This window comes from Littorina saxatilis, linkage group LG17 (assembly GCF_037325665.1).
Source record: "Littorina saxatilis isolate snail1 linkage group LG17, US_GU_Lsax_2.0, whole genome shotgun sequence".
Lineage (NCBI taxonomy): Eukaryota > Metazoa > Mollusca > Gastropoda > Littorinimorpha > Littorinidae > Littorina > Littorina saxatilis.
The window spans coordinates 786,290-930,468 of record NC_090261.1 but is presented as its reverse complement, the minus strand read 5'-3'; the positions used below and the strand labels follow the sequence as shown (position 1 = coordinate 930,468).

General features: G+C 44.6%; 5 protein-coding genes across 5 annotated transcripts in view; 2 read left to right on the top strand and 3 right to left on the bottom strand.

Annotated features, from left to right (window-relative positions):
* LOC138952497 (uncharacterized) overlaps positions 1 to 4,075 on the bottom strand; it is a 5,410-nt gene extending 1,335 nt beyond the window's left edge. The window contains exons 1-3 of the mRNA XM_070324184.1: positions 2,976 to 4,075; positions 2,553 to 2,718; positions 512 to 792 (exon numbers count right to left, since the gene is read on the bottom strand). Coding sequence (XP_070180285.1) covers positions 512 to 792; positions 2,553 to 2,718; positions 2,976 to 3,243 — 715 coding nt within the window. The 5' untranslated portion in view covers positions 3,244 to 4,075. The remainder of the gene's footprint in view (positions 1 to 511; positions 793 to 2,552; positions 2,719 to 2,975) is intronic.
* The window catches only part of LOC138953088 (tRNA (adenine(58)-N(1))-methyltransferase non-catalytic subunit TRM6-like), a 22,697-nt gene extending 11,698 nt beyond the window's left edge, over positions 1 to 10,999 (bottom strand). The window contains exons 1-5 of the mRNA XM_070324867.1: positions 10,829 to 10,999; positions 9,978 to 10,120; positions 7,236 to 7,336; positions 5,677 to 5,768; positions 5,273 to 5,353 (exon numbers count right to left, since the gene is read on the bottom strand). Of these exons, the coding sequence (XP_070180968.1) occupies positions 5,273 to 5,353; positions 5,677 to 5,768; positions 7,236 to 7,336; positions 9,978 to 10,120; positions 10,829 to 10,917 (506 nt within the window). The 5' untranslated portion in view covers positions 10,918 to 10,999. The remainder of the gene's footprint in view (positions 1 to 5,272; positions 5,354 to 5,676; positions 5,769 to 7,235; positions 7,337 to 9,977; positions 10,121 to 10,828) is intronic.
* Positions 11,000 to 11,184: 185 nt separating this feature from the next.
* Positions 11,185 to 15,917, top strand: LOC138953089 (CCA tRNA nucleotidyltransferase 1, mitochondrial-like). The gene is made up of 8 exons (XM_070324868.1): positions 11,185 to 11,317; positions 11,648 to 12,071; positions 12,410 to 12,539; positions 12,758 to 12,884; positions 13,158 to 13,243; positions 13,625 to 13,732; positions 14,403 to 14,515; positions 15,096 to 15,917. The coding sequence occupies exons 2-8, from the start codon at positions 11,670 to 11,672 to the stop codon at positions 15,495 to 15,497; spliced, it is 1,368 nt and encodes a 455-aa protein (XP_070180969.1). The 5' UTR covers positions 11,185 to 11,317; positions 11,648 to 11,669; the 3' UTR covers positions 15,498 to 15,917.
* A 20,358-nt stretch (positions 15,918 to 36,275) lies between these two features.
* Positions 36,276 to 139,666, bottom strand: LOC138953337 (uncharacterized). Its single transcript, XM_070325136.1, has 16 exons — positions 137,411 to 139,666; positions 136,820 to 136,943; positions 103,322 to 103,431; positions 100,041 to 100,098; positions 73,855 to 75,447; positions 71,510 to 71,817; positions 67,806 to 67,955; positions 59,010 to 59,085; positions 54,715 to 54,800; positions 50,701 to 50,784; positions 50,077 to 50,279; positions 48,645 to 48,781; positions 47,648 to 47,809; positions 46,346 to 46,548; positions 45,090 to 45,203; positions 36,276 to 44,702 (listed from the first exon to the last, which is right to left on the bottom strand). The coding sequence occupies exons 1-16, from the start codon at positions 138,905 to 138,907 to the stop codon at positions 44,514 to 44,516; spliced, it is 5,094 nt and encodes a 1,697-aa protein (XP_070181237.1). The 5' UTR covers positions 138,908 to 139,666; the 3' UTR covers positions 36,276 to 44,513.
* LOC138952609 (serine-rich adhesin for platelets-like) lies at positions 36,789 to 37,463 on the top strand. Its single transcript, XM_070324301.1, has one exon. The coding sequence runs from the start codon at positions 36,789 to 36,791 to the stop codon at positions 37,461 to 37,463; it is 675 nt and encodes a 224-aa protein (XP_070180402.1).
* Positions 139,667 to 144,179: the final 4,513 nt, after the last annotated feature.

Sequence of the window (144,179 nt, the reverse complement as noted above, 5' to 3'; positions counted from 1 at the left end):
CGCCCAAAACCCATGTAGTTCTCTGTCGGAATGCTTAAGTCAACAAAAAGTAATGCATATTTCTGTCCAGACACAATGCAAGGTGTGACTTGTAGTAATTCTATCTTTGAAATGTTATGACTAAAATTAATTGAATCTAGTTTTGAAGAAATACAAAAAATGTAGAAACTAACAAAAAAAAACACGTACACATTGAATGCACAGTGCCCTGCAGTGTTATTACAAATAAATCTGTAATTATTATTTATTTTTGAACACAAGCAATGATGCCATACAAACTAATAGGTGTAATTTTGAAAGGGATGAGTAGGGGGAGGAGAGTTTTTCATTCAGTGTCCTTATTGTTTTCCCTTCTTTCGAAGTTTAAATTACGGGGTCATGATTTAAATTCCTGATTAAATTGTTCATGTACCAACATACCAACATTTTATAAAAAAAATGAAACTTTGCAAGCCAACATACTGCTCCATTTGTTTATATATTGATGATGTCTATGCTGCTCTGCTCTCACCTGCCCTTGCTGCAATATCTGCATAGTGCCTGTAGACACGGCTCTTCGGGGCGGATGAGGGTAGCAGCTGTATGTCGGCTCGCTTGAAACCTGGGACACGGCCCGGCAGACTGACAGCATGGTCCTCTGCATACTGCTTTATGAAGTTGAGCACGCGCTGTGTGTCCTCCAGGCTGAGAGAGTTTGTGTTGCTTTTGCGCCCTCCAGATTTCAACTTTCGAGGTGTTAAGCCATTCTCCTTAAAATGGTCCTGAAGGGCCCGTAGTTTGTTGGCACTGACCCTGAAACAAGCACAAAGCAAATTCAATTAAACTCACTTATTTGCACTATTGTTTAAAATATATAAGAATTTTAGAGGTTTGCTAAGGCCAAAAAAAAAGGTTGTATGTTTCTGGTCACCCGACCCTACCTAGTTTTTTCCCCGCCAACCCTAGACTTTTTTTTTATTGCATATTTAGTAAAAACAAGAAGGACAAAGCCCATACGACTCACATGCTTGACCTTGACCTTTACATGACCTTGACCTTCAGGGTCAAGGTCAAAAAACTAAACCTAGCAATGACATACACTAAGAACTGCTTTACACATTTTTCCTACCAAAATACATGTGACCTTGACCCAAGGTCAAGGTCATCCAAGGTCATGCAACACAAAGCTGTTAATTCAAGACATAGGAAGTACAATGGTGCTTATTGGCTCTTTCTACCATGAGATATGGTCACTTTTAGTGGTTCACTACCTTATTTTGGTCACATTTCATAAGGGTCAAAGTGACCTTGACCTTGATCATATGTGACCAAATGTGTCTCATGATGAAACTATAACATGTGCCCCACATAATTTTTAAGTTTGAAACAGTTATCTTCCATAGTTCAGGGTCAAGGTCACTTCAAAATATGTATACAATCCAACTTTGAAGAGCTCCTGTGACCTTGACCTTGAAGCAAGGTAAACCAAACTGGTATCAAAAGATGGGGCTTACTTTGCCCTATATATCATATATAGGTGAGGTATTCAATCTCAAAAACTTCAGAGAAAATGTGAAAAATGTGAAAAATAGCTGGTTTTTAGGCAACATTTATGGCCCCTGCGACCTTGACCTTGAAGCAAGGTCAAGATGCTATGTATGTTTTTTGGGGCCTTGTCATCATACACCATCTTGCCAAATTTGATACTGATAGACTGAATAGTGTCCAAGAAATATCCAACGTTAAAGTTTTCCGGACGGACGGACGACTCGGGTGAGTACATAGACTCACTTTTGCTTCGCATGTGAGTCAAAAAGGAAAAGGAAAAAAAAGCGTCAAAACGAAAGTAAAAGACGGCAGACGACACAAGGGTGATAACCCCGCATCCCTTTTGTCTCATTTGTTTTGTAATGTGTTGTCTTTCTCTTTGTATAGTAAGTCCAGTCTCTTTGCGTCACTGTATAGTTATTTTCTACCCTGACAAAAAAAATAAAAAAATAAAAATAAAAAATAAATAAATCCCTACCTACCTTAGTACCTACCCTATTTTTTTTTTAGCCATGTTACCAGAAACACATACAACTTTTTTGTTGGGGCCTAATACTCCTTCGCCTTGCCTAATCTCCAAAAGAACGGTTGCCTCCTTTCACCATACTTCCCCTCTCTGGGCACACAGACATGCAGGAAAATGTTCTTCCCTATTCTTGGGATGATAACTAATCACTGGCAATAACGGCACTAACTCCAAATTGATGTTCTTTCTTTGTAACTTGAAAGTGCACTACAGTGGACTGGAACCCCTCTTTGGCGACTCTTCCAAATATACCAAACGAGAAAGAGAATGATAAAAGAAATGTACAACATTTTCACACTTAGCACACAAAATCTGTCGTGAGCTTTCAGAAAACTTCCATCTTCTTTCTTCATCTGGGTGGAAAGGGGATATTTGCAGAAGGGACCACGAAGGAAACATTTTCAGAAAATCAGGTGTTTTTTTTTCTTCTTCTAAGGGGCCAATGTACCCGAGTTCCACTATACAGAACAGCATAGGGGACAAACAACAATTTGCTTACCCAAGCAGAGTCTGGAATGTTTTCACACACACCAATCGTCCCATGTACATGTACGTGGATCTGCCCTTCTGTCGCTCCCTCTGTTCCTTGCACCGGCTGGTTTGGGTCATGTCCCCTGTGTGCCTGCAGGAGCTGATTAACCCCAGAATCAGCATGTCTAGTGCATCTGAAAATTACAACAAGGCTGTATAAATGTGAAGCAAATTGATAGTATGGATATTTTAGGCAACTATGCGTAGGTACAAGCCATTATTATTAAAAAATCACTTGTAAGACTAAGATAATAAAGAGAACAACTGAAAGTGTATCACTTTATTTTCACGGAAAAGTGTTGTTAATGTGAAGATGTATGCCCTGGGAGTGTGACTAGGGGTGTAGTTGGTTAATGTTCACATCAAACTTATTCAAAGACTTGTGACATACCTCTATCCATGTCCTTGATGGATAGATTGATGCCCATGATCTCCTCGGTGGTGAACTGCGTAACACAGCCCCGTCTTGGATCTTCAGCAGCTGGTGTGACCTTAAAACATGAATTAAAAAAAATGTAGGACTGACAGGAATAGTTTTGCACCCTATAACAGGAGTGGGAGATTCTTTCGAGCATGATTTGGTTACAAGGCGCTTTACTAACATGACTACAGCAAGCAACAGATACGTATTCAAGCACGCAATTGTACGGAACACACATAATCACAACATAGCCAGCAGACGCCCAATTAGTACTACATAATATCAATCAATCAATGAGTCTTATATCGCGCATATTCCGTGGGTACAGTTCTAGGCGCTCTGCAGTGATGCCGTGTGAGATGAAATTTTATACGGCCAGTAGATTGCAGCCATTTCGGCGCATATTTACCTTTCACGGCCTATTATTCCAAGTCACACGGGTATAGGTAGACAATTATTAACTGTGCCTAAGCAATTTTGCCAGGAAAGACCCTTTTGTCAATCGTGGGATCTTTAACGTGCACACCCAATGTAGTGTACACAACTCACATTATGTTAAGGTAAACACAGAACCAGCAAAAAAGAAAAAAAATAGACAACGCTGCAAAGACCAATCATGGCATACATACACAAAATATTGGTTCACCGTCCCATGTATAGTCACATGCACCACACACCACACACATACACACACACACACACATAATTATACACATGGCCAAACACGCACACACATGCACAGGCACACACACGCTGCCTTCAGTACACACGCACGTACACACACACACACACACTGTGACACACACACACACACACACACACACACACACACACACACACACACACATTCTTCGAAAATGAAAAGCACATCCATTCATACAATCATGTGCAGTCATTCAAAACATGGAGGAAAACAACACCTGAAGAAATGATAGAAAAGGGGTAAGGAGTAAGAGCTTACCTTGATCTGTTTACAGTTACATGAAAACTGCCTCAGCTTTCGTAGCAACTCTGGTGGCGGTGCACCATTGCAGTCGTCCATTTGCTCGTCGCCGCCTGGTCCACTGATGTGGACAATGGGTTCCTCGATTTCAAGTTCTCCGACATCGTCAAATTCTGATTCGGCCAGAACAAAGTCAGGCAGCTGGTTTTCAGTTCGACGTTCGTTATCGTCGCTCTCACTGTCACAATCGCTTGACTCGCTATCGCCCTCTGGACGCTCACTACACTGATTCCCGTCAGAGAGGAAGTACTCGTCAATCAAAGACTTTAATTCTTCTCCTTCCGCTTCGAAAATGTTACCTGCTTTGCAGGAATTTAGCAGAAACGCTAATCTTTTCTCCATGTTTGCAGATCTAAGATCGCCAACGAACACAAGCGGTAGAGAGGCATTACTTCCCCTTAAGACCGCTTCGACCAATCATGAGTGCTGTTTCAGCCGAGAACGGACATTGTTACCAAGGAAGTTTTTGAAAGTGGCTTCTGATTGGTATAAGCCTCTTTCTTGTGTACACCCAAAGAATTGCGTGTTAAACCAGAGATACTGTAGCAGATCTCTGGTTTAAACTTCATAGTTTGCCAACATGATTTAACCTAGAAGCTGGTTTAAAAATAGACACAGTGACATTTCGAACGCTATACGACATGATGGGGTTCTGTAAAGGATTATGCTGTCATTCTTGTTGAAAAGTCGGTCAATTATAGCGTCCTTTGTCTTTATTTAGAGCATGGTAGGTTGATTAAATATCGATTTGGAGGCATTTATAAGCCACTGACATCCAAAAACAGGCAAATATGTGTGTAGAAGTGTCAAAACTATCCACAAATGCCAACAACCCAATTCTCCCATAATTGACCTACATTGGTATATTCAATGTATCTCAAAAGAGGTTCCCGCGGCTTATCTACCATTTTGTCAGATCCGGTCACATATGATCTCTCTCACTCCACATGCACGATAATATTATTTTCTTAATTCTGAACCATCGTTCACAATGAGGTTTGTAACTTCAGACAGTCAAAGGCCTTTCATAAATCAATTACTTGCTTTTTGTACGAGTATTAAAAGTTTATACTTATATTATCTATCATGGATTTTAAAGGAAGAATATATTCATTAGAAATGACATTACTAATGATATCTTTAATTTACTGAGTCGACGAGGGCAGATACATCTAAAACAGTGAATCACCATCATACATTAATTAAGTGTGAAAATGGTCCAGACACACCAGTAGTAGTCAAATCATGCAGCCCAGAATCTCACCAGATTTTGCCAGGGCTGTGGTTGAAAGTGTCCAGTAGCAGACCTGAGTTTGGACGCAGCAGTCGGAACACCACCATGTGTCTGAGAGACAGGAAAGTGTGTTTCAACCACAGTAATCAACATGCTCACAACCAGTTCTTCAACAAAACCCTCACACTCTCTCTCCCTCTCTTTGTCTGTCTGTCTGTCTCTCTTTGTCTGTCTGTCTGTCTGTCTCTCTCTCGCTCTCTCTCAAGATCTTCCTCACATAACAAAAACATTGCACCACAACACTTCTCAACACCTCCCTTACTTTTCTTTCTACCCCTTTTTGTGTGTGTGTGTGTGCATGTGGGTGTGTGTGTGTGGGGGGGGGGGGGCTGTTGGTTGTAATTGGTTGGACAGTTTTTTTTTTAGACACCTACTTTTTCTTTTTCTTTTTGATGTATTTTTGTTGTGAGAACTCTGTCTTTGTCTTGAAGGTTTCACTCTGCTCCACAAGTTTCCCAACAATATCCTGAAAACAGCATGTTCACAGTCACAGCTACATTCCATCATTTACAACACACACAAAACACCTTTGTGACCAACAATGTCCTGAAAACAGCATGTTCACAGTCACAGCTACATTCCATCATTTACAACACACACAAAACACCTTTGTGACCAACAATGTCCTGAAAACAGTCACAGCTACATTCCATCATTTACAACACACACAAAACACCTTTGTGACCAACAGTGTCCTGAAAACAGCATGTTCACCGAGTCACAGCTACATTCCATCATTTACAACACACACAAAACACCTTTGTGACCAACAATGTCCTGAAAACAGCATGTTCACCGAGTCACAGCTACATTCCATCATTTACAACACACACAAAACACCTTTGTGACCAACAGTGTCCTGAAAACAGCATGTTCACCGAGTCACAGCTACATTTCATCATTTACAACACACACAAAACACCTTTGTGACCAACAGTGTCCTGAAAACAGCATGTTCACCGAGTCACAGCTACATTCCATCATTTACAACACACACAAAACACCTTTGTGACCAACAGTGTCCTGAAAACAGCATGTTCACCGAGTCACAGCTACATTCCATCATTTACAACACACACAAAACACCTTTGTGACCAACAGTGTCCTGAAAACAGCATGTTCACCGAGTCACAGCTACATTTCATCATTTACAACACACACAAAACACCTTTGTGACCAACAGTGTCCTGAAAACAGCATGTTCACCGAGTCACAGCTACATTTCATCATTTACAACACACACAAAACACCTTTGTGACCAACAGTGTCCTGAAAACAGCATGTTCACCGAGTCACAGCTACATTCCATCATTTACAACACACACAAAACACCTTTGTGACCAACAGTGTCCTGAAAACAGCATGTTCACCGAGTCACAGCTACACTCCATCATTTACAACACACACAAAACACCTTTGTGACCAACAGTGTCCTGAAAACAGCATGTTCACAGTCACAGCTACATTTCATCATTTACAACACACACAAAACACCTTTGTGACAATTGAAAAGAAACCATTTTAAAGCACAAGGAACTAACACATTAGTTCTTGCGCACCCTACTAATAAAAGAAGCATAGTGCAATATATAGAAATGTCCGTAGTGTTTTATGCTAGACACAGATGAAACCAAAATATGGTTCAGAAAAACACATTGCAACAAATAGTTCTTGCACAGTTCTGTCCTATGAATCCATCTATTTCAATACTAAAGAAGCAGAAACATCATCTTGGCTGTCAAGAAAGACACAACAAAGTAATTGAGACCTGTCAAGAAAGACACAACAAAGTGATTGAGACCTGTCAAGAAAGACACAACAAAGTGATTGAGACCTGTCAAGAAAGACACAACAAAGTAATTGAGACCTGTCAAGAAAGACACAACAAAGTCATTGAGACCTGTCAAGAAAGACACAACAAAGTAATTGAGACCTGTCCTGAGATGCCCTCCTCCTTCATCTTGAGGATGTCGTCCTGAGTCAGCTTCTGGTTGTCTCCCGATGCCACCAGGCTGCGGTTGTCTTTCCCTGACGCTGCACAGCACACAGCAGGGGAGACAACATTATCAGTATCACACAGGTCTCAGTATATATATGAGAGTTTTCAAATATAAATGTTAATATTCCTTTCCTTTTCTTTTTCTAAAACAAAATGTTATTGCGCTTGCAATTCTATAATCTGTTAATTTTTTAGGGTTAATATATTTGCATGAAACCCAAACTCATGTATTTGTAGGACAAGTTGTCAAACAATAAAGTTCTTCTCAGAAGCTGAGGATCTCTTTTCCAATATTATCAGGCTGAGACGAGTACAGTCGAACTCGCTTAAGACGAATCACTGGGGATCGGAAAAAAAGTTCGTCTTAACCAAAATTCGTATTAAGACAATTGATTGATTTTTTTTTTTTTTTTTGTTTTTTAAGTCTTGTACATTTTATGGTGTTTCAATTTGTTTCTTTCGCAACTTTCATGCTGCTTCACGTTTAGACAATAAAGTGACATATTCAGTTACATGTTCATGTGTGTCTCATGTTGAGTGATGATTGTTGAGTTTGAGTGAGAGTGAGCACACAGATGTTTCATCCAGTTGTTACGTTTTTGGTCACACACACGCACACACTGACACTGTCCACATTCGCGGTGTTCTCTGTATCTCTGTATCTGTCTGTTACGCTGCACTTGTAGAACAAGTCATCCAGATGTCTGGCATTGTTGCAGCGGAGTGGGGGGTGCGCAGCTAGTTCTTTATCGTCGTCTGGCTACTGCCAGCGCCGACTTGAAGCTCTCGGTCGATGCCGAGGTTACAGTTCCTATCATTTGTCCGGAATCACTTACCTTGGCGACGGGTAGCAAACCTTGGCCAATTTAGTTTTTTTTTTTTTTTTTTTGCAACATGATGTTCAAATCCAAATCGAAAGCACTGACTGACTGATAAACTATCGCGAACCGGCGAACGCAAACGTTGAGAGTGTGGTTTCCCTTGTCCAAGGGAAACCACTCTGGCATCTATATTTTTTGGCAATGGCTCCCGTTCAAAACATTGATGTTTCGTTTTTGGTATTCGCGAAGGAAATAAACGTCAGTCAGTCAGTCATTCATGTTCAGTGTCTGAGCTATCAATCACTTTGATTCTAAATTTGAAATTGTTTTGTGAGTACAGTGTAATCAGTTTAACTTTATTCAGTGATCGGTTGAGCAATGGTTCAAGCAGTCGACGCAAGGGAAGACTTTGACACATGTATTCAAACTTCTCAAATTCCCATGATATGTCGATCTCGGGACGAGTTTAAAGATTTCGTCATAAGCGTGAGTAAATTACAGACATTATGCATGCTTGGGAATCCAAAAAGTGCTCGTTATAAGCATAAATTCGTTATAAAGAATTCGTTTTAAGCATTTTTTTAAGCATGAAGAAAGAGGTATTCAGTTGGGAACTTAAAACTAATACGTTATAAGTCAAAATTCGTAACTAGCGTGTTCGTTTTAAGTGGGTTCGACTGTATACCACACAATAGGACTACAGTGGGACCCCCTTTTTAGACTCCTCCAGACTCCTCCCCTTTTTAGACTCCTCCCCTTTTTAGACTCCTCCCCTTTTTAGACTCCTCCCCTTTTCAGACTCCTCCCCTTTTTAGACTAGTTACCTTTTACATCTTTTCTATTCATAACCTCTGTATATTTACCTCCATTTTAAGACTCCCCCTTTTTGAGATCGGATTTTCACACATAAGGCCCAAAAAAAAAAATGCTTTGGTTACGGTTTCCCGACCGACCCTAACTTTTTGGGCCGACCCTAAACTTTTTTTTGGTCCTAAAGCTAAAAATAAAATGAACCAAACACATACATACACAAAAAAAAGCCCACACACACACACAAAAACCCACCGAAAACGACAACACCACGGCACAGAGAAAACATCGATCGCCGGCGAGCAGACAACAACAAGCCCGACAAGGGACACCACTCCGCCTTTTACAACTCCCATATCCAAGGGAAGTCAGTCTCGTGCGTGCGTTCGTTCGTTGCGCGAACGTAAAAAAAATGTCGTCTGCATTTGCAATCGTATTCGGAAAGTGTGTTCATATCGAACAAACACGACTGATAAGTCGGTACTCGAAGAGTGCAACCTTGGTGGACATTTTTCATGATTTTCATCCAACTTTGGACGGCAAACTGTTCGGGATAAAATGTGTTGGGTCGACGAAAATAAGTGCCGAGCCCGAAGACTCTTTCGAACTGGACTTTGGCATGACTCTCGAAAACTTGGAAAGTTTCCACATCAAATCACTTCACTTCAAGTGTGTTCGTTTGACTCCTGATGGCAGTGAAGCGGACGAATACACCAATATGAAAATACCTCGAATATCCTGCATACACAAATATTTTTATCATTTCAAGAGGGACCAACCAAAAAACAAAAAAAACAAAAAAAAAGTTTAATCGACCTACCTACCCTATTTTTTTTGGCCATGAAACCGTAACCAAAGCATTTTTTTTTTTTGGCCTAAGATGACATAAAGGTTGAAAAGCTGTAATACCTGTTCCACTCTTCTTGAGGCAAGGATAAAGATGACATAAAGGTTGAAAAGCTGTAATACCTGTTCCACTCTTCTTGAGGCATGGAAGCATTACAAAGAAGAAAAAGATGACATAAAGGTTGAAAAGCTGTAATACCTGCTAAGGTGTTTGAAGCAGTGGCAGAACTGTTGTGAGGAACTACAACAACCAGCTTTCCATGCTGCAGCTCAAACTGTGTTCCATACTTCTGTCCCATCAGGTCTGCCCCTCTCAGTTTGCTTTTCTCAATGAAAATGGTTCTGCAAATCACAAACATCAGTGCATCAACCTTACACAATGCAAAGATACAAACTTAGCCAGTCCGCACCGACACAAACAGCACCGATGTTTGAGGCATGGCAAAATACGCTTTCCTTATAAAGAAAAAAAAGGCTCACAGAAACAGGCACAATTAACGCTGATGGGGTCTATGTCGACCAAAAGAGTGGGATTCCCTGTAGGTGGAGTTCCTGGAGGGTGATTCCCTGTATACAGGGAATACCACAGGATTTAGTTCCTGTAGCGTGTCGCTGATATCGCTGAAAGTCACGTGATGCTTGGCGACATCGGTAGAATTTGATGTTTTTCAATCTTTTTTGATATTTCTTAGAAATTCGAGTATGGTTTGCAAGTTTTATTGAAAAACTCCACCCTGTGGGATTCCCTGTATACAGGGAATCCCCCTCCAGGAACTCCACCTACAGGGAATCCCACTCTTTTGGTCGACATAGACCCCATCAGCACAATTAACTGACACACGCACCAATTTCTGTCTCTCTCTCTCTCTCTCTCTCTCTCTCTCTCTCTCTCTCACTCACTCTCACACACACACACACACACACACACACACACACACACACACGGCGTTCAACTACCCCCCAAGGAATAAAACTAAAACAGTGAAAGCGAAAGTGAAGTACGTGTGCTTTCCAGCCAATATTCTAGCCAAGCAGTTTCTTGTGGTCTACCTGTTTGCAATGACCTGAAACACTTTTGTCTTGTCGTCGGTCTTAAACACAACATGGTCACCACTACTGATCGCGTTGTGATCCTCCATATTGTTGAAACTTCACACCGCAAGTCGCACAGCAAGATTTCCGCGTGTTGTGTCAAAGCACCGGAAATGAGGGCTCTGTGAATCGCTTGCCTAAAGTTAACACATATTTTCTATCATCAACAAAAACAGTCTCACGAAAAACGTATGGTAAACGCCACGAAGCTTAGAAGGCTTTTGTGCTCGTGTATTTTGAATTCCTTTTCTTTTCAACATTTAAATATCTGATTGCATGAATATATGCAATAACTTTGATCCGTCCATAAAATAGGTTATTCTGAAACTGGGTAAAACACCCCATGCTGCAAGTGTTCTGCAATGGCTGTGACTCAGTGGTGAAGCCATGGAATGTGCCTTATGTGGTGCAACTGTCCTCAACACTATATTTTCCTTGATACAAGCGGTAAGACAGCTGATCTACTCCTGCATTTGTGTTGACCCTCAGTACCATTTAGATCCACCATACTGATCAGTTGGTACAAAGGAATGCAAATACCACAGCTGAGGTCGTCTAGCAACAAGTTCTACTTTTACTTTCTCTATTCTATGTCTACCTTTCGTCGTGTGTAAAGTGTCTGACAACAATATATTTCTTTTAAAAAAACCCGTGTGTACCTTTCATCGTGTGTATTACTGTGTAGTGTCAAACAACAATCTATTTCTTTTAAAAAAGACTGTCTGGGTGTTTAGATATTTTGCTGTGATCATGATGGAATCATTTTTTATGTTTCAGTGGGATGTTCAAAACATAATCAATGAGGATCTTCAAGATAGTTCAGTCAGTGTACCAGTGGACATTCCATAGTCAACGAGCATTCTTTGTCCAGAATAACATCCAGACCAACATCTGCCGGTTTTACGCTGTGAGACGGGGTGGCAAGCTGTTCACCATGAAGCTAGACACACCAGAATTCCACCAGCTCTTTACACCAGAGCTGACACAACTCAAGTCTCTGTTTGACAAGCATGGCTTTGAGCTGCGCATCGCGGGCGGGGCGGTCAGAGACCTGCTGATGAGCAAGCTTCCCCACGACATCGACTTTGCCACCACAGCCACACCCGCACAGATGAAGAAGATGTTTGACGAGGAAGAGATCCGGATGATCAACAACAAGGGGGAGAAACACGGCACAATCACAGCACGCCTCAATGACAAGGTAATTTAGTTTTTGTTTTCATCATTCTGTGCTAATATATTTTGCTCCGTAGAAAGCAAGTATTCAACAGCAGCTCTCTTTTTTTAATCAGAGTAAGAGTTAATAGATAGGCGGAGATCGACGTGTCTGATTTTCATGGATCCATGCACCATAATATATATATAGCAGTGATCAAAGGCATTTTTCTTGACATTTCCAGAGCAAAAATGCAGGAACATGAAGACAAAGTCAAAGAAAAATGAAAGATCAGATTATCAGAGTTGATTGACTGTCATGTACCCTGACAGAACACCAGACGTAACTCTTGCCAGAGATGTTGAGACGATGTTGTGTTGCAGGAGAACTTTGAGGTGACCACGCTGCGAGTTGACGTTGTAACAGACGGCCGCCACGCTGAGGTGGAGTTCACCCGGGACTGGCAGCTGGACGCAAACCGCCGCGACTTGACCATTAACGCCATGTTTCTAGGTAATGGTCACTATTTATTTTGCAAATGCAACCAAGTGCATACCTGCCTGCCCTGTCAGTGTTTTTTCTAAACTGTTCTTATATTTTGCTGTATTTTTTAAATACAACCACAGTGTAATCAGTATAATCTATGTTCTGATGTTTTGTTTTGTGTATGCGTTGTTTTGAGACATTGAAATGTATTTTTTATTTTGACCAATCACAGGTTTTTGTTTCAGGTTTTGACGGGACGCTATATGATTATTTTAACGGCAAAGAAGACCTGGAAGCCAGACGGTTACGCTTTGTTGGCTGTGCGGCAGAGAGAATCTGTGAAGACTACCTCAGGATCCTGCGCTACTTCAGGTAAAAACATGCAGTCAAAAATTGATCTTAATGGCAAATTAATTGAAAATGTGTGTGTGTGTCCCTGCAAACGGTGTGGCAAAAACATTGATCACAGAAACATACTTTTGAGATTGCATATATATATATTATAATATACCATAAAGATTGTTCTGCATTGATTGGGAAATGTGCTTGTCTCAGCATACAATTCTTTGCTTCCCCTACACCCAGCAACAACCAAGATATTGTCAACTTTAAAACCTTACTTATCCTTTCTGTCTCAACTTTCAGGTTTTACGGCCGCATTGCTAAAGTCCCGAACAGCCATGAAGCGGACGTGGTGCAAGCCATCAAGGAGAACGTCAGTGGACTGGCAGGTCTGTGTCGACTGTTCAACTGCTTTATGACTTTCTTTGTTTGCCCCTATCTCTGTCTGCGTTCTACTTTTTCTCTTCTCTCTGTGCTGTCCTTATTTCTCTTGCTTTAGGAGTTCATTTCCCTTTACAACGGAGTGTGTTTAAACTTGCTTTGCTGGTAAGCTTGCATTTCATAAACTTGAAATTCTTTCTTCTACCACCTGAAACTAGAACAATTAACAACAACAAAATAAGGCATAAGCTGGCCGCACATGCTGTTTCAGCAGTTGTATACAAAAATGCAATTTCTGTGATATCAAAGATGCCTTGAAAGGTGGTGGACATGTGACAAGACAGAGCAATTCTAGACCTAGGCCACATTGGAGTGTTGGTGTTGTGCAGGAATCTCGGGGGAGAGGCTGTGGATGGAGGTGAGGAAGATCGTGTGCGGCCGATTCAACGGTCCCATCATGCACACCATGCTCTCACTGGGCATCGGCCCCCACCTCGGTCAGTACGCTTTCCTTTATTTGGCTGAATATCACTGGTATACATGTGTCATGGTGTAGAGAATTGGACACATGAAATGCTGTGCATACTGGATCTCTGTGTGAATATATATATGTGAATGCACAGGATCATTTTTCTTGCTGAAAATATGTTTTTCAATTTAAACTTAACCTGGTAGCAGAGTTTTCAATCCAGTATTTACCCATGTGCTCTCTCTCTCTCTCTCTCTCTCTCTCTCTCTCTCTCTCTCTCTCTCTCTCTCTCTCTCTCTCTCTCTCTCTCTCTCTCTCTCTCTCTCTCTCTCTCTCTCTCTCTCTCTCTCTCTCTCTCTCTCTCTCTCTCTCTCTCTCTCTCTCTCTCTCTCTCTCTCTCTCTCTCTCTCTCTCTCTCTCTCTCTCTCTCTCTCTCTCTCTCTCTCTCTCTCTCTCTCTCTCTCTCTCTCTCTCTCTCTCTCTCTCTCTCTCTCTCTCTCTCTCTCTCTCTCTCTCTCTCTCTCTCTCTCTCTCTCTCTCTCTCTCATTATTAACATCATCAAGAAAAATATCATGAAGGAAATTGTACAGTAATTTGGGTACACAATCTGTTTGCACAGCCTTCAAACTAACACATTTATACCTAACAGGCAGTGATTGGCATGCTGAAAGGAAACTAAACATGTATGTGTGCACAGGTCTTCCAGACAAGGTGAACGAGAAGGAGTATGAGCGTGTGTGTGAGGCAGCCAGCCCCCTGTCTCCACAAGCTGTCGCCTTCATGACAGCACTGCTCTACACAGAGGACCAGGTACACTGCTATAAAACATGTGTTTCTGCATTAACTGGAGTCTGTTCTGACCCTGGGTTTGTCTGCTCACTCCTTTTAATGAAAAAATCAAAATAGGACAGTCTGAACAGTTTTGAAAAAGATAGAATCTGTTTCTGTGAGGCATGTTACAGTGTACCTGTTAGTTACTGTTGATGCCCAACGCAAGCTGTGTAGTCGGGCACATTTGTGTTCACATGCTTGCGGTTTTGCTGGTAGTTGTGTCTACTCTCTTCGCCTGTAAGCTCACCTGCTTAATTCATGCAGTTTTAAGAAAATTCAGACCCAGCTTTCTTTTTTTCCCCAACGATGTGGGAATGTGGAGGCCAGCTGTTTTAAGCTGAATATCTTTAAATGTTTTTAAGAACAGAAAAAAGAGACATAGCAGCTGTGGGAACTATCTTTCCGCTAAATCTACAACACATTGTTATAGACCACTAGCTGTTGTCTGTAACGTTGACCCCATAAATGTTTGCATGTACAGGTGTACACACTGAACAAGCGCCTCAACCCTAACCCTAAATGTGGGTAACGTTGACCCGATGAATGTTTGCATGTACAGGTGTACGCACTGAACAAGCGTCTGAAGATGTCCAAGGAGGAAGTGAAGACCTCTCTCTTCATCCTGACGCACCGTGCAGACCCCATCCCCACCCCCCCTCTCCGCTACTGCATGGACCTTCACAACGACACCGTGGCCAGGGAACCCAAGGTCAAGGACAGGATCTCAGAGCTGTTGAAGTACCGAGGTGAGGCGGCGTTGCTGGCCGAGTTCCAGACCTGGACGCCCCCCCGGTTCCCCATCACGGGCCACGACCTGTTCAGCAAGAGCGTGCCCAAGGGCCCGGTGTTCGCCAAGACACTCAACGACCTGCGCGCCTTGTGGAAAGAGAGCAACTACACCTTGACCAAGGAGGACCTGCTGGACAGGATAGAGGAGGTGGTCAGCAAGCACAAGTCCTAGTGCTTTAGTGCCGGGAGACTTTTCATTGCTTGTCATATATGTGTGTTAGCGCGTATGAGTGCTGCTGTTGTTGTACAGAGTATTTGTTGTTGTTATTAGCGTGGAAATTTTTTTGTCCATAACTGATCTACACTTGTCAAGAACATTGCGTGTTTAGTGGCATTATTTCAAAAACAAATATGCATCACAAAAGACGAAGAAGTGATGGGTGACAAGTGCGATAACAGCCATTTGCAGCGGTTGCTGTCTTTATATTGTGTTTTGACATTGCGAAGTGCATTGTTTGAACCGAGCATGACACAGTATTTGTGTCCTGTACATCAGTCCATGGGGAGTGTTAAAGGAAGTGAACTGATGCAAAACAAACAAGGTGAATTAAAATAACTTTCTAATGGAATAAAGTTATGAACTCTATCAAATGGGTACATTATGTAGATGTGTGTGTGTTTGCATCTGTGCATGCATGTGTGTGTGTGTGTGTGTGCATCGGTGCATGTGTGTGTGCGTGTGTGTGTGAGCATAATTATGTGTGTGTGTGTTTGTGTGTGTGTGTTTGTGTGTGTGTGTGTGTGCGTGTGTGTGTGAGCATAATTATGTGCATGCGTTTGTGTGTGTGTTTGTGTGCGTGTGTGTGAGCATAATTATGTGCATGCGTGTGTGTGTGTGGGTGTGCGTGTGTGTGGGTGGGTGGGTGTGCATCCAAGACCTCCAGACTACAAAGTGATTGAAGGGGCAAGGCAGAAACGTCCTACCAGGATGAACAAGTCGCACTCATGACGCCTTTTTTCAACTGCGATGCATTTTCTGTACAGACACAGCATTCAGCACGTTTTCGGCAAACATGAACAGGTACCCCATCCACATATGATGCTGTGTTTATTTAATTGTCTCCCTGTGAGCAGGTCCCTGTGTTGGTGTTGGTTTGATTTCTGTCTCAGCTTTGTTTCACATACATGAACAGACTTTTACTGCCAACCAAAACTTATCACATAACACCAACTACAACATTTCATGGTTATCATCCTCACCATCACTGCTTGCGGTGGACAAGAGAAATGGCTCTCTAACTGTGTGATGGTCAGACTGGACGGAGAGAGTGGCTGTGATAAATCTCAGGCTGTCCCTCGAGTACTCTCTAGTTCAACCTGCAACACATCGGTGACAGTGAGCCAGGGACACCGGCACATGCACACTTCCACCTACAGAAAATCCGCATTGATGTTCTTGTAGCAGAGTGTTAAAACTCGGCTTGCTTGGGTGATTTTTACGCAGGGAATTGACAAACGGGCACTGCTGCAAAATCTGGTTATCTTCATCAAATCACAAAGGTTACTCCCTAATTTTGGTGCAGATTATAAACATCCTAGAAAGTGCACTTTTTCTTGCATTATAATTTCATAATGAATTCATCCGGCTAAATCAACGACAAGATATGAGTGAGTTTTGTCTACTTTATGAATTTTAAACCCTACTCTCTGCTGTCATCTCTGGTGTAGGGGAAGTAACACCTTTTTGTCTGAGCCATTTGGTCCTTTTTCAAGTTACCTCCCTTGCACCGTCCGCTTCAATTTTGTTTCGTGCATGACGATAGGACTGCGGCCAAAATGTTCTCTCTTCGCATTTGTTCATTTTTACATTTAGTCAAGTTTTGACTAAATGTTTTAACGTAGAGGGGGGAATCGAGACGAGGGTCGTGGTGTATGTGCGTGTGTGTGTGTGTGTGTGTGTGTGTGTGTGTGTGTGTGTGTGTGTGTGTGTGTCTGTCTGTGTGTGTGTGTAGAGCGATTCAGACTAAACTACTGGACCGATCTTTATGAAATTTGACATGAGAGTTCCTGGGTATGATATCCCCATATGTTTTTTTCATTTTTTTGATAAATGTCTTTGATGACGTCATATCCGGCTTTTCGTGAAAGTTGAGGTGGCACTGTCACGCCCTCATTTTTCAACCAAATTGGTTGAAATTTTGGTCAAGTAATGTTCGACGAAGCCCGGACTTCGGTATTGCATTTCAGCTTGGTGGCTTAAAAATTAATTAATGACTTTGGTCATTAAAAATCTGAAAATTGTAAAAAAAAAAAAAATTTTTAAAAACGCTCCAAATTTACATTCATCTTATTCTCCATCATTTGCTGATTCCAAAAACATATAAATATGTTATATTTGGATTAAAAACACGCTCTGAAAATTAAATATATAAAAATTAATATGAAAATTAAATTTTCGAAATCAATTTAAAAACATCTTATTCCTTGTCGGTTCCTGATTCCAAAAACATATAGATATGATATGTTTGGATTAAAAACACGCTCAGAAAGTTAAAACAAAGAGAGGTACAGAAAAGCGTGCTATCCTTCTGAGCGCAACTGCTACCCCGCTCTTCTTGTCAATTTCACTGTCTTTGCCGTGAGCGGGTGACTGACGATGCTACGAGTATGCGGTCTTGCTGCGTTGCATTGCGTTCAGTTTCATTCTGTGAGTTCGACAGCTACTTGACTAAATGTTGTATTTTCGCCTTACGCGACTTGTTGTTCTGTCTGTCTGTCTGAACTTTTTGTTTTTCTTCGTCTTCGCATTTTTCTTAGCTGTGTAAAAAGTACGCTGAAATTTGTATGAAGATTGGTGAGAGCCGTGTGTCCGGTGTGGAAAGGACAGTGACTGAGTTCAGTCCCCGGCCCGGTCGGCATATGTACCAGGCTCTGCATCTTTCTGACTGACTCAGTTTTTCGAGCATCGTGCTTTATATAGAACCACTGTTCACACAATGAGCATCAATGCCATTGAATTGATTGAAAGAAATACGTATTTGAAAATATATTGTGGTACCAGAATCCTCAGCACAAGTTTCCGGGACTGATATGACACTGACTGAGTCGCCACTGGTGTCAATTGGATACATCTATGTCTCTGGCTCGGACCTACTGTTTGGAAGCACAGATCACTTGCTCAACAGCCATGCATGCCTTTGCTTCGTGTGAGCTAACGATTTGGGCGTGTAGACTTTCCGCTCACATCATTGATTGTCAGAAATTCACAGACTTCCTGAACCTTTCCAAACCTTGACAATTATTTTCTGGTTTTCTCAACATTTCGCGAACCATAGACATTCTCATCTGTCAATGAAGTTCTAACCCAAGTACTTAGAATACCCACTGGCAGTCTATAATTCGTTAGCTGTATTTTCATCATTGCAAAAGCGCTAACATTCTTCTTTTATGGAAAGGGAAAGTCAAAGTCAAGACTGTGACAAATAATTAATACGATGCTAGCTACGGTAGGCCTACTCCTGTTGCACGGTCTCGGTCAATATTTTAGCAAGAAAACAATTGCAATACAGACATGTCCATCAGATGAATAATAATCTTTTGCTTTCAAAATGGGATTCCGTCAAGTAATAGATCCACACTGATTCATGATTACAATTCTCCTCAAATCCTCCGGCTCGTACAACTAAGTAAAGACAACAAATAAAACACCCGGCAGTCCCCACAAAAAACACTTTCCGTTATAGAATGTATGACATTCAAGGATACTACACTTTCCCTATCTCTTTTCATCCCTTCAATTTATTCTGGTATACTTTATCTAACATTCATTTTCGGTTAATATATTTACTGACTGGCCCCCTGCACAAAAGGGTGACTGCAAGTTTGGCTGCATAAGTGACTTGGCGCAGATGACGTCCACTGACCCCGCGTGTTTCAGCTTGTCCGTCGCGTACATCGTAAATACGATGAATGCTGGTCTTCCTCATTATGAGATTAGTATTAGTGAATTAGATCACTTTTAGCTAAAATTCAATAACAGCTAGCGTCTCAAAGAAACTTGATTCAAGGAAGCTGTTACAAAGTGCCAAACTTTACACCGGCTGAGACAAAGAGAACCGCGGCGGTAGTGTGTTCTGCTCAAACTGACTGAAAAATGGCGGTGACAATTCGATTCATTCCGTAAACTTTATTTGCATGTTCATGGGACATAATTAAATGGGGGACAGTCTGTTCTTGAACGTTACTTAATTGTATTGTTTTCATTCAGTAAACAAAAAAAACTTGCCTGAGGACGTTGTCGAGGGGAGACAAACTGGTGACTGACAGGGCCGGACTACCGGGGGGGTTATGGGGGTTGCGCAAACCCCCCCCCTAGCCTAAACATGTACCTTACTTATTTAATTTTTTTTTTATTAATGCTTATTTTATGTCGTTTCATGCAAGGAGCGACCATTTTCCTATCTCAGAATATGACCTACCCGTCAGCTTCTGGGGGCTTCGCCCCCTGACCCCCACAACAAGGGAGGGGGGGGGGTGGGTTCTAGGGTTTCCGGACCCCCCCCCCCCCCCCAGCCAAAAAATAAAAATATTGAATGAGGTATGCATTTCTTTATTTTACATTGAGTTTCAATTTTTGGGGTATTCATCAGTGACAAAATCTGCTGCCTGAAACTGGTAATGATCATCCTCAGAATGCACCAGATTGCACTATTTTGCATCCTTTTTTTCAAAATTTTCCGGGGGGGCATGCCCCCGGACCCCCCTAGCAAGCTAGGCGCTTCGCGCCGTCGGCTCGGCGCTTCGCGCCTTCACACCCATATCTTCACAATATACTTTTGAAAAAAAACAGTCATAAAATGAACTGATCTGCCCCTGCCGCCAGGGGAGACATCCCCCTGGGCCACCAATGGCAACCCCCCCCCTCCTCTTCGCCTAGTCCGGCCCTGACTGAGATAGATCCTTGATGAGATTGAAAACTAAATGACGGGGGACAACGAACTTAGGTCAGTTTCAGGGTTAAATGAAGACTGTGTGCCAGCTGTGTTTCGGTAATCTTGAACTTTAGCGTGTTAAATTCATAGCTCAGAATCCAGTGACATTCTATACTTATTTTTGATACAAGTCCATGTAAGCAAGCCAAAGAACATTTGTTGTGAGCTCCAAACTTAAGCATAGTTCATTAATTTGGTTGTTTAATCGACGAAAATGCACCGAATGGCGTACGTTGGCAACCATGGGACATCATTTACACGAAAGAGTTGTCTCCCTTGTCCCGCTCATACGGATAATTCCTTCTTTGACCCATGTAAACAAAATGCATTCGTACAGTTCATCGGAGTTCATTCCGTAACTTCAAAGGGATCTAAAACAAGGAACTTAGTCGATAAATATCGACAGGGGGCCGACAAATGGTTTAAATGGGAAATGTGTGTATATGGGTGTGGGTTTGAAACAAACAAACAAACCAACCCATGTGAACCCCGGGCCGCAGGCCTTCGATGTAGTGATTGAAAAAAAAGGATGTTCTCAAATGGTTCAATTCTCATTTGGTCTGATTCTCAAATGGTACCGGTATACTCCCCCCCCCCTGGCCGCAGGCCTAGGAGTAAAATTTTTATAGACACTGACCTTCTTCCCAGGGGTCATTGACCCAGTTTTAGCTATGAGAGGTGGTTCGCCCAGAGGCTGTAGAGTATACTGGGGCGGTCTCTTTGATGTCTTGAGAGGAAACTTGGCCAGGGTAGTACATGCACCAGAACTGGTGGACACCAAGGACAAACATGAAATCGAAGCAGTTTGCTTTCAGAGAGAACGGTCGTCAGCAACTCAAACTTCTCTGTTTTCTTTTTTTTTTAAATCTGACTTTCTTTGTGGCCCCCTGACTCCGCCCCCTCCCTCTGTAAGGACCCTCCTCCACAAGGACCGATTTTTGTCAACATTTTAAAGGTCGCTAGAGAGGGGTTCCACTGTATGACCTAACCGCTACTGGCAGACGGCCTCAATCTTCACGCGCAAAGACGAGATTAATAGGTGCTCGGTTTTGGTATTTTGAATTACATTACATTAAACCTTTGTTGGGTTTCATGGTCATGGCAACAGCCATAATAATATTACATGATGTATAATATCATATTTCAGCATATGTGAATTACATGTCATCATACTAAACTGTCATACATTTTTATTCCTACATTATTCTGATTGATCACAACCAAACCTACTATCATTGGACACATCCAAATGCAAGCGCCTGTTCTTGACAATTTCTCTCTGATCTAAATATAAAATCAGTGCAATTTCCTGGGTCGGGCTTTGCCACAGACACTCACGGTTTGGCCTGTAGGTAAAATGTACAATGTATTTTCTGATTTGTGCACAAAAGCTTTTTTTCTTTTTTCTTTTTTTTAACATAACAATGTTTAATGTCACTGTATGTTTAAAAGACCATGGTCATATTTGTAAAAAAAATGTTAAATTAGAAAATAAATAACATTTTGGTTCATGATTTTTCCTACACCTGTGCTAAAAATAAGAAATAAAAATGTCGGGTATATAAGTCACTCAAATACAGCTAGGTATGAATGGCTCGGTTTGAGTTTGTTGCAGTTGACCCTGCACAATGCGACATATCATGTTTTTGTTGAACAATTTTGACGTCACCCCTCCCATAGGGTGACGTATTTCACAACTTCCTGTGTTACACAAACTCTGTGATGACCAATTTTGACGTCACCCCTCCCATAGGGTGACGGATTTCACAACTTTCTACAGATGAACAATTTTGACGTCACCCCTCCCATAGGGTGACGGATGTCACAACTTCCTGTGTACACAAACTGATGACGTATTTCACAACAAAATGGCGCTGCCCATGGTCAACCTCGAAACTATCCGTATAGAATGGGGGCGTCCTCGCCCCCATAATGACTTGTTATGATTACAAGTGCAGGTTCTGCAAATTTGGAGACTTAAATACCTCTGAATTATGAGCTATGAATTTAACATGCTAAAAGTTCAAGATTTCCGCGGTGTTTCTTTCTGATAATACAACAAGACTCCTATAAAAATGTACTAGACTCGTTCGGGTTAAAAAAAAAAAAGTACCAAAACAAAATCGCCCAAGACACCGAGCTCTAGCTCTTAGTACGATTCAGTTTACCATTTTATGTCAGTGTCTAAGAGAAGCCAGTAGAAATAAATTCTATGTAATCTGGTAAGCGTTTCAAATGAAAGTAAGATTTTCAATATGCATAAATTATAATTATATACTTACAATACAGAAAAATCTCATTATAGCAACAATCAAGAGATAAAATAATGTCTCACCCCTTTCTTCCAGTGTTAAAGTTGGGAGGGCAGACGACTTCCACACTTTATAGCGATTGGCTGGTGTCAAAGTTCGTCGCAGCACGATTATACTAAAACGCTGATCTAAAACTACCAAAGGGACACTTCTCGCAAAACTTTAGCTGCTTCAGCTCCATGAGCAGTAACCCTCTTAGTTAGTGTCAGTATTCGCCGAGTGTGAGTGTTCTTTAGAGTTTAGTAACTGCCTGTCCACTGATCGAAACAAAATAGATCCATGAGGAGCATTCCTCTGTTCTTGTATCAAGATGGCGACCGAGTAACACGTGCATTCGGATCGCTCTGCCCAAATCGACTTCTATACGCCCACATCAACAATGACGGGGAAAAAAGACGTTCAGAAATATTACGCGGTCAACGTCGGAAGAAGGCCAGGCATCTACAAAACCTGGAACCAGGCCTCGCGTGAAGTAAACGGATTCCCCGGAGCCAGCCATCAATCGTTTGAAACAATAGCTGAAGCCAAGATGGCCATGAATCAAGCTGGCCACGCATACCCAGATATTTTCGAGGAGGAAAACCCTGAGAATGAAGCAACAAATGGAAACAATGCCAGTAACCCACAAGATGCAACGGGGAACTGTCGAGAAAAGGAGGATGTTCCCACTAATGACGACAACAACACCACAACTACTGACAACACCGATGCCGAGTGTCCGTGTGGTGAAAGGAAAACATGCAAGTCAGTGAAATGTGACAAATGCAGTAGAAAGATTCACTGGAACTGCACAGAACTTCCACTCTACCAACTGTGCGTGCTGGCCAACACTTCAAGGAAGTATACATGTGCTGTGTGTGCAAAACCATTTATCGATGAAAGGATGGAAGAGGAATACACTGCCCAATGCACCGCCTCAAAGACTGTACAAAGTTCGGAGACTACACACCACTCCCCGGACAATGTCAGTGACAACTACACAACGCTGCATCAGATGGTACAGTTTAACCATCAAGACATGATGGCAATCATGAACAATCTTGCGGAGGGTGTGCGTAATATGACAGAACAAGTACAACGCAACGAGGAGACGAGAGCTGAAACCCTGCCGCTGCTTATCGCAAAGGCTGTAAAGCCCACACGGCGGAACGCAGGCAAGGATGCCAGCGTCGATGCTGTAACCCACACCCAGCAGTCAGCATGCCAAACAGATGTTGCATTGACTGGCCTCCCCACCACCACCCCCATTCCCCCTTCATACTTAGAGGCGGCTTCTGCTCTTATCCCACCGCCATCAATGACTGACCGCAGCCCCCAGACCAATAAGGGAAGGAAAAGCACCCCCCACCACCCACCCAAGAAACCCACCCTCCCCACCAACAGCAGCACCATCACCGGACCCTCTCCGAACCACTCCAACTCCCCCTCCCCCTCCCCCTCCCACGGTGACCTTGGAGAGGCCAGAAGAGAGAAAAATAACTCTCTTAGTTCCCAGGACTCCAGCACAAGCGATGATGACGAAAGCGACGAAGAAGAGGACACTGACAGTAACCTCCCCTACCTCGTCATGTTCCACGACTCTGTCTTGAAAGGAGTGGACGAAAAGAGACTGGGCCACTCGTACGGCCTCCGGGTGACCAAGGTAGCAAAATACACATGCAGTGAGCTGAGCATCGCAAAGCAAAAAGCTACCACACCTGATGCAGTGCTGCTGCATGTCGGGGTCAACGACTTGAAAACTGGCACCGCAGAAGACACTGCTCCCCTGATCATCAACGCCACAAAACAGCTATTGAAAAGCTATCCGACCACAAAAGTCGTCATCAGTGAAACGACAACTGCAAAAAGGGACATGAGCGCCAAGGTCAAGCTGCTGAATGCGGCTGTATTTGCAGAGCTACACGATGAAGACAGGGTTTCCTTCATTGACCACTCCACCCTGAAATCAACGAATCGGGGTTACTGGGGACAAGACGGCACCCACCCTAGTCAACGGGGAACAAGTGTGCTAGCAGCGAACATCGGCCGACATGTGCACGCCCTGTTCTGGACAAAGGCAGAAAGGCGACCCTACCCGTCTCCACGCCGCTCAACAAACGGTAATGACAGGAAACATCACGACACAAGGACGAGCCAACCTGACCACCACCAACAGCCCAGGCGAAGACGGAAGGACGACAACCAACGCCGCAGCTACCACGACACACAGACCAACGACTACAACCCGACACACTCCCCGCGTCGTCAGGACGACAACCAACGCCGCAGCTACCACGACGCAAAGATTCACGACTACGGCCCCACACACACCCCGCGTCGTCATGACAACTGGCGACACAGGGATTATCCCCCACACAAGGGGAACAGTCGGAGAGACGACTATCACCCTCAACGGCGGGACGACAACTACGCCCACCGCTACCGGCACAACAACTACGCCCACCACAACTGGGACGACGACCACGCCCACCACCACCAGAGGGAACAACGAAGCCACTACCACAACAGATGGTACTAACGGCAAGTAAACACATAGAAAGTATGGCAATGTGACACTTTAGTCAGAAGGCCTATTATTAGAAGACGATTATTAGGGCAGGGCACCGACGATCTTACATGTGTATAACGTACCAGAATGTGTGCCCATCAAGCTTATAGAATCCTATCATGGAACATCAAAGGATATAGAGAGACCATAGATGGCTTAAGGACGAATAAATTGAGGGAACAGCAAATTATAGATAAACTAGTCAAGTACGATTTTATATGTATGCAAGAAACACACCTAGATAAAGATAACTGTCGGGATGTTTCAATTCCAGGATTTGTACCTGTGCATTACTGTAGAAAGAGACGTGCTAGAGCACAAAAAGCATCTGGAGGAATATCTATATATGTGAGGGATGCTATAAAACAACATGTCAAATTTATACCCGAAAATAACAGCGATACTGCATGGTTTAAAATTAGTCACAGAACAGAAGAGACTGTGTATGTGGGATGCATTTACGCACCTCCAGAGTATTCCACTTTTGGACGGGACCACTGTGCCGCAATCTGGGAAAGACTGGAAGCAGAACTCCAGGAATATTCTAATAAAGGACAAGTGATTATATGTGGGGACTTCAATGCAAGAACCGGTCTACTAATGGACTATATTACTAATGACTCTGAATCTGAAAACAGATACACACTGCCAGAGTGTTACACCATTGATAATGTGCATGCTCGCCGATCGATGGACGCTTTAGTCCAAAAAAATGGGCGAAAACTCGTGGATGCCTGCCTGGATAACAATCTGTGTATTCTCAATGGGAGAACAATCGGCGATCTACAAGGACATTTTACTTGTATTACACCGCTTGGAGCGAGTGTTGTCGATTATTTCATATGTTCTAACACACTATTGAAAGATGTTCATTCCATGACAGTGCATGCCTTATCTAAATATTCTGACCACTGTCCATTAGAATTATGTATATATCTTCCTGTCTGTACAAAAAATAAGGATGAAGGTTCATTCTCCTTACACTCCACAGGGACAACAAACTGCATAAAAACCAAACCCCCGGTCACGGCGGCTGTTTCATATATATGGACTGAAGAATCAGCAAAACGATTTCAAGCTGCACTGAACATAGCGCCAGTTCAAACATCTATTTTTAATTTGCAGCAAAAATTAAGCAATACCACCAGCACATGCTCACAGAATACTGATGACATAAACACTCGTGTTGAGGAGCTCACAAATATTCTCCGATCGGCTGCCGATATATCACTAACCTGCCGAACTAAAAAGGCCAACACTAAGAAACGAAGATGTAACAAAAGATGGTTTGACAACGAATGTGACAAACAAAGAAAAGAAGTTAGGTCACTCCTAAATGCCCTAAATAGAGACCCCTTCAACCGCGGTGTAAGAGAAAAATATTTTGCACAGAGAAAAAAGTACAACAGCCAACTACGAAAAAAGAAACTAACCTACAAAACCTCATTGGTCACAATGTTAAATGAAGCAATGGACAAAGACCCTTCCTCTGTATGGAAACTAATTAAGCAACTCAAGGACTCAGAGTCCGCACACAACCGGAACCAGACGCAAGTGAGTGGAGCCAAATGGATTGCCCACCTTGAGAAGCTGCTCGGTCAAAACACCGAGATAGACGGTACTCGTGATTCAATCATGAAAGAAAAGATAGCTCAACAAACACATCAAACAAACCTACTAGATTTTCCAATAACAGCCACAGAGATAGAAAAGGCTGCTCGAAATATAAAGCTGAAAAAATCTCCAGGAATAGACGGTATTACAAATGAAATGATCAAAACAAGTCTCCCTGTATTGAGGCCTATCATACAACAGCTCTTCAACCAGTTAATACAATATGGAACATATCCCGAACAATGGAAGAAAGGAGTGAATGTGCCCATATTCAAAAACGGAGACCCACACAACACTAGTAACTACAGAGGCGTCACTCTTAACAACACAATGGCAAACTTTTTCTGTCAGGTCATTAACAATAGAATAACAAACTTCCTCGAGAACAACAGCCTGCTAGCTAAAGAGCAAGCCGGCTTCAGAAAATCGTCTCGAACGCAAGACCAAGTGTTCATCCTAAAAAAGCTAGTCAATGATACCCTCAGAACTACAAATGGCAGACTGTACGGCTGTTTCATTGACTTCGCTAAGGCATTCGACAGTATATGGCACACAGGATTACTATATAAGATGCAGGAGATAGGGATAGGAGGCAAACTACTGCAAGTTGTGCAAGAAATGTATAATAATGCAACCGTATGCTCAAAGACAGAAGTCGGCCTATCGCGGGAAATCACAGTAAGAAAAGGTGTTCTCCAAGGTAATACTCTAAGCCCAACACTATTTAATATTTTTATTAATGACATAGTTGATAGCTTAAAAGACTGCACGACTCCCCAACTGTGGATGAGGCTGGACTCGTTCCGGTGCCATGCCTAATGTATGCTGACGACATTGTTATTCTCTCAACTACAAAGAAAGGATTACAGGACAAACTCAACAGCCTCCATGAATACTGCAATAAATGGGGATTACAAATTAATCGCGAAAAAACAAAGGTGATAGTTTTCTCCAAGCACGAACCCATACTCCCCCTCTTCTTCAAAATTGGCGATGCCATAATCAATACTACAGACAACTACAAATATCTCGGTATCATATTCAATAAACGCGGAGACATGAAAATGGCACAGAACCATCTCTCCCGACAAGGGAGCAAAGCTCTGCACTCGCTCAAACGAGCAGTACGAACAAAGAACATAAGTGTCCCAGTAATGGCGAAACTCTTTGATACATTAGTTGCACCTATTCTGACCTTTGGCTCTGAAATTTGGCTCCCTTACTGCAAAGATATAAACTTAAAGGACACGCAGAACCTTGAGAATAATCTCCTTGAAAAATGTATAACGACTGTCCTTCCGCATGAAAACGTACACATGAAATTCTGCAAGCAACTTTTAGGAGTACACAGAAAATCAATGAATTTCCCAGTACTGGCTGAATTGGGCAGATTTCCGATCAGCACAAAAATATTGGGACAGATCATATCATTTTGGTTACACATCATGGAATCTGACCAACATGGGCTTCTTAGGCAAACTTACTCAAGCCTTCTCTCACAAGAACATAAAGAGGAAAATAAATGGCTCTTATTTGTACGCGAGTTCCTGACTTCCTCAGGCTTCAAACACGTGTGGCAAAACCAAAGCACAATACACCCGGCAAGACTGAAACACGCGCTAACAAAACATGTAGAAACTCAATTTGTCAGGCTCTGGAGGACAAAAAAAGAAGGAAACTCCTCTAAACTACAGTTTTACAAGGGAGTGTCACACGACTACTCTCTACAACCCTATCTTTTGCTAACACAAGAACACAGACAGGCTATGAGCAAACTACGTATAAGTGCCCATGACTTAGAAATCGAAAAGGGCAGATACACGGGAACACCAAGGGAGGAAAGACTATGCAGAAACTGTGGAGTGGTGGAGGATGAACTTCATTTCCTTGATTCATGTACAATGTATGCTCATCTCAGGCAACAGTTATTACCGAATACTTCCACCGGCAGTGATGAAATAAGAGTCAGTTCTCTGTTTACGGACAGCGACATCCAAAGGCAATTGGCAAAATATGTGTACGATTGTTTTCAACTACGCAGATGCAATGCGTCTTCCGACTGTCCTCAATAACCTATGCTCATCTTCAGGTCCTCTTTGTTCACCCTGTTCCACTTGGTTTTGTATTACATGTATGTTATGTTATATTGCTATTTTTTTCCTGTACTTATGTATCTTGAATGTGTCAATAGGCTATGTGCTTTAATGACAATAAATTCTGATTCTGATTCTGATTCTGATTCTGATTCTGTACGTAATACTGGAGGTGTGATTATGTGTGTGTGTGTGTGTGTGTGTGTGTGTGTGTGTGAGAGAGAGAGAGAGAGAGAGAGAGAGAGAGAGAGAGAGAGAGAGAGAGAGAGAGAGAGAGAGAGACGGCTTCTCTGTGTGTGTGTGTATGTGTGTTCGCGATGCACGGCCAAAGTTCTCGATGGATCTGCTTCAAATTTGGTAGGTGTCAGGTGGACCCCGGGCACAAACTGGTCGAAGAAAATTGTCAACACGTGCCGTCTAAGCGTGGTGGCGCGGGGAACCGCGGGGAATACTCTGTTTCGCGATACGAATTACGCAACTAAACACTTTTTTTGGGCCAGCCTTTGCCCCCACCATCAATAAAAGTCAAGGACAGACATATTCAGTCTTGGGAGTAGATCTCACAGGGACTTGCTTCAACCACGGTATGTTCTACTGCGGGGAGTAGATCTCACAGGGCCTTGTTTCAACCACGGTATGTTCTACTGCGGGGAGTAGATCTCACAGGGCCTTGCTTCAACCACGGTATGTTCTACTGCGGGGAGTAGATCTCACAGGGCCTTGCTTCAACCACGGTATGTTCTACTGCGGGGAGTAGATCTCACAGGGCCTTGCTTCAACCACGGTATGTTCTACTGCGGGGAGTAGATCTCACAGGGCCTTGCTTCAACCACGGTATGTACTACTGCGGGGAGTAGATCTCACAGGGCCTTGCTTCAACCACGGTATGTTCTACTGCGGGGAGTAGATCTCACAGGGCCTTGCTTCAACCACGGTATGTACTACTGCGGGGAGTAGATCTCACAGGGCCTTGTTTCAACCACGGTATGTTCTACTGCGGGGAGTAGATCTCACAGGGCCTTGCTTCAACCACGGTATGTTCTACTGCGGGGAGTAGATCTCACAGGGCCTTGCTTCAACCACGGTATGTACTACTGCGGGGAGTAGATCTCACAGGGCCTTGCTTCAACCACGGTATGTTCTACTGCGGGGAGTAGATCTCACAGGGCCTTGCTTCAACCACGGTATGTACTACTGCGGGGAGTAGATCTCACAGGGCCTTGTTTCAATCACGGTATGTACTACTGCGGGGAGTAGATCTCACAGGGCCTTGCTTCAACCACGGTATGTTCTACTGCGGGGAGTAGATCTCACAGGGCCTTGTTTCAACCACGGTATGTTCTACTGCGGGGAGTAGATCTCACAGGGCCTTGTTTCAACCACGGTATGTTCTACTGCGGGGAGTAGATCTCACAGGGCCTTGCTTCAACCACGGTATGTTCTACTGCGGGGAGTAGATCTCACAGGGCCTTGCTTCAACCACGGTATGTTCTACTGCGGGGAGTAGATCTCACAGGGCCTTGCTTCAACCACGGTATGTTCTACTGCGGGGAGTCTGGGACAGGCTGATCTTTCTTAACCCAGTGTGGGATTTTCAGTGGGGCGACCACCCCCAACCCAGCGCGTCCCCGGGTGGCGGATAGGGGAACGGTCTTCAGATATGGAGATCAGCCGCTTGCGGCCGCGGACCAAACTGGCTCCGGGTGGGATCCCGGCAAATCCTCCCCCCTGTGCTCTCAGGGTAGGACGTACGGGCCATGAGCTAAGGGTGAGGTAACCCCGACAGAAAACCCCGAATGCTGAAGACGGAGGACCCGGGCCGCACGGCGCATTCTAACAAACCACGGGTACACGCACTTACGCAAATGATGACACAATCAACCAGCACAGATGGAAATGGCGCTCGCCCATTGAGGACCCCCCAGGGTGGAGCAGCGTCGGGTCCCATGCCTCAAAGGGACCCAGCCCCAACTACTGGAGGTCCCTCCCGTCCGTCTTGTCACGCCAGGGGACGCGGGAGGAAAGTGACTGGCACCACCACAACCGGGAAGAAACCCAGTCAGCAGCGACCTTTTCAGGTCATGCACTGGAACGCAGAAAGTATCCTGAACAAGAAGACAGAGTTGGAGCATATCCTGCATGAGAAGAACATCAACATCTGCTGTATTCAGGAGACGCACCTGACACCCCAAAAGTCCTTCAAAGTGAGAGGCTACCAATGCCTTAGGTCCGACAGAACAGACCGAAGCAAAGGAGGAATCCTGACCCTCATCAGGAACAACATCAATGCCTGTTTGATAGAAACGCACATGGAGGACTCCGAATATCAGGTGATTCGAATCCAGACGAAGACATCAGAATTCCATCTTGTCAACTTCTACTGCCCCAATGATAGACACCTCGCCCTTGACACGATCCCCGCAAAGGCCTCCAACTTCATCGTGGTGGGTGACTTCAACAGTCATTCACAGAGTTGGGGATATGACCACCTGGATCGGAGAGGAGAAGAGGTGGAGAACTGGCAGGACGACAAAGGTCTCATCCTTTTGAACAGTCCCTTTGACTGCCCTACATTCTACTCCAGAAGATGGCACACTACATCAACTCCTGACCTAGCCTTCTGCACGGAAGACATGCACCAGCTAACCAGCAGAGATGTCGGAGAACAGCTAGGTGGAAGTGACCATCGGCCAGTCTTTTTGACCCTGGGCATGGAGTCCTGCACTGAAGCTTCCTTCCCACGGTGGAACTACAAAAGAGCGAACTGGTTCCTCTTTAGACATCGCACCAGCGAACTCACCAAAGACATCAGAGTCGAGGGTCGAGACATCAACATGGTGGCGAAGGACTTCAACATGAGCATCCTCAGAGCAGCGCGTGAGTCCATTCCCAGGGGTGCCAGGAGAGACTATAAGCCCTACTGGAGCAATGAATTGCAGGAACTGGATGATGATCTGGCAGACGCCAGAAGGGAAGCAGAAGTCAACCCGTCACAAAACAACAACATCCGCCTCCAGGAAGCCAAAGCCAAATTTCTCAAAAAGAAGCTACAGGCAAGACGGAGAAGCTGGCAAGAGAAAACAAGCTCTCTGAACCTTGAGAAGGATGGCAGAAAGCTCTGGAGGCTCACCAAGCAGTTGAATGATGAGAACACCAGCAGAGGAAAGATCACATTAGAAGAGAACGAGAAGGTGCTAACTGGAAAGCATGCTGCCAACCAATTTGCTGAAAGCTATGCAGCTGAGAGCAACCTCCATGTTAGCCCCGAGAAACAGAGAGAAGCAAGAAGAGAGAAAAGAGAGAGACCTGCCAGACAGTCGACAGTGGACGCCATGAGTCAACCACTCACACTCCACGAGCTGCACTCAGCTCTGAAAAAGTCAAAGGCGAAGAAGTCCCCTGGCCCAGACGGCATCACCAACGAGATGCTAACCCACCTTGGTAGTGCAGCAGAGAACAAGCTACTCGAGGTCTTCAACAGCAGCTGGCAAGAAGGATCGCTACCACAACTCTGGCGAGAAGCGATCATGATCCCCATCTTAAAAAAAGGGAAGGATCCAAAGAAGGCCACCAGCTATCGCCCAATCAGCCTCACCAGCTGTGTTGTGAAGACCCTGGAGAGAATTGTGAACGAGCGCCTCAGGTGGTACCTGGAATCCAGGAACCTCCTCGCCCCTGAACAAGCTGGATTCCGACAGTTCCGCAGCACTGAAGATCAGGTCACTTACCTGGCGCAAGAAGTTGAAGATGCCTTTCAGGAACAGAAGCTGGTCTTCGTCACCTGGATAGATCTTCAGAAGGCCTTTGACAAGGTCTGGAAAGATGGACTCCTTGTAAAACTGCTGAGGAAAGGCGTGTCCAGCAACATGTACCAGTGGATTCGCTCTTACCTCTATAACCGCAGGGCAAGAGTTAACGTCGACCAGACCAAAAGCAAGAAGTTCCTCCTTCGTCATGGCGTCCCTCAGGGCGGAGTCCTCTCCCCCACACTCTTCCTTCTCTTCATCGACGATCTGGTGTCTGAGATGCCCAAGGGGATCAAAGCTGCTCTCTACGCAGACGACCTTGTGATCTGGTGCAAGGAGGAGCACGCAAGTACTGCCACCTACAGAATGCAGCAAGCGGCAGATAGGCTGAACGCATGGGCAGAAGATTGGTGCGTCTCCATCAACAAGGAGAAATCCTCCACCACCCTATTCACACTGTCGCCAAAGCAGAAAGCCGGAACCATTAGGCTTGGTGGAACTCCTCTGAGAGAGGATGAAGAAGCAACGTACCTTGGTGTCACCTTTGATAGACGGCAGACCTGGAAACCACACATTGCACAGGCAGAGACGAAGGCCCGGCGCAAGCTAGCCATACTCAGGAAGCTGGCAGGTACCACCTGGGGAGCGAACGAGAAGATACTGAAGACAGTATACCAGGGAACAATCAGACCCCACCTCGAGTACGGCTCCACAGCGTGGTCAACCTCAGCCAAGACAAACCTGCAGACCCTTGACCGTGTGCAAAACCAGGCCCTCCGACTCATCACTGGTGCAATGAAATCCACGCCCATCAAGGAAATGGAGAAGCTTACCACCATCCAACCCCTCTGTCAGAGAAGAGAAGCCAAGACTATGGTACAGGCCGAGAAGCTCAAGTGCCTACCCGACCACCCCATGAAGCACAGACTGAGCAACCTCACCAAGAACCGGCTCAAACGGAGCAGTTTTGTACACGAGAGCAAGAGACTTTCTCGACAGTACAGGGAAGTCCTCCCACAGAACACTCTACCTCTGACCCAAGAAGAAGAGGAAACCCCCAAGGCAACAGAGAAACCAGGCATCCAGATCTGCACCAGTGTTCCACATGTTACCTCAGGAGAAGATCAGAATGACACAGCTCGACAGGCACTCACCTTAGCCCTGATCGACGAACAGTACCCAAAAGAGGCGTGGATCCATGTATACACCGATGGATCAGCAACTAACGCCGTGCTCAATGGAGGTGCAGGCATTCTCATCCAGTTCCCTGGGGGACATACAGCTACATCCAGCGTTGCCACTGGCAAACACTGCACAAACTATAAAGCAGAAGCAGAAGCTCTCATGCAGGCCGCCTCCTTGGTTCAGGACTCCGCAGACCCTTGCTACCAAGTTGTCTTCCTCTCGGACGCCCTTTCAGTCCTTCAGGCCCTAGAGAACGACAAACTCCCACAGCTGGCCAAAGCATTACAGATGGTCAGACAAACCAGAAGAGTTGTCCTCCAGTGGATACCAGCACACTGTGGGATACCAGGAAATGAAAGGGCAGATGAGCTGGCGAAAGAAGGAGCCGTGGAAGACCAACCTGAAAACAGTGTCAGCTTTAGTGAGCAGAAGACAATCATCAAGGCATTGATGAGGCCAAGGACAAACAGAGATGACTACCACACACTGTCCAGAGAGCAGCAAGTCAAACTCATCAGGCTGCGTACTGGCCACAACAGGCTCAATGCTCACATGAACCGAAAGTTCAAGCTGGCGCCATCACCAACCTGTGCCTGCGGTCAAGAAGACCAAACAGCGGAACACATCTTACAGCGATGTCCCTTACTAGATGAGGAACGAAAAGAAGTGTGGCCGTCACCAACTCCCTTGCAGACCAAACTATACGGCAGTCGACAGGAGTTGGAGAAAACGACAACATTTATCACCAGTGCTGGACTGATTGTGTAACCTCTGCGAACGCCAAGAAGAAGAAGAAGACTGCGGGGAGTAGATCTCACAGGGCCTTGTTTCAACCACGGTATGTTCTACTGCGGGGAGTAGATCTCACAGGGCCTTGCTTCAACCACGGTATGTTCTACTGCGGGGAGTAGATCTCACAGGGCCTTGCTTCAACCACGGTATGTACTACTGCGGGGAGTAGATCTCACAGGGCCTTGCTTCAACCACGGTATGTTCTACTGCGGGGAGTAGATCTCACAGGGCCTTGCTTCAACCACGGTATGTACTACTGCGGGGAGTAGATCTCACAGGGCCTTGTTTCAATCACGGTATGTACTACTGCGGGGAGTAGATCTCACAGGGCCTTGCTTCAACCACGGTATGTTCTACTGCGGGGAGTAGATCTCACAGGGCCTTGTTTCAACCACGGTATGTTCTACTGCGGGGAGTAGATCTCACAGGGCCTTGTTTCAACCACGGTATGTTCTACTGCGGGGAGTAGATCTCACAGGGCCTTGCTTCAACCACGGTATGTTCTACTGCGGGGAGTAGATCTCACAGGGCCTTGCTTCAACCACGGTATGTTCTACTGCGGGGAGTAGATCTCACAGGGCCTTGCTTCAACCACGGTATGTTCTACTGCGGGGAGTAGATCTCACAGGGCCTTGTTTCAACCACGGTATGTTCTACTGCGGGGAGTAGATCTCACAGGGCCTTGCTTCAACCACGGTATGTACTACTGCGGGGAGTAGATCTCACAGGGCCTTGTTTCAACCACGGTATGTACTACTGCGGGGAGTAGATCTCACAGGGCCTTGCTTCAACCACGGTATGTTCTACTGCGGGGAGTAGATCTCACAGGGCCTTGCTTCAACCACGGTATGTACTACTGCGGGGAGTAGATCTCACAGGGCCTTGCTTCAACCACGGTATGTACTACTGCGGGGAGTAGATCTCACAGGGCCTTGCTTCAACCACGGTATGTTCTACTGCGGGGAGTAGATCTCACAGGGCCTTGCTTCAACCACGGTATGTACTACTGCGGGGAGTAGATCTCACAGGGCCTTGTTTCAATCACGGTATGTACTACTGCGGGGAGTAGATCTCACAGGGCCTTGCTTCAACCACGGTATGTTCTACTGCGGGGAGTAGATCTCACAGGGCCTTGTTTCAACCACGGTATGTTCTACTGCGGGGAGTAGATCTCACAGGGCCTTGTTTCAACCACGGTATGTTCTACTGCGGGGAGTAGATCTCACAGGGCCTTGCTTCAACCACGGTATGTTCTACTGCGGGGAGTAGATCTCACAGGGCCTTGTTTCAACCACGGTATGTTCTACTGCGGGGAGTAGATCTCACAGGGCCTTGCTTCAACCACGGTATGTTCTACGTCGCAGCATGACGGCCGGGAAGAGCAGATACTCTGACCATTCTGGCACCAAACAGGCAGACCAGAAATGTGGTCTACCCAGAAGCTCTACAGTAGATGGTAGGTACGACTACTGTCTGTGTGTGTATCTGTCTGTTTGCGATGCACTGCCAAAGTTCTCGACGGATCTGCATCAAATTTGGTGGGTATATTCAGGTGGACCAAACAACACGTGCTCTAAGCCGGCGAACCGCCACGCCGCATACTCTGTCTCACGATCCACCCGGCGAAGCCGGGTATTCATCCAGTATATATATACTAGATGAATATATTATGTGATCTGAAATAGAAGAAGACCATGCTCACTTCAATCCAACAAAGAGGAACACATCAAAATATTAGATAAAGTTTATTGTATAAAATGAGTACAGTCAAGATATATGCCGCATGAATTATACTTTCTGTACATCACTTACTTCATTTTCTGTACAATTAATGAAAAACCTTTCAGCGGGTGTGCGTTTCATCATACAATTCATTTCAGTTATGAAAAAATCCATATTCTTACTTTAAGCCACAACTCGTAACGAATCACACTCGGATGCATGGCAGTTTGCTATGTTTCTGTATAAAACTTTTGCTACAAAAATGGCTTTTCCTGTTGTCATGCAATATTAAAGAAAAAAACACGTTGAAAAAGCACTGTACGATACAAACCAAGCTAAACAAACTGTCTAAAGTAAGACAACCGATACCAAGGCAGTTTAACAAAAGCAACAACCATGTCATTTATTGCAAGTCATAACAGAAATGTATGATATGAACTGCACACCATACATCAAACCAATATATAATTTGTTTCAACAACATAATGAATAAAAAAAAGAAAGGCGTCCACTGTACATTATGTTCCACATCTCACCAGGCCTCACGCACACCGTGTCTTCCTCCACTAGTCAACTTCAAGCTTCCCCGGGACTCAACCAGTGTCTCACGCACACCGCGTCTTCCTTCACTATTCAACTTCAAGCTTCCCCGGGACTCAACCAGTGTCACACGCACACCGTGTCTTCCTCCACTAGTCAACTTCAAGCTTCCCCGGGACTCAACCAGTGCCTCACGCACACCGTGTCTTCCTCCACTAGTCAACTTCAAGCTTCCCCGGGACTCAACCAGTGTCACACGCACACCGTGTCTTCCTCCACTAGTCAACTTCAAGCTTCCCCGGGACTCAACCAGTGTCACACGCACACCGTGTCTTCCTCCACTAGTCAACTTCAAGCTTCCCCGGGACTCAACCAGTGCCTCACGCACACCGTGTCTTCCTCCACTAGTCAACTTCAAGCTTCCCCGGGACTCAACCAGTGCCTCACGCACACCGTGTCTTCCTCCACTAGTCAACTTCAAGCTTCCCCGGGACTCAACCAGTGTCTCACGCACACCGCGTCTTCCTTCACTACTCAACTTCAAGCTTCCCCGGGACTCAACCAGTGTCTCACGCACACCGCGTCTTCCTTCACTATTCAACTTCAAGCTTCCCCGGGACTCAACCAGTGTCACACAAACATTGGCTGTCAGTGATTATGTACAAATGTAACGTTATGACCTTTTGATGGGTTTTGATTTGTCAATGGTTCAGGTGGTCGTAAGGTATTTTTGCTCTGGTTGATGATGTTACAAGATCCTAGACACTTCTTCTCTGCAAGCTACATAGCAATGCTTCTCTGCTAGCTACATAGCAATGCTTCTCTGCTAGCTACATAGCAAGGCTTCTCTGCTAGCTACATAGCAATGCTTCTCTGCTAGCTACATACAGGCATGGGAATTGAAAATTGTAAAAAAGGCGGAGAATTTATAACTGATGACGCGAAGCGTCAAGTCGACGGCGCGAAGCGCCTAGCCTTACTAGGGGGGTCCGGGGGCATGCCCCCCCGGAAATTTTTTTTCTCCAAAGAACCCAGATGGTGCAATCTGGTGTCATCTGAGCTCCAAGTTTGCCATTAAATTCTGTTTTTAGAATCAGAGTTTTTAGTACAAAAATGTACCAAATTTTGCTTACATGTATTATATATGGTTTAAATTTGTAAAAAAATGTATCTGTTGAGACAAACAGGAAAATGTAAATTGTAACACAATCTGTGCAATCTGGTTTACTTTCAAACATAATAGTTCAATAACTGAGGCGGGCGGTAGCAGTGCGTGAACAAAGTACGGAAAGTTTTCGCGGGCTTTTGCGCAAAGGCCAAAGTAACCGGTGCTTTTTTTGTGTGCCTCCCCCCTTTATTTTTTCGGCGGACACTTTTGCATTTTCGGCGGAACAAAAAAAAATTCGGCGGAAATCCGCCATTCGGCGGACAATTCCCATGCCTGTACATAACAATGCTTCTCTGCTAGCTACATAGCAATGCTTCTCTGCTAGCTACATAGCAAGGCTTCTCTGCTAGCTACATAGCAAGGCTTCTCTGCTAGCTACATAGCAATGCTTCTCTGCTAGCTACATAGCAAGGCTTCTCTGCTAGCTACATAGCAATGCAAAGTTCTAAGGACTAGGATTTTGTTCCGGAATTTGTTCTATTTTTTTAGATAGGCAGTCATGGTTTTTCTCACAAAATAAGCACTATAACTTTATTTACTCTTGAAGAATTTCCCGTCATGTGTGAAGCATTATCAATCATTCAATGACATGTTTTGTAAAATGCTGCTGTTTTTCTTCAAACCCCACTCCGGCTTGGGTGGCTAACTACAATTGATAAATACTGTAGATAAATAGCGTAAACAAATAACTGCCAAGCAGAAGAGGTCTGGAGGTTAGACAATCACATTTGATTCAAACATTTAGCTCTGAAACCCGTTCAGTCTGGCTATTCATTTGTGTTTGTCATACAGTCAAAATAACTGTCATTATTTCTGATGTTGGCTTTCCTTTTCTCTCCAAGAATAATCATAAAACTAAAGATATTCCAAATGTTATCTCAATCCTTCCGTTTTATGTGAACTGAGGTGATGAATAAAACTGCAAAACATATATATACATCCCTGTCTATTGTATATATATATATATATACATCCCTGTCTATTGTATATATATATATATATACATCCCTGTCTATTGTATATATATATATATATACATCCCTGTCTATTGTAGTTTCCAATTACTCGTGAGTATTACAGGTTTTACATGTATCCAAATTAAACACACTTCCGGCCCTAAACACACTTCCGGCCCAAGCGTGATTGCTCTTTCTTGCATTCAACAGGACTAACAATAGTAACAGACTAACATCTGCACACAGCACACACACTCTCCATTATCAGGAGCTAGGACACAGTTCATTCAATGAAAACATGTAAACAAGACCTAAGAAGATCAAACAAGTTGCGTAAGGCGAAATTACTACATTTAGTCAAGCTGTGGAACTCACAGAATGAAACTGAACGCACTGCATCTTTTCACAATGACCGTAGTCCGCCGTTAGTGCAAAAGGCAGTGAAAGTGACGAGCCTGTTTAGCGCGGTAGCGGTTGCGCTGTGCTGCATAGCACGCTTTACTGTACCTCTCTTCGTTTTAACTTTCTCAGTTTCTGAGCGTGTTTTTGATCCAAACATATCATATCGATATGTTTTTGGAATCAGGAACCGACAAGGAATAAGATGAAATTGTTTTTAAAACGATTTCGGAAATTTAATTTTAATCATAATTGTTATATTTTTAATTTTCAGAGCTTGTTTTTAATCCGAATATAACATATTTATATGTTTTTGGAATCAGAACATGATGAAAAATAAAATAAAAGTAATTTTGGATCGTTTTATAGAAAAATAATTTCAGATTTTTAATGACCAAAGTCATTAATTAATTTTTAAGCCTCCATGCTAAAACGCAATACCGAAGTCCGGCCTTCGTCGAAGATTGCTTGGCCAAAATTTCAATCAATTTGATTGAAAAATTAAGGTGTGACAGTGCCGCCTCAACTTTTACAAAAAGCCGGATATGACGTCATAAAAGACATTTATCGAAAAAATGAAAAAAACGTCTGGGGATATCATACCCAGGAACTCTCATGTAAAATTTCATAAAGATCGGTCCAGTAGTTTACTCTGAATCGCTCTACACACACACACGCACAGACACACACACACATACACCACGACCCTCGTCTCGATTCCCCCTCTATGTTAAAACATTTAGTCAAAACTTGACTAAATGTAAAAAGATGACCAAAACAAGCAACCACTATAAAGCAATAAAGCATTAAATTCTAGACCGTAACAACTGTAACAACTTGTTTCTGTTTTTCACACTGACTCTTTTCAAGTCAACTAGTCCAGCTAGAATTTCTTGTGCCATGAGAGGTTAAAACCCACCCCAGATTACAAGCTTTTTGTCTCCTTTGTTTCCATGTATTGTTGTGGATGTCGTTGCCCCAGGTGACGTTATAATATCAAGGCTCACCACAAAACAGTATCACAACTTACAGCAGGAAGCATGGAATGGAAAGCAACAGATGGACTGCCTCACAAGCAGCCAGCCAAGCCACCTAAACACTAACATAAATAACAAGATGACAAAATGAAGGAAGAGAACATCATCAATTGCACAACACATCCATCACAGTCTCAGATAAAAGAAGCGACATTTTATAAAATAAAATAGATGCTCACAACCTTAAGTTTAAATACATAACTCTAGTTGGATCTTCTTCCTATGTGAGAAGCGAGAACCCAAAGATGAAACAGTGGGTGGCAACCATTATTCTTTCACTTTGTGTCTTGACCCCTGACCCTTCACCCATTCCATTTTGTCAGTGCACCTGTGCACATTTTAGGGAGAACACTACCTGGTATCCTCTTAAATACTCAAACATAATGATACTATCAATATAGGGAGAACACTACCTGGTATCCTCTTAAATACTCAAACATAATGATATCATAAAAATATAGCTCATCTAGAGTAGATAATACAAAAGAAGAAACACACACAAAATGTTCAAGCCAAGGAAACCTGAGGCAGGAAAGGATCTGTGTGTACATATTTGGAGCTTGGATTAAGCTTACAGTAATGATGTTGTTACCAAGTTGAGGCTTGCGAGTTGCATGCCATCACCATGCTGACTGGGTGCTTTCAACACTGGACTAGCCACAAGTCACAACCCACATTAGCCTGCACAACTGGGTGCTTTCAACACTGGACTAGCCACAAGTCACAACCCACATTAGCCTGCACTACTGACTTTACCCAGCAAATCTAGTGTTTACTGTAACTGTAAGGTACTTACAAGAGAGAAACAGAACGCGCACAAACAAACAAATAAACAAAAGATCACATGAAAGAAACCTACCAAATTCAACTTTCAAATAAAAATACTAAACTTGAATAAACTCAGATGCAAGAAACTATGGTTTTTGCAAATGAACAACAATAACATGTGAATCATTAATTTGCATTATTTAGATTTTATCAAATGACTGGCAAATTTGGCTAATGGAAATGCTTTAATAAAAAGACACTTGTTTTTTTTAACTTCAACCACTCCAAATGGAGGTTTGAGCTTGTGGTCGGAAGGGTGGTTTTTCATCTCTGCAAACATTTAATAGCCCAACCCAAACCCCTCACAATGCTGCTGCCTGATATAATGTTTCTTTTCAACAGAATATATTTCATTTTCATACACTTTTGTTCTGGCCCGCACACAGATTGATCTTTATTACATTTAACATTGAACATGAAATTGAAAACCAAACCACCAACAAGAAGCGACAATAACCACTGCTGACACTGTTAGCCCAAATGAGAGTAATGATCATTCATCATTCATTTCAACCATTACAATTTCATTTCTTAATGTTTCAGTCAGTTTCCAGAAATTACATGTATTCCTACATTTTTGTTCTGTGCTTTGATTTGTTTGCAGTTGCTGTATGCGTTTTTTATTTTGTTTTTTGCTACACTAAGACGAAACAGTCGGTAATTCCTAAGTTCACTACATTCAACCTTTCTATTCCAGTCCCACTGCCGGGTAAAATACCATCATCTCCAAATCGGCCCTTCTTTCTCTCTCTCTCTCTCCATCCATCCATCCATCCATCCATCCATCCATCCATCCACCCCCCCCCCCCCCCCCCTTTTAATTTTTTTTGTAATCACAGTAAATCCAGGGTCATCTCTTGAAAGTACAATCCACCGAATACTCTTTCACTTCCAAAACCCCAGGTGTTTTGGGTTTTTTGTTCTCAACTACTGACATTCTTTTGCAGTCTTTCGCATCCCCATTGGCCTTACAAAACTACCATCACTGGTTAACTAGCACATGTAACACATTCTCTGACGGAAACAGCAATAGTTAATTTGATGGAAGATCAGTTGACTGAAGCATTGTTGACACTACAGACACTTGGGTGAAGAAAATAATTGTACTTTGCACAAATACATCCTGTCAAACCAAAGGACCATAAGTACACAACTCTCAGTCTCACTTACACACAACTCTCAGTCTCACTTACACACAACTCTCAGTCTCACTTACACACAACTCTCAGTCTCACTTACACACAACTCTCAGTCTCACACACAACTCTCAGTCTCACTTACACACAACTCTCAGTCTCACTTACACACAACTCTCAGTCTCACTTACACACAACTCTCAGTCTCACTTACACACAACTCTCAGTCTCACTTACACACAACTCTCAGTCTCACTTACACACAACTCCCAGTCTCACTTACACACAACTCTCAGTCTCACTTACACACAACTCTCAGTCTCACACACAACTCTCAGTCTCACTTACACACAACTCTCAGTCTCACTTACACACAACTCTCAGTCTCACTTACACACAACTCTCAGTCTCACTCACACACAACTCTCAGTCTCACTTACACACAACTCTCAGTCTCACTTACACACAACTCCCAGTCTCACTTACACACAACTCTCAGTCTCACTTACACACAACTCTCAAAACTTGTTCTGTATTCCTGAATATCGTATGTCACATAAATGTTCCTCTTTACTGAGCGATTAAAAAAAAGATAGTCTTTTCCCATCATATTTATTTTTACCCTTAATTATGACGGGCACTTTCACAACCATTTTGCAGTCACTATCTTCACCGTGGCAACCTTCTCTGTGCGGCAGAAGTCAATGGCGTAGAAATTAGTGACTTTCAAGTGTTCAGGACATTTCATTTTTACGGAAGAATGAACATTAGTATCCATAGCAACTGCGAAGAAGTCCCCCATGTTGAAACACTGTGACCATGCTCTGAGCACCAACAGCAACAGCCCGTAATGTCTGTCAGCCTCTGACATCGCACAACAATATGTGAATAACCAACACAACTCTTCTTGCTGAATGCTGTACACAGCCCACTGGATTGCAGCTGTAACCTGGGTATGCGAATAACACTTGATGAATGGGTTGCTTATGGAAAACCACACACAACTTTGCTGGTTATGCATATATATACACATGATATCTAAATACACTGCAGTAAATGTGTGTGGGTGGATGTTGTCACGGTGATCACTGTACAGGGCAGTGGGTGAGTTGGATCACTGAAGCACATCAACCAATCAAGAGGTCTCCGTGGGGTTTGTTTGTTTGTTTGTTTATTTGTTGCTTAACGTCCAGCCGACTACGCAGAGCCATATCAGGACGAGGAAGGGGGGGATGAAGGGGGCCACTTGTCAAGCGATTCCTGTTTACAAATGCACTAACCCATTACTTGTGTCCCAGCAGGCTTTAGTAAAACTAAATTAATACCTACTGGAAGATTACCAGTTTCCAGTATGTTAAAATAGGCTTAACCTATCTACTGCTGGACTTACATCAGAACACTAACAGATTAAACTATACATGAATCGCGAGACAAGCGGCAAGAGAAGAGATTTTTGGAAAAAATACAGGTGAATGAGCAAGAAGGCAGAAAAAAGAAAAGAATTCATGAAGAAAAAGAGAGCATGACAGGAAAGAGGAACCAAAAATCTACCTGACAGCAAACTAGAAAGCTCCTGCGGTTCCAAAAACAGGAGGGGCCTTTAATTTCATAACCGCAGTGCCCCACTGCGGGATCTCCGTGGGGTGCACTTTTAGCTTGTTCATGGACAGTACTGCAAGTTAACATGTTGTTTTCACACAGACACTGTTGCCCTGTAGAGAATTACAGTCACTTCCCAAGCAGCTGTCTGCACAAAACACAGCTGTTCCTATGAAGCAAACTTGCATGGGTTGACAGCCTACAGGGTAAGCTAGCACTGTACAGCTCACACACACACAGGGTCCGTCTTCATTTGCACTGTGGTGAGGCTGACAAAGTGTGGTGTTAACCTATCTGCACATTCTCCGCAGTTGACAGGCAGGGGCAATATTCTAATGCATCCACTGCTCAACCACTGACCAAGCTGTGTCTCAAGGCCGCTTATTTCTTCAGCAGCTCCTTGCACTGACAGTTGTTTCATCAGCATCACCAGCTATCCACAGCTATCCAATGTTAATCCCACGGATTGGCAGCCACTGTAGCTGTTCCACAGCATACCTGGTGTCCTGCAGCAGTTGTTCCCCTTGTGTCTCCATTATTACACTGACACCCATCGGGTGATTGTCCCATGTCGTGCTCTCTTTACATGTAGCCGTTGTTGATCCAGTGTATGGGGACCCACTGAGGCTCGGTCTCGATGCGGTTGATCTCCTGTAAGAGTTCGTCGTAGGACCGGTCCAGGTCCATGTTGACCAGCACGTAGTCGAAGTAGTGACCGTACGTCTCCTCCATCTCCCTCCCCTTCTCTATCACATCCTTCAGCGCCTCGTCCTGCAACACAACAACACACCTTACCATCATGTGCCTAACAACACAACACATTGAAACACATGTTAACAGCGTATGCAAAATGTAATATGCGTTGCTGTGGTAGCAATAACTACACCTGGCAAATCTATAAATTGCAGGTAACAATGGCCGATAAGCATCCTCCATATTTCTGCTTTTCTCCTGGACTTTGCTCGGAATTTCTACAACTATACTGAAAAGTGTGCGAGTAAAATAACACCTTTACTTTAATGACACCTGGTTTTCTCCGGGCTCATTTCTCACCTTGTATGCATAGAAGTAATAGATCAAGTGACAAAACTTTCCCAGTAAACCAAACTGTAGCTGTCTGACCACCCTGAATGCTACGTGAGATTCAAGCCGACTCACTGTGGGTCTGGGTTTGCCGATGGCCATCTGTAGCTGTCGCAGCTTCTCCATGTTGGGTGGGCTGATGAAGATGATGTAAGGCTTGAGGTCCGTCTCACGCAGGATCTTCAGCGACTGAAACAACAAAAAGCAAGACTTGGTGTTACGCTTCTGTAGGATTGACTTCTATTTTGCCACTGAAGAGCTGAAACCTTCAACACCAGTTCAAGGGAAGGGAACTTTTCCACATGTTAACCTTTTAACTACCATACCGCCCGATACCGCCCGTCTTCCGCCATTGCCGCTATTCCCATACCGCCCGATACCGCCCGTCGCCGGTGTAGCGTCTGTTTCGGTTGTTTGCGGTTGTTGTGCGCGAGCAGTAGTAATAAGACGGTTGCAAATGCATTGTGGGATTGTCTCACTTCCGCCTTGATTTTTCCCCATGTGCTTTCGATCTCTGTGAGAGTTACAATCGATCTTTTTTCACCAAATCTTTTGGGCGCTTGGTGCCGACATGGATTCAGATGACAGTGATCCTGATTTCATGACTATGCTTGATTATCTCCACGAAAATAGACATCAACTAGAAGATTCTGGCTTCGACATCAGCATTTCTGTGAACACTGCTGATCTGACCTACTTTGATCGTTCAATGAATATCAACAAGTGACAGTGAAACGGATGATATACCGGAGCAACAAGTAAGCGTAATTTTTCAACTTTATTGACAGGTAAACAGGTAGATAAATCATGATAACACTGCGACATACATACCACCAAGAAGAAGAACACATACTCTTTGAAGTTTGATCCCTATCCAATAACATACCAATTTTTTTTATCAATCTGACAAAGAGAAACTGAGTAATAATAATTTAAACACGCATACCCGTTTTTGACCGTCTCTGCTCAAAATAACTTGGGAGCTGAGGGATTCTACAGAACAATAAACTTGGTAGTTAAAAGGTTAACAGACAAAAACCAAGTGACAGGCATATATCATGCAAGACTCTTTGTATCCCATATGTAACACACAGCAAGCGATGTCGTATTCTCTATTTCTAACTGTAGACATGGATTGATCCCCCTCACCTGCCCCCCCCCCCCCCCCCAACTGCTCCCCCCCCCTCCCCCCCTTGATTTTCTACCACTGCCTCCCTCACCTCAGGCTGTAGGTTGAGGATCCAGATGTGTCCCTGCCCCCCTAATACTGCCTCCCACTGCAGCTGCTTCCATTGCCCCACCCCCCACCCCCCCCCCCCCCCCCTCCTCACCTCAGGCTGCAGGTTGAGGATACAGATGCGCCCCTGGTTGATGACCTGGCGCACGGCGGTGACACTGGTGCCGTACAGGTTGTTCTGGTACTCCCCGTACTCTATGAACTTGCCGCTCAGCATGTCCGCCTCGAAGACCGAGCGTGAGATGAAGTGGTAGTCCTTTGTGTTGTGCTCACCCGCCATCAGGGAACGACTCGTGTCTGTGACACAACACAGGACACACAATCAGGATGAGACGTTACCACATATCAATGCTAGACACACAATGACAATGACTCGTGTCTGTCACACAACACAGGACACACAATCAGGATGAGACGTTACCACATATCAATGCTAGACACACAATGACAATGACTCGTGTCTGTCACACAACACAGGACACACAATCAGGATGAGACGTTACCACATATCAATGCTAGACACACAATGACAATGACTCATGTCTGTGACACAACACAGGACACACAATCAGGATGAGACGTCACCACATGTCAATGCTAGACACACAATGCACACCATTATAGTGACATGAACAATCCTTTTCACTGTGTTGCCAGATGAACAAGACACACACTAAGAATGAGACGAAAAGGTCAATTATCTTCACTACATTACCAGTTATCAGTAATTATCTTCACTACATTACCAGTTATCAGTAATTATCTTCACTACGTTACCAGTTATCAGTAATTATCTTCACTACGTTACCAGTTATCAGTAATTATTTTCACTACGTTACCAGTTATCAGTAATTATCTTCACTACGTTACCAGTTATCAGTAATTATCTTCACTACGTTACCAGTTATCAGTAATTATCTTCACTACGTTACCAGTTATCAGTGCAAGACACGGGTCTGGTGGCACAAAGTTCTCACTTCAATAGCTATGGTAGCAAGCAAACGTTACAAGAAAACAGCCATTATTCAGCATGTTGTAAGTGTAGTATAAGCATAAGATATCGTGGTATGAAGAGTAACACTATATTATTCACCCAGCGGTGTGCATTGCACAACATTGTGGTATGAAGAGTAACACTATATTATTCACCCAGCGGTGTGCATTGCACAACATTGTGGTATGAAGAGTAACACTATCTTATTCACCCAGCGGTGTGCATTGCACAACATTGTGGTATGAAGAGTAACACTATATTATTCACCCAGCGGTGTGCATTGCACAACATTGTGGTATGAAGAGTAACACTATATTATTCACCCAGCGGTGTGCATTGCACAACATTGTGGAAAGAGACCGGCCACACAGGGAATGTGTATTTCAACTGCTAGTTACTCACGCGGCACAGCTGCAGCGAATCTGTCAAAGTCAGACGCCATGATTCTCTCCCTTAGTTCTTGTCGACCAACGTCTGGCGGCCCCACGAGGACAATGGGACGCTTGCGGTTCGGCTGTGGATAGTACTTCGTCACCTCTTCATAGGTCAAAATCTCCTCTGCATCTGCAACGTCGGAGAAACACTGTTAGCAGGTATTCAGGTGCAAAGAGACAGTCACAAGGTTAACATACCAAACAAGAGACAGTCACAAGGTTAACATACCAAACAAGAGACAGTCACAAGGTTAACATACCAAACAAGAGACAGTCACAAGGTTAACATACCAAACAAGAGACAGTCACAAGGTTAACATACCAAACAAGAGACAGTCACAAGGTTAACATACCAAACAAGAGACAGTCACAAGGTTAACATACCAAACAAGAGACAGTCACAAGGTTAACATACCAAACAAGAGACAGTCACAAGGTTAACATACCAAACAAGAGACAGTCACAAGGTTAACATACCAAACAATAGACAGTCACAAGGTTAACATACCAAACAAGAGACAGTCACAAGGTTAACATACCAAACAAGAGACAGTCACAAGGTTAACATACCAAACAAGAGACAGTCACAAGGTTAACATACCAAACAAGAGACAGTCACAAGGTTAACATACCAAACAAGAGACAGTCACAAGGTTAACATACCAAACAAGAGACAGTCACAAGGTTAACATACCAAACAAGAGACAGTCACAAGGTTAACATACCAAACAAGAGACAGTCACAAGGTTAACATACCAAAAAACAAGCTAGATTAAAAGCATTTCTTCACTGGTTTCCCTCGTTTGGCTTGACTGTCTTCCTTTTTCTCACTACAATGATTGCTATTTGCCTTTGAGCAATGAATCTGTCAGCCAGCCAGTTAGCCAGACACTGCAAGCACTAAAACATGTGCATGTTTGTGTGTAGTCCAGAGCCCAAACAACAGGAGATATGTAACTCCTCACCTTCTCCCACCCCTCCATTGTAGAGCGACTTCTTCTTCTTTTTCTTCTTCCTCTCCTTCCTGCCGCAGGCACACATGCGACCTCGCTTCTTGTTCTCCTTGCCCTCCGCCACCAGCTGCTGTCGTATGGACTCTCGCCTGAAACACAGCGTATAACTTATACTCTCTCATCAAATACACACCACACTTTCCATTTTAACTTTCACACACACACACACACACACACACACACACACACACACACACACACACACACACACACACACACTTAGACTTCTCAACATGACTTGAATGCAAGATATTTTGCTGCGTTGCAAAAAAAGATGACAACTTAGATACCCAGAAGAGAGATGTGGGGACTGACATACAATGAATGTGCTGAAAGCCAAGAATCTGTCAAATATGCACATGTTACTGCACATTACTCATTAGGGTTCTTGATCTGCCCAACATTGACACTGATCAGATAACACACTTGCTCAAGTGTGCATCATGAACTGTCAAAACAGGTGAATGACCCAAAGTGAAGGCCCCCCCTGAGGCAGAAGCTGTCAGTGTGTATTCCCCAGGCAGAAGCTGTCAGTGTGTATTCCCCAAGCAGAAGCTGTCAGTGTGTATTCCCTAGGCGAAGCTGTCAGTGTGTATTCCCCAGGCAGAAGCTGTCAGTGTGTATTCCCCAGGCGAAGCTGTCAGTGTGTATTCCCCAGGCAGAAGCTGTCAGTGTGTATTCCCCAGGCAGAAGCTGTCAGTGTGTATTCCCCAGGCAGAAGCTGTCAGTGTGTATTCCCCAGGCAGAAGCTGTCAGTGTGTATTCCCCAGGCAGAAGCTGTCAGTGTGTACCCCAGACATCAGTCTTGTCAACACACCTCCAGGCTATACATCAAACCTGCACTCACACTCACACTCACACTCACACTCACACTCACAATCACACACACACCCACACTCACACTCACCCGCACGCACGCACACTCACACTCACACCCACACCCACACTCACACTCACACTCACACTCACACTCACACCCACACCCACACTCACACTCACACTCACACTCACACCCACACTCACACTCACACTCACACTCACACTCACACTCACACTCACACTCACTGCTTACATCTTCCTAACCCCTTGTAGTACCATTATCACAGGATTATTAAGTAATCCTGACCATGCAAGTACATATAGCAGCCTCATACTTCATGGGATTGTCTCTTCCTGACGGGGACGGGGGTAGGTTATGCATACTAATTTCCTTCACACCTTTACTACTCTATGTTTTTAGAACACTCTTTACTTTCCTCAAGGCTGTAGACTTGAATTACTGCTGTCAATATCACTGCATCAACTTACACAGACAGACAGACAGACAGACAGACAGACAGACAGACAGACAGACAGACAGACAGACAGAGTGAAGAGTACTGACTGTTCCTGAAAACACTTGCTGGGGATGAGACCGGCCAGGAGATGGTGTTCCTCCTCCCCCTCCCTATGCGCCTGCCACCAGTTGGGGTCGGTCAGCTGGATTGCGTGCAGGATGTCGCCCTTGAGGAACGAGATGCCCAGCTCACGGCACGGGATGTACGGGTCGTCCTCGGGGTCGTAGTTGAACAATGCTCGCAGGTGCATCTACAACAATGGAGATATCCCATTATATCTTGCATTCTGTATGGTGACATTTTTAATGCACGATTTGAAAACGCTCGCAGGTGCATCTACACCAATGGAGATATCCCGTTAAATCTTGTTTTCTGTATGGTGACATTCAAAGTGCATGATCTGAACAATGCTCGCAGGTGCATCTGTATTGATAGGATGGAGGAGCACTCTTTTTTCAAAGGTGGCAGCATATTCATGGAGCTCAGTCTAAAATGCTTATGTCAAATTGAAAAAAATAAGACAGTCAAAATAGAAATAAGGAAAATTGGTGTACTTCGTTTAACAAATAAAACAAGAAGTAAAACTAACACACACCAAACTAAAAGAAACAAAATACAAAGGAAACAAGCAAACAGGCCAGAGAACAAGAGTAGCTGTGTGCATGACTTACAATTTCGCCGGACTTGGGGCCCGACTCCTCCACACAGGTGTGAGCGGGGATGATCATGAAGGTGATGGTGCCAGACATGTTGGCCTGAAACCATGCAACACACCATTAACACACCATCAACACCATCAACACACCGTTAACACACCATTAACACACCATCAACACACCATTAACACACCATCAACACACCGTCAACACACCATTAACACACCATTAACACACCATCAACACACCATTAACACACCATCAACACACCATCAACACACCATCAACACACCATCAACACACCATCAACACACCATCAACACACCATCAACACACCATCAACACACCATCAACACACCATCAACACACCATCAACACACCGTCAACACACCATTAACACACCATTAACACACCATCAACACACCATCAACACACCATCAACACACCATCAACACACCATCAACACACCATTAACACACCATTAACACACCATCAACACACCATCAACACACCATCAACACACCGTCAACACACCGTCAACACACCATCAACACACCATCAACACACCATCAACACAACACACCATCAACACACCATCAACACACCATTAACACACCATCAACACACCATTAACACACCGTCAACACACCATTAACACACCGTCAACACACCATTAACACACCATCAACACAACACACCATCAACACACCATCAACACACCATCAACACACCATCAACACAACACACCATCAACACACCATCAACACACCATTAACACACCATCAACACACCATCAACACAACACACCATCAACACACCATCAACACACCATCAACACACCATCAACACACCATCAACACACCATCAACACACCATCAACACACCATCAACACAACACACCATCAACACACCATCAACACAACACACCATCAACACACCATCAACACAACACACCATCAACACACCATCAACACAACACACCATCAACACACCATCAACACACCATCAACACACCATCAACACACCATCAACACACCATCAACACACCATCAACACACCATCAACACACCATCAACACACCGTCAACACACCATTAACACACCGTCAACACACCATTAACACACCGTCAACACACCATTAACACACCATCAACACACCATCAACACACCATCAACACACCATCAACACACCATCAACACACCATCAACACACCATCAACACACCATTAACACACCATCAACACACCATTAACACACCATCAACACACCATTAACACACCATCAACACACCATTAACACACCATCAACACACCATTAACACACCATTAACACACCGTCAACACACCATCAACACACCATCAACACACCATCAACACACCATTAACACACCATTAACACACCGTCAACACACCATCAACACACCATCAACACACCGTTAACACACCATCAACACACCATCAACACACCGTCAACACACCGTCAACACACCATCAACACACCATTAACACACCATCAACACACCGTCAACACACCGTTAACACACCATCAACACACCATCAACACACCGTCAACACACCGTCAACACACCATCAACACACCGTCAACACACCGTTAACACACCGTTAACACACCATCAACACACCATCAACACACCATCAACACACCGTCGACACACCGTCGACACACCATTAACACACCATCAACACACCATCAACACACAATTAACACACCATCAACACACCGTTAACACACCATCAACACACCATCAACACACCCAACAACACCACTAGCACAATCATTCAGATAATACTACACTTTCCTCACTTGTCAAAGTTGCGACATTCACTACAGTTGTGAAGCTGTTGACATTAGTTTCCTATCAAGTCAGTGTGATATGTGTTTAGTGTTGATGTTGCACAAAGCGTACTGATGTTGTTATCAAGTCAGTGTGATATGTGTGAAGTGTTGATGTTGCACAATGCGTACTGATGTTGTTCTCAAGGAAAGGCAGAATGTTTGACAGTGATTGATGATCCTATCTGACAGTGCTGGATGGTCCTATCTGACAGTGCTGGATGATCCTATCTGACAGTGCTGGATGGTCCTATCTGACAGTGCTGGATGACCCTATCTGACAGTGCTGGATGACCCTATCTGACAGTGCTGGATGGTCCTATCTGACAGTGCTGGATGATCCTATCTGACAGTGCTGGATGGTCCTATCTGACACCAACTATTTCTGATTGTTATACAGATAGTGGAGACAAACCTGGCAGATTGACCAACATGTTAAGGGTATGACTTGCCACAAGCAACTCACCACCAGGTTAAGGGTTTGACTTGCCACAAGCAACTCACCAACAGGTTAAGGGTATGACTTGCCACAAGCAACTCACCAACATGTTAAGGGTATGACTTGCCACAAGCAACTCACCAACATATTAAGGGTATGACTTGCCACAAGCAACTCACCAACAGGTTAAGGGTATGACTTGCCACAAGCAACTCACCAACAGGTTAAGGGTATGACTTGCCACAAGCAACTCACCAACAGGTTAAGGGTATGACTTGCCACAAGCAACTCACCAACATGTTAAGGGTATGACTTGCCACAAGCAACTCACCAACATGTTAAGGGTATGACTTGCCACAAGCAACTCACCAACAGGTTAAGGGTTTGACTTGCCACAAGCAACTCACCAACAGGTTAAGGGTATGACTTGCCACAAGCAACTCACCAACATGTTAAGGGTATGACTTGCCACAAGCAACTCACCAACAGGTTAAGGGTATGACTTGCCACAAGCAACTCACCAACAGGTTAAGGGTTTGACTTGACACAAGCAACTCACCAACATGTTAAGGGTATGACTTGCCACAAGCAACTCACCAACAGGTTAAGGGTATGACTTGCCACAAGCAACTCACCAACATGTTAAGGGTATGACTTGCCACAAGCAACTCACCAACAGGTTAAGGGTATGACTTGCCACAAGCAACTCACCAACAGGTTAAGGGTATGACTTGCCACAAGCAACTCACCAACATGTTAAGGGTTTGACTTGACACAAGCAACTCACCAACATGTTAAGGGTTTGACTTGCCACAAGCAACTCACCAACAGGTTAAGGGTTTGACTTGACACAAGCAACTCACCAACATGTTAAGGGTTTGACTTGCCACAAGCAACTCACCAACATGTTAAGGGTTTGACTTGACACAAGCAACTCACCAACATGTTAAGGGTTTGACTTGCCACAAGCAACTCACCAACATGTTAAGGGTATGACTTGCCACAAGCAACTCACCAACAGGTTAAGGGTATGACTTGCCACAAGCAACTCACCAACAGGTTAAGGGTATGACTTGCCACAAGCAACTCACCAACAGGTTAAGGGTATGACTTGCCACAAGCAACTCACCAACAGGTTAAGGGTATGACTTGCCACAAGCAACTCACCAACAGGTTAAGGGTATGACTTGCCACAAGCAACTCACCAACATGTTAAGGGTATGACTTGCCACAAGCAACTCACCAACAGGTTAAGGGTATGACTTGCCACAAGCAACTCACCAACAGGTTAAGGGTATGACTTGCCACAAGCAACTCACCAACAGGTTAAGGGTATGACTTGCCACAAGCAACTCACCAACAGGTTAAGGGTATGACTTGCCACAAGCAACTCACCAACATGTTAAGGGTATGACTTGCCACAAGCAACTCACCAACAGGTTAAGGGTATGACTTGCCACAAGCAACTCACCAACAGGTTAAGGGTATGACTTGCCACAAGCAACTCACCAACAGGTTAAGGGTATGACTTGCCACAAGAAACTCACCAACAGGTTAAGGGTATGACTTGACACAAGAAACTCACCAACAGGTTAAGGGTATGACTTGACACAAGCAACTCACCAACAGGTTAAGGGTATGACTTGCCACAAGCAACTCACCAACAGGTTAAGGGTATGACTTGACACAAGCAACTCACCAACAGGTTAGGGGTATGACTTGACACAAGCAACTCACCAACATTTCTGACACTTCGTTGACGTTCTTGCCTCGCATGTCAATGCCGTTCACATCCAGAATCTCGTCGCCTTCATGTAACAAACCTGCAGACAAAAAGGCATTTTGTTCAAAATCTTGGCGTGCATATCAAGACCTGAGGGTTATGGTAATCGTCACTTTTGTTCAAAATCTTGGCGTGCATATCAAGACCTGAGGGTTATGGTAATCCTCACTTCTGTTCACAATCTTGGCGTGCATATCAAGACCTGAGGGTTATGGTAATCGTCACTTTTGGACACAATCTTGGCGTGCATATCAAGACCTGAGGGTTATGGTAATCGTCACTTCTGTTCACAATCTTGGCGTGCATATCAAGACCTGAGGGTTATGGTAATCGTCACTTCTGTTCACAATCTTGGCGTGCATATCAAGACCTGAGGGTTATGGTAATCGTCACTTTTGGACACAATCTTGGCGTGCATATCAAGACCTGAGGGTTATGGTAATCCTCACTTTTGGACACAATCTTGGCGTGCATATCAAGACCTGAGGGTTATGGTAATCGTCACTTTTGGACACAATCTTGGCGTGCATATCAAGACCTGAGGGTTATGGTAATCGTCACTTTTGGACACAATCTTGGCGTGCATATCAAGACCTGAGGGTTATGGTAATCGTCACTTTTGGACACAATCTTGGCGTGCATATCAAGACCTGAGGGTTATGGTAATCGTCACTTTTGGACACAATCTTGGCGTGCATATCAAGACCTGAGGGTTATGGTAATCGTCACTTTTGGACACAATCTTGGCGTGCATATCAAGACCTGAGGGTTATGGTAATCCTCACTTTTGGACACCTTCCAGCCAAGGACAACGCGGCACCCAGTTGCAAAGCGTCTAACAACAGACCTTATACAGTACCAGACATAATCTCCAACAGACCAAACTGACAATCATACAGTGTGAAAAATGCACGAGAGAAATAAAACAGATGACAATAATCAGCAACTAAGAAAGCACCACTTTTTTATGACCATTAACTGTTTTATGACCATTAACTGTTTTATGACCATTAACTGTTTTATGACCATTAACTGTTTTATGACCATTAACTGTTTTATGACCATTAACTGTTTTATGACCATTAACTGTTTTATGACCATTAACTGTTTTATGACCATTAACTGTTTTATGACCATTAACTGTTTTATGACCATTAACTGTTTTATGACCATTAACTGTTTTATGACCATTAACTGTTTTATGACCAATAACTGTTTTATGACCAATAACTGTTTTATGACCATTAACTGTTTTATGACCATTAACTGTTTTATGACCATTAACTGTTTTATGACCATTAACTGTTTTATGACCATTAACTGTTTTATGACCATTAACTGTTTTATGACCATTAACTGTTTTATGACCATTAACTGTTTTATGACCATTAACTGTTTTATGACCAATAACTGTTTTATGACCAATAACTGTTTTATGACCAATAACTGTTTTATGACCAATAACTGTTTTATGACCAATAACTGTTTTATGACCATTAACTGTTTTATGACCATTAACTGTTTTATGACCATTAACTGTTTTATGACCATTAACTGTTTTATGACCATTAACTGTTTTATGACCATTAACTGTTTTATGACCATTAACTGTTTTATGACCATTAACTGTTTTATGACCATTAACTGTTTTATGACCATTAACTGTTTTATGACCATTAACTGTTTTATGACCAATAACTGTTTTATGACCAATAACTGTTTTATGACCAATAACTGTTTTATGACCAATAACTGTTTTATGACCAATAACTGTTTTATGACCATTAACTGTTTTATGACCATTAACTGTTTTATGACCATTAACTGTTTTATGACCATTAACTGTTTTATGACCATTAACTGTTTTATGACCATTAACTGTTTTATGACCATTAACTGTTTTATGACCATTAACTGTTTTATGACCATTAACTGTTTTATGACCAATAACTGTTTTATGACCATTAACTGTTTTATGACCATTAACTGTTTTATGACCATTAACTGTTTTATGACCATTAACTGTTTTATGACCATTAACTGTTTTATGACCATTAACTGTTTTATGACCATTAACTGTTTTATGACCATTAACTGTTTTATGACCATTAACTGTTTTATGACCATTAACTGTTTTATGACCATTAACTGTTTTATGACCATTAACTGTTTTATGACCATTAACTGTTTTATGACCATTAACTGTTTTATGACCATTAACTGTTTTATGACCATTAACTGTTTTATGACCATTAACTGTTTTATGACCATTAACTGTTTTATGACCATTAACTGTTTTATGACCATTAACTGTTTTATGACCATTAACTGTTTTATGACCATTAACTGTTTTATGACCATTAACTGTTTTATGACCATTAACTGTTTTATGACCATTAACTGTTTTATGACCATTAACTGTTTTATGACCATTAACTGTTTTATGACCATTAACTGTTTTATGACCAATAACTGTTTTATGACCATTAACTGTTTTATGACCATTAACTGTTTTATGACCATTAACTGTTTTATGACCATTAACTGTTTTATGACCATTAACTGTTTTATGACCATTAACTGTTTTATGACCATTAACTGTTTTATGACCATTAACTGTTTTATGACCATTAACTGTTTTATGACCATTAACTGTAAGGGACAAAAATAAACACCACCTGTCTCTCATGTGGAAAGAAACCATTTCTTGCTTCCAGGAAAAAGTTAACACTACTCCCCACACAACCTTCCACAAGCAATCAATAACACAAGGGAACTAATCCAATTAAGACACCCCTCCCCAGTTCCTGCCCCAAACCTCCATCCCCTTGGCCTTGCAGAAAGTGGAATTAAGCAAAACCAATATTTCACCATTCCACATTCCTCCCAAATCTGCTAGCACAGTGTAACCAATCAGCTAAAACCAGTCCCTCCATCCTCCAGGGTATGCACTGTTCACCCTCCCGCCTCTCTCTCCCCCCAGGAATGTGACAAATCAATTCAAAGTCATTATTCTTCCCTTCAGGGCTTTCTGCAGGATACAGACACACACACACACTGCTGGGAGAGTCTACCTCAAAAACTGGGTGGAAAAACACAGAACTGCTGAATCCAGTTTCATTTCCTCCATCTAAGCCCCCCTCCCCCTTTCTCGGAGTCATTTGTACTTGAGTCTGAAGGATAAGTGTCCCTGTCACTCTCAAGGTAAGGGAAAGTTCTACCGTATTTGACGGATTACAAGACGCACCGTTTTATAAGCCGCACCCCCGACTTTTAAACAAAAAATTGGGACGAGCCACGTATAGGCCGGGTCACTATATTAGCCGCCGTTGAAAAAAATATAATCAGATCGTGTCAATCAATCAAAACAACCAGGCAAACGTGCGCGAGTGTAGTATGCTTCGTATGGTATTTTTATCTGTTGTCTTATTATTTGTTTTGTCTTTTAATGTGCACCACACTGAAATTTCTCTGTATGAGATAATAAAGTATTCGTATTCGTATTCGTATTCGTATTCGAAAGTACGGTATTTGGCGAAATCGGCTCCGAGAATAAACATGTGAAACAAAGAAGAAAAGTGAAAAAGTTTGAAGAAAAATATCACACACACACAATTTGTAACCAACACACACATGTAGTCCCGCCCGGAATAAGCTTTTTTGGGATGATTTACGACTTTTGCGCACATTTCGAGCAGACGAAAACACAACATGGCGGCTCTCGCTCCTCCAACTATCGCGAGACACAAAAAAACGAAATCTTGCGCGCGCGAGATCCTGATACATCCGGTGTTTCTCTGTACGCTATCTTGTCACGACGACTTGTTGACAAACGAAGATTCGCGAAAGAAAGACAAAAGCGCCGAGTCTTGAGTAGAGAGCTAATAAAGTACCGGTAATCGCTAATCGAGCGAAATGAAAATCTGCGGCGACTTCCATTAGGTGAATGCTATTCAAGTTTAGGTAACGTTTTAGCCGCATCTTTTTATAAGCCGCAATGCGATTTAAAAAAAAAGAAGTCGCGGCTTGTAGTCCGTCAAATACGGTAACCATTATCATTGTTAGGATTTTCTTTATCTCGTTAATTTGAGTCAAAGGCAAAAAGGTCTCTCAGCTGTGCATGCGTGCATGTGTGTGAGCATGACTGCGTGCATGTGTGTGTGTGTGTGAGCATGACTGCGTGGGTGTTGACACAAAATCAATAACGCACAAATGCAAACCAGGATCTTAAGAGTCTCATAACTCTTACCACTTTTCTCTGCTGCTCCTCCCTGTACAATGCGAGCGATGATAACTGAGTCTCCTTCGTTCTTCACTGTGGCTCCCTGCAATCACAAACAAAACTCTCATTGTAGTACTGATAATTGCTACAAATCACTGGTTCAACATTGCTACAAATCACTGGTTCAACATTGCTACAAATCACTGGTTCAACATTGCTACAAATCACTGGTTCAACATTGCTACAAATCACTGGTTCAACATTGCTACAAATCACTGGTTCAACATTGCTACAAATCACTGGTTCAACATTGCTACAAATCACTGGTTCAACATTGCTACAAATCACTGGTTCAACATTGCTACAAATCACTGGTTCAACATTGCTACAAATCACTGGTTCAACATTGCTACAAATCACTGGTTCAACATTGCTACAAATCACTGGTTCAACATTGCTACAAATCACTGGTTCAACATTGCTACAAATCACTGGTTCAACATTGCTACAAATCACTGGTTCAACATTGCTACAAATCACTGGTTCAACATTGCTACAAATCACTGGTTCAACATTGCTACAAATCACTGGTTCAACATTGCTACAAATCACTGGTTCAACATTGCTACAAATCACTGGTTCAACATTGCTACAAATCACTGGTTCAACATTGCTACAAATCACTGGTTCAACATTGCTACAAATCACTGGTTCAACATTGCTACAAATCACTGGTTCAACATTGCTACAAATCACTGGTTCAACATTGCTACAAATCACTGGTTCAACATTGCTACAAATCACTGGTTCAACATTGCTACAAATCACTGGTTCAACATTGCTACAAATCACTGGTTCAACATTGCTACAAATCACTGGTTCAACATTGCTACAAATCACTGGTTCAACATTGCTACAAATCACTGGTTCAACATTGCTACAAATCACTGGTTCAACATTGCTACAAATCACTGGTTCAACATTGCTACAAATCACTGGTTCAACATTGCTACAAATCACTGGTTCAACATTGCTACAAATCACTGGTTCAACATTGCTACAAATCACTGGTTCAACATTGCTACAAATCACTGGTTCAACATTGCTACAAATCACTGGTTCAACATTGCTACAAATCACTGGTTCAACATTGCTACAAATCACTGGTTCAACATTGCTACAAATCACTGGTTCAACATTGCTACAAATCACTGGTTCAACATTGCTACAAATCACTGGTTCAACATTGCTACAAATCACTGGTTCAACATTGCTACAAATCACTGGTTCAACATTGCTACAAATCACTGGTTCAACATTGCTACAAATCACTGGTTCAACATTGCTACAAATCACTGGTTCAACATTGCTACAAATCACTGGTTCAACATTGCTACAAATCACTGGTTCAACATTGCTGTATTTTCTTTAGAACACACTACCATATCAGCTACAGGATATCTGTCAGAAAACACTTCACTAATCAACACACTACCATATCAGCTACAGGATATCTGTCAGAAAACACTTCACTAATCAACACACCCATTGTTAGACAGCATTAAAAGCATAATGTTTCGTTGCAGTGTATTTGAGAAAACTTTTGCCACTTGCTAAAAGTACAACAGTGATTCCTTTTTCCTTTTGTAGGAAAATAAGAGCCAGAAAGTAGTGCGGCCAGCAACAAGGGGAGAACACAAGGGATGCTGGGGAGCAAGGGAGAGAAATGTGACAAGTGGCTGCAGAGGTCAGAAGCTGTTTGCCTTTTGCTGAGCCCCCGGGAATGTTGCACTCATTTCTCATGTCTACACACACGTCTCAGGCTTGCACATTCACTCACCTTTGCCTCTTGCAGTCCCCACCCTGACTCTTTTCATTACAGGCACCTCAACTTACACCTGGTTCCCATCAACCTTGTCACTTTAACATTATAATGACTAACTCCATTATTTGAAGGCACTTGACTAATGAATGAATGCAGAGAGCAGGAAAATCCAGCCTGGGGTCACCATCATAATTAATGCTGGCACTTGAGGGAAAGGTTCAGGGGACAAAGGTCATACCCAAAAAAGGAAGACAGAATGAGGATGCCATTTGCTAAGTGTCACATTCCCACAGTCACTGACTGTTTTACGGGCCACAGATGTTCCTTGATTCACTGTTACAGTTATTGAGCTCCGGCAGATCAACATGTCACCCATGGGAAGAACAATCCTTTAACCAGCAAAACCTCAGCCTACTGTACGACCTATGCAGCTACTCTACATGGGTGACAGTCACTGTGCCTGTGGACACAGGCTAACTACCAACAACAATAAGGCTGACCGGAGAGACAAATATTTTCCTTGGACTGTGTGTACATGTACTGATTTGCTCTTCACATTTTAAGTGGTGCGTGCGTGCATGTATGCGTGTGTGTGTGTGTGTGTGTGTGTGTGTGTGTGTGTGTGTGTGTGTGTGTGTGCGTACGCGTGCATGCATGCGTGTGGGTGTTTGTTTGTGCATATAGGCATGTGTGTACATGTGTGTTTCAAAGTTTAATAAGGAAATAGGGACACATCTAAATGAGGACTAAATGCTGTGTTCAGCATAAAACTCAGCTGGTGCCTGTGTCTTGATGTGCTCACTGACACAAACAACCAGTAAAAGTTGAATGTGAAAAGTTGACCTTTACATCAAGAGAAAGTGAGGTGGCTGATGTAAGACAATCCCGACACATCCTGCAATAGGTATACTTGTCACACATCTCAATTTACCTCTTACCTGTCACACACAGGTTATGTCCCACATAGAGGGAGGTGCCATAAGCCTCCTGGTGTCAGTGCTACCAGTGGAATGCAGTGTCAAATCCCCATAACAATAACCCCAGCAGACGTAACAATGTCACCTACATAATGCATAATGCCTGAGAACAGCCTTTGTAACAATGTCACCTACATAATGCATAATGCCTGAGAACAGCCTTTGTAAGAATGACACCTACATAATGCATAATGCCTGAGAACAGCCTTTGTAAGAATGACACCTACATAATGCATAATGCCTGAGAACAGCCTTTGTAAGAATGACACCTACATAATGCATAATGCCTGAGAACAGCCTTTGTAAGAATGACACCTACATAATGCATAATGCCTGAGAACAGCCTTTGTAAGAATGACACCTACATAATGCATAATGCCTGAGAACAGCCTTTGTAAGAATGACAACTTCTTTCTTTTTCTTTCACACATGAGTCACACTGTGGGGTTAAGTAGGTTGACAGTCTAGAGGGTCTGGGTGCATGTGCACCTGTCTGAATGTGCTCTAACCTCCAACCAAAATTTGTCTAACTGAGGCATCATGAATATTTGTGTGTGTGTTAAAAAACAAAAGCAGTCCACTAAACAAGACACTTGCAACAAGCAGGACTCTCCTCTATCTATCACCCCCCACGCTCAAAGGCTTGGTTGGCAGGGCAAGGGGGGGGGGGGGGGTGAGAGGGAAGAGGGTGGACAACAACCAAGCCTGAAGGGTCCCCTGGTAGATAAGCTGCATTGTTGTTGCCAATGATGAAAGGCTCTCCTCTCTCACAACACACAATCAAAGAGGGATGCAGAACTGGGTTGGCCTGTATGTGCTGTTTGGGAGGGGGGGGGGGGGGGGGTATGCAGGAGGCAGAGGGATAAGGAAACAATGCAAACAATGCCAAGCAGCATCTCTTCATCTTGATGCAAAGCACAGGGAGCATGGACCACTTACACCTTACATACACACACAGCACAGCCTCCACCATTCCCTAGGGACACTTGCCCTGTGGAAACCAGCCAAGGAGAGGGGGGGGGGGGGTGGGGGGTGGGGGTGGGGGGGGGGGGGGGGGGGTAGGGGAGAAAGAGGTAGGAGCCTACACATCTGGGAGTCAATGATTGTTGAAGGTGAGGGTCAAAGTTGGCCCAGGAAAACACAGAGGGGAAAGTTAAAGGCAGAAAGGAAGGGTGAATCTTGGCAACAAAACACATGTGACCGTTTGTTGTCAGGGACAACAATACACTGGGAGCCCCATTGGAAAAGCAAACACAGCAGAAATAATTGACATGATCAAAGCTAAATGCTCAGACAGACACAAATGAAGTGAAGGCAAAACAAAAAGATGGGAACAACTGAGACATTTACTTCAGCCCATAGACCATTTATCCTGGACCGCCAACTAGCTCTCTCTCCCCTCTTTCTCTCTATTACGAGGTAGCGGCCTCTCGCATTTAGGAACCTCCGGTCGTGATATCCGGTGTCGATTGTAAACATGGACGAAGTTGCCGAGGTAAGTTCTGAAAATGCTAAAATAAACTCAGCAAAAGTGCATATGGAACATGTTTTGTTAAGTTTAGTTTGGAGTTTTGGAAAATCCAGTTCATTGTCACCTCCCATTGTCACAAATAACTGGAGCGTGCTTTCTTTTCACTGTCTTCGAATCGCTGGCCTTTCAACCCCGACACGACGCGCCCCTGAAAGTCGAGAGTCGTAACCTCGAAGGGTCACGTGACGAGTTGGCGGTCCAGGCTATTTGGTCTATGTTCAGCCTAAAAGAAAACTGCCTGAAGAACAATGCGTGAACGATGCTGAAAAAATGCTTTCAAACTCAAGAACTCCTTTCAAACAAACAAAGCAACTGCATACAACAACAGACCTGTTTACCCTAAACCCCAGGCATACAACAACAGACCTGTTTACCCTAAACCCCAGGCATACAACAACAGACCTGTTTACCCTAAACCCCAGGCATACAACAACAGACCTGTTTACCCTAAACCCCAGGCATACAACAACAGACCTGTTTACCCTAAACCCCAGGCATACAACAACAGACCTGTTTACCCTAAACCCCAGGCATACAACAACAGACCTGTTTACCCTAAACCCCAGGCATACAACAACAGACCTGTTTACCCTAAACCCCAGGCATACAACAACAGACCTGTTTACCCTAAACCCCAGGCATACAACAACAGACCTGTTTACCCTAAACCCCAGGCATACAACAACAGACCTGTTTACCCTAAACCCCAGGCATACAACAACAGACCTGTTTACCCTAAACCCCAGGCATACAACAACAGACCTGTTTACCCTAAACCCCAGGCATACAACAACAGACCTGTTTACCCTAAACCCCAGGCATACAACAACAGACCTGTTTACCCTAAACCCCAGGCATACAACAACAGACCTGTTTACCCTAAACCCCAGGCATACAACAACAGACCTGTTTACCCTAAACCCCAGGCATACAACAACAGACCTGTTTACCCTAAACCCCAGGCATACAACAACAGACCTGTTTACCCTAAACCCCAGGCATACAACAACAGACCTGTTTACCCTAAACCCCAGGCATACAACAACAGACCTGTTTACCCTAAACCCCAGGCATACAACAACAGACCTGTTTACCCTAAACCCCAGGCATACAACAACAGACCTGTTTACCCTAAACCCCAGGCATACAACAACAGACCTGTTTACCCTAAACCCCAGGCATACAACAACAGACCTGTTTACCCTAAACCCCAGGCATACAACAACAGACCTGTTTACCCTAAACCCCAGGCATACAACAACAGACCTGTTTACCCTAAACCCCAGGCATACAACAACAGACCTGTTTACCCTAAACCCCAGGCATACAACAACAGACCTGTTTACCCTAAACCCCAGGCATACAACAACAGACCTGTTTACCCTAAACCCCAGGCATACAACAACAGACCTGTTTACCCTAAACCCCAGGCAAGAGTACTTTCCCAAAAAGTTGAGTGTATTTTTCAAAAAGTTGGTGTACTTTGCAAGCAAAGCCATATGGGCTATGGAAAATGTACGCGTGGGTGCAAACGTGTTTGTGTAAGAATAGCATGTCTTGTGAACACCTTCAGAATGTAACTCCTTTCAATACAACAGGGATAAAACAATTTAATTGACCTGTCAGTTTATAACATTATAACTAGTGTCTTCCAAACAGATTGATAATGAAAAGATGAAGTTCGTGAAATAACATCTGCGGTTGACAGTGGCAAGTTCATTTTTACAATCATCTCAGAAAACATTGCTTCAGCACGGACTACAGCCTTTTCTTCTGGCAGGATTTGCTTTGCGGGAATGAACTTCATAATTCCTTGGCAGCTTTCAGCGGATTTCTTTGCAGCAACCTTGTCCAGGTGAGTTTTGGAACTGCAGTGTCGTTCGATGTCATATTTCCCAGCATGGACAACGGAGAAATCTGATTTACAATACTTGCAGTGTGCATGACTTTTTCCCACAGTAGACTCCACAATTCCTGGCTCTTTCTTATATTTCTCCAAGAAAATCTGCTGCTTCTGCTGTTTAGACTTGGTACAGTCATCCGAAACTGGCACATTTTACCGCTTCATTTTGCCACAATTGTCCAGACGATCGCACGTGCCAACAACTGAACAAGGTTTGCACAGCTGAAGACTCGCTGTCATGGTTATCTCCCTTCGACCGAAACCGGTATCAGTTGTACCATCCCGTAATCAGCACACCAACACCGGAAAACGTATTCTAGACTTTTTCTTAGGCGTATTTTGTGCGTGTGTCGCGTATTTGCGTACCGATAATAATTTGGAGTACAAAATACGCCCAAATCGTACTGGTAAACAGGTCTGCAACAACCACCACAATACCACATTAACTATGTCCAGTAGTCAGGCTGTTACAGTTACAGCCTAGGAAAAGATAAAGAGTTCAAGTATGTGTAAAGAATGACTATTAATCATAGGATCATAAACTCCATTCAAATAGCAATATAACGGTTCCTTCTGTTACAAGCACATGCTGCCATCAAACAATCAAGGATGGAACATCAAACACACTACCTAGCAGTGCACGTGATGTGATTAGCTGGGCTACTAGCCCCTTACAGGAAGGGATACAACACTACCAAACAGACAGGTAGCAGTGCACGTGATGTGACCAGCTGGGCTACTAGCCCCTTACAGGAAGGGATACAACACTACCAAACAGACAGGTAGCAGTGCACGTGATGTGACCAGCTGGGCTACTAGCCCATTACAGGAAGGAATACAACACTACCAAACAGACAGGTAGCAGTGCACGTGATGTGACCAGCTGGGCTACTAGCCCATTACAGGAAGGAATACAACACTACCAAACAGACAGGTAGCAGTGCACGTGATGTGACCAGCTGGGCTACTAGCCCATTACAAGAAGGAATACAACACTACCAAACAGACAGGTAGCAGTGCATGTGATGTGACCAGCTGGGCTACTAGCCCATTACAGGAAGGAATACAACACTACCAAACAGACAGGTAGCAGTGCACGTGATGTGACCAGCTGGGCTACTAGCCCATTACAAGAAGGAATACAACACTACCAAACAGACAGGTAGCAGTGCATGTGATGTGACCAGCTGGGCTACTAGCCCATTGCAGGAAGGAATACAACACTACCAAACAGAGAAAAGGGACATTGACTAACAGCAGCACAACACTGGTTATTGCAGTATCACTATGAGCCGCACAACACTGGTTATTGCAGTATCACTATGAGCCGCACAACACTGGTTATTGCAGTATCACTATGAGCCGCACAACACTGGTTATTGCAGTATCACTATGAGCCGCACAACACTGGTTATTGCAGTATCACTGAGCCGCACAACACTGGTTATTGCAGTATCACTATGACACTATGAGCCGCACAACACTGTTTATTGCAGTGTCACTGAGCCGCACAACACTGGTTATTGCAGTATCACTATGAGCCGCACAACACTGGTTATTGCAGTATCACTGAGCCGCACAACACTGGTTATTGCAGTATCACTATGAGCCGCACAACACTGGTTATTGCAGTATCACTGAGCCGCACAACACTGGTTATTGCAGTATCACTATGAGCCGCACAACACTGGTTATTGCAGTATCACTGAGCCGCACAACACGGGTTATTGCAGTATCACTATGAGCCGCACAACACTGGTTATTGCAGTATCACTGAGCCGCACAACACTGGTTATTGCAGTATCACTATGAGCCGCACAACACTGGTTATTGCAGTATCACTATGAGCCGCACAACACTGGTTATTGCAGTATCACTGAGCCGCACAACACGGGTTATTGCAGTATCACTATGAGCCGCACAACACTGGTTATTGCAGTATCACTGAGCCGCACAACACTGGTTATTGCAGTATCACTATGAGCCGCACAACACTGGTTATTGCAGTATCACTGAGCCGCACAACACTGGTTATTGCAGTATCACTATGAGCCGCACAACACTGGTTATTGCAGTATCACTGAGCCGCACAACACTGGTTTTTGCAGTATCACTATGAGCCGCACAACACTGGTTATTGCAGTATCACTGAGCCGCACAACACTGGTTATTGCAGTATCACTATGACACTATGAGCCGCACAACACTGGTTATTGCAGTATCACTGAGCCGCACAACACTGGTTATTGCAGTATCACTGAGCCGCACAACACTGGTTATTGCAGTATCACTATGAGCCGGTTTGCCACATGACAGTTTAAGGTATAGTGCTGTCTAACTTATTGTACCCATCAGCCAGGTTACTACCGCTCTAGCTGGGAAAACAAATCAATGACAATTAAATGAGTAACTGCAAGTAAGCTGTGGTAAAAGAGACTTGCTAAAGGTGTCTGTTCACTGCTAGGTGGTAGCAACAGACTGCAGTGCTGGGTGTGAGAGAAGACACTAGCGCATATATACAATTATAGTCCATGCAGAACAATTGACACACACACAAACACACACACAAGTGTGGAGGAGTACTGACCAGGTGTTCGTTTGTTTTCTCGAGGTGAATGATCTTGACGCTTTCCTCGCCATACTGCACCAGGGGGTGGTCGATGAGGTCGCTCTCGCTGGTGTGCAGGATGGGGTGGGTCTGGCTCTCACCCACCTCGTCGTGCGCCTTCAGCAGGTTCTAAACACACACACACAGACACACATATCAATAACATAACATGAAAACATCTTCACATACACACACATATCAGTACAAAGAAAACAGGAGTTTCAAACACACATGCATGCACGAATGCACACAAGCACACACACAATTCAATACAAGCAACATATCAACTTCACACACACACACACACACACACACACACACACACACACACACACACACACAGAGTAATATAGGAAGCAGTAAGAAGAAGGAGCAGGTGAGAGTGTGGGGGCAGACGGTGTTGGCTAATGCACCATCCCCACTAGCTGACAAACCATCCCTGTCTCTGTGACAGAAAGAATCAATACAAAATCCCTCCCCAGTCAATTACTACCATTTTCTTACATTTCTTCCGCAATTACAGTTCCCAACACTACCACAGATGGCTTGCTATTTGATTCAGCTCACTTTCTCTTGGTTTTCACAGACACAGACATAAATGACCCTACTAACACTGGCGCTGAGATCCCAAAGTACATGTGACAACACAGAGCCTTGATCGCTCCTTACTTATGGTGGCTGTATCTTTTGCAATGTTTAGACTAGATACATTTTTTTTACAAAGTCAAGTTAAACTCAGTGCTTTCCAGTGAAGATGTCAAAAAACGATGTCTGCATCATACTGCTGAATTAACAATAACAATAACAATAACAATAACAACACTTTATTGTCCATTAAAATGTTACATAAAAATGGAAAATTTTCTTCGGCACACCCTGCCTGCCTGTAAACGATTATAACAACAATTGGACAAAAGGACAACACACATAAAACATAGGTTCACGTATGTAATAACAAGCACACCTATCATACTTCCAATAACACTGACCTAAAGTGTTGTCCGTGTCATCTTTAAATTGAATAAATTTACAGATAAAATCCAAATAAGGTCACACGTCCACTATCACAATCAAATATAATATTGCACTATGTAAATTTACCCTCTCATAACACAGGAGTTGGGTGAAAGAAAACCTTGCTGAACTTGCTGTATTTTGGTTATTCTCAACTTGCTGTATTTTGGTTATTCTCAACATATTGTTGCTGCTGTTGATGTCACAGTTCTCATCTCCTCTTTCCTGACCTTGTACTGCAGGGCAGACTATTTGCTGACAGTAATGTTGCTGTCAAGTCTTGAAAGAGTGTACACTATTCTTGGTGTTTGCTTACAGTCTGTGTGTGCTGTCTGGCAGGAAAATAATCAAATCTTGCCTGGCTTTGTACTGGGGTCAATGTCTTCTTGGCCCCACAGCGCTGTCACCAGACAGGCAAGTTGGTATGCATGAGGCACGATGTGACATGATGTGACATACGACACAATGCAAATAGGGAGACCCCTAAGACCCCCCCCCCCCCCCCCCTCAAGCGGCAAGCCCTCCCTCTGCCTGTGGCTGTCTTACACTTTGTCTGGATCAGCAAGTTGTGAGAACCTTCCATTGATTTATCATTGCACTGACTTTTGCACTGTCACCCCCCCCCCCCCCCAACACACAGTGGCTGAATGATCAACTTATTCATTGTGAGGCTGGCTGGCAGTGCTACAGAGATGCTTACTGGTGAGTGTAGGCAGTTAACCGGTTTGTTTGGCTTTCAAAATAAGGGAACATCTTATTTGGCACAGCTACCCTTTCACACACACATACATGAGACTGTGCCAAAAGGTCAGGTGTCATGTCTACTGTCCCGAATGACACACGATTGCTGACATTTCACCATTGCCAACAGAATAAACAAATAAGAAATAGGTAGAAAATGAATGTGAAAACTGACTTTAATTGTTGATCAGTATTTTCTATACCACTAACAAATAATCTACTTGCACATAGCTGTTTGGCAAATGTATGTTGCATGGGACACACTGACATGAAAGTGGAAGATGTTTTTCCCTCTAGAGAAACTACATATCAAGTTACACTTTTTGTGCTCTTCCATTCCAGTTGGCAATCAATTGTTAACGCATGTTATTAGAAAAAATAGAACGAAAACAGATTAGATAGAATGAAAAATGTACTGGTGATGTCATTTGGGACATACTGACATGAAAACGTCACCTTTTGGCACAGTCTCACATGCAAAAATCAACACACACACAGACATACACACACATACACACAAAATCTACCATTTTGTGGGGAAAAAAGGAAAGTATACATCCCGTAACTCACATCAGAGAGCATTGAGTGAGTGTGGTGAAAAATGAGGATGTGTTAAAAGTGCTTCAGCGCCTGCTGGATGACGTAGCCTGGGGAATGTAAGCCCTCAGGCCTGAGCAAACTATTCACCTGTCAGTTGTAAACAAGTGGCTGAGTTCGCTTTCATTATTCACTCTTGTTAGTGCAGGGCTGCGTTTCTCATCGTGTTATGGTTACCAGCTGGGTAGCTCACCAGCTTACATTTTTTTCTTTTTTCTTTTAAACAAACAGGAGATAAGCATTCAACATCAAGCGAGGTTTAGCTGGTGCACCCTGAAAACGCTGTCAGTGGTGTTTGTTTTTAACAGAGTAAAATCATCAAAGGCAAGCATGTACTCTTAAAAAGACATCAGGCAGACAATTAATTCAGCGCAACAAACTTTGCCCTCCGGACCACAGAAGTCTTCAAGCCTGCAGCAACATGCCCAGCGGCAAGTACATCTCAGGTGCAACAGTTGAACTTCATTCATCCAACAAACGTCACACACCCCTCCTCCCTCCTCCCCCATCAGTAAGGTACGTGTGTAGTCAGTGCTGGTCACACAGTGTGCTAATGGCTGAGTCAGACTGCTAACTGTAAGATGGCTGTAAACAACAACACTCGCTGACACTGCCTCAACCTCACTCACTTTCTCTGTGCCTGACTGTGGTCAAAAAGGAAAGACAGGTAAATGTAGCACTAAAGCTCACTAGTCAGCTCCCAATAAAAAGTGTGAATGGTCTCTGAGATTGTTAAATCCCCTCAAACACCCCTGCACTTCAGCAGCAAACACATAGCCCGACACACCCTTTCTTTGCTTCACAATCCACTCTTGCCACAACAACAAGTTCCTTCACATGAAACTAATCATATCACGGGAGTGTATAAGGATTTTGGTAACAAAGTAAAGCTACTGTAGATCTTGACGACTTCAATCCACCCTTTGATGCCAGTGTCAAATGCAGGCTGTATGCTGACTGACAGTATCCTCAGACACTGTCTGGTATACCTCAACACACTGACATCAATCAACAAGTACGGTCATCACTGTCACTGTCAGACACTGTGTTCTTTCACTGTATCTATGATAGCCACCTTGCACAACCTCTCACACACATGCACACAATGAAATACACACACAACAGTATCAGTCAACATACACAAGGTCCACACTTTCACACCCACTGAAAAACAGTGACCAAGACACATAGATAAAGACAAATACAGATTAAAGAAAGAAAGAGAGAGCGAGAGAGAGAGAGCGAGAGAGAGAGACACAAAGAGAGAGACACAGACAGACAGACAGAGACATGCACACACACACAGACACACAGACAAACACGGGCTGTACCTTGAGGCGAGGTTTGTTGAGGATGGTGACCAGCTCCTTGAGGGCGGGTTCAGCCCCTCGGCCCGGTGAGGAACTGGTGATGTCCGCCGCCAACTCCTGGCTGTCCGTGCCCAGGGGGCGGGGCTGGGGTGACCTTGACGTGACCTCCACCATCTTGTGGTGCATGGCTACGGCCTGCTGGAAGTTGGGGTTATGGAAGAGGTGTTTGAGGAAGAAGACTTCCTGGGAGGCGGTGGAGGAGCTGGTGTTGTCCGCAGAGTTGAGGCGACTGCGGATATGGTGCAACGTGGACAACAGGTCCTCCACACCTAGACAAGCAAACACATCATAACATCACACCGCAAGGTCAACTTTCAATATATTTCTACGAGGGTTCATATGAATTCTCACTTTTAAAGTGAAAAAGTAGAATTGTATTTAACCCAATCAACTATCTACTTTCTCAAGTCAGATTTTATGTTATACACACCTCAAAAATCAAGTACCGGTATGAACGTCTGAATCTGTCTTTTTCTTGTACATTTGTAGAGGTTAAGTAGCCCAGAAAATACTATTGACTAGCCTGTCTGGCCTTAAGTAGCCCAGAAAATACTACAGTAGAACCTCCCTATTAAGACCTCCCAAAATCTGACAAAATCAGGTCTTAATAGGGAGGGGTCGTATTATGGAGGATGGTTTTGTTATGTCCGGGTCCGTCAATGATCCGGAATGACATTGGCGTGTTGATTGATTCCGCCCACAAAGTAATGTTATTTTTCCCTTAAACGATTATGGTGACCTGTTTTCTAATTCAATTAATTACCCACACAGTTTTCTTGCTTGTTTAATCAAGCCACGTAACTACTCGTGGGTTAAGGTTTGAAATAAACAAACTGAGGTCGAACGAAAGCAGCGGTCCCAAAACATGCACATCGATGTCGATACCAGCTACTAATCATAGTCATACGATACCCAGCAACGATTTGGTTGAAAAAGAAAAGTGTCCCAAACGCAAGGAACAAAACGAATACCGCGGCAGTGTATTGAAACTGATGTAAAATTGTAGCCAAAAGCGTCAGTTTTCACGATGAAACTTGACTCACTCATTCAACTTGGGGACAACTGCACTACGGACTGTCCACCGAGTTGAGTAATTTAGGACACGTACTCCACTACTCACCTTGAAACTTCACTGACGGGATTCTGAGAATTTATTGATTCAAACGAACGCCGCGTGGTTGTATATCGCGTCATTCGGTCACGGATCAGGGAAAACCAAGAACAATTCCAGATTTCAAAACCCATGTTCGTTGGCCGCCATTGTTAGCTAGACCGAAAATGTTACACGCTTTGCATACGTACATCGCAAAATGACATGACGTCACCACAACTTTCGGTTTTGGTTTGATGATCGGATTGCTTTCATAACGTTTCTGTAACTTTGCGTGTTTAAAAGGTAGGAGTTCCTGCACAGTTCTTTGCTAAATGAAGCAGACATCTGGCCAATGACCTTTATCTATTCAAAATAAAGTACAGTCGCGAATATGTCAACAGAGGAAATAACGCTTGCGGAGAATGGAGCCTATTTGAGCAGACGACATCGCAGTTGCAATGTGCTCGTCAACTGTTTGCTCAATTTCCAAAACAACATCAAGGTTTGCACAGTTTTGAACTTCTTTTTGGGAATAACAAAGTCGCATTTGACCATGATTTGTCAGTCGTATGTCGGGTTAAGGAGGTAGTCGTAGTACAGAGGATGTAAACAGAGTAAAAAGGATCGGTCATGAAATTTAAAGTCCTAACTTAGAGGAAGTCGTAATAAGGAAGGTCTTAATAGGGAGGCTCTACTGTATTGACTAGCCTGTCTGGCCTTAAGTAGCCCAGAAAATACTATTGACTAGCCTGTCTGGCCTTAAGTAGCCCAGATAATACTATTGACTAGCCTGTCTGGCCTTAAGTAGCCCAGAAAATACTATTGACTAGCCTGTCTGGCCTTAAGTAGCCCAGAAAATACTATTGACTAGCCTGTCTGGCCTTAAGTAGCCCAGAAAATACTATTGACTAGCCTGTCCTACTGTCACACAACTCTACAGCCATGGACTCAACGCTTTTTCTTCTCTCGGCTTTTTGGCTTCTTCACATTTCATTAGTCCACACACCTTTCCATATTGCTAGAGAGCTACAGTATCTCAGGCCAACTGCTACACACAGAGGACACAGACCTTTCCATATTGCTAGAGAGCTACAGTATCTCAGGCCAACTGCTACACACAGTGGACATCTACACGGACTTGCTCAAGTCACACACTATCCACTGCCAACAAGTGCAGGGTCAAAGCCAACAACAAGCAGACCCGCCCACGTACCTGCGTTTTTCTTGAGGTAGCGTTCTTGCGGCACGGAGAGCTCCACGCCATCGATGTCGTCCACCAGCTCCCCTTCGTCATCATCATCGTCAAGTTCAGCATCGATGAAGGCCGTGTTGACGATGCCCACAGGGGGCGCTGCGAGCTGCGTGGCCTGTGCCATGCGTCGGTTCTCCAGCGCCTGCAGCTTCTTGGACTCTCGCAGGGAGCTACGCAGGAAGTCCTGCTCCTGCTGGTGCCGGCTTTCCTCCTCGCGACGCTTGCGAAGCTCGTCCTGGTGTTTGCGCAGTCGCTCAAGCTGCTCGTTTGTGGGCTTGTTCTGATCTCCCCCGGCCACCATGTAGGCCGCGTCACTCAGCATGGCGTCCGTCCTGGCCCGCTCCTGGCCCCCGTCCCCCTTCTTGCTGGGGGTGGTGGGAGGCACGCGGGGCAGGGGGGCGGGGGCACCGTTGTTGGGAGGGGGGTAGCGGGGAGGGCTCTTCACCGTGGCGATGAAGCTCTCTGGGCAGTCGATGGCCATCTCGCGGTGTGGGCCGGTGTCGGAGAAAGAGTTCTGTTGACTGTGCGTGAAGCCGGGGTCAGAGTCCATGTCGTACATGCTGACGTCGTGTGAAGACTGGTTGAGGGAGTTGTGGCTGGACGTCTTGCCGTTGGGGGATAGCCCTCCGCCACTCATCATGTCCTCGATGAGGGGGGTGTCCGGGTTGCTGGTCGCCTTGCCCCCCTTCCCCTCCCCCTTCCTCCCCTTCCCTTTGCGCGGGCTCTCCCGCTCCCTCTCCATCATAGCATTCATGTCCAGCGTCTCCACACTGCGGCTGACACTGCCGTCCCTGGCCGGGCTGCTCGTCTTGCGCTTCTTTTCCGCCACAGGCATTGACGGGGAGGTGATGGGATGATGCTCTCCTGGCGCCCCGGGCTGTACTGGGTGACTCAGCCCCTCACTGGGGGGTATTGACGGGGAGAACACGGGCAGCTGCTCTCCTGGCACCCCGGGCTGTGCTGGGGGACTCGGCCCCTCACTGGGGGGTATTGACGGGGAGGTGACGGGCTGCTCCTCTCCTGGCGCCCCGGGCTGTGCTGGGGGACTCGGCTCCTCACTGGGGGGTGGCAGGTGGTATGCTGGGGGCTGCTGCTGCTGTTGATGATGAGAATTGTGGTGTGATGGTGGTGATTGCTGTTGATGATGCTGCTGACTGTATTTATGTGGGGGCTGAGTTGTGGGCTGAGATTGCTGATTGTGGTTATGTTGACGCCGGGGTTTGGCGGGGGAAGAGGATCTTGGAGCTTTGTGTGAGGGTTGCAAGGCTGAAGTGTCCTGAGCTGCTAAGGGTTGCTGGTTGTGCTGTAACAAGTGTCTGGGTCTCTCTGCACGCTTGTGTGACTGCTGAGTGTCCAGAGAGCCAGCGCTGGACGAGGCTCTGACTTGCTGCTCTGCACGGAACGCTGTCACTGCTTCCTCTTGCTGTACGGGCAAGCCTTTGGTCATGTCCACAGGGACAACCCTGTGATTGGCCGACACGTCATGCAGCTTGCGCCGAGCGTTCTCCTCAACGGCGATGATGTAGGCATCGTGCACCTTGGAGATTGTGGGCACTGCAACAATCAACACACAGTCTTAGCATGAAAACATACAACACAAGGTGTGAAGATTAAAACATTCAACAAGGAGCATCAGGCACTGGCTTCACCTTTTCTGTCACGCACAAACAAGACATCAATTAATAACAAAACACAGCAAGACTTTTCTCCCTCAAAGCACAGTACAGTGAAAACTGTCAAATACGGTCACTGGACTTAGCGGACACTCGCAGAATACGGACAGTCAGTCTCGGCACGGACTGCTTTACACTGTAAAACACCTGTACGTTACGGCCACCTCGGCATTACGGACGCGGACACGTATTTTGGGTCCATAATAAGTCATAAAACTCATATACCTGCTAAATACGGACATCCACAGCAAGCTGGGAAGTTCGATCGACGAAGAAGACGATAAATCGATCAGTTGATATTATTTGGTGAGTGTTTTAAGTCGACGCATTTGATTGGCTGCTAGAGTTCCAAGGCAGCCAATCCAACGCATGGAACGTGTTCGGCGGAACGGAAGTGAAAGTGTATGAGTGAATGTATCTTCTCTTCGAAAGAGTGATTCGTGTTTAACAAGATGGTAGCAAGAAATTCAAATTCAAGAAAAGGAAGAAATGCGCTGACTTTAGAACAAAGGATAAATGTTGTCAAACAACTGGAAAGTGGGAAATCATGCCGAACGATTACACAAGAGCTTGGGTGTGGGAGAACGCAGATTTCGAAAATCAGCGTCGATCGGGAAAAAATAATGAAGTTGTGGGAATCGGGAGACGGACGTGCTGACCAGAAATGGGTTTCGAAGAAGACAACCGAATACGAAGAGCTAAATAACGTGCGAATCACATTGCCATCAATGGTCCACTGATTCAGGTAAGATTACATTGTATATTTGTTGGTCAAGTATGAAGACAGTTGTACTTTTTGATTAACTTGGTCAAATGGAGGACCTTCGCATTCGCCAAGCAGGGGAAGCCAATCAGACAACGCTACAAAGTCTTTCAAAAGCTGATGAGTGCAGAATGAAGTGAATGTGAATGTGTTGTATGAATGAGATCCAGTAACTTTTTAACAATTTAAATTTATACAGTTGATATGATAAAAAGCTTTTAAACTTGTTTTACAACAGTCAATATTAAATGTTTCTCTATTTAATCTAAACAGCTTCTGTTTTTCTTATAAATGTACATACATGTACATGTGCAGTACTCTCTCTCTCTCTCTCTCAACTTGACTTTGTCGCGTTTACTTGCACCTGTCTAATAAGGACACCTGCAGAATAAGGACACTTTTGTCTGGTCCCAAGGGTGTCCTTATTTGACAGGTTTTACTGTATCGCATTGTATGCAAAGAAGAGTTTGTCACACTCTAGCCTGTTCAATCACACTTACTTTAAATACAACAAGTCACACTCTAGTCTAGCCTGTTCAATCACACTTACTTTAAATACAAGTCACACTTTAGCTTGTTCAATAACACTTACTTTAAATACAACAACTGAACAAGTCACACTTTAGCTTGTTGAATCACACTTACTTTAAATACAACAAGTCACACTTTAGCTTGTTGAATCACACTTACTTTAAATACAACAAGTCACACTCTAGCTTGTTGAATCACACTTACTTTAAATACACCAAGTCACACTTTAGCCTGTTCAATCACACTTACTTTAAATACAACAAGTCACACTTTAGCCTGTTCAATCACACTTACTTTAAATACAACAAGTCACACTCTAGCTTGTTGAATCACACTTACTTTAAATACAACAAGTCACACTTTAGCTTGTTCAATCACACTTACTTTAAATACACCAAGTTAAAACATCCCACACCAGAGACAGGAAGTACGATCACCTAGCAAGCAACAGTCACACTAAAACTAGCAGCACATGAAGACAATGTTCAAACAGCATGCACTCATTAATATGGATGGCAATGGACTGATCGCTTGTCATTAACACATCTAAAGCAGCTAAGCCAGGTGTGACAGGTAAGTAATGTTCGTGTCAGAGCTAGGGGCTACTAAACTCGGAACCAAAACCTGTGGTGTACCGTGTTTGTACCCAGTATCTGGTCAGACTGCATTTCCTTGCCAGCAGCTCAAGCTGAGCACAAAAATCAACATCATGACCGTCGAACATTGCCTTCAATGACGAATGCTTCTGGATGCTTCATCACAACTGTGACACTAATGACATCACGTTCCTTTTCAATCCTCAATATAGCAGCAAGGGTATACATCTGAACTCTCCTCTCGTGACTGGGGCCCTCTCCACGAGTTCCACAACACAATCCCCAATGCTACAGCCATCATACACTCTCTTCAAGTGCAAGTGACATTACATTTACAAGGAAAAACGTAACACTGTGTAAAATTTAACTCAAGCTCTGCACAACGAAACAAGTCGCGTAAGGCGAAATTACAACATTCAGTCAAGCTGTCGAACTAACAGAATGAAACTGAACTCACTGCATTTTTACAGCAAGAGCGTATACTCGTAGCATCGTCAGTCCACCGCTCGATGCACAGGCAGTGAAATTGACAAGAAGAGCGGGGTAGTAGTTGCGCTGAGAAGGATAGCACGCTTTTCTTTATCTCTATTCTTTTTAACTTTCTGAGCATGTTTTTAATCCAAACATATCACATTTATATGTTTTTGGAATCAGGAACCCACAAGGAATAAGATGAAATTGTTTTTAAATCGATTTCGAAAATTTTATTTTAATAATAATTTTTATATTTTTAATTTTCAGAGCTTGTTTTTAATCCGAATATAACATATTTATATGTTTTTGGAATCAGAAAATGATGAAGAATAAGATAAACGTAAATTTGGATCGTTTTATAAAAAATTTTTTGTTTTTTTACAATTTTCAGATTTTTAATGACCAAAGTCATTAATTAATTTTTAAGCCATCAAACTGAAATGCAATACCGAAGTCCGGCCTTCGTCGAAGATTGCTTGGCCAAAATTTCAATCAATTTGATTGAAAAATGAGGGTGTGACAGTGCCGCCTCAACTTTTACAAAAAGCCAGATATGACGTCATCAAAGACATTTATCGAAAAAAAGAAAAAAACGTCCGGGGATATCATTCCCAGGAACTCTCATGTCAAATTTCATAAAGATCGGTCCAGCAGTTTCGCTCTACACACACACACACACACACACACACACGCACACACACACACACATACACCACGACCCTCGTCTCGATTCCCCCTCTATGTTAAAACATTTAGTCAAAACTTGACTAAATGTAAAAAGGTGACTTCCAACACACCAAAGTCCAACGACAGGACGCAGTAAATCTCAGTGCACACAGTTCAGTCAAGCCAACAGACAGAGAAATAAAGAGAAAAGCTGGCATGATGCAGATCGTGCAACATCAAACAAGTGACATGCCATCGCATGGTCCACAGTGCAGACAGTTGTCAACACCAGCAAACACCAACCACTAACACTGACAGTGGTGACGACCGTCTTTCATCCAGACATCTAGACCAGACCCAACAAAACACAGTGCAATTCACACTATCACACACACCAACCACTGCTTTTCCTTCATCATTTCAACGCTCTAAAAATAAAGTTAAACCAACCATGCTCAACTTTTAGACTTTAAAGAAAAGATCTCCACAAGAACAAAATCCCAGTAAATCAGGCCAACACACATCTGTTTTTGTGTTTGATTGCTGTGGCACAGTTTGGCTGGCAGCCACAATCAAAAAAGTCAGTTGTGGTTGCACGTGCAGACACAGTGCACTCATTGCTTCTCAAGCCTACAGCACAGCCTCCAGCCTACAGCACAGCCTCCAGCCTACAGCACATCTAGCACAGACACAGTGCACTCATTTCTTCTCCAGCCTACAGCACATCTAGCACAGACACAGTGCACTCATTTCTTCTCCAGCCTACAGCACATCTAGCAGCCTACAGCACATCTAGCACAGACACAGTGCACTCATTGCTTCTCCAGCCTACAGCACATCTAGCAGCCTACAGCACATCTAGCAGCCTACAGCACATCTACCACAGACACTGTGCACTCATTGCTTCTCCAGCCTACAGCACATCTAGCAGCCTACAGCACATCTACCACAGACACAGTGCACTCATTGCTTCTCCAGCCTACAGCACATCTAGCAGCCTACAGCACATCTAGCACAGACACAGTGCACTCATTGCTTCTCCAGCCTACAGCACATCTAGCAGCCTACAGCACATCTAGCACAGACACAGTGCACTCATTGCTTCTCCAGCCTACAGCACATCTAGCAGCCTACAGCACATCTAGCACAGACACAGTGCACTCATTGCTTCTCCAGCCTACAGCACATCTAGCACAGACACAGTGCACTCATTGCTTCTCCAGCCTACAGCACATCTAGCAGCCTACAGCACATCTAGCAGCCTACAGCACAGACACAGTGCACTCATTGCTTCTCCAGCCTACAGCACATCTAGCAGCCTACAGCACATCTAGCACAGACACAGTGCACTCATTGCTTCTCCAGCCTACAGCACATCTAGCACAGACACAGTGCACTCATTGCTTCTCCAGCCTACAGCACATCTAGCACACACACAGTGCACTCATTGCTTCTCCAGCCTACAGCACATCTAGCACACACACAGTGCACTCATTGCTTCTCAAGCCTACAGCACATCTAGCACACACACAGTGCACTCATTGCTTCTCAAGCCTACAGCACATCTAGCACAGACATCTGGCCACTGCAAAAATGTACATGTCGTCTTCAGTGTAACACCGATATATATATATGTAATGGATCTGTAATGCCAGGCATGCAGGTTACACTCTGAGTTAAATAATCTCATACAAACGCAAGTAATGAAGTGCTCCTTATAATAATAGGGGTGGTGTAGACAGGAACAGACAATGACAATTGTAGCGCTGTGCATCAGGATCAAACTAAAGAAAGCCTCCAGAAACATGATATTTACAAGCTTTTTATATTTAGTCAAGTTTTGACTAAATATTTTAACATCGAGGGGGAATCGAAACGAGGGTCGTGGTGTATGTGCGTGCGTGTGTGCGTGTGTGCGTGCGTGTGTGTGTGTGTGTAGAGCGATTCAGACTAAACTACTGGACCGATCTTTATGAAATTTGACATGAAAGTTCCTGGGTATGAAATCCCCGAACGTTTTTTTCATTTTTTTGATAAATGTCTTTGATGACGTCATATCCGGCTTTTCGTGAAAGTTGAGGCGGCACTGTCACGCCCTCATTTTTCAACCAAATTGGTTGAAATTTTGGTCAAGTACTCTTCGACGAAGCCCGGGGTTCGGTATTGCATTTCAGCTTGGTGGCTTAAAAATTAATTAATGACTTTGGTCATTAAAAATCTGAAAATTGTAAAAAAAAATAAAAATTTATAAAACGATCCACATTTACGTTTATCTTATTCTCCATCATTTGCTGATTCCAAAAACATATAAATATGTTATATTCGGATTAAAAACAAGCTCTCAAAATTAAATATATAAAAATTATTATCAAAATTTTTTTTTCGAAATCAATTTAAAAACACTTTCATCTTATTCCTTGTCGGTTCCTGATTCCAAAAATATATAGATATGATATGTTTGGATTAAAAACACGCTCAGAAAGTTAAAACGAAGAGAGGTACAGAAAAGCGTGCTATCCTTCTCAGCGCAACGAATACCCCGCTCTTCCTGTCAATTCCACGTGCACTGCCTTTGCCACGGGCACGGGCGGTGGAGTGACGATGCTACGAGTATACGGTCTTGCTGCGTTCAGTTTCATTCTGTGAGTTCGACAGCTACTTGACTAAATATTGTATTTTCGCCTTACGCGACTTGTTGTTGTTGTTATTGCCTTTATCCTCTGCCTTATTCTTCTTCTGGTGCTTCCTGACTGAGTCTGCAGTTAACACCTATAAAACTGGGCTAGTACCAGGCATAAAATGCTTTCCTCACATGATGTGGGGCCAGTGATATCTACACAAGTGCACCCTGTGACAGACACAGGCAGGCACAGCAAGAGAAGAGATCCACTTTGCTCTGCTTGTCACAGGACATGCTGCCAGACAGCACTGCAGCTTAGAACTGGAGGCACAGCCTTCCCACAATCCCCTGCCTGTCATTTATCCCTGATCCGGACCACCATCCACGTCACTTAGATGACAGTAAAGAGGAAACCATGTACTGTACTCACGAACATACCCCATCCTCCTTTACCCCCCCCCCCCCCCCCCCCCCAACAGGTCACAAGTACTCTTTGTCCCTTTTCCTTTCCATCTCTTGCTATTTTGTCTCTGTCTCAGACACACGCCTTCTTTTTCCTTTAGTTTTTTTCAGTCTTTCTCCTTCTCTGACGATCTCATCTGTCTTAGACACAAGTCCTCTTTTTCCTTTCTTTCTCCTCTCTCTGTCTCAGACACATGACTTATTTTTCTTTTCTTTTTCCTCCTGTCTCTGACACTAAATGTCTTTCCCTTCTTTCTCTGTCCATGGCCATCATGTCTGTGTTTCCACCAGACCTTGCCCCCTGGGGGACTCCTTGAGGGGGGGAGTCAATATCCGGCAAGGGAGATCAGTCAGGAAGAATGGGTGAGGTCATTCAGGGGGAAAATGTCAGCCGCTTGTAGCTGGATGTTGTCAAGTTCCTCTCAAGTCCACCTGATTGCTGGCATCAATCATTCTTCTCTGGCCATCTTATTTCTTCCCTTCCTCATAATAGCCATGATTCTGGCAACTCCCGTTATTCACACCCCCTCCCTCCAACCTCCTATCCTATTACCTATGATATGGGTTTAAAAAAAAGACACAAAAACAAACTAACAACAAGTCGCGTAAGGCGAAATTACTACATTTAGTCAAGCTGTGGAACTCACAGAATGAAACTGAACGTAGTCCGCCGCTAGTGCAAAAGGCAGTGAAAGTGACGAGCCTGTTTGGCGCGGTAGCGATTGCGCTGTGCTTCATAGCACGCTTTACTGTACCTCTCTTCGTTTTAACTTTCTGAGCGTGTTTTTAATCCAAACATATCATATCTATATGTTTTTGGAATCAGGAACCGACAAGGAATAAGATGAAATAGTTTTTAAAACGATTTCGGAAATTTAATTTTGATCATAATTTTTATATTTTTAATTTTCAGAGCTTGTTTCGATCTAATCCAATTATAACATATGTATATGTTTTTGGAATCAGAAAATGACGAAGAATAAGATGAAATTGTTTTTGGATCGTTTAATAAAAAAATAATTTTAATTACAAGTTTCCGATTTTTAATGACTATAGTATACTCACTCATTAGTTTTTAAGCCACCAAGCTGAAATGCAATACCAAACCCCGGCCTTTGTCGAAGATTGCTTGGCCAAAATTTCAATCAATTTGATTGAAAAATGAGGGTGTGACAGTGCCGCCTCAACTTTTACAAAAAGCCGGATATGACGTCATCAAAGGTATTTATCGAAAAAAGGAAAAAAACGTCCGGGGATATCATACCCAGGAACTCTCATGTCAAATTTCATAAAGATCGGTCCAGTAGTTTAGTCTGAATCGCTCTACACACACACACAGACAGACACACATACACCACGACCCTCGTCTCGATTCCCCCCTCTATGTTAAAACATTTAGTCAAAACTTGACTAAATGTAAAAATGAACACACAGACACACACCATATGGACAATTACCGTGGCACCAGCCAAATTGTTGGCGTGCATACAGAACAAGGTGATATATACAATATAAAATGGGCGATATGGTTGCACGGCCATGTTCCCCATTGTAAGAGAGCCCTCAGATCTTTGCCCCCAGGGACAGACAGGCAGGCTGGAACCACAGTCCCCGTCTGGAACCACCAGGCTGACTAGCACTGCAAGCTGTGGAGGGAGGGGCGCGAACTTTATTCCAATCGCGTTCTGCTTTGAACTTGACTGCCGGGGAGAGAGAGATGGGGGGGGGGGGGGGGGGGGGGGGGGGAGTTACTCGCTCAGCATTCCTGAGGCGTGCAACGTTACCGGCAAACAAGAGCTTGGTTATTGGGGATGGTGAAAGTGGCGGCCTCCGCACACCTTGCCTGACCTGCCCACCACAGGTGGCAAGAGAACACAGAGGTGGTGCCGCGATCTTGTAGCTGGTGGGGAATGCCCGCTTGTCCGGCACAGTATATATGAGGCTTTGCCAAAACGTGCTGGGGGGGTGCATGGACATTTGTGACAAACTAAACCTTTTCAGTTGATTTTTTTTTGGTGTTTTAAGTGATACATTAGTCTTTGATGAACACATTTGTGTAATAAAAGAATGGTTTGTGCATTTGGGAAATGTGTACGGTTTGATAATATGCCATTTCAATTACGTCACTCTCCATCCATTTCATCTTTTAAGTCCAATTTGAAAACTCACTTGTTCCAACAACACTACGGATAGTTCCTTAGTATAGAGTCTGGGGATGTGAGATGTGCATGATGTGTTGTTTGAATCTGACAGTGATTGTATGATTTTTGTATACATGTATTGTTGTCACGCGCTTTGAACTTCTGATAAGGCGCTTTATAAATGCCCGTTATTATTATTTATTATTATTATGATACGCCAATTTTGAGAAAAGCCACATGTGCAACAAAAAAACCAGGTCAAATTAGATCTGCGTTCTACCTGTCACGTGTTACATGGAGTCGGTGGACATGAAATCAATCAAAATGTCAAAAATAACTACAATATTCAAACAGACATTTAGAATACAGTTTTAACCTAATGACCTAATGACCAGGTACATCTGGAATAAGGTTCTCAATTAAATAGAAATTTTTTTAATTAATTGTACGTAAAATCAGAAAAAAGAGTTGCATGCTTAGACTGTATGAAATACGCTGATTAAAACCGATTCAGTGATGCAGATCATGAAAAATCGAAAATTCCCCGAGGACACCAAAACGTCCAAACATTTTTGGGGCCGTTTCCGGTGAATGTTTAAAACATTTTATTTTTTATTTAACATTCACAACAACAACAGGCTTCAAAACATTAAAAAAGCATTCATCAAACTCCCTTTTTCAAAGCACAATACATGTAAACATGTTGGGGTAATCCAGTTAATTACACTTGCTTTCCAGTCCGAAATGGCACCTTTTGGCAAAGCCTCATATACTAGATGATTACCCGCTTCGCCGGGTACCCGGCTTTGCCGGGTGAGTGGCGCACCGTACACCGGCTTCGCCAGGTACCCGGCTTTGCCGGGTGAGTGGCGCACCGTACGCGATTGACGCCACACGAAGGAAGGGAGATAAACGCGCAAAACACTGGAGAAGATAAGGAAGAGTTACTGGGAATGGATGTACAGAAAAACCATAAAAACCAAAATCGGTTCAGCGCTGCGTGCTGAGAGCACGTGTTGAAAATTTTCATCGACCAGATTGTGTCCGGGGTCTACCTGAATATGCCCACCAAATTTGAAGCAGATCCATCGAGAACTTTGGCCGTGAATCGTGAACACACAGACAGACAGACGCGTGTTTCACAAACATGTCCGTAATAGGTTAGTGACCAGTGAGGACGTTAAACCCCCATTAGTTCTGCATTTTTCTCCCCCATCACTGAATGAAAGACTGGAGACGTGACAGTGTCTACGTGACGTCACCTGTAAGACACACCATGACCAACATGCCTGGGACATGCACTACAAACACAGGTAGGCATAATAAAACACACTGAAGTGACAAGCAACTCTGACAGCGTCCTCGGTGCAAACTTCCTCCTACAGAGAAACAAGAAGCGAGGTTGTCGCGACACGTGACGACAGCTTGTCAGTGCAGAGGTGTCACGCCTTGTCAACTTCATTGCCCACAACACGCCTGCTGCATAATCAACCCCCCCCCCCCCCCCCCCCTGCTTTTAATATACATTTGTACATCAATATAAACTGAGCAGATCTATACACATCTTTATGAAGGGTCTTTCGTAGCACGTCCATTTACAAGTTCTCTTTTGTATAGGTGAAAGTGTGACAACTGTCGGTATGTAGTGCAAGACAAACAGAGCAGATAGATTGTACACCGCAGACTGTGTCAACCAATCATCATGTGTTATAACAGTGTAGCCACTTGTACACCGCAGACTGTGTCAAACAATCATCATGTGTTATAACAGTGTAGCCACTGAGTGCCGTGTCTCCGTCTTATCTATCTCCACTCATGAACGCACATGTATGTGTTTTACATATGAATATCGAACGGTTTACAGACGCTAGCCATTCCAGCACAATGCAAACAATTTCTAATGCCCACCTGTTGGACAGAAAGTCCTGACGTTACCAGCCCTGTTTACATTTCTCATCCAAAGGCTGCACCATACCCAGGCAGCCACATTTTGATCGCGTGTTTCATGGGGTGGGGTCTAAAAGAATGTTCATCGTCATTTTCTTCCATTTGAAGGTGCTTCAAAGCTGACTCTCAAATTCATAGTGCTCTGAAAGTTTGAGATAAAAGAAAGGCATTTCAGTGTTTTCTTTCTGCATCCATACAAACAAGGCATTGCACAGTCATGTGGCATTGAAGACCACGATTCCCTAGCGTCGATATGGACTGTCACGCCGATACAAATCTCAACCCCACGAGTCAGAGACAGACGTTCAGCAGACACACTGTCACCCAAATCTTGCTTACATGACGGGGTGCGTGGGAAAGAAGGAACTCTACTTTGTACCACCAACGACGCGAGACGACACCTTGTAACGGTCGGCCTTCAGTCTCTGTCCCTAATGCCTATGCCCCCCCCCCCCCCCTCCCCCCTATTTCCCCTTCCCAAAAAGGAAAAGCACCGTTCAAGTGTTGGTTCCGTGGTTTTTTTCTCTCTCTATGTGTTGTTATACTCGACAAGAAGAAAGACAAACCATTCAAACGGTTTAACTGCGTCTCTTTCCACCGCACGAAGGCGATACAAACACACCGCTAGCCCTGCAGAACAAGTCCTGGCTGCTTTCACAACAAAGCGAGTTGAGAGTAAAATAAAAACCATGCGGATAAACACCAACACACATGGGTGGAGGATTATCATTCGACAACAATCCTGGTTGAATAAATGGATACAGAGAGAGAGGGGAAGGGAGGGAGAGATCGAGTGTCCCAAGACTATATCTGGCATTTATAAAAGTCCGTTCACTTAAAAAGATTATAAATACCACACTTGATACTTCCCAACTTGTAAGTAAAAATCAAGATAAATAAAATGTATAATACGGTGCGTACCGTACTCTTAACGTCACATTACCAATAGAAGCAGATGACACACTAACAGGACGCACGATACAAGCCATCAGATCTTCTTCTTCTTCTTCGTCGTTCGCTCAGAGCCATCAGATGACACACTAACAAGACGCACGATACAAGCCATCAGATGACACACAAACAGGACGCACGATACAAGCCATCAGATGACACACAAACAGGACGCACGATACAAGCCATCAGATGACACACAAATAGGACACACGATACAAGCCATCAGATGACACACAAACAGGACGCACGATACAAGCCATCAGATGACACACAAACAAGACGCACGATACAAGCCATCACATGACACACAAACAGGACGCACGATACAAGCCATCAGATGACACACAAACAGGACGCACGATACAAGCCATCAGATGACACACAAACAGGACGCACGATACAAGCCATCAGATGACACACTAACAAGACGCACGATACAAGCCATCAGATGACACACTAACAAGACGCACGATACAAGCCATCAGATGACACACAAACAGGACGCACGATACAAGCCATCAGATGACACACTAACAAGACGCACGATACAAGCCATCAGATGACACACAAACAGGACGCACGATACAAGCCATCAGATGACACACTAACAAGACGCACGATACAAGCCATCAGATGACACACAAACAGGACGCACGATACAAGCCATCAGATGACACACTAACAAGACGCACGATACAAGCCATCAGATGACACACAAACAGGACGCACGATACAAGCCATCAGATGACACACTAACAAGACGCACGATACAAGCCATCAGATGACACACAAACAGGACGCACGATACAAGCCATCAGATGACACACTAACAGGACGCACGATACAAGCCATCAGATGACACACAACAAGACGCACGATACAAGCCATCAGATGACACACAAACAGGACGCACGATACAAGCCATGATGGACATGACGACACGCACTTCTCACAGACCAGCCCTCAAGCTATCTATACACGTAGCGGAGTCCAAAGATGTTAACCAACGAAAAAAACACCTCTCTAAATGGTTTAAAAGCTTCTTTCAATGCTGTCTGTCAGCCGCTGTTCCGTGGCACGCTAAGTGGTTGGAATGGATGGGGGGGGGGGGGGGGGGGGGGGGGGGGGGGTGGCGGGCTGATGACGTGAGACTGAGAGAGTGGAGGTGGAGGCCCATCAGGACGGCCTAAAGTAGGATGACGGTCTGACAGCACGTGTTTTGCGATGGATGGTTTGGGCACGATCCCCGGAAATGACAAGAAAAGCTCCAATCATGTTTTCTTCACAGCATTACGGAAAGTGCAGGATTGACCGCTCTGTGAAAAGGATGCTATCTAACCGTACAAAATAAGGTTTGTGTGTATGGGATGAGTGTGTGTTTGCGTGTGTGTGTGTTTTAAAAATAAAACAAAACGATCGATCTTATTTGAGCTATGTAGTGTCGTCAAAAGAGGCCGTTTTCACTGGAGCCAAGACACACCCACATCAGAATCTATATCACACACACCCAGTAGCAGGTCAAACCTACGCGATCAACAAAGCGGGAATCGATCAAACACAATCAGACTCTCTCACGTTCACTCTGGCTTCCAGTGTTTAGCAAAAGCAACGCGACGCGAAATGTGTACATGCAAGACAAATGAAGCTAGACAAGTTGGTCCGGAACAAAGTTGTCAAGAAAGGTGAGTACAGTGTCACCACGACCCTCCTTGCCACTCAACGCTACCTCCCAAGGTTGTCGGGTGAAACAAGCTCCGTTCCGGGCTTTCCAAAACCACACACAGTCGGACAAGACTTTTTGAAGCAAATACATCACCCTTGGCATTGCAACAAACGCACACACACACAAACTGTCCATTCCTAACCTCCCTGTATTAAATAGCTGTCCGTGTGTTAAATAGCTGTCCGTATGTATTTTCCAGAAACCGCAGTTACAATAAAGTCGGCGTTCCGTGTAGCTTGATCTCTGTTAGTTTTACTGGGCAAAACAATCTCAGAGTCAAACACTTCCTTGTCAATCAAATATGACATGATCCATCGTGGTTTGAGCGACACGAGTTGAAGGCGACTGTCTTAAAAGCGCTGCTTGCAGCAGAGAGTGCCGAGGGACGGTCATGCTTCATTCTTTACCCACACCTTAAAGGCACAGTAAGCCTCCCGTAAACCATCACAGATACGGTCAGGCTTTTACACACAGTACAAACACCCTTTTATTTAAACACTCACCATTGAGAACATCCTAGGTGCCCTCCGTAAAGAGCGAAACATTTTCAAAGAATTTATTTTTGCGTGGTTTATCTTACCCCTGAGCCATCGTGAACCCGTGTGATCCAGTTTCCCTTTTTCACAATGTAGTCGTCAGTTAGTCATTTGAATGCGACTCGATATGAGATTATCTACAATAGCACGTTTTTATGCACGAAACAAACGGCTGTGGTTCACAAGAACTCTGGCGATGGCTTTTGACTGTTGAGAGGAACGGCGATATGCCGCATAAACCGTCGTCTGCTACGACCCTTGCGTGACCCTGCTTCAGGGCTTTTCTTTTTTCAAACTTTCACAACTTCGAATTGCACTGATCTTGTCTTGATGAGAAAAGAATTCTTTTATGATTAAAGAATGTTTGTGTAACAAGCTGTCAATTTATCATTTAGATTTTAAAAGTTAGGTCTAGCGCAAAAACGCACCACGGTCCAAAAACATTCTGATAATCATCGATCCACGGCTATCGCCAGTTTAAGGGAAGTAATTCATTTTTGACCTGAGTTCAGGATGGGTCCAAAAAGTGTTCGAGACAATCTGCAAAATTAATTCTTTAAAAATTGCTCGCTCTTTACGTAGGGCACCTAGGATGTTCCCGTTTGGTGAGCGTTCAAATGGAAGGGTGTTTGTACTGTGTGTAAAAGCCTGACAGTATCTGTGATGGTTTACGGGAGGCTTACTGTCCGGGCGTGATTTCCGGGATATTCATAACAGCCGTCCAGCACCAAAACGAGGCGCCATTGTTGTAAAGGGCCAAGTCCACGAAAATAAATTCTTTGAAATTTTCTCACGCTCGACAGAAAGCAGCCAGGATGTTCCCGTTCGGTGAGCGTTTAAATGGAAGTATGCTTGTACTAAATGTAGACGCTCGGGGAGCTCTGTGCTGGTTTACGGGAGGCTTACTGTGCCTTTAAGACAGGACTATGTGATTACTGAGGCTTGACGAGGGCCAGATCAAACACCATGCCATCACCATTATTAATCCCTGAGAGAGAGAGAGAGAGAGAGAGAGAGAGAGAGAGAGAGAGAGAGAGAGAGAGAGAGAGAGAGAGAGAGAGAGAGAGAGAGAGAGAGAGAGAGAGAGAGAGAGAGAGAGAGGGGGGGATGTCACGATCGTCACAAGTATACATGTATACCCGAATAGCCAAGGAGTCCTGGGAAGGCAACCAAGTTACTCTGTAACAAAGTATGTGATACTCTACGCGGCAACATTTACTAATTTAGCAAGTGTAGTTCTCCACCGTACAGCTTCAAGTCCTCCGTTTGATTCCATCCCCAGCGGTCACTGCAGTGCGTCCTTCGTCCCTTGCTGTTCTCATCAACACACCTTGTCAACCAATCCACATCTAGCCAGCACATTCACATGCTTCTTGGCGTTACCAACGCCATGCAATTACAACCCCCAGTCTTGTTTTTATTTATTTACTTTAACGGGATGATTATACAGCCTTGCACGCGAGAGAGACGTGAGGAGGAAGGACAACTCACCCGTGGAGACGTCGTGCCCCATGACGTAGCGCAGCCCACCACCCCCACCACCACCATCATCGTGGTGCTGTTGGTGTGGCGGGGAGGTGGGCGGGGTGAGGACGCCGACGACGTAGACCAACATGGCCACACGGGCAGGGCTTTGCTCAACTGGCGCCCGGGAGAGGGGACCCCACACAAACAGCACAACTCCAATAATGACACAATGCACAGGCCGGCGACACGACAACACTTCACCGCGTTATGGCCAAGCCTGCTGACCCGGCAACGCCCCCCTGTTTTCCCGTGTGTCCGTACTAGTTCCCGTGGTCAGACCTCAGCAGACACACACACCGTCACCACCACACTGTCAGTATCCTCCGCAACACCTGCTACAGCGGTCGTAGGTCTGTGGTGTCCTTGTCACACTATGTCGGTCAGCCATCAGCGAGACAGATTGTTTGTCACATCGAGATGTCAGTACTGGCTGTCACCTTGGGATGCCAGCACTCCAAGCGGTGTCTGTGTTACGGTGTCTGTATTGTGGCTTACCCTTCCTGGACAGCGAGGTCACTCCGGCAGTGCCAGGCAAGCAGGCAAAGTGTGTATCTTCACAGTCACGGGACACACACAAGATGGAGAGTCGCTCAACAAACACACACACACAGAAAGGAAACACAAATGAAGTATGCCCTTTGGTCTGACTGGTACCAGTCGTGCCAACTCCACAAGTCAGAGCTCCGTGACAGACGGCTTGAAGCGCGAGACGAAGGGTACCCTTGCCCCAGCTCCACCCGGCAGACCCTTGACGCAGTCTCGACTAAAGAGCGAGGTGTAGCATGCCTCCCATTCATTGTATTGTTGGTGCTCGCTGAGTATCACCATGCCCACCCTGTGCCCTTTGCCCGTCTCTGCAGACTGCAGCACTACGTTATCTATCAGCATCACCACTGGTCAAAGCACCAAGGAAGGCCAAAGACAAGAACCAGCGAGACAAGTCATGCACACGTCCTTATCACCCAACGGATAAGAGGGGACTGACTCCAGTGTCTAAGTGCAGTGACATAGGGTGATAGCAGTACAGAGAGAGAGAGAGAGAGAGAGAGAGAGAGAGAGAGAGAGAGAGAGAGAGAGAGAGAGAGAGAGAGAGAGGCATTGTCAGCAAAGTAGTGTAGCGTCAGGTGTCACATAAATCAGGCCTCCATTAGACAGGGGATGTCTGTCTTCACTGCCAGCCGCACGGTTACACATCGGCCCCCATCACGGACATGGAAAGGTCTATTCCTCTATGCCTGTGGCATACCCGTCTGTCCTCAAGTCCTCGGCCACAGGACTGACATCACTCACTGACAACACGTACGGCTGTCGTATCAAGAACACTTTCTTCACAGCATGATGACAAATCCTTGTACATCAGTCTTGATGAGTCAACCGCCAATTCAACACATTGGTTGTTGTCGGCAGTTGACTGTGTAAAGAAGATAGACTTCTGGGTGTGAAGGATCGAGCAGTGTGCAAACAAGGATGAGACTGGGAGCGTGACTAAACAGCAACAGCAGACCACTTCCCTCCCCTCGGTGTCACGTCGTCACGTACTAAGGGACAAAGAAGAAGTGATGTATAGCGATGATTCCCAGTCTTATGTTGCCCAGAGTGTAGGTAAAAAGTAAGCCAAGCGCCTTGCAGCACGCACGTCGTCTCATCCTGACGTGACGAGGTGGGGGATAGAGTGACAGCGACACGGCGATAAGACAGACACACGTCTACACAGGGCAAGAGGAAAGACAAAGTATCCCGATGTCAAGACAGACACACGTCAACACCGCACATCATACACCTCACCCCTGGGACAACACAGACATCTGTGGTGGAACCCCGTTCTGGAGACTTCAGATTTAACCCCCCCCCCCCCCCCCCCATTTGAAAACCCTGTGTTCTCATTTTTGCATGACGTGTAAAATTACCTCCTTTTCAAGAAGCGCTGAAGGCATGATTATTTGAGATTTGTTGCGGTCTTAGCTAAGGGGGAGTTCCACTGTCGCCGTACACCTTGATGTGTTTTAGGAAACGACGACAAGGGGACAGGCAGGAATGAATGTATGAATGAGACGAGTTTCAGGACTGAGGAAGCCAGCCGAGCAAAGCTGTTAATGGTCACCTGTTGGCCGGCTAACGGTCCTCTCCACACCCACTTGAAAGGTGGCCACTCTGGGGTCCATTCCACAAAGTCAACAACCTGTGACTAATCCCCTGTTTCCCCAAAAACACACAGTGCAGAGGCCGCCAAAACGATGAGGAAACAAAGGCCCAAAGACGAGCAGGAATGAAAGAGCAGCGAAAACAAAACAAAAACCTTGGGAGTTAACAATAACAAGTGTTGACCTTAACTTAACGGGGTCAAGAAGCCGCCCTTGGTAATATGGGGGTGGGACACGGAGAGGGAGAGACAGAGGGAGGGAAACAAAAAAAATTTAAATGAATAAATTATAATAAAACAAGTCGCGTAAGGCGAAATTACAACATTTAGTCAAGCTGTGGAACTCACAGAATGAAACTAAACGCACTGTTTTTTTTCACAATGACCGTAGTCCGCGCGCGGTAGTGGTTGCGCTGTGCTGCATAGCACGCTTTTCTGTACCTTTCTTCGTTTTAACTTTCTGAGCGTGTTTTTAATCCAAACATATCATATCTATATGGTTTTTACATTTAGTCAAGTTTTAACTAAATGTTTTAACGTAGAGGGGGGAATCGAGACGAGGGTCGTGGTGTATGTGTGTGTATGTGTGTGTGTGTGTGTGTCTGTCTGTCTGTGTGTGTGTGTAGAGCGATTCAGACTAAACTACTGGACTGATCTTTATGAAATTTCACATGAGAGTTTCTGGGAATGATATCCCCGGACCTTTTTTCTTTTTTTCGATAAATGTCTTTGATGACGTCATATCCGGCTTTTTGTATAAGTTGAGGCGGCACTGTCACACCCTCATTTTTCAATCAAATTGATTGAAATTTTGGCCAGGCAATCTTCGACGAAAGCCAGACTTCGGTATTGCATTTCAGCTTGGAGGCTTAACAATTAATGAATGACTTTGGTCATTAAAAATCTGAAAATTGTAATTAAAATTATTTTTTTTATAAAACGATCCAAATTTACTTTTATTTTATTCTTCATCATATTCTGATTCCAAAAACATATAAATATGTTATATTTGGATTAAAAACAAGCTCTGAAAATTAAAAAAATTAAAATTATGATTAAAATTAAATTTCCGAAATCGTTTTAAAAGCTATTTCATCTTATTCCTTGTCGGTTCCTGATTACAAAAACATATATATGATATGTTTGGATTAAAAACACGCTCAGAAAGTTAAAACGAAGAGAGGTACAGTAAAGCGTGCTATGAAGCACAGCGCAACCGCTACCGCGCCAAACAGGCTCGTCACTTTCACTGCCTTTTGCACTAGCGGCGGACTACGTTCAGTTTCATTCTGTGAGTTCCACAGCTTGACTAAATGTAGTAATTTCGCCTCACGTGACTTGTTTAATCTGGAACCGACAAGGAATAAGATGAAATTGTTTTTATATCAATTTCGGAAATTTAATTTTAATCATAATTTTTATATACCCAGGAACTCTCATACATGTCAAATTTCATAAAGATCGGTCCAGTAGTTTAGTCTGAATCGCTCTACACACACAGACACATACACCACGACCCTCGTCTCGATTCCCCCTCTACGTTAAAACATTTAGTCAAAACTTGACTAAATTAAAAAAATTAAAAAAATTAAAGTAAATAAATAATTTTTTGACAAAATTATTTACAAAAAATTAATTGAATAAATTAAGAAATAATTTTTTACAAATTGGCAAGTCAAGGCAGCGGTGTCAACCTTTCTGTCTCTCAGTGAGTGTCAGGCAATTCAGCCACCTCAGCTACAGGGGCTGGCAATCAACAGTTTTACACTAAGTCATCCACCCCCCCCCCCTCCCTCCCTCCTCTACCACTCGGTGTGACTAACAGCAACAACAACCATGACGTCAATGCATCACTTCAATTTCATGTAGACATTTCCAACTGTGCGTTGCTTTCTTGTCAGGCCCGATATCAGTGCAAATCTTGTGTGGTGTGCATGTCTGTCCCTCAAACTCCCCCCGTACAAGCAGCATGGTCGCACTCAATCCACCAAACATGCTGCAAGGTGACACTGACAGGACCAGTCACATTTCATAGACACACAAACAAGAAAGGAGAGAAACTAAAAACAAATTGGACAACAAGGGGGGGGGGGGGGGGGGAGGTTGACGGGGGTCAAAAGGATAAAGAGAACGCCAACAACCGAAACAGCCCGGTAAAAAAATGGTTGCTTGGCGACTTTGATAACTCTTCCCGTCTGCACTCTGTCTTTCTCTAGCTAGTTGTTGTTGATCCTGCTTCCTGTCCTACAGGACTTTTTAGTCCAAGCCAACATCCCTATTATACAATATAGCCTGACCAACGACACAGCAGAGACAGAACGATCACGACACTAAAGACAAAGGGAAGAGGACACCTGGGGGCAAGGGGCGGCTCTCTTTGATCTTTGCTGGCTGACCTCCCTACAAGATCACTATCACTTTGCTGCCCCTGACCTCTCTGTCTGGTAATAGTGGTAACACTATAGTAGGCAAAAATAGCAGCAACATGTTCTTTGCACACTACAGAAAAACAGTTGATTTCCTGTGGCTATTGTTTTGCCCATCAGGACAGCATATCTTGGCCCAGGTTTCTCTGGTCGGCTTCACTCAGTCCAACACTTGTTTATCCACTGACTCAAACCTCCCTCAACAATTTTCTAAGGGCAGGAAGCCCCCCATACATAAGGCAAGCAAGAAAATAAATCCAACATAAAAAAAAATCTTTTACACTGTAAATGGTAGGGGGTCTTCAATTAGGGGTTTTAGAAGGGGGGTTCCACTGTAAAAGTTGACACTGGTCTTGGATGTTTTTAAGTTACAATTTTCTTAATATCATCCCAAATCAACTGTTCTTTATGTTTATCAAAAGACAAATTAGAACAGCTAACACATGTCATTCAGATTTTAAAGTTCAACCTGAATTGAAATGCAAACACACACACACTATGAGTATGAAGGAGGTCAAAATTAATGTCATCCGTCAGCCAAAGATGAGGGCATAACTGGTGGGTCCTGTCCAGTTTCCTGAATCCTGGGGCCATACCTCATTACCTGCATATGTAGTATCCCCCCCTCCATCTTCACACCACATGTACCAACAGTGGCAACACCTGTAGTATCCCCCCCTCCATCTTCACACCACATAGTGTACCAAAAGTGGCAACACCTGTAGTACCCCCCCCTCCATCTTCACACCACATGTACCAACAGTGGCAACACCTGTAGTATCCCCCTTCCATCTTCACACCACACGTACCAACAGTGGCAACACCTGTAGTATCCCCCCCTCCATCTTCACACATGTACCAACAGTGGCAACACCTGTAGTATCCCCCCCTCCATCTTTACACCACATGTGCCAACAGTGGCAACACCTGTAGTATCCCCCCCCATCTTCACACCACATGTGCCAACAGTGGCAACACCTGTAGTATTTCCCCCCCCTCCATCTTCACACATGTACCAACAGTGGCAACACCTGTAGTATCCCCCATCCATCTTCACACCACATGTACCAACAGTGGCAACACCTGTAGTATCCCCCCCTCCATCTTCACACCACATGTACCAACAGTGGCAACACCTGTAGTATCCCCCCATCCATATTCACACCACATGTACCAACAGTGGAAACACCTGTAGTATCCCCCCCCCTCCATCTTCACACCACATGGACCAACAGTGGAAACACCTGTAGTATCCCCCCCTCCATCTTCACACCCCACGTACCAACAGTGCAAACACCTGTAGTATCCCCACCCCTCCATCTTCACACCACATGTACCAACAGTGGAAACACCTGTAGTATCCCCCCCTCCATCTTCACACCACATGTACCAACAGTGGAAACACCTGTAGTATCCCCCCCCTCCATCTTCACACCACATGTACCAACAGTGGAAACACCTGTAGTATCCCCCCCTCCATCTTCACACCACATGTACCAACAGTGGCAACACCTGTAGTATTCCCCCATCCATCTTCACACCACATGTACCAACAGTGGCAACACCTGTAGTATCCCCCCCTCCATCTTCACACCACATGTACCAACAGTGGCAACACCTGCAGTATCCCCCCCTCCATCTTTACACCACATGTGCCAACAGTGGCAACACCTGTAGTATCCCCCCCATCTTCACACCACATGTACCAACAGTGGCAACACCTGTAGTATCCCCCCCTCCATCTTTACACCACATGTGCTAACAGTGGCAACACCTGTAGTATCCCCCCCATCTTCACACCACATACATGTACCAACAGTGGCAACACCTGTAGTATCCCCCCCTCCATCTTCACACCACATGTACCAACAGTGGCAACACCTGTAGTATCCCCCCCTCAGTCTTCACACCACATGTACCAACAGTGGCAACACCTGTAGTATCCCCCCCCCCTCCATCTTCACACATGTACCAACAGTGGCAACACCTGTAGTATCCCCCCCCCTCCATCTTCACACATGTACCAACAGTGGCAACACCTGTAGTATCCCCCCCCCCCCCTCCATCTTCACACATGTACCAACAGTGGCAACACCTGTAGTATCCCCCCCTCCATCTTCACACATGTACCAACAGTGGCAACACCTGTAGTATCCCCCCTCCATCTTCACACCACATGTACCAACAGTGGCAACACCTGTAGTATCCCCCCCTCCATCTTCACACATGTACCAACAGTGGCAACACCTGTAGTATCCCCCCCTCCATCTTCACACCACATGTACCAACAGTGGAAACACCTGTAGTATCCCCCCCTCCATCTTCACACCACATGTACCAACAGTGGAAACACCTGTAGTATCCCCCCCCCCTCCATCTTCACACCACATGTACCAACAGTGGAAACACCTGTAGTATCCCCCCCTCCATCTTCACACCACATGTACCAACAGTGGAAACACCTGTAGTATCCCCCCCCTCCATCTTCACACCACATGTACCAACAGTGGAAACACCTGTAGTATCCCCCCCTCCATCTTCACACCACATGTACCAACAGTGGAAACACCTGTAGTATCCCCCCCCTCCATCTTCACACCACATGTGCCAACAGTGGAAACACCTGTAGTATCCCCCCCTCCATCTTCACACCACATGTACCAACAGTGGCAACACCTGTAGTATTCCCCCATCCATCTTCACACCACATGTACCAACAGTGGCAACACCTGTAGTATCCCCCCCTCCATCTTCACACCACATGTACCAACAGTGGCAACACCTGTAGTATCCCCCCTCCATCTTCACACCACATGTACCAACAGTGGCAACACCTGTAGTATCCCCCCCTCCATCTTTACACCACATGTGCCAACAGTGGCAACACCTGTAGTATCCCCCCCCCATCTTCACACCACATGTACCAACAGTGGCAACACCTGTAGTATCCCCCCCTCCATCTTTACACCACATGTGCCAACAGTGGCAACACCTGTAGTATCCCCCCCCATCTTCACACCACATGTACCAACAGTGGCAACACCTGTAGTATCCCCCCTCCATCTTCACACCACATGTACCAACAGTGGCAACACCTGTAGTATCCCCCCCTCAGTCTTCACACCACATGTACCAACAGTGGCAACACCTGTAGTATCCCCCCCCTCCATCTTCACACCACATGTACCAACAGTGGCAACACCTGTAGTATCCCCCCCTCCTCCATCTTCACACCACATGTACCAACAGTGGCAACACCTGTAGTATCCCCCCTCCATCTTTACACCACATGTACCAACAGTGGCAACACCTGTAGTATCCCCACCCCCCTCCATCTTCACACCACATGTACCAACAGTGGCAACACCTGTAGTATCCCCCCCCTCCATCTTCACACCACATGTACCAACAGTGGCAACACCTGTAGTATCCCCACCCCCCCCTCCATCTTCACACCACATGTACCAACAGTGGCAACACCTGCTGACCCTAGCATTAATCTGTGATTGAGGTTGTGCTGGAATAGTGAAACAATTCACACTGCTAAAATGACTAAATGGCCGTTAACCTTTGTTTAAAAACAAACGATGACAGCCAAGACAGGAGACACTGACAGAGACTATACTGGGGCTCAGAAATAACAATCTGTTGCTAAAGGCAAAGTAAGTGAACTACAAAACTGCTCAGCATAATTATGTAATAGAGGTTGAGAGTATTCCCCTTCCCCTACCATGCACAGCTGGCAGAACATTGCCGTACAGTTTACCAATCATGCATACACCAGTAATTCAACTTACAACATGTACAACAAATTCAATAAAATGAGAAGTGTGGTACCTTCGGGACAGGACTAGGAGGGAGACTGTACAAGTATAGCATTACCAAAAAGTGTGGATAGAAATTTAAAATGTAGATGGAGTTATGGAACAAAATAGGTGTTTCAGCTTCAACATTTTGTTAGCATCCACAATAGATGGAAAAACACACATAAAAAAACAACAAGTTTGTTATCTTTAAACGCAGAAACAGACAGACATGAATAGTATTGACAAAATTTGTAATAGGACATCAGACACATCAAGCCACGACGGGCGCTGTGGCGGGGTGGTAAGACGTCGGCCTCTTAATCGGAAGGTCGAGGGTTCGAATCCCGGTCGCGGCCGCCTGGTGGGTTAAGTGTGGAGATTTTTCCGATCTCCCAGGTCAACTTATGTGCAGACCTGCTAGTGACTTATCCCCCTTCGTGTGCACACGCAAGCACAAGACCAAGTGCGCACGGAAAAGATCCTGTAATCCATGTCAGAGTTCGGTGGGTTATAGAAACACGAAAATATCCAACATGCTTCCTCCGAAAGCGGCGTATGGCTGCCTTAATGGCGGGGTAAAAACGGTCATACACGTAAAATTCCACTCGTGAAAAAAACACGAGTGTATGTGGGAGTTTCAGCCCACGAACGCAGAAGAAGAAGAAGAAGAAGACACATCAAGCCCAGTTTTAACTAAACCTAACACTGCCCCCTTTACAATGTCATCAAGTTTCTAAATGAACTAAACATACATCGCTGATGAATCAAGCTACTGACAGTGACTGACACCAGTTGAAACTTGACAGGACAGACTTTTTTCTTCCTGCGGCGGATACTGACTTCACTTTTACCAACATCAACAACATTTTACAGTTCAACAACATATTGTTATTGAAGCCATAATAGTCAACATGAATTTACACGGAACTATCACAACACTGTCAAAGGTAACATACATCAAATGATTTTAGCTTGCTGCTAGCACTAGCAGCAGTCATGTTCACTGTTGTCCACATGTGCTGTGTTAAAACAGTGTCGGAACTTTGGTTTGGCTGAGTTTGACAGGGCCACACCTCTAACGTTGGCTCCAGCTACCTGTTCACTGGGGGGACGAACTACGATTTCCACATGGTTGACATGAAAAGAAGCCAAGTTGACTCACCTGTTTCGCCTTCCTTGAGTCGCTTCACCCTCAACCGAATCGACTTGGATCGTATACACTGCAAGGATACAGAAAATAAACTCCACGTCAAAGAAAGTTGGTCACACACACACACTCACAGGTCACAAAGGTGAAGACTGTAAACACTGTATCAACTGCTACACTGCGTGTCGTCTGCTGTTACGCTGTCCTGTCAAAGTTGAGAAAACATGTCGTCGCTCTTCCGCTAGTGGACTTCCTCTGGTCGCCAGTATTGCCTCTGCTCTACACCACGGCACAACAGAAGAGCTGGGTGAACGGCGGCTTACAGTGTGTAGTGTGTGACACACAGCTCGCTACCTGCGCCTAGCCCCGAATTCTTCGCACCTGACACTGAGAGTGGGAGAGAGCGAGTGGGGCAACTGGTTCGGGGGGGGAGAGGGAGGGACGGCCACTCTGCCTCTGGCCAGTCAGTCAGTCACTGCAGCCATGGTGCGCGTGTCGTGTCGCTGGCAATGCGCGTGCTGGACTATAGTGCTGCTCACCAAGATACCCCCTCACAGAGACTGTGTTTATGTTCTGCCTGTTCTCCTGATTTCAGCCCGACCACCAGCGCTACGGCCTCGTCAGCCTCGCTAATCACCCATCAACTATGTCAGAAATTCAATATGGCGGGCGCCGGCCTGAAAGTGGGTCAATAACAAAGGCCCCTTCTAGCACGAACAAAAGTAAACAAAGTATCAGCTGCCAAAGCGAGGGGAAGGAGCAGAAAAGGGCAGAGGGGATCGGTGACAATGCCTGTAACCTTTGACAGTAGTAAAGGGCAAGTGGGGCTGCCAGTGTGTTGCACAGTACTGTCACACAGGCTGACACAGCCCCCTACTGTCATGTCGTAGTGTTATTCTACTGTGATATACAGCTGGTAAGACGGGAAGGTTCACCCTGCCTGCCCCTCCCACTTCTCACTACAGCAGGAAACGACCTAGGGCTAGTGGAAACAACAAACAAGTCAGTTGAGCAAACCGATCTGTCAAAACCAAGTCAGTGTTCAGTTAATGCACACAGGCAATGGCTGGCAACACTGAGAGAAGTAACATTCCTGTCAGTGTTTTGTTGTCAAGACGAAAGACGTTGAAACCACATTGGTGCACTATGATCGTTTTTCAATTATGGGCTCAAAGAGATCGAGCTGATATTGTCATTCTTCGTCACACATCTCAGTGTATGTGGGTGGGTTTTTTCCCTTGACTCTCCCCCCCCCCCTTTTTTGTTGTTGTTTGTCTTATTAATCTTTTGAAGGGGGGGGGGACCCAAAGGGATGATGGTGAAAGGTTGAGTTGGGGAAAGAACTTTTTATTTCATTGAAATACAGCGGGGAAACCCCAAACAGTGACTCACAGTCGGAAAGCAGGAAATCATAAAACAAAATCTTACTGGTTCGAATGAAATGTGAACTTGCTGGAGAAGGCGCAAGAGATTTAACGCAAGCACATCTGTGACTTTTCCCCCACACGGTCTACTCCTTGTCGTGGGGATCTCGATAACCCGGAGAGCTATGCCAGCCGGAGCAAATGCTCCTGGTAGGGCCACCCATGCTGGACAGGTCAAAGGATAGAGGTCAGACTAAGCTAGACCAGCTCCCCCATGAGTCTAAAATGGTTTGCGTAGGGTCAACACCCCTGCCTAGAAAAAGACTACGTTACAAAAGCATCAAGCACATCTGTGACTTTGACATTTAGCCAATAACGAAGGTTGGCCCTAAGCTCAGATTATGACAAAGGGGAGATGAAAGAAGCAGCCATGACTTTAGTGCTATTATATGTCTCCTTTCCCTTGTGGTGCCAAGTACACCTGTGTACATTAACATCATGCCTTCCATAACACTATCACCAATATATACTGTGCTGTGCCAATTATCTGTAAAAAGAGGAAAGATGACAGTGGGAACAAGAGAGAAGATGTACGACACTGAAAGAGCAACATTCCTCCCCTCCCTGCCCCCACAGCAATGCAGGATTGATAAGAGGGCAGGAAAACAGGGCTGTTATCATCCAGGCCACCTTGGGATGATAAAGCAGTCTGCCTGCAATGACTTCTACTGATATCACGCACTGTTTCCTCTTCTCTACCTGTTTATCTGAATTTTAACTACCACCACCCCCCCCCCCCACCCCCACCCCTCCCCCCCCCCCCCCCATAAAGGCAGCAGCATGTAAGAATATACTTCTGACAATAATTAGTTGATCTTGTGTGAGACGGTCACCTATGTTTTTCAAAGGGGTGAGTCGAAAAAAAATTATCAATAACACAAACATTCCGTAGAGCATATCATTATATAATGATGCAACTAAAATGTTGAAAAAAAGTAAAATTATTCTACGATAAAGCCCAATATGATAAACGGACATCAAAACACGTTAGCTCGCAACCAAAGGTCTTGCTGGTCAAAGGGGAGCAACCACTATGAAGCAGAACATATCAAATGGTGAATGAGAGGAGGTTGCCTCCCCTGCTAAAACTTACAGCTTATATTGAACTGACCGACGATCTCATCGAACGCTGAAGAAGAACTGACCGACGAACTACCCAAGCTTTACCTCTTTAAACACCAAACAACGGGATTGCAGGTACAAACAAACATATCAGATATGCAGGGCCGGATCTAGGGGGGGGGGGGGGGTTCCTGGGGTTCCGGACCCCCCCCCCCCCCCCCCTGGCCATCCAATGTACCTCTCACAGAAAAAAAAATGTGGACTTTGGACCCCTGCCTTCAGTTGGAACCCCCCCCCCCCCTTTCAAACGAACTTGGTCCGGCCCTGCATATGATATGTGTGATCAAATGAGGCAGAGCACTTTGTTAAGATCTGATAAATAAAGGGACGTAAGTGCTTCAAATGCGTACGCCGTGCAACAAGAGTAAGTAAGAGGTAAGAGGAATCAATCTCTTGGAACCTGAGAGAATGACAACTTCTCATTGAAATAAACAAGCGACTTTCATCCTACACAGATAAGACGAAAAGTACCTATCAATATTAATCAAGTAATTTAATCATATCTGTTGAACTGAATAGCAAGTCAGCCAGTTAGCCAGCCAGCCACACACACACACACACACACACACACACACCACAGACAGACCTGGTGGATTTGAGCGATGATGTGGGAGTGGGCACAGCGGTTAACACACTATCAGAAAGACAGACACACAGACACTGAGACAGACACACAGACACTGAGACAGACACACACACACCGTCACACACACACACACGGCACACACACACACACACACACACACACACCTGGTGGATGTGAGCGATGATGTGGGAGTGGGCACAGCGGTCAACACACTTGCCGTTGACCTCCACGATCTCGTCGCCCACCTCCAGCTCGGCGCGGTCAGCGGGGGACCCTGCAACACACACACTGCATGGTCAGTCAACTCACACAGTGGTCAACACACAAACAGCATGGTCAGTCAATTCACACAGTGGTCAACACACACACTGCATGGTCAGTCAATTGAAACAGTGGTCAACACACACACTGCATGGTCAGTCAATTCACACAGTGGTCAACACACACACACACTCACTGCATGGTCAGTCAATTCACACAGTGGTCAACACACACACACTGCATGGTCAGTCAATTCACACAGTGGTCAACACGCACACTGCATGGTCAGTCAATTCACACAGTGGTCAACACACACACTGCATGGTCAGTCAATTCACACAGTGGTCAACACACACACTACATGGTCAGTCAATTCATACTGTGGTCAACACGCACACTGCATGGTCAGTCAATTCACGCAGTGGTCAACACACACACTGCATGGTCAGTCAATTCACACAGTGGTCAACACACACACTGCATGGTCAGCCAATTCACACAGTGGTCAACACACACACTGCATGGTCAGTCAATTCACACAGTGGTCAACACGCAGAGTGAACGCTGTATCAATCATCAGACACCGGGGCCCGGACTAATTGCATCAATGAAGAGCATGCGCAGTGTTTGCTTCAGTTTTGTGTTTGTTTATGTTGTTATTTAATTGTCTGCTCAGTTGTTGTTGATGGTGGTGTTGGTGGTGGTGTTGATGGTGGTGTTGGTGGCAGTGTGGCTCTTTTGACCAATGTTGTGCCAAGCAGAAGGGTCATCTGAAACAGTACTTCAGTTATCTAGACGAACTGAACAAACCATCAAGTACAGCAAGCCAGTGAGTCAGGTTGCGTACGCTTACCCAGCAGTTTGATGCTCCCCTCGCCTGTCTCTGCGATGAGTATCATGTAGCCGTTTAAATCCATCGCCATGCTTCACCACTGACGTCACTCTCACTCTTCTCCAAACACCGCCACAGACATGATCACATCACCTAATCACCACACGAACCATGTACCACCGTCTGTCTCTTCTCTTCACAACAACATGGTCCACAAATGATTGACAACGATTAAACGGTCACTTTCGTCTTTCAGAGACTACCATACACAAACAGAATCGTCGGTGGCGATGGAACTAAATGCCATCCTGCGCACGCACGTTCGGTGATTGTTGCTGGGCCATTCCTGGTTTGATGAACAAGGACTTGGGGCCTTTCTTGCTGTATCTGACAGAACACGCACTCCTTTTGGGTTACACGTATAGGTTTTTCACACTCTTTTTATCTGAGTATCATGCAAACGCTTAAAAATGCATGTAACATGAAAAAAAGTACCTCACTGAACTACGGGGTATGCTGTCGTAGAACCAGCTATAGGCCTACTATGTCCAGCTCAATTTTCAAAGCGTTGCTATGGTGAGAAAACCCACACCTCAATCTTTTGCTGTAAATGTCCAATAAGGTGATAAGTACATGCTAATGATACACACCCAAAACGAGGTATAATCTCCATTTTCAGTTGTCATCATTTGACAGAAACATTGAAGCGAAGAGGACAGACTGAAAACAAATCTCCGACCATCATCAGCAGTCGCCACTTAACAGATGTATAGCGCAATCTCCGACCATCATCAGCAGTCGCCACTTAACGGATGTATAGCGCAATCTCCGACCATCATCAGCAGTCGCCACTTAACGGATGTATAGCGCAAGCTATAGCAAGCAGTATTGACTCACAATATTCGTTATAAACGTAAATCACATTTCGTTTATTTCCCACAGAAATCGTTCAGTCTCAACATCACGCAGCTCATCCTGCAATCAATACCATTCTAGCGATACAGCCGAGGACGTACTGACGAGAACACAGCGTAACTCAAAACACCACCTCCAACAACACGTTCAGGGTGGGGGGAAGAGGAAGATGTTTACGAGGAAGGAGGAATCTTAACGATGTCCGTCTTACACACATGGCGGTGTATGGTCTCTGTGCTGATTAGTGTTGAATTAGAGGGTCGGGGACGCCACAGTCAGATTATGCAGGGTGACCCCCTAAAAATGACACCCTCTAAAATACTAATAACTCCCACATGAGTTCAGCGAATGACTTCATATTTGGTGTAAATTAGCCTGGGATGTGGGATGATCATTTCACAAAGTTTCAAGTATGTAGGTTAAGGGGTTTGATTTAACCCTTTAAAAAAAAATTGAAAGTCGGGAGATTGGCTCAACAGTAGGACGTTTGACACTAAGCAGAAGCCACACTCATCCAACTGGAACCCCCCACACTCCCTGTAATTGCTGTTTCAACTCATATATATTGTCTGAAGATGGTTTTTGTATGCATGGCTCTTCCGAAAAATCAACAGGTAAAAATCCTGGAGTGCTAAAGTCGGGTTAATGTAACACAGTGCCAAATCTGGCACTTTTGAGTTAATCCCCGAATATGGATTTTTTTCCCCTAGAGCATACACGCCAGACCTTTTAACGTACAAACTTATCATCCACATCACGAGCAAATGTACACCAAAGTAAATCGCTAAAGTAATTTAGGAGTTATTCGCATTTAATTAATGGGTAGCATTTTTGTTGGGTCACCCTGTGTCAGTGTTGAGGGGGAGGGAGGAATCCTTACGATGTCTGCCTCACTCACGTGTGTGTGTGTTTGTGTGTGTGTTTGTGTGTGTGTGTGTGTGTGTGTGTGTGTGTGTCTGTCTGTCTCTGTCTCTGTCTCTCTCTCTCTCTCTCTCTCTCTCTCTCTCTCTCTCTCTCTCTCTCTCTCTCTCTCTCTGCTGATTAGTGTGTGGAGGGTCGGGGATGCCGCCATCATTATCACTAACGAGACAGTTTGGTTTCAGGGCGGTGACAGTGACGGGAGGAGGAGGGGAGGGAGGGTGTGGATGTGGCGAGGAGATGTGGCGCCGGCCGCCTCTCAGAATACTACGAGTAACTGTCGTCATCACATAGAATCGAAATGTGGTTGCGGAATTATCGTAAAATAAGTAAGTACGAGCCTTTTACTGATTTGGTGCGATTCGGAGGTGGTCCCCCATACATAATAATTGTCTATCAGTTCGTTTTCTCTGATCATCCACACATGTTGCAATCCAGCTGCCAGGCTCACCGATTATTAATACCTCCATAGATCCTTAGCGAGTTTTCAAGACTGCAGGGTGAGCAGTTCACCGCTGGTAACAAAGCACAAGTCTCAAAAGAAGACACCGCACTGATACAAGACCTATCATCACACACAAGGCGGTCCAGTCAACAGTGCGCGGCGCAGTTGCAGCCTCCTGTCGCATACAGGGACTACGATTCGGGGATAAAACAGAAACATCCTCTTCCTTACACCACTCCTTTCCAATACAGAAAGATACTAGAAATACTATCAAATGTGACCAATAGTCCCTTCCTCTCCACTACAGGACCAGAGCCATATTGGCCGAGCCATTAGCGCGATGAGAGCGATGCGGCACAGTAATGACCACCAGCGGCTTTCACCTCCATCACCAGCCAACACGTCTCGCGGCCAAAGCAGCTCCACTCCATCAGCTGGCTTCACTCCATACTGTTGGCCTGCAGTCCATATAACACTTTTTACTGCCGCTCTCATCTGGAATGATTTCAGCACCGGCCATTAGTCAGATTTTCTCCGCAGTCTCAGGAAGAGTAAGAGGCGAATAGATTTCTGGTCCCGGGATTACGCTCGGCACCCGAGGCATCTGAAGGGGGGGGCGGTTGGTGTAGGGGGAGGGCGTATTGAGATGTCAAGAGATGACGTAAATCAGAAATGGGAGCCTCGATGGTCAGTCAGTACTTGCATTGATTCGGTCGTTGACCAGTGAGCACCTCGTCACATCTATGCTGTCGGCATTAATCATTTCTGGTTTTACTTGCCAGTACCTGACACAACGACACAAACTTTCAACGCAGCAGGACATAATAAAATTGACGTATTTTTCCCTGAAAGCCCGGTAACATCTTGACTTCATAGTTTATAATCAGTTTTATTGTGGGCTGACAGAGTTCTGAAATAAGTCTTTACATTGGCCAGAAGCTTCGCAGCACCGAGAAAGTAGCAACAGTATCGTACGCAATACATCACGCAAAATATGTGAGAGAGTCCTACTACAACACTGACAGTAACACCAAGGGTCCCAACTTCCTGTATACCTGGCTAATCTTCATTACTTGGCAAGAGCAATGACAGTAACACCAAGGGTTCCAACGTCCTGTATACCTGGCTAATCTTCATTACTTGGCAAGAGCAATGACAGTAACACCAAGGGTTCCAACTTCCTGTATACCTGGCTAATCTTCATTAGTTGGCAAGAGCAATGACTACTGTATAAGAACACAAGAATGTATGAATGACAAAGAACAAATGTCTATTTTTGAATGTTTTATGTATGTTTTATTACGGACACAAAAGCTCAGCAATGCAATTTCTCTTTTAGAGATTAATAAAGTTATTGTATTGTATTGTATTGTATTGTACAGGCCAGCAGCTTGCCATACTGTCATGAATAATCCAAAGACAGGGGGGATTCTTTCTTTCTTTATTTGGTGTTTAACGTCGTTTTCAACCGTTCAAGGTTATATCGCGACGGGGAAAGGGGGGAGATGGGATAGAGCCACTTGTTAATTGTTTCTTGTTCACAAAAGCACTAATCAAAAAATTGCTCCAGGGGCTTGCAACGTAGTACAATATATGACCTTACTGGGAGAATGCAAGTTTCCAGTACAAAGGACTTAACATTTCTTACATACTGCTTGACTAAAATCTTTACAAACATTGACTATATTCTATACAAGAAACACTTAACAAGGGTAAAAGGAGAAACAGAATCCGTTAGTCGCATCTTACGACATGCTGGGGAGCATCGGGTAAATGATTATCCTCGTCAGTTCTGGCACTTTACTTGTCGCCTGTTTTATAACACGTAAGTCAGTGTTGAGTATTGACCAATATCTACATAGCCATACCGCTCCACATACAGGTGACGGGAGTCACAATCCGCTGTGGAGTGACAGAGCGGTCCCCAACACCACAAGACAGGAAGCACGTGACATCGACATGCCCCTCCTTCATCAGTCACCAATCATTGACCAACAATTCGCTCAACGATTTTATCCTTTAATCAACGAAAAATCAATAGGAGGCAAAAACAAGTCGCGTAAGGCGAAATTACTACATTTAGTCAAGCTGTGGAACTCACAGAATGAAACTGAACGTAGTCCGCCGCTTGTGCAAAAGGCAGTGAAAGTGACGAGCCTGTTTGGCGCGGCAGCGGTTGCGCTGTGCTTCATAGCACGCTTTACTGTACCTCTCTTCGTTTTAACTTTCTGAGCGTGTTTTTAATCGAAACATATCACATCTATATGTTTTTGGAATCAGGAACCGACAAGGAATAAGATGAAATAGTTTTTGAAACGATTTCGGAAATTTAATTTTGATCATAGTTTTTATATTTTTAATTTTCAGAGCTTGTTTTTAATCCAAATATAACATATTTATATGTTTTTGGAATCAGAACATGATAAAAAATAAGATGAACGTAAATTTGGATCGTTTTATAAAAACAATTTTTTTTTTACAATTTTCAGATTTTTAATGACCAAAGTCATTAATTAATTTTTAAGCCACCAAACTGAAATGCAATACCGAAGTCCGGCCTTCGTCGAAGATTGCTTGGCCAAAATTTCAATCAATTTGATTGAAAAATGAGGGTGTGACAGTGCCGCCTCAACTTTTACAAAAAGCCGGATATGACGTCATCAAAGACATTTATCGAAAAAAGAAAAAAAACGTCCGGGGATATCATTCCCAGGAACTCTCATGTCAAATTTCATAAAGATCGGTCCAGTAGTTTAGTCTGAAACGCTCTACACACACACACACACACGCACACACATACACCACACCCTCGTCTCGATTCCCCCCCAACGTTAAAACATTTAGTCAAAACTTGACTAAATGTAAAAAGCCACAAATACTCGTGTAGACGTCTCAAGTCTCGCATTGAATATGTGCTGTGCATGACTAAGTCACCTTCTATCTATTTTGTATACGACTTGTGTCTGTGTGTCTGTGTGTCTGTCGGTTGGCCTAGTGGTAAGGCGTCCGCCCCGTGGTCGGGAGGTCGTGGGTTCGAACCCCGGCCGATACCTAAGACTTTAAAATTGGCAATCTAGTGGCTGCTCCGCCTGGCATCTGGCATTATGGGGTTAGTGCTAGGACTGGTTGGTCCGGTGTCAGAATAATGTGACTGGGTGAGACATGAAGCCTGTGCTGCGACTTCTGTCTTGTGTGTGGCGCACGTTATATGTCAAAGCAACACCGCCCTGATATGGCCCTTCGTGGTCGGCTGGGCGTTAAGCAAACAAACAACAAACAACTGTGTGTCTGTGTGTCTGTGTCTGTGTGTGTGTTCGCGATGCACGGCCAAAGTTCTCGATGGATCTGCTTCAAATTTGGTGGGCATATTTAGGTAGACCCCGGACACAACCTGGTCGATGAGAATTTTCAACACGTGCTCTCAGCGCGCAGCGCTGAACCGATTTTGGTTTTTCTGTTCATCTTCCCAGATCCATTCCCAGTAACTCTTCCTCATCTTCTCCAGTGTTTTGCGTTTATCTCCCTTCCTTCGAGTGGCGTCAATCCATATTCCCGTTACTAATTTTAGAACACAACGCTCAATCCATATTCCCGTTACTATTTTTAGAAGGTCACTGTGTTTTGCGCGTTTATCTTCCTTCCTTCGTACGGTGCGCCGGCAAAGCCGGCGTACACCCGGCCAAGCCGGGTCCCCGGCGAAGCCGGGTATTCGGCTCTACTTCTTCCCGGCGAAGCGGGTATTCATCTAGTAGTTAAATAAGCATCTGGTATGATTCTAGGATTTCAAGAAGTGTTATTGTCCCCCAAGCACAGAACTTCCAACAGCACAGAACTTGTAGCGGTGTGTGGAAAGGGAAGAAGAAAAGGGACAAGCACTTGTTTCTGTTTCTTGCAGGCTGCCCCTCTTGATCCCGCCTTTCACAGCCCCGCCTTGCTCCGCACAGGCACGGCACGTTCACCGCCTGCACATCCTGGTCACCACACACAGAGGGGACGGCGAGGCGCAGGACAACGTCAAGTTACAAAAGCATGATCACGTTCACAACAAGTGCAAGCCGTCTCCACGTCTGAATGGAACAGACTAACTTCTATGCTATTTGTTCCGATTACAATGTCAAACTTGAAAGTTATGATATGTGGAACAGAGAGAGAGAGAGAGAGAGAGAGAGAGAGAGAGAGAGAGAGAGAGAGAGAGAGAGCGAGAGAGAGACAGAGACAGAGACAGAGACAGAGAGACAGAGAGACAGAGACAGAGAGACAGAGCGCGAGAGAGAGAGAGACAGAGAGAGACAGAGAGAGAGAGAGAGAGAGAGAGAGAGAGAGAGAGAGAGAGAGAGAGAGAGAGAGAGCAAGCAAGTCAATTGTCAGGAGCCAGCCAGTGTGTGTCAGACACCAGGACGGTGAAGCCACGCTGATTGCAGTCCTGCATTGATTCTATCAGCGGAACTCTTTTCTATTTGCGGTCACTGGCGCTAGCTGGACATTATTGGACAATTACCGGTAGGGGGAGCCCGGGATTGTCTCAAGACCCATTACACAGTCGGCACCGTCACTAAACAGTCTGCGTCCCCCACGAACCGAGACAGGAACACTGCCTCCTTACAAACAGAAAATAGATTCGGGAAAGACAATTACTTCATCTCATTTATTTGCGATGCTTGTGTTACTCAGTATTGATGTGTTTTTGCTGTGCCAGTTGTTCAGCCGTCTTTCATTTCACTTCCGGCACTTTTTTGTGCAGGCTCCTCCGCTGTGGCTGTCCTACATTCGTGTCCGCGGCATTCACAAGATCTTTGCGCAAGTTAAAGATCCCATTCTCATTAAAAAGGGAAGAAAGAGAAGGGGGACGAGGAAGAAGAAATGTAGCTATTCCACTTGTCCCACTTTAAACTTTGCGCGAGATTATTTGTCACAGATTGTTCTTCTAAATCTTCTAGTTGTTTATTGAATGGTGTTAACAGCCACAGCCTTCCGAGATGGAACCCAAAGCCCCCTCCCCTTCCCCTTCTTCCCGCACTTAACCCCCTACAAAAAACCCTCCTTTCCCTCCCCGTGGATGTGGCAGCGTGATGGTAGTGGGGTTGGGGGTGGAGGTGGAGGGTCCAAAGTCCCGGTGTCACTGAAGTAAACTGATGGCCTGGTGAAGGAGACAGCCCTGTGTAACGCGGTACTCAGACCTCGATGTAAATTGTCGCCCGGACTTAAAGAGATTGAAAGGTCTCCCCCCCCCCCCCCCATTGGACTTTAAGAGATTGAAAGGTCCCTCCCCCCCACCGCCCCCTCCCCTCCCCCCTCTGCAGGGGTACCAGGAAGGGGAAGAGAAGGAGAAGTGAGGTAGGACGGGGGACAGGCTGTGATCGATGGCAGTGGAGGACCAAGCTGTCCCGTCTTTTTCTCCTTGCCCTGTTTCATGGTGTCAAGATGGCCACACTCAGATACCGCCGCCCTAAATTCTCTTACTGACACTGCTGTCCCGTCTTTTTCTCCTTGCCCTGTTTCATGGTGTCAAGATGGCCACACTCAGATACCGCCGCCCTTAATTCTCTTACTGACACTGCTGTCCCGTCTTTTTCTCCTTGCCCTGTTTCATGGTGTCAAGATGGCCACACTCAGATACCGCCCTTAATTCTCTTACTGACACTGCTGTCCCGTCTTTTTCTCCTTGCCCTGTTTCATGGTGTCAAGATGGCCACACTGAGATACCGCCCTTAATTCTCTTACTGACACTGCTGTCCCGTCTGTTTCTCCTTGCCCTGTTTCATGGTGTCAAGATGGCCACACTGAGATACCGCCCTTAATTCTCTTACTGACCGACTGCTGTCCCGTCTGTTTCTCCTTGCCCTGTTTCATGGTGTCAAGATGGCCACACTGAGATACCGCCCTTAATTCTCTTACTGACACTGCTGTCCCGTCTGTTTCTCCTTGCCCTGTTTCATGGTGTCAAGATGGCCACACTCAGATACCGCCCTTAATTCTCTTACTGACACTGCTGTCCCGTCTGTTTCTCCTTGCCCTGTTTCATGGTGTCAAGATGGCCACACTGAGATACCGCCCTTAATTCTCTTACTGACACTGCTGTCCCGTCTGTTTCTCCTTGCCCTGTTTCATGGTGTCAAGATGACCACACTCAGATACCGCCCTTAATTCTCTTACTGACACTGCTGTCCCGTCTGTTTCTCCTTGCCCTGTTTCATGGTGTCAAGATGGCCACACTGAGATACCGCCCTTAATTCTCTTACTGACACTGCTGTCCCGTCTGTTTCTCCTTGCCCTGTTTCATGGTGTCAAGATGGCCACACTGAGATACCGCCCTTAATTCTCTTACTGACACTGCTGTCCCGTCTGTTTCTCCTTGCCCTGTTTCATGGTGTCAAGATGACCACACTCAGATACCGCCCTTAATTCTCTTACTGACACTGCTGTCCCGTCTGTTTCTCCTTGCCCTGTTTCATGGTGTCAAGATGGCCACACTCAGATACCGCCCTTAATTCTCTTACTGACCGACTGCTGTCCCGTCTTTTTCTCCTTGCACTGTTTCATGGTGTCAAGATGGCCACACTGAGATACCGCCCTTAATTCTCTTACTGACCGACTGCTGTCCCGTCTGTTTCTCCTTGCCCTGTTTCATGGTGTCAAGATGGCCACACTCAGATACCGCCCTTAATTCTCTTACTGACCGACTGCTGTCCCGTCTGTTTCTCCTTGCCCTGTTTCATGGTGTCAAGATGGCCACACTGAGATACCGCCCTTAATTCTCTTACTGACACTGCTGTCCCGTCTGTTTCTCCTTGCCCTGTTTCATGGTGTCAAGATGGCCACACTGAGATACCGCCCTTAATTCTCTTACTGACACTGCTGTCCCGTCTTTTTCTCCTTGCCCTGTTTCATGGTGTCAAGATGGCCACACTGAGATACCGCCCTTAATTCTCTTACTGACACTGCTGTCCCGTCTGTTTCTCCTTGCCCTGTTTCATGGTGTCAAGATGGCCACACTGAGATACCGCCCTTAATTCTCTTACTGACACTGCTGTCCCGTCTGTTTCTCCTTGCCCTGTTTCATGGTGTCAAGATGGCCACACTGAGATACCGCCCTTAATTCTCTTACTGACACTGCTGTCCCGTCTGTTTCTCCTTGCCCTGTTTCATGGTGTCAAGATGGCCACACTGAGATACCGCCCTTCATTCTCTTACTGACCGACTGCTGTCCCGTCTGTTTCTCCTTGCCCTGTTTCATGGTGTCAAGATGGCCACACTGAGATACCGCCCTTCATTCTCTTACTGACACTGCTGTCCCGTCTGTTTCTCCTTGCCCTGTTTCATGGTGTCAAGATGGCCACACTGAGATACCGCCCTTCATTCTCTTACTGACACTGCTGTCCCGTCTTTTTCTCCTTGCCCTGTTTCATGGTGTCAAGATGGCCACACTGAGATACCGCCCTTCATTCTCTTACTGACACTGCTGTCCCGTCTGTTTCTCCTTGCCCTGTTTCATGGTGTCAAGATGGCCACACTCAGATACCGCCCTTCATTCTCTTACTGACACTGCTGTCCCGTCTGTTTCTCCTTGCCCTGTTTCATGGTGTCAAGATGGCCACACTGAGATACCGCCCTTCATTCTCTTACTGACACTGCTGTCCCGTCTGTTTCTCCTTGCCTGTTGACCTTGCCCTTTCACACATTCAAATAAAGTTTCCATTTTCCCGACACTATTGTAATTTAAATAAGACGAGCATGTCATGGCAGCATCCCTGTTAAATCCAAGACGACTGGCTGTGTGTGGACTGTTGGTCAACGTGAGTGGCAGGGGACTGTTCCATTCAGGCACCATCACCACTGTTGGTCAACGTGAGTGGCAGGGGACTGCTCCATTCAGGCACCATCACCACTGTTGGTCAACGTGAGTGGCAGGGGACTGCTCCATTCAGGCACCATCACCACTGTTGGTCAACGTGAGTGGCAGGGGACTGCTCCATTCAGGCACCATCACCACTGTTGGTCAACGTGAGTGGCAGGGGACTGCTCCATTCAGGCACCATCACCACTGTTGGTCAACGTGAGTGGCAGGGGACTGCTCCATTCAGGCACCATCACCACTGTTGGTCAACGTGAGTGGCAGGGGACTGCTCCATTCAGGCACCATCACCACTGTTGGTCAACGTGAGTGGCAGGGGACTGCTCCATTCAGGCACCATCACCACTGTTGGTCAACGTGAGTGGCAGGGGACTGCTCCATTCAGGCACCATCACCACTGTTGGTCAACGTGAGTGGCAGGGGACTGCTCCATTCAGGCACCATCACCACAGCTCTTCAGGGCACCAGTTCTCTTTCCGACTTTCCGCCAGTCCTCTGGCACGCGCCTATTCACGCCTGTCGATTGGACAAACTCAACTCAAGCTGACATTACTGCAATGTGGTGGAATCTCTGACAGAAAAAGATCGGTAGTTTTCTACAGTCCACAAATAAAGCATGCAAGTTGCCATAACTCGCCCTGAACTGAACTGAACTGAATTAAATAATTGCTGCGTGATGTCACAGAGTCAACGAGAGGAGGAAGAGGTGGCAGGTTTTTGAGAAAAAACCTCCGCCAGGATCATATCGCGTAAAACAAACGGACAAGAGGACGCAACGATAACTAAACGATTATTTTGTCTTCAACAATTCTTAGTTCCCCTCGAATGGTTTTACAGTTTCATAAAACCTTGAAACACTGCACCATATGTGTGACAGTCATTTGAAGAACAATTTAGTTACTTCTCTAACAAACACAACAAGAAACAACCCAAGTGTGGACATCTTACTTGGCAGGTTTCATTGCTTGAGTCACCCCACCTCTACCAAACACAAAGTCAAACAACCCAAGTGTGGACATCTTACTTGGCAGGTTTCATTGCTTGAGTCACCCCACACCTTTCAAACACAAAGTCACTGTACGGATAGGCTGGCACCATAAGACCCAAACGAATTAAAATCAGTCAAGCAAATTCCTTGTTTACCCCAGTCTATTGTGTTGCAATGTGTGTCATTCATGTCCACACCAGAACGTCACTATGGACAATTGAGTCGCTGCCATCATCCACCAAGCCATAACGACGTAATCCCATTTCAAACAAGCCACCTCTTTTACATCAACTCACACACCGGATCGGCCGCTAATTCCGGTCCTGATTAAATAAATCAAGTGATGGAGGCAGGCCAGCCCGGGTTGGAATGGAATCAATCTCTCTCAGCTGCACGACCCCCGATATGCGACCTGGGTGTGGGAGCCATACTGGCCGTGCAAACACCACCCGCTCCACCAACCTCACCCTATCACGTGACATGCCGCCATTACTACCTCCTCCCTCAGCCACTGATGTTTACACTTCCCAGCATTCCTTTAATAGAAATCGGCTTCCGGTGCCGCCCCTGATAACATCCCATTATTGGGTTATGTCAATTTGACTTGTGGACAAAAAGTGTGACGGCGGTAATTGATCGTCTGCTTGCCGTGGAAAGGGTCGTGGCCCACCCTGTCATCAGCAAGCCAGAGGGGAGCGACATTCCTGGAACGCGGTTTTCACTGATTCAATTTCCATTAATACGACTAGCCCCTGTCATGGTGTGGAAGTATTCAGTCAATGAATTGTCTAAACAATGCCACTGGCTTCAGCTGCTGAGTGGAGTGGTCACTGCAGTCATTATGCCCTACTGTTTGGCATGTCGATGATGTCAGACATCTTACATCATGCTGTACTTGGGCTTCTCTGTCCTCAGTGTCACCCCAACAGAGCCAGAAGTAGAATCGCCCTGTTGAAACCGTCTCAGTTTGACGTATTCTACCACCACATCTGCCTTATCTTAACACACAAGTAGCAGACAGTGAGCAACCAAGCGGCCATACACAGAGGGAGACAGCATGGCAATAGTGTTGGAAGCGAGACACACAATGAAGAAGCCTTAGTTGTGACATTTCCCTGAACCATGTATCTGTTTTTGTCTCACCATTGATAGCCCAGGGCGGCACCACACACAACACAGACAGCCTTCCCAACTAATTTCACACGCCATTCACTGCACGGAAACACGGAAACTTGTTCTGGCGCTTGTCTGAAGGGGCAACGGTGATAGTGATTCCACACGGTATTCTTCTTTTCACAATCACCACGGCCTAATTCTCACTATACCCAGTCTACATGGTATTCTGGTTTTCACAATCACCACGGCCTCTTTCTCACTATACCCAGTCTACACAGTATTCTGGTTTTCACAATCACCACGGCCTCATTCTCACTTTACCCAGTCTACACAGTATTCTGGTTTTCACAATCACCACGGCCTCATTCTCACTTTACCCAGTCTACACGGTATTCTGGTTTTCACAATCACCACGGCCTCATTCTCACTTTACCCAGTCCATACGGTATTCTGGTTTTCACAATCACCACGGCCTCATTCTCACTTTACCCAGTCTACACGGTATTCTGGTTTTCACAATCACCACGGCCTCATTCTCACTTTACCCAGTCTACACAGTATTCTGGTTTTCACAATCACCACGGCCTCTTTCTCACTTTACCCAGTCCATACGGTATTCTGGTTTTCACAATCACCACGGCCTCATTCTCACTTTACCCAGTCCATACGGTATTCTGGTTTTCACAATCACCACGGCCTCATTCTCACTTTACCCAGTCCATACGGTATTCTGGTTTTCACAATCACCACGGCCTCATTCTCACTGTACCCAAGTCAAGCAAAGGACTATTTACTTGTCTGCAACTGCTTGATTTGTACACCTTGAATATCAGTCTTGAAGAGAAAAAGGCGGTTGTTTTCAATCAGTAGAACTCTACTTTAAGCCAAGCCATCTCAACATAATGAAAAGCGACATTTTATTTCTAGGTCACTCACAGACTGTTTGACAAATCATCACCACCAAAGTCATCACCATTAACACTGATCGATAATAATCAGTGCATCGAGTAACGGCCGGCTAGGTATACTGTGACTCGCCTCAAGCACGGAGTACGCAAATGCATGAATACACAGAAATTGGACCACAACACTCATTGTACCACAAGATTACCAACACATTGTCAGGGGGAGCTCAGAAAAAACCCGTCCCGGTGCCGTGAAAGAGAAAAACAGTGAAACGTAGGTTGATGCCAGCACAAGAGGTGGCGCACAGTGGTAATGGCGGGACGTGCAGTGAGCACGTGACTCCAGTCGCACATGCTGTGCAAGCTCTACAACTCTGTCCTCACAACGCCACACTCCTACAACAATTCACTTTCTTGGACTCGGACACAGAAAGACATACAAAGGATATCTTTGGGAATTCCTCGAGTTCTGTACAGCAATATTAATGGTCTAATTATTCTGGTTTGGCAACTGTAGACCATGCAAAGTAGACCATGCAAAGTAGACCATGCAAAGTGTACTTCACCAAGCTCGCTGCACGAAGCTTTGACAAACACTTTTCGGTAAAAGGACTTCGCGAAGTCATCTTCGCTCACAATTAAAGAAGGCCTTTAGCCGGCTTCTGACTTTATACTGAACATTTGTATAGTGTTTTATGTTTTCCTTGTTCCAAGCCGTAAACATTACTTCAAAACGGCTTTTGTATCCGCTACTGGCATGATCAGACAACAGACGTACCCTTCAATGCCAACCAATGGGGTCTTCTCGTTTTCGACAGGAGACATAAAACCCCAATCTGCATAACATGTCCCGAAGGTCCCACGTTCCATGCAAGGAGACAGCGTTCTGACAGATTTACACATGTATTCCAAACAAGCATGTTTCTCACTACAAATCTGTTGTGCGTCTTGTTCCACGGCTTTTTATCTGTTGATTTTCTACTGATGGCATGTGCAAATCATTTCAAACATGACCTAACATTTTGTGATGACCCTGACAGTTTCAGTTGTTCAAAAGCCAAAGCCATAAAGGAACATTCGTTCAAAGCCGCAGAAAACATTGAAGTAGTAACACAGTAATCGAATAGTATTAGAAAATATAACATCTTAGATATTTTACCAACAGAAGATCAGGCGCAGTAAACAGAGACATGTGACTTCCTCCAGCAAGAAAAAGAGCCGGGTGATACCGCCAACTTAGGTCTACCCATTATGATCGGCATTTCATGTAACCGTTCAGCTTGTCAATCTGAAAACACACACACACACACACACACACACACACACACACACACACACACACACACACACACACGCACACATTATGAAACCGACGACCTGTGCTAAACCAAAACCAGAAACCCACCCCAAAGACGGACGCGCAACGAAGGGTGCATTGACCAAGACATGCCGCTATTCGCCCCGCGGCCCCTCAAGGGTGAAACCCAATCTGCGTGCATTGCTCATCTGCCTAACAACATCTCCCTCCACATTCGATTAACTCTCACTTGACAATCACGTGTCTCCATCAGCCCTCCATCTTGTCAGCGAGGACAATTGAGTGTATGGAGAGGCCTGTTTTTATCCCGGGCCTTTGCCTTTTTCCCTGACGCCCTGCCGGCTTCCCTGTCACGGCTCGTTATCGGCAATCGTTGCGGAATGTTCCTGTAAAAAGACGAGGCTGTAACTAAGACGTGATTGTGGGACTGATCGGCACCATATTAGGTCATCATGTTCGCCACCGGAAGTGCCTCCTTATACCCAAACAAAGCGCAAACAATCTGTTTACAAGTAAGATGGAAACAATGTTTCAGTCTTACAACCTGTCCTTAGTTGGCTGAAGGTAGCGAGGACGTGTTGAAATGAAAGAGTCGGCCAATCTGCAATCATTTTCGTCTCGCGAACACTGCTCGTGAACAACATATGGGAGATAACTCTGTATTCTTGTTTTGATAGATTCGCGTAGGACTTTAACGTCTGGTCAGAGAGATAACTGGATAGCCGTTGAGCGATGATGATCAGAATGACTCACCTCTAAGCTTCATTATGCACCAAGCATACACGCTACTGTCGCTTATGGTCATTTGTCGCGTCTATAGCTCTCTCAACTCTCATCATACCACATTCAAGGCAGTCGTACGATATATTTCGCCGGAGAAATATAGGCAGATGAGTGTTTGATGATAGTAAGGCGAGAGCTTCAGAACCATTTCCATAGTGGATTGTTGTCAAGAATCCGAACGTTCAGAGTAAAGAAAAGTGTAACAAGAAAGCACAGGCAACACACAACCACAGGTTACCGTTTTACCTGCTTTTTACATTGTGTCAAGTTTTACCTGGTGTTTACATTGTGTCAAGTTTTACCTGGTGTTTACATTGTGTCAAGTTTTACCTGCTTTTTACATTGTGTCAAGTTTTACCTGGTTTTTACATTGTGTCAAGTTTTACCTGGTTTTTACATTGTGTCAAGTTTTACCTGGTTTTTACATTGTGTCAAGTTTTACCTGCTTTTTACATTGTGTCAAGTTTTACCTGGTTTTTACATTGTGTCAAGTTTTACCTGGTTTTTACATTGTGTCAAGTTTTACCTGCTTTTTACATTGTGTCAAGTTTTACCTGCTTTTTACATTGTGTCAAGTTTTACCTGCTTTTTACATTGTGTCAAGTTTTACCTGGTTTTTACATTGTGTCAAGTTTTACCTGCTTTTTACATTGTGTCAAGTTTTACCTGCTTTTTACATTGTGTCAAGTTTTACCTGGTTTTTACATTGTGTCAAGTTTTACCTGGTTTTTACATTGTGTCAAGTTTTACCTGCTTTTTACATTGTGTCAAGTTTTACCTGCTTTTTACATTGTGTCAAGTTTTACCTGGTCTTTACATTGTGTCAAGTTTTACCTGCTTTTTACATTGTGTCAAGTTTTGACCAAATGTTTTAACATAGAGGGGGAATCGAGACAAGGGTCGTGGTGTATGCGTGTGTGTGTGTGTGTGTGTGTGTGTGTGTGTGTGTGTGTGTGTGTAGTGCGATTCAGAGAAAACTACCGGACCGATCTTCATGAAACTTTACATGAGAGTTTCTGAGAATAATACCCCCAGACGTTTTCTTCATTTTGTCGATAGATGTCTTTGATGACGTCATATCCGGCTTTTTGTAAAAGTTGAGGCGGCACTGTCACACCCTCATTTTTGGCTCACGTAAGTGTAGCCTATGCGATGCTAACTTTTGTCTGTCTGTGCTTGCGTGCGTGCGTGAGTGCGTGCGTGCGTGCGTGCGTGCGTGCGTGCGTGCGTGCGTGCGTGCGTGCGTGCGTATGTATGTATGTCTGTGGTAGACATTTTAACATTTGACTGAACACCGAAATACTAATGTGTGGTTATTATTTAAGCAACAACTTCAAAGTATTGAAGCAATGATCAACATTTCGTCGGCACGTATGTAGTTAAAGTGTGTATCCAAAGAAAACGGGTGGTGGGGGGTTTTGGGGGGGTAAAAACAGCTGACTGGTTTGTGTCGTGTGTGGTATGTAGACCAGGTCAGGGGTCAAGGTTAGGTCAGATCGCGTGAAGGATTGTGGTATAGATACAGTTATCACCGAGCTGCAGTTCGCCGATTCGGAGAAGACGATTTCACATTGTTCGGTTTCGTAGCTCCAGAAAAATAGATAAAGAAGATACCAAAGGAGATTTCCTACAGGTTAATCTGCACAGCGTGTTTCCAGTGTCTGCGCGAGGAAGCGCAGCGTCGATCTGGCCATCTCAGGCAGTCGTGTCCCCGTAAGTAGGCTACAGACTGACATATCTAGATCTAGTGTCTCGCACTCTTGCACCGTGTCACCTATGCTTACTGTGTGTGTGTGTGTGTGTGTGTGTGTGTGTGTGTGTGTGTGTGTGTGTGTGTGTGTGTGTGTGTGTGTGTGTGTGTATGTGTGTGTGTATGTGTGACGGAGTGATTGAGTTTGTGTTACTGTTTGTTGATTTCTTACGTGAGCCTTGAAGGCTTCGCCTCTTGTTTCAATGAAATTGATTGAAATTTTGGCCAAACAATCTTCGACAAAGGCTGGACTTTGGTATTGCATTTCAGCTTGGAGGCTTAAAAATTAATGAATGAGTTTGGTCATTAAAAATCTGAAAATTATAATTAAAATCATATTTTTATAAAACGATCCAAAAACAATTTCATCTTATTCTTCATCATTTTCTGATTCCAAAAGTATATACATATGTTATATTCGGATTAATAACAAGCTCTGAAAATTAAAAATATGAACATTATTATTCAAATTAAATTTCCGAAATCGATTTAGAAACAATTGCATCTTATTCCTTGTCGGTTTCTGATTCAAAAAATATATATAGATATGACATGTTTGGATTAAAAACAAGCTCAGAAAATTAAAAAGAATAGAGATACAAAAAAGCGTGCTATCCTGCTCAGCGCAACCACTACCGCGCTATTCTGCCTGTCAATTTCCCTGCCTTTCCCACGAGCGGTGGACTGACGATGCTACCAGTATACGGTCTTGGTGAACAAATGCAGTGCGTTCAGTTTTATTCTGTGAGTTTGACAGCTTGACTATATGTTGTATTTTCGCCTTGTATTCCATGAAGCAAAGAAAAATTTAGGTGATTTGCAAACAGAAAAATGTCTATCATATTGTCAGTTTGTAATAACTTAGTAAACACTGTTAAAAGTCGGCAGGCGATATACTGCACGTTATCACGGTCTGAAGCAGACAGGACTGACCTACTTATCCACGTGCCCATACAGACAGCGTACGCTCCTTGTCAAAATCCCCCATCTGTCTGCCAGCCACAAGCACAAAAGCCAAACAAAACTAATCAGCAACATGTCAGCCTCCAAAAACGTCATAGAAATCGAAGAAAGAAAGGGAATAGAAGAAGAAAACGGTGACAGGCCTACATGTACCGTGACGGTACAGCAGATTAATTCCATTTCTTTGCGGCGCTGGCAAATATTTGACAGCGGTGCGACCAAGCGCGAGGCAGATTGCTATTAACCTTCATAAAGCTCTCAAACTTGCTCCCCTCTCCCCGCCCCCCGTATGTCGACTTTATTCATCGATTTCCCCGGGGCTGGCAAGTATACACCACTGTCTCCTCCCTCTTCGCCTGCTACTTTCCAGCATGCACTGACATTTCCTGCACTGTTCTTCCGCTAAAGATGATGATCAAATTCATAGACTGATTTTACCCTCAAGCATAGAACTGGCTCCGGGTTTGGAAATCTATAGCAATGCCTCCTCCAACCGTTTTTCCTGCTATTTTTAATAATGCATTGACATTTCCTGCAGTTTTCTTGCGATAAGAATGATCGAATTCACAGATGACTTTGAATGATGTAGCGCTATTTACTGCCGTTTTGTGTCGTAAGCATGATCACATGTACGTCATTGTGTTGTATTTATTTAAAGTTTATTGTTTTTAAATGCGAAATTGTTCCTGTTATTAAGATTATTATATTGAAGATTGATTTAAGGCGCTTACGTTGTGTATTGCTGCTGTTGTTAAGATGATTATATTTAAGATTGTAAGGCGCTTAGAAGTATATTAGGATTTGCGCCCTATTGCCTATAAATACCTTGATTATTACTATTATTATTATCCCATTTACTCACTGACTTTGCCCCCAGGGCAGATGTGGGCCCGGGTCTGAAGACTGCACAGCAAAGCAGACGACTGAACATCAAGCCTGACATTTCCCTGTCCCTTTTAATCATGTGGTGCCAGTCCAGGCAAATGAACTGTGTATAGGAGAGCGCTACAAAACGGTCCTCCCCTCCATCGTTATGAAAACCACGTATTTGTCCCTTTTTTGTTCTGATAACTCAACCTCATTTAATGAATTAGCAAAGTTACAAAGCATTTTCGAGCAGTATCTAAATAACAGCACAGCGAGTGTCTCTTTTACTTTTTATGGTCCAATTCACCAAATAACTTCTCCTTATATGTTTAACCTAAGCCCACGTGCCATGGGGTAAAAGACCAGCAGACACACACTGCCCGGGGCTGGTGCCACGGAGTCATCCGTCCCGACAGGTAGGCCTCACCGACATCCTCACAATACCACAGGTACACGGATGGACACAAACATTGAGGATGCCAACTGAGCAAATAACAGTTTTTTCTTAAAAATCAAGTGGTTAAACACCACAAAAGCATTTAAGGCGGATGGTCGAACGAAGCGGTGAAACGACCAACGTAAACTGCAAACACCTTCACATAAAAAAAGGATAATTGAAACGAAGCCCATAAAGTCAGCCAATCGCCACAGTTTACCTTTAATCACACGATACTCACTGGAATGTTGCGGAAGACAGTACCGCAGCCAAAGGTTACCAAAACCAATGATGCACATATCGCACACGACTTTTTAACGCATTTTCAATATTCACTTTCTTCATTATTTGATTGATCACTTTCTTCAATATAACTTATTTGTTTAATTCGCTACTATTTGGTTGTTAATTCTCACCAGTATTACTTCATTACTTTCACTTTGGAACCACTTCCCAGCTCATCACTTTCACTTTGGAACCACTTCCCAGCTCATCACTTTCACTTTGGAACCACTTCCTAGCTCATCACTTTCACTTGGAACCACTTCCTAGCTCATCACTTTCACTTGGAACCACTTCCCAGCTCATCACTTTCACTTTGGAACCACTCATCACTTTGACTGTCACCATCATTTCCGAGTTTGATCATTTTCTTCATGACCACTTTCAATATCACTCCTTCATCAACTCTTCTTATCTCATCACTCTCTTCTTCCGCACTACCTAATTTTTCACTTCCTAATTTGTCACTTCTTTATCAGCACTTTCTAATATGTCACTTCTTTATCAGCACTTTGTAATATGTCACTTCTTTATCAGCACTTTCTAATATGTCACTTCTTTATCAGCCCTTTCTAATATGTCACATCTTTATCAGCACTTTGTAATTTGCCAGTGTCTTTGTCGCTTACTCCTAACTCCTCTCTTGCTGTGGACAACTCGCTTTCTCCAGCACCGAGTGAACGCACTGGACGTCTTGTGCGTGTGACTGTCGGAGACTTTCTGCCACACTGCCACAGCGCGCTCAATAATCAGAACAGCCCGTCAGCACCCGGGGCTTCTGCCTGTTGAACACACCCACACAACGAGCTGCCAGCCCATTTTCATTTCCTGTCCTAGAGAGCCAGGAAGTTGTCACAAGGCGGGGGAGGGAGACAAGGAGGGGGACATGAGGGGTGGGGACAGGGGGGTTAGAGAAAGGAGGCAGGAAAGTTGTTTGAAATTCAGTCATCTAATTAAGAATTATTTTAGACGAGCATTTCAGTCACTGATTACCTCGGCCGGGTTTCATCGGGATTCGCCGAAGGCAATGTTTGGTCGAGATTACAAGGACATTCCTTATCATTTTCCATTCGCAATCTTAAGTGACGTGAGCTTCTTGGAAACTGCCTTCATAGTTAGAAGTCATCCTGAACTCAGGTCAAAATGAGTTCGGCTCATTTTCTCCCTGACAGGATGCCTTGAGTTTCCTTGTCTGGCAAGGAAACCGATTTTTTTTTTTTTTTTTACATATTTAAAGCTTTTTGTAATGTATTATTGATATAAGCAGATTCGCGATCCTCGATAATGATTTTTTTATGGTGTTTTGTAATTTTTAAATTACAAAAGAATTGATATGTAAGACAGTTTCAAGCGAGCTATTTTTCGCGGCTGTATTTACTGTGCAAACAACTCTAAATATGGCAAAAGTGTCACGTGATAATCAACCGTTTGGTTTTGGCGCTGACTGGAGCAGACGATTTTTTCTGTAACCAGTTGACAGTGATGAAACCATATATTACGGTCTCCTTCCGGCAGCAGTCCCAAAATTTCGACTTGTTTTGACCTTAGAACGATGTCTTTATCATAACTGTGAAGAACAGAACGGAGATCACTGTCGAAGTCGGCCAATCTGCAATCATTTTCGTCTCGCGAAAACCATATGGGAGATAACTCTGTATTTTTGTTTTGATAGATTCGCGTAGGACTGTAGCGTCTGGTCAGGGAGAGAATGAGCCGAACTCATTTTGACCTGAGTTCAGGATGAGTTAGAAGTATGTGGCCAGAGACTCAAACAGCTCCCTCGGTCTGTATACTGAGTTTCTTTATACAGTAAATGGAGGCAGTCATCTCAGCTTTATCACCACGACTGTTAGCAATCACCGACGAAGAAAGGCAAGAGAAAAATAACCATTCTACTTGTTCCGCTCCATTTGAAGGAAATGTGTTCTTGGCTTGTTGACTGATAACTGTCTGAATAAGCTCTTGTCCAACAAAGAAACTTGGGCATAAAGATTCTCTCGATCAGATATCCCCTCCGTATACCCTCCCCCCTCTCCCACCCACACACACACATGCCGGCAGGGTAACGTAAACCACCGTGTTTAGCCCACAGAGATAAAGTCTAAATCTCTGTGGTTCAGGCCCATCATCAGATAAAGTCTAAATCTCTGTGGTTCAGGCCCATCATCAGATAAAGTCTAAATCTCTGTGGTTCAGGCCCATCATCAGATAAAGTCTAAATCTCCATGGTTCAGGCCCATCATCAGATAAAGTCTAAATCTCTGTGGTTCAGGCCCATCATCAGATAAAGTCTAAATCTCCATGGTTCAGGCCCATCATCAGATAAAGTCTAAATCTCTGTGGTTCAGGCCCATCATCAGATAAAGTCTAAATCTCTGTGGTTCAGGCCCATCATCAGATAAAGTCTAAATCTCTGTGGTTCAGGCCCATCATCAGATAAAGTCTAAATCTCTGTGGTTCAGGCCCATCATCAGATAAAGTCTAAATCTCTGTGGTTCAGGCCCATCATCAGATAAAGTCTAAATCTCTGTGGTTCAGGCCCATCATCAGACGAGAAAAGTGCTTCCCCTGTCCCCGCGGCATGAAGAGGCCAGAGCAGGGAGGGGCTGCCCACACTTGAGTGTGGCTGGGAGACGAGCAGCGGCACCGAACACCTTGGTTTCCCCGAGTTTCTCTCTTCACCGAACACCTTGGTTTCCCCGAGTTTCTCTCTTCACCGAACACCTTGGTTTCCCCGAGTTTCTCTCTTCACCGAACACCTTGGTTTCCCCGAGTTTCTCTCTTCACCGAACACCTTGGTTTCCCCGAGTTTCTCTCTTCACCGAACACCTTGGTTTCCCCGAGTTTCTCTCTTCACTGAACACCTTGAACAGGGGTCGACACTAACTTATTTGGCCTGGGGCCACACTGGCCCCAGAGATGGAAATTGCTGGGGCGGAAAACAAAAATCTGGGGCCCACTCTCAGTATTCACATGCGGCAACACATTGTCTGTTTTTCTCCATCGTACTGAAGCCAGGGAAATTCTTTCAACCATTTGACATTGAAATTACGACAGCACTTCGCGCTTTTGGCTGCATCGGTCTCCTTTTTTCGTTTCTCTCCACCCTGTTCTTCATCTTCATTTCCATGTCTTTTTAAACCAGGGATGTGTCGCCACATTTTGCGTTTGGCATTTGAAGGCGATACTTATCTCTCACGCTAAAGAGCGCAATCTGGGAGTTATTTCCCGTGCGGCATATTGTCCTTCGACGATTTCAATGTTTTTTTTTCTTGACTGCGGCATTGATCGTAACGCAAATTTCAGTGACGACTTTGACTGGCGATTTTTAGTGATTGGCTCTGGCATTAGAATTTTCGGTTTGTCATTGTTGGAATTTATCCTGGGGCGGAGTGGGCCCCAAGCTTCGGCAATGTTTGGGGCGGAACACAAAACTCTGGGGCGTTCCGCCCCCCGCCCCCGCTAGTGTCGAACCCTGCCTTGGTTTCCCCGAGTTTCTCTCTTCACCGAACACCTTGGTTTCCCCGAGTTTCTCTCTTCACTGAATACCTTGGTTTCCCCGAGTTTCTCTCTTCACCGAACACCTTGGTTTCCCCGAGTTTCTCTCTTCACCGAACACCTTGGTTTCCCCGAGTTTCTCTCTTCACCGAACTCCTTGGTTTCCCCGAGTTTCTCTCTTCACTGAACACCTTGGTTTCCCCGAGTTTCTCTCTTCACCGAACACCTTGGTTTCCCCGGGTTTCTCTCTTCACCGAACACCTTGGTTTCCCTGAGTTTCTCTCTTCACTGAACACCTTGGTTTCCCCGGGTTTCTCTCTTCACCGAACACCTTGGTTTCCCTGAGTTTCTCTCTTCACCGAACACCTTGGTTTCCCCGGGTTTCCCTCTTCACCGAACACCTTGGTTTCCCCGAGTTTCTCTCTTCACCGAACACCTTGGTTTCCCCGAGTTTCTCTCTTCACTGAACACCTTGGTTTCCCTGAGTTTCTCTCTTCACTGAACACCTTGGTTTCCCCGAGTTTCTCTCTTCACCGAACACCTTGGTTTCCCCGAGTTTCTCTCTTCACCGAACACCTTGGTTTCCCCGAGTTTCTCTCTTCACCGAACACCTTGGTTTCCCCGAGTTTCTCTCTTCACTGAACACCTTGGTTTCCCCGGGTTTCTCTCTTCACCGAACACCTTGGTTTCCCTGAGTTTCTCTCTTCACCGAACACCTTGGTTTCCCTGAGTTTCTCTCTTCACTGAACACCTTGGTTTCCCCGAGTTTCTCTCTTCACTGAACACCTTGGTTTCCCTGAGTTTCTCTCTTCACTGAACACCTTGGTTTCCCCGAGTTTCTCTCTTCATTGAACACCTTGGTTTCCCCGAGTTTCTCTCTTCACTGAACACCTTGGTTTCCCCGAGTTTCTCTCTTCACTGAACACCTTGGTTTCCCCGAGTTTCTCTCTTCATTGAACACCTTGGTTTCCCCGAGTTTCTCTCTTCACCGAACACCTTGGTTCCCCCGGGTTTCTCTCTTCACCGAACACCTTGGTTTCCCCGAGTTTCTCTCTTCACCGAACACCTTGGTTTCCCCGAGTTTCTCTCTTCACCGAACACCTTGGTTCCCCCGGGTTTCTCTCTTCACCGAACACCTTGGTTTCCCCGAGTTTCTCTCTTCACCGAACACCTTGGTTCCCCCGGGTTTCTCTCTTCACCGAACACCTTGGTTTCCCCGAGTTTCTCTCTTCATTGAACACCTTGGTTTCCCCGAGTTTCTCTCTTCACCGAACACCTTGGTTTCCCCGAGTTTCTCTCTTCATTGAACACCTTGGTTTCCCCGAGTTTCTCTCTTCACTGAACACCTTGGTTTCCCTGAGTTTCTCTCTTCACTGAACACCTTGGTTTCCCTGAGTTTCTCTCTTCACCGAACACCTTGGTTTCCCTGAGTTTCTCTCTTCACTGAACACCTTGGTTTCCCCGAGTTTCTCTCTTCACCGAACACCTTGGTTTCCCCGAGTTTCTCTCTTCACCGAACACCTTGGTTCCCCCGAGTTTCTCTCTTCATTGAACACCTTGGTTTCCCCGAGTTTCTCTCTTCATTGAACACCTTGGTTTCCCCGAGTTTCTCTCTTCACCGAACACCTTGGTTCCCCTGAGTTTCTCTCTTCACCGAACACCTTGGTTTCCCTGAGTTTCTCTCTTCACTGAACACCTTGGTTTCCCCGAGTTTCTCTCTTCACTGAACACCTTGGTTTCCCCGAGTTTCTCTCTTCACCGAACACCTTGGTTCCCCCGAGTTTCTCTCTTCACTCAACACCGTGGTTTCTCTCATCGAACTGCAGGCCTGCCATCGACCACCCGCCCCCCTGCCGGCCCTCCCGGGTAATTACCCCGCCCTTTCGTTGACCCCGCCACGGGGAAGAAATTGAGGACCACACCCCCCCTTCCCCCTCCCTTCCCGCCTTTTAACGCTCACGAAACAATTACTGAGTGCAACACGTACGCCACCACTATTCACTTTATGCACTGGAGGAAACTGAGACATCCCCTTACAGGTACGTCATTATTGTCATCATAATCATCTTCATCTCAATTTCTTCCCCTCCTTCGTTTTTATATTTAGTCAAAACTTGACTAAAATGTTTTAACATAGAGGGGGAATCGAGACGAGGGTCGTGGTGTATGTGTGTGTGTGTGTGTGTGTGTGTGTGTGTGTGTGTGTGTGTGTGTGTGTGTGTGTGTGTGTGTGTGTGTCTGTGTCTGTGTCTGTGTGTGTCTGTGTGTGTGTGTGTGTAGAGCGATTCAGACTAAACTACTGGACCGATCTTTATGAAATTTTACATGAGAGTTCCTGGTTATGATATCCCCGGACGTTATTTTCATTTTTTTGATAAATGTCTTTGATGACGTCATATCCGGCTTTTTGTAAAAGTTGAGGCGGAACTGTCACACCCTCATTTTTCAATCAAATTGATTGAAATTTTGGCCAAGCAATTTTCGACGAAGGCCGGACTTCGGTATTGCACTTCAGCTTGGTGGCTTCAAAACTAATGAATGAGTTTGGTCATTAAAAATCGGAAAGTTGTAATTAAAATTTTTTTTTTATTAAACGATCCAAAAACAATTTCATCTTATTCTTCGTCATGTTCTGATTCCAAAAACATATACATATGTTATATTTGAATTACAAACAAGCTCTGAAAATTAAAAATAAGAAATTATGATTAAAATTAATTTTCCGAAATAGATTTAAAATTTTTTTTTTATCTTATTCTTTGTTGGTCCCTGATTCCAAAAACATATAGATATGATATGTTTGGATTAAAAACACGCTCAGAAAGTTAAAACGAAGAGAGGTACAGTAAAGCGTACCGCGCTGAACAGGCTCGTCACTTTCACTGCCTTTTGCACTAGCGGCGGACTACGGTCATTGTGAAAAAATGCAGTGCGTTCAGTTTCATTCTGTGAGTTCCACAGCTTGACTAAATATAGTAATTTCGCCTTACGCGACTTGTTTTTTAATCCTAATAAATAATCAAAACCTTGTTTTAAATTCCCAACCTGGGTGCTTTACAAAATACTTTCCATGGACGCCCTGTGAACTGACAACCACCAAGGGATTGTAAGATGCCGTACACTAAAACTGGAAGGGAAAATAATGTCAGGGTAAAACAAGAAAGCCACACGCCACTCATGTACACAGTGTAGCAGCCAACACGCCACTCATGTACACAGTGTAGCAGCCAACACGCCACTCATGTACACAGTGTAGCAGCCAACACGCCACTCATGTACACAGTGTAGCAGCCAACACGCCACTCATGTACACAGTGTAGCAGCCAACACGCCACTCATGTACACAGTGTAGCAGCCAACACGCCACTCATGTACACAGTGTAGCAGCCAACACCGTAACCCATGCTCTCACCACGTGACTTTTCAGCCCATTCGCAAATGTCTCGGCCCTTCATCAATCATTTCCTGAGGGATGATGCTCTAAAAACAACCCTGGCCATTCACCTTGCAAATCAGTATAGCAGCATCATTATCAAGACAGTTAAGTGGTGACGAATCGAGCCTCCAGAGTCTGTAGAGTTGTGACACAATATACTGACCCACAGATCTATGGCTGACTTGTGTGAAATGATCCTCTTGTGACTGATTTAATTACCCTGACATCATTCAGGGCGCACGCACAATTACAAGCTAACACGTGTATCAGTTTAACATCCCTGCAGACTACCGTACTTTTCGGCGACGTTTTGAGAGACAAAGCAACGAGTTTCCTTCTTGTTTGGCCTCGCTCTGCACGGAGTTGTACGGGGTGGTCATGTCGGTGTTATAAGGGGAGCCCCTGTGTCGATGTGGCTTCTTTAAGCGACTCATGTCTTCGCTAACATTGTGTCGCCCTGTAAAGATGACGTCACATCGCAGACCTTTTGTTTTCTCACTTAGCATTCTGTTACTGAAGTCAGTTTGAAAGAGAAGGCGAACTCAACATTTATACTCAGCGTTGTTCTCGTAATACAAAGCCCGTTGTGTCGACGGAAGAAAGAAAACGGCTGTTTAACAGTAACGGCGTCTTGAACACGAGTCAGAGAGACAGCCCATGCACGCTCATAGACTCGAAATACAAAGCTTGGTTATTAATCACAGTCGCTGCAAAGTTGTATCATGCAAACACTATAAACACTGGACTCGGCGTATTGACAATGCCGGTGTGACGTTTTCATCTTTCGCCGTGTTGATAGGGGAAGGGCTCCTAATATGGACCGGCTCCTAATATAGACCACCTCCTGTTCTGACAAACTAACGGCGCTAGAGCTCTAAAAACAATTTCATTCGCTGTATTCACCCCCTCTTGATAACTTGCACATGTCAAAACAGTTGCAGAAACACAAACCTCAAAACCGTTAGGCTTTTTCTCTTTTTATATTTAGTCAAGTTTTGACTAAATATTTTAACATCGAGGGGGAATCGAAACGAGGGTATGGTGTATGTGTGTGCGTGTGTGTGTGTGTGTGTGTGTGTGTAGAGCGATTCAGACTAAACTACTGGACCGATCTTTATGAAATTTGACATGAGAGTTCCTGGGTATGAAATCCCCGAACGTTTTTTTCATTTTTTTGATAAATGTCTTTGATGACGTCATATCCGGCTTTTCGTGAAAGTTGAGGCGGCACTGTCACGCCCTCATTTTTCAACCAAATTGGTTGAAATTTTGGTCAAGTAATCTTCGACAAAGCCCGGGGTTCGGTATTGCATTTCAGCTTGGTGGCTTAAAAATTATTTGATGACTTTGGTCATTAAAAATCGGAAAATTGTAAAAAAAATTAAAAATTTATAAAACAATCCAAATTTACGTTTATCTTATTCTCCATCATTTGCTGATTCCAAAAACATATAAATATGTTATATTCGGATTAAAAACAAGCTCTGAAAATTAAATATATAAAAATTATTATCAAAATTTTTTTTTCGAAATCGTTTTAAAAACACTTTCATCTTATTCCTTGTCGGTTCCTGATTCCAAAAACATATAGATATGATATGTTTGGATTAAAAACACGCCCAGAAAGTTAAAACGAAGAGAGGTACAGAAAAGCGTGCTATCCTTCTCAGCGCAACGAATATCCCGCTCTTCTTGTCAATTCCACGGGCACTGCCTTTGCCACGGGCGGTGGAGTGACGATGCTACGAGTATACGGTCTTGCTGCGTTGCGTTGCGTTCAGTTTTATTCTGTGAGTTCGACAGCTACTTGACTAAATATTGTATTTTCGCCTTACGCGACTTGTTATATTTAGTCAAGTTTTGACTAAATATTTTAACATCGAGGGGGAATCGAAACGACGAGGGTCGTGGTGTATGTGCGTGTGTGTGTGTGTGTGTGTGTGTGTGTGTAGAGCGATTCAGACTAAACTACTGGACCGATCTTTATGAAATTTGACATGAGAGTTCCTGGGTATGAAATCCCCGAACGTTTTTTTTCATTTTTTGATAAATGTCTTTGATGACGTCATATCCGGCTTTTCGTGAAAGTTGAGGCGGCACTGTCACGCCCTCATTTTTCAACCAAATTAGTTGAAATTTTGGTCAAGTAATCTTCGACGAAGCCCGGACTTCGGTATTGCATTTCAGCTTGGTGGCTTAAAAATTAATTAATGACTTTGGTCATTAAAAATCTGAAAATTGTAAAAAAAAATAAAAAATTTATAAAACGATCCAAATTTACGTTTATCTTATTCTCCATCATTTGCTGATTCCAAAAACATATAAATATGTTATATTCGGATTAAAAACAAGCTCTGAAAATTAAATATATAAAAATTATTATCAAAATTAAATTGTCCAAATCAATTTAAAAAAACTTTCATCTTATTCCTTGTCGGTTCCTGATTCCAAAAACATATAGATATGATATGTTTGGATTAAAAACACGCTCAGAAAGTTAAAACAAAGAGAGGTACAGAAAAGCGTGCTATCCTTCTCAGCGCAACTACTACCCCGCTCTTCTTGTCAATTTCACTGCCTTTGCCATGAGCGGTGGACTGACGATGCTACGAGTATACGGTCTTGCTGAAAAATGGCAGCTACTTGACTAAATATTGTATTTTCGCCTTACGCGACTTGTTTCACTTTTGGCAGCGTCCACTCTAAATTTGCTGCCTAAAACCGACTCGTTTCTGTCCACAGCCAAAGCTTATATCACACAAAAATTGCTATTTATGACAGCTAAGACCGTATTTGTTACATTTTAGCAGTGTTGACCCCGAGTTTCTACTGCAAACAAAAAATAATAGCAAAATCTCAAAGTATGTGTGAGTGAGTCCCCTAATATGGACCACCTTCAACAAATCGAAGAAATTGAAAACTAAAGGTTATTTTCATTAATTCATTATGAAGCTTGCTGAAAATAACCTATAACTAGCCCTCGAGATTTCAAAACAATATAACAAATAGTCTTCTTTTCGTAGAAGTTCATAGTTTCACTTATTTTCACTCTGTTTTTGATAAGCTTCTTTATTTTCCTGGTGTGCTTCAAATAATGCTCTCATCAACCAGAAACAGATAAATCTAAAGCATCTTTTAATTTGTCTGACTTGCACACTAAGTTGTATCATGTTATTTGGAAGAATAGGGTTTTTTTTACGGTGATTCGTGAAGGCCGCTTTACTGGTCCATATTAGGAGCCTGGGCGCCTAATATGGACCATTTGTGATTTTTTCTGTTTTTAATTTTTGCTGAATATCTATCAAAGATATTTTACTCTAATTAGGCCTGACAGTTAACCTAAGAGAGAAGGACTACCAAACACAAAATAAAACTTCTTCATAAGAAAACAAGCTAGTTATCAGCATGAAACTGAAAGTGGTCCATATTAGGAGTCCTTCCCCTATTTCGCTTCTTGGCCTCGTTGATCTAGTATAAACTCTACACTGAACAAAAAAACACCCTTCGATAGTACTGATGAGCGACCTTGTGTACCTTACATTCATGGGGCCAAATGTGTCCAACCAATTTGTTTTATTAACTTAGAAATTTGATTCATCCTAAAATGTTTTCCTTCTTACTCAAGGGACGTAACCACTCAGTACACGTTTTCGAAGAATTCGATTTTGGGGGTGAAATCTATTAAATTTTACCACCAATTTTCTTCACATGCAAGAAACTGACATGCTTTTCGTCCTTAAATAATTTCACTTCTTAATTTTACCAGGAAACAACATTTCAGTCTTGAGTGTCGAGGGGGAAATATGTACACAGGCGAAAGATGAAATCGTGACACCGGCACGGAGGGCCGATGGTGAAGAGCTCAGTCCTCCACAGTTCTGCTTGTTCATCACAGTAGCGCGCGCAGGTTCTTTTTCAACAGCGTTGAGCGTTCAACGTTGCGGGTTGCCACAGCAACACCGTCAGAATGCACGGCACTGGCACCCTGTTGTTGGGAATGTCTCACAACACAACCGCTTGGTCCGATCCTTCAGGGTATCCACGGGTAAAAGGAATGAGTCTCACTCTGCATAATTATCATACTGTAACGAACACTGCAGAAAAGAGCGCGCATCATTTCAAGTTAAAGGCACAGTAAGCCTCCCGTAAACCATCACACAGCTCCCCGAGCGTCTACATACAGTACAAGCATACTTCCATTTAAACGCTCACCGAACGGGAACATCCTGGCTGCTTTCTGTCGAGCGTGAGAAATTTTCAAAGAATTTATTTTCGTGGACTTGGCCCTTTACAACAATGGCGCCTCGTTTTGGTGCTGGACGGCTGTTATGAATATCCCGGAAATCACGCCCGGACAGTAAGCCTCCCGTAAACCATCACAGATACTGTCAGGCTTTTACACACAGTACAAACACCCTTCCATTTGAACGCTCACCAAACGGGAACATCCTAGGTGCCCTACGTACAGAGCGAGCAATTTTTAAAGAATTAATTTTGCAGATTGTCTCGAACACTTTTTGGACCCATCCTGAACTCAGGTCAAAAATGAGTTACTTCCCTTAAACTGGAGATAGCCGTGGATCGATGATTATCAGAATGTTTCTGGACCGTGGTGCCTTTTTGCGCTAGACCTAACTTTTAAAATCTAAATAATAAATTGACAGCTTGTTACACAAACATTCTTTAATCATAAAAGAATTCTTTTTTCATCAAGACAAGATCAGTACAATTCGAAGTTGTGAAAGTTTGAAAAAAGAAAAGCCCGGAAGCAGGGTCACGCAAGGGTCGTAGCAGACGACGGTTTATGCGGCATATCGCCGTTCCTCTCAACAGTCAAAAGCCATCGCTGGAGTTCTTGTGAACCACAGCCGTTTGTTTCGTGCATAAAAACGTGCTATTGTAGATAAGCTCACAATCGAGTCGCATTCAAATGACTAACTGACGACTACATTGTGAAAAAGGGAAACTGGATCACACGGGTTCAGGATGGCTCAGGGGTAAGATAAACCACGCAAAAATAAATTCCTTGAAAATGGTTCGCTCTTTACGGAGGGCACCTAGGATGTTCTCAATCGGTGAGTGTTTAAATGAAAGGGTGTTTGTACTGTGTGTAAAAGCCTGACCGTATCTGTGATGGTTTACGGGAGGCTTACTGTGCCTTTAACAGGTTACAACAACAAAAACACAATAAAAACAAAAAACAGATTTTATGTTGACCACATCCCATGAATCCATGGCCAACCAAACGGCGATGCCTGCAGCGTCATGTATCATGTTTGAAGGATGTGCTATGCTGGCCATGCCTTACACGTTAACACATCATAGTTAGACACTGACCTTCATCAGACAGGTCAAGGACGCCGTCAGCGGACAGGGTCATCATAAAACGCTGCAGTAGTCTGGCGCAAAGTGCGAGTTGTTTCTGTGTCAGGGACCATTAACACAGAGTTGCCGCCCCTTTCTCAGCCCCTGCACCACTAACCTCCCCCCGGTAATCCCCCTTTGATCGACCATTTCTGCAGGCGGTCCTGCTTACCTCCCTTTTAGCCGGCACTCTAGAAAGAGGAAGGATGCTCTCCCCGGGACCAGCCGTCCGCATCGCACGCCATGATTATTCTTTTTCATCTCACCCACAATCAGACCTCAGTCCTAAAACGGACGGGATAAAAGCACGACCAGGGTTACCAGCGGGAAGGAGATGACGATCGAACTGATCGATTATTTTTCTGTCTGGCTCTAAGATTTCTTTGAAATAATTTGTGTTTTTTTCGTCCACTCTCTATTTGCCTTTTGGAATGGAGAGTTTCGATTGCTAAGAGGCAAGAAAGAGGGACGTTTTGATGAACATTAATGTGAACATGTTTGTATTTTAACATGTCAACGGAGAATGAAGTCCGAACGTCCACTTAAAACTGATCCAGTCATGTTTAATTCACAACAGGCAATGCGAGGAACGCATCAACAACATCTGTTACTGAAGTGACCAATCGGTTTTAAAACATATTGAAACTTGTGTGTGCAAACGCAAGGCTGAGACGTAAAGACAGACAGACAGACAGACAGACAACTATCTCACTACTGAGTATGACGTACTCACCAATCGTGATGTCATCAACACGTGGCGCAATGCCTTCGTCATAACCACCGATGACGGAGAAGCCGAACCTCGTATCGTCACCAGTCATGACGAGCGTGACGTCATGGTGCTCGTACTCCAGCTCCTGTGACCAATAGGGACACAGTAACCGTTGGTTAGAACACCGCCAGCTACTACAGTTACACGTCACGATTATAAAGCTACACAAACAAACACTGATATATATGAGAACGCGAGGACACACTCATAAACACACACACATGTGCGCGCGCACACAAACACTCATCCACTAATACCAGTGCAACAAACACACACGCACGCACACAAGCCCCCCCCCCTCCCACCCCCTCACACACACCCACACACCCACACACACACGTTGTCCCCCTGTCTGACACACACATGACGCGCGGACACACACTGAATGGGATAAACAAGAGTGCATACACACACACACACACACACACACACACACACACACTCACACTCACACACACACACACTGTTTCGCCCACCTCCCCCCTCCCCCCTCCCTCGCTACCTCTGACACACACAGACATCCAGTCGAGCAGCAGAAGGTTCCAAACTGACGGGAAAGTGGAGGAAGACGTCGTCACTGCCGCCATCCAGCCCCCTGAAGGTGTCGTGATAGGAGAGAGGCAGGTCGACACTGCTGTCCGTGCTCTGGATGCTCCACACCCACGCGTCCAGTCGCCGCTCCTGCTCCCTTCGTAGGGGGTGTACAGGGTCACCGGCAGACACTCCTCCGCTCTCTGTGACGTCATACTGAGAGTCTCCGTTCGTCCTTCCTACACCCGTGAAATGCCCTGATGAGTCTTCGCGTGGAATTAACGTGGTTGTTTCGTTGCCTGTACTATGATGTGATTTGACTTTTTGGTTTTCGTCTGAGTTGTCCAGAAATGAGGTACTAAGTTGTGTGTGTGTGTCTGAGCCGATATCATGATTGTCAAGTAAAGTGTTATTATGCCACGAACTCCAGCCTGCCTGTCCTGGCACTGTATCTGCTATCCCCGAGCGTTCATGCACATGACTTCTATTCTCCTCCTCCCTGAGAGATTCGTGCTGCAATAAGTTATCATAACGGTCTGTACGAGCGGGTGCGTACCCCGCGGCCAACCTATCCACGGCGTAGCCCTGTCCCATCTGCGCAATCTCCATCAGAAAGTTGCGCCTGTTGTCGCCGAGGCTGTGTGCTGGGTGTGTGGTGAGGTCGGAGTCAGTGCTTGTGCTGAGGGTGTCCAGGCTCCGCGTGTCCGCATTGTCACTGGCTGCCAGGTCTTCACAAGGCTCGTCCGACGTCTCCACAAACTCGTGTGTGGACGCAGGCTCGCGGTGTTGATAGTATTCCGGCGTAGGTTCAGAGGTAGTGGTGGTGGTGGGGGTATCTGGTATCCAGGCCTCGTCGCTGAACGTCCTCTGCCTGTGACGTTGACCGTCGTGGTCCTGGCTGCCAAACGACCACCCGTCGTCTTGGTCAGCCTCCTGAATGACGTCATCAATGTTAGTCTGCACGTCATCAGCCTCAAAACTCACGCGCCAGTGACCTGACGTGTCGCCAGCGGAAGAGCTGTTCTGGCTTGCTGCCTTGGTGTGAAACCTCCACTTCCGGTCGAAGCTGCTGTCGTTGAAGTGAGCGTGATTGGGTGGAGACACCTGGTCCTTTCTCAACGTGCTATCTTTGTCGCTACCGTCGTCGTCATCGTCGTCGTCACCACAGTTGTCATCAGGGTACAGGCTGGAGGTCCAGTCGCTGGTTGTGACGGCGTCCTGACTGGCTGCTCTGGACCGCCGCTCGTCGTACTCCCCTGGGCCCTCCTCGTCTGTACAGCTAGCGGTCACGTCACCATCGTCACTGTCGTCACTCACAACGTGGCTGTCCACGTCATCTGCACTGTCACCACTCACACTACGGCCAGTCCACCGCCTTACCGCCGCCTCCCCTCTTAACGTCTCTTGACCACCACCATCACCATCACCGGGATCGTGTTCAAATATGACGGCCAGCTCGTCGTCAATGCTACCACGGGAACTGGCCTTCCTGCCGCCGTCACAACCCAACCCGTACATCTCCTCACACTCTACCTCGTCATCACTGTCGTCACGGCCAGCCCTTACTGGGCTGAAATCTCGCCACCGCAGAGTCCCGTTTACCGAGACTCCATTACGACGCTGTGGACGAGGTTTGCCGTGACTATGTCTCTGTGAAGACACGCTGTCCTGCTCCTCCTCTTTCTCCTTTACCCCTAACACCTGTCTGGGTGTGATGTCACTGTGGTCAGTTGATGAACCACGTTGACCCCTGTCCCCGCCAGACAGAGCGGTGTGGGTCAGCGGGGAGCGGTCATCACAGGACACGTGTGTCGGAGAGTCAGAGAGGTCCTGAGGTGGGTCTTCCCCGGGCTGTGGTGGGTCTTCCCCGGGCTGTGGTGGGTCTTCCCCGGGCTGTGGTGGGTCTTCCCCGGGCTGAGGTGGGTCTTCCCCGGGCTGTGGTGGGTCTTCCCCGGGCTGTGGTGGGTCTTCCCCGGGCTGAGGTGGGTCTTCCCCGGGCTGTGGTGGCGTAATATCCGCGCTCCGTCGTTGTCGGCGCTGCTTGGAGCGAGAGTAGAGAGAGAGGTGCGCCGTGTCGATCAGCCTCAGTGTGTGGAAGGGCTCCCTGTCACTGTCACACCCCGTGTTGCCCGTGCCGGGAGGGGAGGGGGAGGGGGAGCGAGACGCGGGGGTGTGTGGGTCGTGTGGCGGCGTGAAGAGAGTGGTCCCTCGCCATCTGTGCAGACCTCGGCTCACAGGCTGCCTGTCTTCTGGGTGCACCGCCTCGTGACTGTCTGTCCCGATCTGCACGTGACACACACTCACATCACCACACAGTTTCAAGATAATGATTATGTACACAGGTGAGGAATGAAAAAATGTACGGACATGATATGCACAAGTGAGGGATAAACACAAATGTACGGACATGATATGCACAAGTGAGGGATAAACACAAATGTACGGACATGATATGCACAAGTGAGGGATAAACACAAATGTACGGACATGATATGCACAAGTGAGGGATAAACACAAATGTACGGACATGATATGCACAAGTGAGGGATAAACACAAATGTACGGACATGATATGCACAAGTGAGGGATAAACACAAATGTACGGACATGATATGCACAAGTGAGGGATAAACACAAATGTACGGACATGATATGCACAAGTGAGGGATAAACACAAATGTACGGACATGATATGCACAAGTGAGGGATAAACAAAAATGTACTGACATGATATGCACAAGTGAGGGATAAACAAAAATGTACGGACATGATATGCACAAGTGAGGGATAAACAAAAATGTACGGACATGATATGCACAAGTGAGGGATAAACACAAATGTACGGACATGATATGCACAAGTGAGGGATAAACACAAATGTACGGACATGATATGCACAAGTGAGGGATAAACACAAATGTACGGACATGATATGCACAAGTGAGGGATAAACACAAATGTACGGACATGATATGCACAAGTGAGGGATAAACACAAATGTACGGACATGATATGCACAAGTGAGGGATAAACACAAATGTACGGACATGATATGCACAAGTGAGGGATAAACACAAATGTACGGACATGATATGCACAAGTGAGGGATAAACACAAATGTACGGACATGATATGCACAAGTGAGGGATAAACACAAATGTACGGACATGATATGCACAAGTGAGGGATAAACACAAATGTACGGACATGATATGCACAAGTGAGGGATAAACACAAATGTACGGACATGATATGCACAAGTGAGGGATAAACACAAATGTACGGACATGATATGCACAAGTGAGGGATAAACACAAATGTACGGACATGATATGCACAAGTGAGGGATAAACACAAATGTACGGACATGATATGCACAAGTGAGGGATAAACACAAATGTACGGACATGATATGCACAAGTGAGGGATAAACACAAATGTACGGACATGATATGCACAAGTGAGGGATAAACACAAATGTACGGACATGATATGCACAAGTGAGGGATAAACACAAATGTACGGACATGATATGCACAAGTGAGGGATAAACACAAATGTACGGACATGATATGCACAAGTGAGGGATAAACACAAATGTACGGACATGATATGCACAAGTGAGGGATAAACACAAATGTACGGACATGATATGCACAAGTGAGGGATAAACACAAATGTACGGACATGATATGCACAAGTGAGGGATAAACACAAATGTACGGACATGATATGCACAAGTGAGGGATAAACACAAATGTACGGACATGATATGCACAAGTGAGGGATAAACACAAATGTACGGACATGATATGCACAAGTGAGGGATAAACACAAATGTACGGACATGATATGCACAAGTGAGGGATAAACACAAATGTACGGACATGATATGCACAAGTGAGGGATAAACACAAATGTACGGACATGATATGCACAAGTGAGGGATAAACACAAATGTACGGACATGATATGCACAAGTGAGGGATAAACACAAATGTACGGACATGATATGCACAAGTGAGGGATAAACACAAATGTACGGACATGATATGCACAAGTGAGGGATAAACACAAATGTACGGACATGATATGCACAAGTGAGGGATAAACACAAATGTACGGACATGATATGCACAAGTGAGGGATAAACACAAATGTACGGACATGATATGCACAAGTGAGGGATAAACACAAATGTACGGACATGATATGCACAAGTGAGGGATAAACACAAATGTACGGACATGATATGCACAAGTGAGGGATAAACACAAATGTACGGACATGATATGCACAAGTGAGGGATAAACACAAATGTACGGACATGATATGCACAAGTGAGGGATAAACACAAATGTACGGACATGATATGCACAAGTGAGGGATAAACACAAATGTACGGACATGATATGCACAAGTGAGGGATAAACACAAATGTACGGACATGATATGCACAAGTGAGGGATAAACACAAATGTACGGACATGATATGCACAAGTGAGGGATAAACACAAATGTACGGACATGATATGCACAAGTGAGGGATAAACACAAATGTACGGACATGATATGCACAAGTGAGGGATAAACACAAATGTACGGACATGATATGCACAAGTGAGGGATAAACACAAATGTACGGACATGATATGCACAAGTGAGGGATAAACACAAATGTACGGACATGATATGCACAAGTGAGGGATAAACACAAATGTACGGACATGATATGCACAAGTGAGGGATAAACACAAATGTACGGACATGATATGCACAAGTGAGGGATAAACACAAATGTACGGACATGATATGCACAAGTGAGGGATAAACACAAATGTACGGACATGATATGCACAAGTGAGGGATAAACACAAATGTACGGACATGATATGCACAAGTGAGGGATAAACACAAATGTACGGACATGATATGCACAAGTGAGGGATAAACACAAATGTACGGACATGATATGCACAAGTGAGGGATAAACACAAATGTACGGACATGATATGCACAAGTGAGGGATAAACACAAATGTACGGACATGATATGCACAAGTGAGGGATAAACACAAATGTACGGACATGATATGCACAAGTGAGGGATAAACACAAATGTACGGACATGATATGCACAAGTGAGGGATAAACACAAATGTACGGACATGATATGCACAAGTGAGGGATAAACACAAATGTACGGACATGATATGCACAAGTGAGGGATAAACACAAATGTACGGACATGATATGCACAAGTGAGGGATAAACACAAATGTACGGACATGATATGCACAAGTGAGGGATAAACACAAATGTACGGACATGATATGCACAAGTGAGGGATAAACACAAATGTACGGACATGATATGCACAAGTGAGGGATAAACACAAATGTACGGACATGATATGCACAAGTGAGGGATAAACACAAATGTACGGACATGATATGCACAAGTGAGGGATAAACACAAATGTACGGACATGATATGCACAAGTGAGGGATAAACACAAATGTACGGACATGATATGCACAAGTGAGGGATAAACACAAATGTACGGACATGATATGCACAAGTGAGGGATAAACACAAATGTACGGACATGATATGCACAAGTGAGGGATAAACACAAATGTACGGACATGATATGCACAAGTGAGGGATAAACACAAATGTACGGACATGATATGCACAAGTGAGGGATAAACACAAATGTACGGACATGATATGCACAAGTAAGGGATAAACACAAATGTACGGACATGATATGCACAAGTAAGGGATAAACACAAATGTACGGACATGATATGCACAAGTGAGGGATAAACACAAATGTACGGACATGATATGCACAAGTAAGGGATAAACACAAATGTACGGACATGATATGCACAAGTAAGGGATAAACACAAATGTACGGACATGATATGCACAAGTAAGGGATAAACACAAATGTACGGACATGATATGCACAAGTGAGGGATAAACACAAATGTACGGACATGATATGCACAAGTAAGGGATAAACACAAATGTACGGACATGATATGCACAAGTGAGGGATAAACACAAATGTACGGACATGATATGCACAAGTGAGGGATAAACACAAATGTACGGACATGATATGCACAAGTGAGGGATAAACACAAATGTACGGACATGATATGCACAAGTGAGGGATAAACACAAATGTACGGACATGATATGCACAAGTGAGGGATAAACACAAATGTACGGACATGATATGCACAAGTGAGGGATAAACACAAATGTACGGACATGATATGCACAAGTGAGGGATAAACACAAATGTACGGACATGATATGCACAAGTGAGGGATAAACACAAATGTACGGACATGATATGCACAAGTGAGGGATAAACACAAATGTACGGACATGATATGCACAAGTGAGGGATAAACAAAAATGTACGGACATGATATGCACAAGTGAGGGATAAACACAAATGTACTGACATGATATGCACAAGTGAGGGATAAACACAAATGTACGGACATGATATGCACAAGTGAGGGATAAACACAAATGTACGGACATGATATGCACAAGTGAGGGATAAACACAAATGTACGGACATGATATGCACAAGTGAGGGATAAACACAAATGTACGGACATGATATGCACAAGTGAGGGATAAACACAAATGTACGGACATGATATGCACAAGTGAGGGATAAACACAAATGTACGGACATGATATGCACAAGTGAGGGATAAACACAAATGTACGGACATGATATGCACAAGTGAGGGATA

What these genes read in the sequence shown, in the direction of transcription:
- LOC138953337 (XM_070325136.1), bottom strand. Translation starts at nt 138,907, where the DNA reads ATGTACGGGTTGGGTTGTGACGGCGGCAGGAAGGCCAGTTCCCGTGGT. An exon ending in AGGAGCAGCAGAGAAAAGTG is followed by an intron (nt 54,801 to 59,009) that starts GTAAGAGTTATG and finishes TTTTGTCTGCAG; the next exon opens with GTTTGTTACATGAAGGCGAC. An exon ending in AGCAAGTGTTTTCAGGAACA is followed by an intron (nt 48,782 to 50,076) that starts GTCAGTACTCTT and finishes GCTGTGTTTCAG; the next exon opens with GCGAGAGTCCATACGACAGC.
- LOC138953089 (XM_070324868.1), top strand. Translation starts at nt 11,670, where the DNA reads ATGAGGATCTTCAAGATAGTTCAGTCAGTGTACCAGTGGACATTCCAT. An exon ending in CAGCACGCCTCAATGACAAG is followed by an intron (nt 12,072 to 12,409) that starts GTAATTTAGTTT and finishes GTTGTGTTGCAG; the next exon opens with GAGAACTTTGAGGTGACCAC. An exon ending in GAACGTCAGTGGACTGGCAG is followed by an intron (nt 13,244 to 13,624) that starts GTCTGTGTCGAC and finishes GGTGTTGTGCAG; the next exon opens with GAATCTCGGGGGAGAGGCTG.
- LOC138952609 (XM_070324301.1), top strand. Translation starts at nt 36,789, where the DNA reads ATGTTCCACATCTCACCAGGCCTCACGCACACCGTGTCTTCCTCCACT.